This window comes from Pimephales promelas, chromosome 11 (genome assembly GCF_988280905.1).
Source record: "Pimephales promelas chromosome 11, fPimPro1.hap1.1, whole genome shotgun sequence".
Taxonomy (NCBI): Eukaryota; Metazoa; Chordata; class Actinopteri; order Cypriniformes; family Leuciscidae; genus Pimephales; species Pimephales promelas.
The window spans coordinates 34,945,825-35,082,883 of record NC_142779.1 but is presented as its reverse complement, the minus strand read 5'-3'; the positions used below and the strand labels follow the sequence as shown (position 1 = coordinate 35,082,883).

General features: G+C 41.3%; 20 protein-coding genes and 2 non-coding genes across 22 annotated transcripts; all 22 read right to left on the bottom strand.

Annotated features, from left to right (window-relative positions):
* Positions 1-4,290: 4,290 nt before the first annotated feature.
* Positions 4,291-5,344, bottom strand: LOC148977256 (uncharacterized). Its single transcript, XM_089116690.1, has 2 exons — positions 5,287-5,344; positions 4,291-5,108 (listed from the first exon to the last, which is right to left on the bottom strand). The coding sequence occupies exons 1-2, from the start codon at positions 5,342-5,344 to the stop codon at positions 4,291-4,293; spliced, it is 876 nt and encodes a 291-aa protein (XP_088972816.1).
* Positions 5,345-32,098: 26,754 nt separating this feature from the next.
* On the bottom strand, positions 32,099-32,504 carry LOC120492367 (uncharacterized). The gene is made up of 3 exons (XR_016145614.1): positions 32,422-32,504; positions 32,256-32,347; positions 32,099-32,185 (listed from the first exon to the last, which is right to left on the bottom strand). It is a non-coding gene; the product is annotated as an uncharacterized LOC120492367 (transcript).
* A 4,085-nt stretch (positions 32,505-36,589) lies between these two features.
* LOC148977255 (zona pellucida sperm-binding protein 3-like) lies at positions 36,590-38,883 on the bottom strand. Its single transcript, XM_089116689.1, has 8 exons — positions 38,295-38,883; positions 37,739-37,857; positions 37,558-37,661; positions 37,293-37,470; positions 37,051-37,168; positions 36,890-36,972; positions 36,728-36,819; positions 36,590-36,657 (listed from the first exon to the last, which is right to left on the bottom strand). Exons 1-8 carry the CDS (start codon positions 38,835-38,837, stop codon positions 36,590-36,592), a joined length of 1,305 nt encoding a protein of 434 aa, XP_088972815.1. The 5' UTR covers positions 38,838-38,883.
* Positions 38,884-41,036: 2,153 nt separating this feature from the next.
* On the bottom strand, positions 41,037-43,331 carry LOC148977254 (zona pellucida sperm-binding protein 3-like). The gene is made up of 8 exons (XM_089116688.1): positions 42,742-43,331; positions 42,186-42,304; positions 42,005-42,108; positions 41,740-41,917; positions 41,498-41,615; positions 41,337-41,419; positions 41,175-41,266; positions 41,037-41,104 (listed from the first exon to the last, which is right to left on the bottom strand). The coding sequence occupies exons 1-8, from the start codon at positions 43,282-43,284 to the stop codon at positions 41,037-41,039; spliced, it is 1,305 nt and encodes a 434-aa protein (XP_088972814.1). The 5' UTR covers positions 43,285-43,331.
* A 2,152-nt stretch (positions 43,332-45,483) lies between these two features.
* On the bottom strand, positions 45,484-47,777 carry LOC148977253 (zona pellucida sperm-binding protein 3-like). The gene is made up of 8 exons (XM_089116687.1): positions 47,189-47,777; positions 46,633-46,751; positions 46,452-46,555; positions 46,187-46,364; positions 45,945-46,062; positions 45,784-45,866; positions 45,622-45,713; positions 45,484-45,551 (listed from the first exon to the last, which is right to left on the bottom strand). Exons 1-8 carry the CDS (start codon positions 47,729-47,731, stop codon positions 45,484-45,486), a joined length of 1,305 nt encoding a protein of 434 aa, XP_088972813.1. The 5' UTR covers positions 47,732-47,777.
* Positions 47,778-54,492: 6,715 nt separating this feature from the next.
* Positions 54,493-56,633, bottom strand: LOC148977252 (zona pellucida sperm-binding protein 3-like). The gene is made up of 7 exons (XM_089117335.1): positions 56,082-56,633; positions 55,526-55,644; positions 55,345-55,448; positions 55,081-55,258; positions 54,839-54,956; positions 54,678-54,760; positions 54,493-54,607 (listed from the first exon to the last, which is right to left on the bottom strand). The coding sequence occupies exons 1-7, from the start codon at positions 56,526-56,528 to the stop codon at positions 54,508-54,510; spliced, it is 1,149 nt and encodes a 382-aa protein (XP_088973461.1). The 5' UTR covers positions 56,529-56,633; the 3' UTR covers positions 54,493-54,507.
* A 2,178-nt stretch (positions 56,634-58,811) lies between these two features.
* Positions 58,812-61,119, bottom strand: LOC148977251 (zona pellucida sperm-binding protein 3-like). Its single transcript, XM_089117334.1, has 8 exons — positions 60,530-61,119; positions 59,974-60,092; positions 59,793-59,896; positions 59,529-59,706; positions 59,287-59,404; positions 59,126-59,208; positions 58,964-59,055; positions 58,812-58,893 (listed from the first exon to the last, which is right to left on the bottom strand). The coding sequence occupies exons 1-8, from the start codon at positions 61,070-61,072 to the stop codon at positions 58,826-58,828; spliced, it is 1,305 nt and encodes a 434-aa protein (XP_088973460.1). The 5' UTR covers positions 61,073-61,119; the 3' UTR covers positions 58,812-58,825.
* Positions 61,120-63,276: 2,157 nt separating this feature from the next.
* LOC148977250 (zona pellucida sperm-binding protein 3-like) lies at positions 63,277-65,568 on the bottom strand. The gene is made up of 8 exons (XM_089116686.1): positions 64,981-65,568; positions 64,425-64,543; positions 64,244-64,347; positions 63,980-64,157; positions 63,738-63,855; positions 63,577-63,659; positions 63,415-63,506; positions 63,277-63,344 (listed from the first exon to the last, which is right to left on the bottom strand). Exons 1-8 carry the CDS (start codon positions 65,521-65,523, stop codon positions 63,277-63,279), a joined length of 1,305 nt encoding a protein of 434 aa, XP_088972812.1. The 5' UTR covers positions 65,524-65,568.
* Positions 65,569-67,728: 2,160 nt separating this feature from the next.
* Positions 67,729-70,021, bottom strand: LOC120492380 (zona pellucida sperm-binding protein 3-like). Its single transcript, XM_089116685.1, has 8 exons — positions 69,433-70,021; positions 68,877-68,995; positions 68,696-68,799; positions 68,432-68,609; positions 68,190-68,307; positions 68,029-68,111; positions 67,867-67,958; positions 67,729-67,796 (listed from the first exon to the last, which is right to left on the bottom strand). The coding sequence occupies exons 1-8, from the start codon at positions 69,973-69,975 to the stop codon at positions 67,729-67,731; spliced, it is 1,305 nt and encodes a 434-aa protein (XP_088972811.1). The 5' UTR covers positions 69,976-70,021.
* Positions 70,022-72,174: 2,153 nt separating this feature from the next.
* LOC148977249 (zona pellucida sperm-binding protein 3-like) lies at positions 72,175-74,465 on the bottom strand. Its single transcript, XM_089116684.1, has 8 exons — positions 73,879-74,465; positions 73,323-73,441; positions 73,142-73,245; positions 72,878-73,055; positions 72,636-72,753; positions 72,475-72,557; positions 72,313-72,404; positions 72,175-72,242 (listed from the first exon to the last, which is right to left on the bottom strand). The coding sequence occupies exons 1-8, from the start codon at positions 74,419-74,421 to the stop codon at positions 72,175-72,177; spliced, it is 1,305 nt and encodes a 434-aa protein (XP_088972810.1). The 5' UTR covers positions 74,422-74,465.
* Positions 74,466-76,620: 2,155 nt separating this feature from the next.
* LOC148977248 (zona pellucida sperm-binding protein 3-like) lies at positions 76,621-78,913 on the bottom strand. Its single transcript, XM_089116683.1, has 8 exons — positions 78,325-78,913; positions 77,769-77,887; positions 77,588-77,691; positions 77,324-77,501; positions 77,082-77,199; positions 76,921-77,003; positions 76,759-76,850; positions 76,621-76,688 (listed from the first exon to the last, which is right to left on the bottom strand). The coding sequence occupies exons 1-8, from the start codon at positions 78,865-78,867 to the stop codon at positions 76,621-76,623; spliced, it is 1,305 nt and encodes a 434-aa protein (XP_088972809.1). The 5' UTR covers positions 78,868-78,913.
* A 2,146-nt stretch (positions 78,914-81,059) lies between these two features.
* LOC120492372 (zona pellucida sperm-binding protein 3-like) lies at positions 81,060-83,350 on the bottom strand. The gene is made up of 8 exons (XM_089116682.1): positions 82,764-83,350; positions 82,208-82,326; positions 82,027-82,130; positions 81,763-81,940; positions 81,521-81,638; positions 81,360-81,442; positions 81,198-81,289; positions 81,060-81,127 (listed from the first exon to the last, which is right to left on the bottom strand). The coding sequence occupies exons 1-8, from the start codon at positions 83,304-83,306 to the stop codon at positions 81,060-81,062; spliced, it is 1,305 nt and encodes a 434-aa protein (XP_088972808.1). The 5' UTR covers positions 83,307-83,350.
* Positions 83,351-85,506: 2,156 nt separating this feature from the next.
* LOC148977247 (zona pellucida sperm-binding protein 3-like) lies at positions 85,507-87,799 on the bottom strand. Its single transcript, XM_089116680.1, has 8 exons — positions 87,211-87,799; positions 86,655-86,773; positions 86,474-86,577; positions 86,210-86,387; positions 85,968-86,085; positions 85,807-85,889; positions 85,645-85,736; positions 85,507-85,574 (listed from the first exon to the last, which is right to left on the bottom strand). The coding sequence occupies exons 1-8, from the start codon at positions 87,751-87,753 to the stop codon at positions 85,507-85,509; spliced, it is 1,305 nt and encodes a 434-aa protein (XP_088972806.1). The 5' UTR covers positions 87,754-87,799.
* Positions 87,800-89,946: 2,147 nt separating this feature from the next.
* LOC148977246 (zona pellucida sperm-binding protein 3-like) lies at positions 89,947-92,240 on the bottom strand. The gene is made up of 8 exons (XM_089116679.1): positions 91,651-92,240; positions 91,095-91,213; positions 90,914-91,017; positions 90,650-90,827; positions 90,408-90,525; positions 90,247-90,329; positions 90,085-90,176; positions 89,947-90,014 (listed from the first exon to the last, which is right to left on the bottom strand). Exons 1-8 carry the CDS (start codon positions 92,191-92,193, stop codon positions 89,947-89,949), a joined length of 1,305 nt encoding a protein of 434 aa, XP_088972805.1. The 5' UTR covers positions 92,194-92,240.
* A 2,152-nt stretch (positions 92,241-94,392) lies between these two features.
* LOC148977245 (zona pellucida sperm-binding protein 3-like) lies at positions 94,393-96,684 on the bottom strand. The gene is made up of 8 exons (XM_089116678.1): positions 96,097-96,684; positions 95,541-95,659; positions 95,360-95,463; positions 95,096-95,273; positions 94,854-94,971; positions 94,693-94,775; positions 94,531-94,622; positions 94,393-94,460 (listed from the first exon to the last, which is right to left on the bottom strand). The coding sequence occupies exons 1-8, from the start codon at positions 96,637-96,639 to the stop codon at positions 94,393-94,395; spliced, it is 1,305 nt and encodes a 434-aa protein (XP_088972804.1). The 5' UTR covers positions 96,640-96,684.
* Positions 96,685-98,844: 2,160 nt separating this feature from the next.
* LOC148977244 (zona pellucida sperm-binding protein 3-like) lies at positions 98,845-101,136 on the bottom strand. The gene is made up of 8 exons (XM_089116677.1): positions 100,549-101,136; positions 99,993-100,111; positions 99,812-99,915; positions 99,548-99,725; positions 99,306-99,423; positions 99,145-99,227; positions 98,983-99,074; positions 98,845-98,912 (listed from the first exon to the last, which is right to left on the bottom strand). Exons 1-8 carry the CDS (start codon positions 101,089-101,091, stop codon positions 98,845-98,847), a joined length of 1,305 nt encoding a protein of 434 aa, XP_088972803.1. The 5' UTR covers positions 101,092-101,136.
* Positions 101,137-103,296: 2,160 nt separating this feature from the next.
* Positions 103,297-105,588, bottom strand: LOC148977243 (zona pellucida sperm-binding protein 3-like). Its single transcript, XM_089116676.1, has 8 exons — positions 105,001-105,588; positions 104,445-104,563; positions 104,264-104,367; positions 104,000-104,177; positions 103,758-103,875; positions 103,597-103,679; positions 103,435-103,526; positions 103,297-103,364 (listed from the first exon to the last, which is right to left on the bottom strand). The coding sequence occupies exons 1-8, from the start codon at positions 105,541-105,543 to the stop codon at positions 103,297-103,299; spliced, it is 1,305 nt and encodes a 434-aa protein (XP_088972802.1). The 5' UTR covers positions 105,544-105,588.
* Positions 105,589-107,748: 2,160 nt separating this feature from the next.
* LOC120492377 (zona pellucida sperm-binding protein 3-like) lies at positions 107,749-110,040 on the bottom strand. The gene is made up of 8 exons (XM_039690628.2): positions 109,453-110,040; positions 108,897-109,015; positions 108,716-108,819; positions 108,452-108,629; positions 108,210-108,327; positions 108,049-108,131; positions 107,887-107,978; positions 107,749-107,816 (listed from the first exon to the last, which is right to left on the bottom strand). The coding sequence occupies exons 1-8, from the start codon at positions 109,993-109,995 to the stop codon at positions 107,749-107,751; spliced, it is 1,305 nt and encodes a 434-aa protein (XP_039546562.2). The 5' UTR covers positions 109,996-110,040.
* A 2,143-nt stretch (positions 110,041-112,183) lies between these two features.
* Positions 112,184-114,491, bottom strand: LOC120492371 (zona pellucida sperm-binding protein 3-like). Its single transcript, XM_039690621.2, has 8 exons — positions 113,902-114,491; positions 113,346-113,464; positions 113,165-113,268; positions 112,901-113,078; positions 112,659-112,776; positions 112,498-112,580; positions 112,336-112,427; positions 112,184-112,265 (listed from the first exon to the last, which is right to left on the bottom strand). Exons 1-8 carry the CDS (start codon positions 114,442-114,444, stop codon positions 112,198-112,200), a joined length of 1,305 nt encoding a protein of 434 aa, XP_039546555.2. The 5' UTR covers positions 114,445-114,491; the 3' UTR covers positions 112,184-112,197.
* Positions 114,492-117,194: 2,703 nt separating this feature from the next.
* Positions 117,195-119,572, bottom strand: LOC120492375 (zona pellucida sperm-binding protein 3-like). The gene is made up of 8 exons (XM_039690626.2): positions 118,981-119,572; positions 118,385-118,503; positions 118,204-118,307; positions 117,938-118,115; positions 117,683-117,800; positions 117,520-117,602; positions 117,349-117,440; positions 117,195-117,276 (listed from the first exon to the last, which is right to left on the bottom strand). Exons 1-8 carry the CDS (start codon positions 119,521-119,523, stop codon positions 117,209-117,211), a joined length of 1,305 nt encoding a protein of 434 aa, XP_039546560.2. The 5' UTR covers positions 119,524-119,572; the 3' UTR covers positions 117,195-117,208.
* Positions 119,573-121,908: 2,336 nt separating this feature from the next.
* On the bottom strand, positions 121,909-121,980 carry trnaa-ugc (transfer RNA alanine (anticodon UGC)). The gene has a single exon. It is a non-coding gene; the product is annotated as a tRNA-Ala (tRNA).
* Positions 121,981-125,068: 3,088 nt separating this feature from the next.
* prokr1b (prokineticin receptor 1b) lies at positions 125,069-135,337 on the bottom strand. Its single transcript, XM_039690629.2, has 3 exons — positions 135,249-135,337; positions 132,958-133,548; positions 125,069-125,879 (listed from the first exon to the last, which is right to left on the bottom strand). The coding sequence occupies exons 2-3, from the start codon at positions 133,425-133,427 to the stop codon at positions 125,162-125,164; spliced, it is 1,188 nt and encodes a 395-aa protein (XP_039546563.2). The 5' UTR covers positions 133,428-133,548; positions 135,249-135,337; the 3' UTR covers positions 125,069-125,161.
* Between the last annotated feature and the right edge of the window lie 1,722 nt (positions 135,338-137,059).

Here is a 137,059-nt window from a genome sequence, read left to right as displayed (position 1 = left end):
GTGTGTGTGTGTGTGTGTGTGTACATCCTGCCTGTCTGTACCTTTTTGAGTTTATCAATACTAAAAGTTTGTATTGGAAGCCTTTTGCCTCTTCATCTTACTCAGCCTACACCACATTGTGACAACTAAATAGATTGTCAGATTCTGGGAGAACTCTTTTTATTTCTTGTTGAATCAGCTCTGTTTCTGAAGTTAAGAAGAACACTGAGTGATGTAGAAGGGCCGGCCAAGAGTCTGTCAGCATCCAGGCAATAAAGCACTTTTATTTCTAAAGCACATTCAAAACAGCCACTGCTGACCAAAGTTCTGTACAATCCAACAATAAAATACATAAACTGACAGGAAAAACACGTGCCAGAGAAAAAAACTGCAAAACTATCAACATAGCCTAATGTATACCGGCAACAGAAAAGGCACAACCGCCTTTTAACATCAAAGGAGACGTTGGCACGGTCAGCATCACCCTGTTCGAAGACCTCACAGGCCTAGACCGTTTCCAGTTTCCATGTGTTGTGGAGCCTGGCCATTTAACCCCTTATACACAGACAATAAAACCTTAAAGGGGTCATGAACTGGCTTTTTAAATTTTATTATATTGTTGTCTGAGGTGAACTTATGACGTTCGCTTGGTTTTTGCATTCAAAAACATCAAAATGAACAAGTAATAGGCTATTTTCTATATTTCTTTATGGGCGTCTCGCACTGAAGACTTGGAAGTAAACGCCCACTGCTGTGAGTGGATAACAGTTTTGCATATTATAATGAGTTTCAACTCACCTCATCGGTGTACTTGGGTAAAATTGTTTTGAAAACGTCCAATGTTGTAAAATGGCGACCGGAATGATTTGCCCCAGAGTCCAAACAATCCTCAGTGAAATGAAGCGAACAGACGACAGTGTTTTATGTTTTATCTAGGTTCTTTAGCTATGCGTGTAATGCGCGAATCGGTGGGCGGGGCTAAACCGGCCGTGTTGAAGTAGTCGTTGGGGGTGGTGTTTTATCCTCTTTGACGTCATAGTTCCCCACTTTGAAAAACGAGTTGTTTGCTGAGCCTGGTGTCAATAAAAGGTTTTATTGGACTAACAAGGATGATTTCAGTTCTGAAACTTACAGGATATTCTTATGATGACCTCTTAGATGTCAAAAGCTCAAGGAAAATTTGATTTCTCAATTTATCACCCCTTTAAACATGACGCAGTATTCGACCAGCAACCAGTGAAGTGAAGCCAGAACAGACAAAATACTATTTTCTGGTTCTAGTAAGAAGTCTGGCAGCAGCATTTTGTACCAATTGAAGGTTGGATAAAGAGGACTTAGCCACACTATGATAAACTGAGTTGCAGTAATCTAGCCTAAAATAAATAAATGCATGAATCACTTTCTCCAAATCATTTACTGATAAAAATGCACACACTTTGGATCAGTGTTGTGCAGAGAGTAAACTCCAAGGTCAGAGAAAAGCACAGATCCTTGAAGTTCAATAACAGAGTAGACATCGACTGGACTAATGAGCATCAGTGTTGTTTTTACAAAGCTATACCCACAGGTGTTGTGGTCGACAACAACAACATGACCATCAGTATACGCCTTATTCACGGCAGCGCCATCTTTGATTTTTAATGAGAATGAAAGCAAGGCTGTGAGGAATAGACATGCATCTCTTTAATGGGCTGTACTGTTATTTAATGTGTTTTCGTTATGTTCTGCTCATGAAACACTGGAAAAAAAATATCTTTCCAAGAAATTTTAGTTGACAAAAAACTCCCGACAATATAAGCTGTGGAAAATTGTAAGTAATCTAGCCGCTTTATTCAGCTTTTTACAGCGGATGCCATTGGAAACACGGTAAGTCTATCCCTCACAGCCTCACTTTCATACCTGTCATGGCGCTGCTCTGAATAAGGTCTATATTCGGTTCCTTTATAAACAACCCCTGATACCTCTGAAGTACTGTGAACAGTTAACTGTCCTAGTTGCATTTTGTATTTTTTGTGTTGTATAACTGGCCATTGTGTTCATCTGCTACACTGACTGATATAACTTGAGGAGAATATAACTGGCCACAAGTTTGATAGGAGCAACTGGTGCTCCTAACACAAAATGATGCAGTTTCCTTGCACAATTCTTAAAATATAAATGTTTCCTTTCAAACCTGAGGATCCAACAATCCACAAGCGTAGTAAAAGGTCTGCATAGTTCAACAAGTGATGGAAATAGGGAAAAGGGACAAAAAGCTAATTATACTTTGCTTTCAGACTCCCATAGGGAAACAAGGTGCCTCTTACAAAAGATATATTCTTGTGTTAAAAGCCAGAGGTAGCCAATCTCATTGATTAATTTGGGAAGCACAAACCGGCTCATTCTGCAATGCAAACACTAGATTTGACTTTCCATTTTCATACTGATCTCAAGAAGTAGCGTGTGTATGACACGCCAATTCGTATTTCCATTTTTGGCGTGCTATCAAGACACATAATCGCCTTTCAGCGTGTTTATGAACGCCGTTGACTTAACGTTATATAAATATATGACTTACCTCAACCCCGTCCCTAAACCTAACCGTCACTGGGGTTAATGGCATTTATGACTGGAGATTTGACGGCGTGAACAGACACGCGGAATGATGCGGATGTTAATGGCGTAGACATATACGCATGCACGCGGATAGCTCAAAATGCGTAGAGATAACACGCCACCTGACTCGAAAGTGGCGTATATGTTTACGCAAAAGTCATGATGTCATGTTGCCATTTTAAGTGCATTAGATGAAACTCGAGTAATGCCTGCAAGTAAATCTTTCTGGATCACATTGCCAAAATGTTGAGAAACTTGGAATACAAACCTGGATAAATGTCGCTGAGCCTCTAAAATGACTTTTAAATTCAGCTGATATCAAAATAGATGAGACAAGATATGCTTGAAATTATTGTATACATCAGATGTGAAGAATTCAATTCACCAAAGTAATTCGTGCTCCATCAGTGGTCCAAAAGTGTTTTCAAATCATTTTCCAGGAATCATTACTACCAGGGAGTTGCAGTCACTCAGATATGCCAAATAGAAAGGAGAAATGTTTTTAAAATGTCCCCACATCAAAAATACAAAAGTACCTTACAAAATACAATCGACATCAACAACATCCCTCCAGCAACAGCGAATCACAGCCATAGATGTAAAATGACAACTGTGATATCACAAGAATTTATTTACAGAGCTATACTTGAGGATATACAAGATATTTGTGCACAGGCAGTCCATAATAACGGTACCCTATACCTTCGACTAGATGGGGACAACTCACCACAAAGAGTGTGTGATTCATCTCGAAGAACTACATGGCTGTTCCTCACAACACGACATTCATATAATGTTGTCATACAGTACAATATTGCTGTTTACCTGCAATCTTACTAGCCATATTAAAGGAGTAGTTCACTTTTAAAAAAACTTTTGCTGATAATTTTCTTACCCCATGTCATCCAAGATGTCCATGTCATTCTTTCTTCAGTCGAAAAGAAATGAAGGTTTTTGATGAACACATTCCAGGATTTTTCTCCATTTAATGGACTTTTTTGGGTACCAAACGGTTCAAGGTCCAAATGAGTTTCTGTTTCAACTGTTCATAGGGCTTTAAGCGATTCCAGGCGATGAATAAGGGTCTTATCAAGCGAAACGATCGCTCATTTAAAAAATGACTCGAAAAAAGATTTGTTCATTTTGATAAACGAGTTCGAAAAAGCAGGCATTGTGCACTTACCGACTTTGGAAATGGTTCGAGAGAAAAGCTGGGCATCATACACTACCATAGGCATAGAGTGATTCAATCCAATAAAGTCTTCAGTATGTTCTCAATGCATCACCTCTGAATAGCGAGACTAAAAACAAGTTGTTTGTGATATGAATGATGTTTGATAGACTATTTTTGCCATTGTTTCACAAACGCCTCACGTGTACATTTAAAATATTGAAACCAGAAAGAAACAAAGCACATCTCTTCATAAATCATAGTGTTTTATGGTAACACTATTGTTGATCCATCTGTATGAGATGACCATGAACTGCTTGAGCAATGACACGAGTATTTTCACATTGTTGCTTTACTGTTCAGTTACAGTACTATACAGTACTGCTGTGATCAATATGGGTGTCGGAAGAACAACACATGCAACACTTACAATGCAGTTCACAACCATTTAAACCAGCTCCCCTTGTCAAACAATCAAACTTCAATACTAATTTTAGATTAAATAACTGTATTAAATGTAATTATATCTTTCGTGTATTTAAAAGTTATGAAAGTGAACTTTGCTCACCTTCATGAGTTTTCTCATGTTTCAGTAAAGCGGATAATTGGGTGAAACTGTTCCCACATGAAGAGCACTGGAATGGTTTCTCTCCAGTATGAATTCTCTCATGAGCTTTCAGGTTTCCTGTCCGAGCGAAACTCTTTTCACAGTGTGAACACTTGTACGGTTTCACTCCAGTATGAACTTTCTGGTGGGATTTTAAGTTGCTGGATAAAGTGTAGGTCTTCCCACAGTCAGAGCAAACATAAGGTCTTATACCAGTATGAATACGCTCATGCTCTTTTAAAGATATTTTATGTGAAAAACCCTTTCCACATACAGAACAAATGTGAGGCTTCACAACAGAATGAACATTAAGGTGTTTTCTTAAGCCTAATTCAAAAACAAATGCTTTACCACACTCATCACAGCTGAACGATCTCACTCCAGAGTGACGGCGCAGATGATCATCGAGAGAGCGTTTGGATTTGAAACTCATCCCACACTGAGAGCATGTGAATGGTTTTTCTCCGGTGTGAATCATCATGTGATCATTTAGGTGTCCTTTGTGTCTGAAACTCTTTCCACACTGAGTGCATGTAAAAGGCTTTTCTCCAGTGTGAATCTTCATGTGTCTGTTCAGATATGAGTTATATATGTAACTCTTTCCACACTCAGAACAAGCGAAAGATCCTTTGACTCCAGCTTGTTTCCGAGTGAAATTCTCTTCAGTCTTTGAAACGACTGCATTTCCTTCATCTTCATTTTTGAAATGAGGTTTTTGAAACTGATGCAGTTTGTCTTCATTGACTTCCTTCAGGTCTAAAATAAACAAATTAAATTCCATTAATTTGATTAAAGGATAAATGAGATACAAAACCAAGCATAGTTCATAATTCCAATTTTCTACTAGTATCTAGTTTAAGAAGTTATTGTTATATGTCAGTTTCATCTTAACGTTCCTTATCAGTGATTAAAGAGAATGAAGGAGAACACCAACCTATTTGTTCCTCTGTATCTTCATCTTTTATTCTGCAGGGTTCTTCCTTAATCTCCATCTTTACAATAGTATGTCCTTAGTTTCTCCTGGAGTAATTCCTCCTGCTTAGTTAGCCTACTACTTCTCTTGTGGGAAGATGGGAATATTCCCCAGAATTTAAACTCTCATGAACGGCTCTGGGAGCTTCACTGACTGAAGGAGTGAATTGTGGTCGTTGATGCTCCTTTAGCAGATGATCACACTTTTTTCACAATTACTCGAGATTATCCAGGTGCAAATCTTCGTTTAGAAACAAATCCATGATTGCTCAATTTACACTTTTGTATAATATCAAGCTCAAAGTGTAAATTCAGTGATCATGGAATTTGGCAAGTTGATTAATGAGACTTGCAAGTCTCCGTGATGAGTCTGTCTGAAAATGTGTTTCGAGATCACCCAAAATGTTCGGGATTGAGCTTTTGTGTTCTACAGTCGGCATTCATTATGTTTACTGTGGCGAGCAGGATGAGTGAGGGCCGCGGGAGAACGGCGCGAGGCCGGTGGCATGATTACCAATAAGCGACACCTGTGAGACGCACTGGTCTCGTATCTCTCACAGAGGAGCGGGAATTTTCTTAGCAATGTTAAAACGCACATCAACCAATCACTTGTTTAGCGTTCATGTAAACACTACACTCAGATTCACCAATCAGAATGAATTCAGTTAGATTGAAACAAAAGCTGTGCATGTAAACAATGAATGGGAATGCAGAAAGCAAAAGCTGAATCCAGGACATTGAGGGCCGGACATGTCCGGGAAAAAGAGGATGGTAACCCCTACTACTCGGCTTTCTCCACAGAACAAGAGCCTGCTAGCTTAGCTTCCAAAGTGAAGATCCCACCCTCTATGGGCGGGTTAAGAACATGCGGGACAGACCCTACTACTGACCGTAGCAGGGATGGAAATTAACTTTGTCCACCGGCCACTGTGGCTGGTGGATTTCAAAATCTACCAGCCACTCAATGTTTTTACCAGCCACTTTCTTGTTTTTAACCGACAATGTGTAACTGCATGTGAAAATTAATACTACAAGGTCTACAATACTTGACCAATTTATTTAATCTCAAGTCTCAATGAAATACTGACATTTTCTCTTTATCTCTTATACACACACAAACCATGAACTGATATACATTTCGTTAAATTAGTAGGGCAGATTAATTAAAAAATGGAAAATTTATTAAACGTGTAGAATACTTTCCAAGCCATAGCATTATAAATTGAGATAGTGTGATGTATATAAAAAAAATAAAACATAAGATTATCTTTTAAAATCGATTGAACAGTTTTTCCTGTGAGTGAGACTGGAAAACCCGTAGTGGATGAAAGCGGAGTGATTACAGAACGCTTAGAGTGCAGAGAGGAACGGGCTTTGGCTCCAGTCCTGGCTTTGCGTCCACGCCGTTAGGAGCTCAACATCTGTCTAGCATGGACATTCACTCTAGATAAGAGGATATTTTAACTAATTTGCGGTAAAACAAGTCGATCACGAGTGGCTCAACTGGTGGATCTATAGATAAACTCATCTTTCAGGCATTTTACCGGGGCGTGAGAGCGTGAGAATTGGCAACCCTGATTGCGCTCGCGGCTAGCTCGGCTAGCTCTCCCTTTGGACGGCAAACCGCCTCTCGCGCTACCACGTTTTCTTCTACGCTATCCAGAGGCGATATCCTTACACTCTGCTCACTATTTGTTCGACCCCGCGACTCACTTTACTAAAAGAGCTGCATCTTTTTAAAGGTGCCATCCTCATGCAGTTTGTGCCCATCCCCACTCAGTGACAGGGAGAGGATCATGCAGCTCTCGCGCTCGCTGACGGCGGCTGCCATCATTGCGGCTATTGCCATGGTGACTCGGAGGACTCGCCTGGCATAGTTCTCCGAGTCTGCACTCCCGCCCGCTGTAGTGCTGCGCCATAAAAGCGATGTACTCAGTGGTTCCCCGAGAATCTCCAGCCCGTGAAAGCTCGCCGGTTAGCCCGCGAAATTCACCAGCTTCACTCGAGTCGCGCCGCCGCTTTCACCCTTTATGACGACGAGATAGCTGCATTTGTAGAGAAGGTCAGCCGTTCTATCCTGGCGTCAGACAGTGAGGATTGGGCAAGCTCTGTGGACATTCCCCTTTCTGTCCGTGAGTCGTCAGGGGAAGGGGTTATCATCAAAGCAGCCGGCTAGCTTTACATTATAAGAAAGCTTTCCGAGTATTGCAGCAATGAGCCTGGAGTATAACAAACACACCTGCAAACATATGCCGACACAATAAACATATACACAGTCCTACCGTTCGGCCTGTCTCTTGCACCCTGTACATTTACGATGTGCATGGACATGGTGCTCACACCCCTGAAACTTCGGGGCATGCGAGTTATGAACTACTTGGACTATTGGCTGATTCTAGCTTGATCTCATTCAGAGCTCATAGAACACAGGACCGTGTTACTCGAACACCTCGAGAGACCGGGTCTCTCAGTCAATTGGGCGAAAAGCTCGCTGGTCCCCAGTCAGAAAATAATTTTCCTGGGCTCGCAGTCTATGGCTTTCGTCTATGGCCGTTGTGGCTTTCGCCAGAGCGCAGACTAAACATTCAGCGCTTCACAAAATCCTTTGGTCGCAGCGCTATAGTCCCGCTCAGGAGGTTTCAGAAAATGCTGGGCCTGATGGCCTCAACGTCATCAGTATTCATATTCATCAGCAGGCACCAGTATACACATGCAAATACTATTAGATATGTTTGACCAGAATGCATTTGCAAACCTCCAGCTCTCCTAAGTGACAGATATGTAAACTCGGCCCATCTTTCTCCAGCCATTGAGTTTATTTGAGAAGACTGCAGAGAAATGCATTAATAAAAGCCTGAAGCAAAGTGCCCATCTGATTTCACGGCAGCCGCTGTTTTCTGACAAGTGTGAATGTACTTGAGACGGGAAGCTTTCAAACTCATTGAGGACATCTGTGCAGTGAATACACCACTCAAGTACGCACAACATACAGCATACATATCGAGCAGTGTGCCATGCAAAGAAATTGAAGTTTATATGTGACACTGAACTTGTACCATCTCAATGATCATTTTCTGTTGTCTCCCTAATTTAAAGCCTCGAGTCCCTCAGTATGTGATTCTAATTGAGTCAGAAAAGCACTTCAATCACAGCAATTTGAAATCACTCAGTCCACTCGGCTGGTAATCTGGATCAATTTACTTCACTGCCGTGGAGAAATTACACTATTTTGGTTCACACTCCTCCTGTGCTGGTAATACCAGTCCTCACAACAGGAATCTTTGGAGAAAAGTTATAGTTTGGGTATTTGATAAGTGGAAACTTATTTTAGTCTATCATGGGGATAACATAGATTGACACCTACAGACAATTTACAGTCTCCAATTCACCCATAGTGCATGTCTGGGGATTGTGGGGGAATCCGAAGATAAAGGAAAATTCATATTTGTATATAATTGATAATAATGATATAATCCCTGGAGAAAGTTGTGAAGTCTGTTTGTAATCCCATTCACCTCAGTTGTATTTTTTTTAATTCCAAATCTCCACATGAATAATATTGTGACCACCAGATGCTTTTTCATTACATTTTAATATTTTATGTGATACTTACATGACTTATTTTAATGATAAAATTGAAACTATTCTTCAAAATTTGATGACTCACAATAATGGGGCATGCAGTATATGCTTTTTCTTTTCAGGTATATTCTTTTCAGGTAGAGACGGGTGATGAATTAACCGAGTGTGTTAAAAAAATCGAAGTCTACATCTGGTTAAATCCAGTCTATTTCTTCACACATTCTTCCATTACTACCGCTATTATTCCTTAATCTCCTAAAGTAGCGGCCATAACATTTCTAATCATTTCTAATTACCCTTTGTTTTTTCTAAATTATTGAAGAAAATAGCTCAACAGGTACATGTTTATACCAATAATAACTTGTTTGAGCAATTTCAGTCTGCCTGTCATCCATTTCACAGCACAGAAAATATAATAATTATTATTATCATTATCAGAAAGACATTAAACTTCTAACTATCTAAATGTGAGCACAGAATTCACAGGCCCTGGTTATTTATTGCCTCCTTGCTCAGTTACAGCCATTATTGAGAAAGCATTTCAGTTAATGAAAATATTTTGCATGGCTCTCAGAAGCTCCTCTGACCCGCTGGAAGGTAAAGAAGCTCTTAAACCTGTCATTTAAACCAGGAAAAGTGCAATATGCTATTGAGAAGATGTTCTCGGAGCACTAATTGAGTGTTAAGCCTTTCATTGCGTGCCATTAGCTTGTTGCATAAGCAATAAACAAGTCGTAAACTGCAAAAAAAAAACAAAATAAAAGAAAAAAAAATGGCAAACTGGAATATTTTTAGCTCAGTCTCTCTTCATATGCCTGTCCACTGCATTCAGTGAAATGAAATAAATGGTGCATGTCTGCACATCCACTGTCCATATCATCTTCCATTGACCACTGATTTTGCTCATGTACGTGGTGGCAATAAAACTCTAATGTTCACAAATAGAAGAAGCAGAAACTTGCCAACTAGGATGTTATAAAACCTTTTGCTTGCATTGATTTATAACACCTTACAATGTGGAAAAATACATTAAGCGTGTCACTAAAATAAGCTGTCCCCATTGCTTCTAATGCACTGCGCTGTTAGCATTAAATTGACTTAAGTATCAGAAAGCCACTTCGGATTCCAGGCACACTCACAGTCAACAAGGCCTGTGATACCCCTTTTCCACCAAAGCCGGTTCGGAGCCGGTGCCTGCGCGCGAACCAGTTCTTTGTGTTTCGACAGCCAAAGGACCGGTTCTCGGCCAGGAAAACGGGTTCCAAAGCGGCACTAACTCTTTGCTGGACTAGAACCGTTCTTTTACCCCGTCATGCTTACGTTGGGGGCTAGGCCGGGTTTAGATGTGTTTTAAACATCTTTTTTTTGCCCATCGCAAAGCCAGGAGAAACATTTGCAGAAACACGATGGAGTCCGCCTATGTAAATGTTATGCTTGAAGTTGGTGCAAGCGTTTCTATTTTTTTTATTGAAAACATAAGAAGAAAACACTCACTATATAGAACAAATAAATGTAAAGAAAAAATTCCCAAAGTAAGTTGTACTAGCTAAGACGTATGGCGACGTACACAGTGACGTAACGACGTCGTTCCCTGGGCGTTCCTCTAGTCAGTGGAAAAACAAACAGGTTCTGAAAGGGTTCGCAAGTTGAACCAACTCCGAACCAACTTTGAACCAGCACCAGTTCCCAACCAGTTCTTTTTTGGTGGAAAAGGGGTATAAGAAACCCTACAGCACAACACTTTAGCTTTGTCCACTCATTTTACCTGGGGTCTCATTAATAAAACTATACATAAGATCCTTACTAAAAGGGTGTGCCCGTAAGCCCGGCAAAACATATTCAGACTTATAAAAGCATGCGTACGGCAGAACCTGCACAAAATTCCCTTTTAAGTCCCAGTCATAACCATATATGCTTCAAACGCCTTGTTTTATTAATTTGCACTAATTTGCATATTCATCCACGCGAGACCATGTTTAACCCCAGAGCAAGACATTAGGGAAAATATGAGATACGGATGTGCGTCACACTACATTGCTAAAAATCACTTAAGCCCCTTTCACACAGCGCGTTGATCCCGGGAAATTGCCAGAACACCTTCTGTGTGAACGCAAACACGACCCGGGATTGAAACCGGCATCGATGCCGGGTTGGGCACCTGGTATTGCCGGAATCAGTCCTGAAATGCAAAACAATCCCGGGGCAAATGCCGGGTCACGTTATCCGTGTATTTTACGGAATCTCTGTGTGAAGGGCTTTAGTAGGCGATCCTCTCCGTGTTTCTGAATAAATAAATCAAATACATTTCAGATAACGTTTTTACACCTCTTTCAGGGCCTGTTTTGTGCGATGCAATGTTGATAAATGAGGCCACTGGGCGCTGGTCCTTTAAAGCCTGCCTGTAATCAATAATTTTATCCCTTAAAACTCATCTTTGATCACTAAAATTACAAACGTAAAAGTTTTTGCCTTGGAAAAAAATAGCTTGAATGTCACTCTACACCCTTGCCTCATTTAGTATACCCGGTTTTATGAATATGCAAATAATTTGCATCAGCTGTGTTTAACAGAAAGCTCATAGTCTGGCCTCAGAATAAAACCAACAATGATCAAAACAGACAGACGTCAGAGAACGCCAGCTCTGTCAGATATCATATGCTCAGTCGGATGGAGGAAATCAAGAGTGTGTCGTGGCAGACACTTCTGTGCTGGATCAGATGAGAAATAGCCATCTCGCTGGAGATTAGCAGATCCCTCTCAAATCACCGGCCAAGCCTGAATTACAACGTGCCATTTGAACCCTACGTACTTGCCATATAAATGTATTCCATATCTCAGCAGGTGAACTGACTTGCAACGTACATTGAGGAAAACAACACTCTCTGAAATGACACCGTTGTTGAATGCACAATCGACCGGACACATGAACTCATTCACTCATGTACTTGGCCACATCACATTATAACATAATGTTTCACATAAACTGTGAAACATGCTTGACAAAGCATAGCAGATGATTATTAAAGGAGTAGTTCACTTTATAAAAAAACACTTTTGCTGATAATTTACTCACCCCCATGTCATCCAAGATGTCCATGTCATTCTTTCTTCAGTCGAAAATAAATTAAGGTTTTTGATGAAAACATTCCATGATTTTTCTCCATATAATGGACTTCAGTGGGAACCAAACGGTTCAAGGTCCAAAAGACACTTTCAGTGCAAACTGTTCAAAGGGCTTTAAACGACTCCAGACGATGAAAAAGAGTCTTATCAAGCGAAACGATCGCTCATTTAATAAATAACAAAATGTAAATTTTATAAGCACAAATGGTCACCTTGCTCTGTTCTGTGATAACGTTCATGACTCTCATGTTCGAACACGTTAATCAAAATGAACGAATCTTTTTTTGTGTCATTTGGTTCATTCAACGAACGAAATGAAAGAATTGACTCGGAAAAAGATTTGTTCATTTTGATGAACGAGTTCGAATAGGAGAATCACGAACGCGCATCACAGAACAGAGCAAGGCGAGCATTTGAGCTTATAAAACTTACTTTGTTATTTTTTTTTTCTTTTAATGAGCGATCGTTTCGCTTGATAAGACCCTTATTTATCGTCTGGAGTCGTTTAAAGCCCTTTGAACAGTTTGCACTGAAAATGTCTTTTAGACCTTGAACCGTTTGGTTCCCAGTAAAGTCCATTATATGGAGAAAAATCCTGGAATGTTTATCAAAAACCTTAATTTCTTTTCGACTGAAGAAAGAAAGACATGGACATCTTGGATGACATGGGGGTGAGTAAATTATCAGCAAAGGTTTTTTTTTAAAGTGAACTACTCCTTTAACATTTTATCTATTTTGAGTGTGTTTTATGTAGGCTACTTAAGCACTGCAATGAGGTGAGTCACAAAATGATTTGAGGTAAAGAAAAAATTACTTATAATTTAATTTTATTTTATTTCATTTGCACATATTAGTAAGATTGTTGGTCAGAAAAGTTCATTTTCATGTAGCCTCTGTTGACTTTAGCACTGGTTGGACTCGAGATTGTTCATATGCTCGCATGAGTGAAGCCAAACAAAGTCAGCACGGCTGTGGGAAAGTTCAGGGGAAGTTCATTCCAGGTTTCCAATATCAGATTGCCCTCATGTTCGGGGTTCCCAATGTCCTTTCACTTCTGTTCCTTTGCCAAATGTTTGCAGTTTTGCACATAAAAGATACTTGGTATTCAGAGTGACAAATTTAGTCAACCATATTTTTTCTGATTTGAGCTCAACAGTCTCTAACTCTCATCTTGCAGTGGAGTGTGGACTCCTGTAGATGAGTGATGAATTTGAACTAATTCCTGTGTGCACAAAAGTCCCCAAAACGAGCTTGAAATGACATCAAAAGGTCAGATGTGATTGTGAAAGAAGCCTGCTGACTGAGGGCATCATCATAGGCTCATTTCAACATGACATCATGACTTTTGCGTAAACATACACGCCACTTTCGAGTCAGGTGGCGTGTTATCTCTACGCATTTTGAGTATGCGTGTATGTCTACGCCATTAACGTCCGCGTCATTCCGCGTGTCTGTACACGCAGTCAAATCTCCAGTCATAAATGCCATTAACCCCAGTGACGGTTAAGTTTAGGGATGGGGTTGAGGTAAGTCATATATTTATATAACGTTAAGTCAACGGCGTTCATAAACACGCTGAAAGGCGATTATGCGTCTTGATAGCACGCCAAAAATGGAAATACGAATTGGCGTGGCATACACACGCTACTTCATGAGATCAGTCTGCTCATTTGGGAGGCAGTTTTTCCTGAATGCTTGAGATCTTTCAAAGTGTACGAGATGCTCCCTTTCAATGTCATGGGTGAGAAGTTCCAATTTTGTTTCAAACACCCAAAACAGCCTGAAGAGAATAAAAAGGACACTGTCCCGTGTCCCTGCATCCTCATGTTTAACTGGTTCAGATGCCCGGTAATGTCCACCAAGGTAACAGAACTTGCAATGCCAATCCCGGTCTGTAATCTCTTGATGCAAGAAACCTTTCTTTTCCAAAACGGCCTTCAGCTCATAGGCATGCAGAACAAGAAAAATTCCCAACCTCCACAGAAAATGTTATATCAGAAAGATACGATTTAAGCCAATTCAATTGGGTACCTTGAATTCCAACACAGTTATTCATCCGTTCCAGCAAGATAGCATGGTCAATGGCATCAAATGCAGCACTGAGGTCCAAAAGGAACAAAATTGCAGAGTTACCTGAATCCACAGCAAGCAATAGATCATTCAACACCTTCAGCAAGGCTGACACTGTACTCTCCCTACTCAGACAGGATTAGTTTTATGAGGGTAGTAAGAGGAGTGATGTCATTTTACCACATGATGTCTGTACTAATAATACGGAGCCCCTAAAGGGACCTTTGAAAACTAAATATATACACTTTCACAATCTCACGAGAAACGTATCTTGTGCGCACAAATTAGTGTTCATGAGCACGCGAAAGTCGATCGGATCACGAAAAGATGATCGGATCACGAGCAGCTTTAACTGATGCTCTACAGCTATCTGTCACAACACATTAAAGAGACACAAAACGGTATTTATTGTTTAAATGTATTTTTTTTTTAAATGACCAAACTTGAAAGGTGAGACTTGTCTCCTCTGCTCCGCGATGTATTTTTCACTGTGAGCAACATGACATCATGACTTTTGCGTAAACATACATGCCACTTTCAAGTTAAGTGGCATGTTATCTATACGCACTTTGAGCAGTCCGTGTGTGAGAACATGGTGCGCGTGTGAGAGTGGCGTAGCTTGTTGGACATGGCGACAGGGAGGCGGGTCTTTACAAAGGGTCAATTGAAGCGACGCGCTCATTTTTTCCAGACGCAGTATGTTTGTACTTCGTGGTTGTCTATGACAACTATTGACAACAAATCCATCGTAAGCTGTCACGAGACTATCTATGGTAGCCCATTGTCATGATACAATCAGACACAGGTAGATCCAAATGCAGTGTGAGTTTATTACAGGGTAGTCAGACAGGCAAAGTTTACAGACAGCAAACACAGCATAGGAGACAAGGCCATACTCAGGATCAGAAACCAGGCGAGATGACAAAAGCAGGCAGCAGACGAGATGCAATTCAGGAAACAGGCAATGGGTCAAAAGGCAGACAATCGAGGAACAGGTTCATCAAGGGTCGAATACACACCCTAGACGATTACAGACTAGGATAACTGACTCGGAAAACCAAGAAACGCTCGGAGATGTACACAATATATGAAAAAAAACCACGACACACGCAATGGTCCGCACTAACCTTAAACTTTAATGCCAAGTAGGGGGCCACAAAATATCACCCTGCGGGCCTCAAATGGTCGTAGTCTTTAATGATATTGTCTGTGTAAAGATTACTGAGATGCACATTCAGACGGGGCTAAAATCACTGAGAAGCTCTGGTAAGGACTTCACCCAACCATGGGGCTTCAGCTGTGCATTATTACTAATATCTGTAGACTCATCCAGTGCAAGAGAAAAGACATCTGCCAAAGTTATGTCCTTGATCAGTAGGGTTGGGAATCGTGAGAAATTTTCCGGTTCCGGTTCCGCCAAACGATTCCGGTTCCGGTTCCCATTTAATTAAAAATATTAGTAAGAGAAAAATCCACAATCCTTTTTGTGTTTATTTCTTATAGTACTTGACAAATTAGTTTAACTGACTGGTAATGTAAACAAACTCAAAATATTATTAAGCAATCTTTGCAAAAAAAATAAAAAAAAATAAAGGAAATTTAAAAAATCTGCATTCTCTATAATAATTTAGACCTCTCCTTTATTGTATCTCCAACAGTGAAGAATACCCTCTCAGAAGGAATAGTATATGCTTTAGCACACATATGTGTGTAGAACAGATTATTTTTTAAAACGGTTTGAATGATTGATTCATAAAGACTTTACTTATTTCATTACTGGATAAATCGGCGCTCTAGCAGTTAATAAACAGAACTGCATGCGTCTTGCGGAAGAACATTTGTTGCCGGAGCTACTTCTCTCTGTTTATGTCCATGACGAGTCACGCAGGCATTGGGCTACTCCGCAGCAGCTGCGATCCGCCGGCCAGTCTAAACAAGTCCGAGTATTAACGCTTATTACAGGCTTTACGTAGTGATTCAAGATAAGACAAAAACACGGTTTGAAAAAAAAACATTATGATGTACTCGCTCATTGTATATATTTTGTAAATTCTGAACACAAAAAATATACGGACTGCATCTGTTTTGACCACTACCGTCAATGTTTACTCAAACTATAATCTCACTAATTCTGTAACGGAAATCATTTGAATATGTGAAACAAATAAATATTGAGACTGTGTGATTGTAAAGCAGTTTCATATCGACAACTGCTCTCTCTCTCAGCGCAAACTGATTTGAATGTAGGCTAGAGAGTGACTCGGCGGTCGGCGCGCGCAGCGTGCGTGTGTCTGTGTGTGACAAATGCAGCGCGTGTGAGAGCAAATCGCAACTTCAGTGGTGAAGTTTTTGTCATTTAGGAATAAGACGGCGTCTTCTACTCCCAGCACTTCGCCCACATGATGATATCGCATCGGCATCAGAACCGTTTTCGGAACCGAAACTTAGGAATTTTGCACGGTTCCGGTATTTTTTCAAAAACACAACCGGTTCTGGAAAAGAACCGGTTCTCGGTTCCCAACCCTATTGATCAGTACCCTCTACATCTTTTCTTCCATCGGGTGACAGGGGCACGTCTTTAGCAAACAGTTCAGTTGCCATACTCAGCATGAATGACGTTACCTATCTTCCATCAGAAAAAGGCTTTTTCTTGCAATCTTCAACGAGCAAGCAATTTTTTGTTATATTTCAATATTCAATAATGTGTTACATTTTGTTTATTATGTAAAGAACTAATATGTCAAGAAAAATTCAAACAAAAACCTGAGAGAACATTGATTGCCAGAAAAAACGGTTTTGAATGATAAATGAACGTTGCAAAGTCCTGAAGTTTTGTCTTAACTGACAGAAAATCTAGTCAATGGTGGGGAAAGAGTTAAGAGTTTCCTAGCAATCCCAGTGCATGATAGTTCAAGAACATTTTCTTTAGAGAATATCAAAACAGTTCCAAACCCAAATGTCATGCTCCACATAACATTCACCCATCCTTCTCATCTCTCCTTGTGTGGGCTTTTTCAATGGGAACTTACTCAGGCTGTGGATCTAGAGAGAGCAGGCAAGATAATTAAGACAGGACTCATTCATATTTCAGGGTTTTGCAGCTTTCTGTGCCCCCCACCCGAGCATAACCAGTCACATCATTCTGTTGCTATGTGAGTCAGTGCATGACTGGATCACTGCGGTTTAGAGCTGATTTCAATCACCATTTCAAAAATATATGCCAATTAGCATTTTGACTAAGAGCACGAAAGACTCTTAGGAATAATAGGAGTTGCCTATGACAAATTCTCAACTCTGAGATTTACACAATTATTTTAGACAAGATTAGCATTACGAGCTGTGCTTCTCATTGGAATAAAAGTTATAAATGAGCATCTCTAAATAAGGGATGTTGGCACACTCCCTTCTAGATGATTGTTAAAAAAGATAAATCCTTGTTAGCTTGAAATGAGAAGGTAAAAAAAAAACAGTAATGTCTGTTTAGTATTCATACATTTGTCTACAGCAGAAGTGATTCACTAAAGAAATCATCTATGATAAGGCAATGGTTTGACTTGGTTATACTGTAGTTCTGCACAATGAAAAGAGGAGTGCCTAAAAACTGTGGCAAAAAGAAGGAAAAAGAGGATGGTAACCCCTACTACTCAGCTTTCTCCACAGAACAAGAGCCTGCTAGCTTAGCTTCCAAAAAAAGATGGCTGACATTATGTGTTCATTCTGTGAGTGAGATCCAAAATCTATGGGCGGGTTGAGAACATGCTGGACAGACACTACTACTGACTGTAGTCTTTAGCCTCTGGACAAAAATTCCTCAGATGACGAAAAATTGATGACAAACTTAATGCTAAATCCTGAAGTAATTTGAGCCAGATCCGGCATTAACAAGAGCATGATGACAGCATATGCGTGTGCTTGTGTGAACGAGTGAGTCAGAGCGAGGGTGGGTTTATGTAGATATATTTGGAGGTTATGTTTAGCTATTAGTCATCAACATCTAAGTTTGAACAATCATCTTTCTTAAGTTTAAAATCACTTACTGGTTAGTGATTTTTTTGTGCGCAGTGAGAGAGAGAGAGAATATTGGCCAACATTATTGTCAAAAAGTCAAAAAGACATTCAACCATATTTTCAGTCATTTTGAGTAAAGCTGGCGGAGCGACTGATCAAACGAGATCCCGAAAAGTTTGAACAGCATGACAGCGGGAGACACAAGCAAAGCAAGTTACATCAGTCAGAAATAATGGAAGAGGAACGTCGGCAACGAGAGAAACTTCCATGGATCAGACTAATGAAATTTGGTCTCAAGAACAGTTGAAGAAGCTGTATATCTGTGCTTGATTATGCAAAATCAAAAACTGGGCTGCTGCACATGTCCAAGAATGGGATCACTTGGACCTCACAAAACGGTTAATTTGGATAAAATTAGCATCTGAGTGGGTGAGTTGTGCGGTGATATCCATGGCTCCAGTTAAAGGGTAATTCCACCAATGGAGACATGAATATGTATTGAAAGTTGGTCATATACACTCACCGGCCACTTTATTAGGTACCCCATGCTAGTAACGGGTTGGACCCCCTTTTGCCTTCAGAACTGCCTCAATTCTTCGTGGCATAGATTCAACAAGGTGCTGGAAGCATTCCTCAGGGAGTTTGGTCCATATTGACATGATGGCATCACACAGTTGCCGCAGATTTGTCGGCTGCACATCCATGATGCGAATCTCCCGTTCCACCACATCCCAAAGATGCTCTATTGGATTGAGATCTGGTGACTGTGGAGGCCATTTGAGTACAGCGAACTCATTGTCATGTTCAAGAAACCAGTCTGAGATGATTCCAGCTTTATGACATGGCGCATTATCCTGCTGAAAGTAGCCATCAGAAGTTGGGTACATTGTGGTCATAAAGGGATGGACATGGTCAGCAACAATACTCAGGTAGGCTGTGGCGTTGCAACGATGCTCAATTGGTACCAAGGGGCCCAAAGAGTGCCAAGGAAATATTCCCCACACCATGACACCACCACCACCAGCCTGAACCGTTGATACAAGGCAGGATGGATCCATGCTTTCATGTTGTAGACGCCAAATTCTGACCCTACCATCCGAATGTCGCAGCAGAAATCGAGACTCATCAGACCAGGCAACGTTTTTCCAATCTTCTATTGTCCAATTTCGATGAGCTTGTGCAAATTGTAGACTCAGTTTCCTGTTCTTAGCTGAAAGGAGTGGCACCCGGTGTGGTCTTCTGCTGCTGTAACCCATCTGCCTCAAAGTTCGACGTACTGTGCGTTCAGAGATGCTCTTCTGCCCACCTTGGTTGTAACGGGTGGTTATTTGAGTCACTGTTGCCCTTCTATCAGCTCGAACCAGTCTGGCCATTCTCCTCTGACCTCTGGCATCAACAAGGCATTTCCGCCCACAGAACTGCCGCTCACTGGATGTTTTTTCTTTTTCGGACCATTCTCTGTAAACCCTAGAGATGGTTGTGCGTGAAAATCCCAGTAGATTAGCAGTTTCTGAAATACTCAGACCAGCCCTTCTGGCACCAACAATCATGCCACGTTCAAAGTCACTCAAATCACCTTTCTTCCCCATACTGATGCTCGGTTTGAACTGCAGGAGATTGTCTTGACCATGTCTACATGCCTAAATGCACTGAGTTGCCGCCATGTGATTGGCTGCTTAGAAATTAAGTGTTAACGAGCAGTTGGACAGGTGTACCTAATAAAGTGGCCGGTGAGTGTATGTAGTAGAACAGCATCATACATTTATAATTTGGGTCCTTCTTGGCCGATAAAAGGCAGAAAATGACTTTTTAGCGCTTGTGGATTGTAGACAACAATCCCCATAGTGCATTGCAATGCTCAGCAGGCCACTCCCACTACTCTACCCATCAAAGTAGACTAGGGTTGAGCTCCACTCTACGCTACCGCCTGTAAATCATTTCACACAATGAAATCAGATAATGCGCACTAATATAATTGTGACGACGTAAGAGCGTCAAGGCGGCGCCCGCGCCATCAGTCAATGGATTGGCGTGATTCTACATGTGCTTCAGACAATCGGCACACTTACACTGACGCGTAATTTCACACGTGAAACGCAGCCAAACCTTGGAGCGTTTTGACTTCGGCATCTTCATTAACCCCTTCCTATCAGACGTTCCGGGAGTCTCCCGCATATTAGATGCCCACTAATTACTTGAAATCTCCCAGAATCTAGCGAGTGAGCAAGAGCGCGCATGCGAGACAGATGGGAGAGGGAGAGAGCGAGAGACTTTGTGTGTGTGCGCCTCATGACACAGAGACTCCTTATTCGGTCTGGTTATTACCGTTTACATCAGAACCGGTTCTCTTACGCGTTTCAGTACCCAGCTCTATCCATAATCCATCTGCGTATTCAGTACCTTCATCCTTATTTTCAAAAAAGTTTCTACCGGTGAAATCAAACGCACTGGCACTGATCTGTGATAGGTCTGTTAGCGGATTAGGTCCAACGCCCTATGGGCAGGTTTGAAAGGGTGGGAACCAGTTTTTGTAGTCTTTACAGAAATCCCCCCTCTTACACTTCCTCCAACAATGACGTAAAATGATGATTTTTGAGTCATTGTAGGAGGAAGTGAAAAAGGTATATAGATTCAGATTCATACTTTATTGAGGAAATTTGTTTTCATAGTCTGTACACAAAGTGCCATCAACATGAATTCTACACACAAAACTACACATAGTACACATGTATAGAAAATATACACACATAACATAGAAGAGACATCATTAACTTGTCTGTGAGTTTAGTGCTCTTATAGCGCAGGGTACAAAACTTTTTCAGAAGCGTGCTCTTTTGAAGAGCAGCTGTCTGTATCTACGGGCAGATTGGAGAAAGGTCATGGTGAGTTGAGAGGGTGGCTGGGATTTTGTACTATGGTGGTCGTCTTGCGAGCAGTGACGGTGTTAATGAGGGCTGGCAGGTTGGGAGTGGGAAGACCTATTATTTTAGAGGAGGTGTTAGTGATTTTAACAACCTTATTCTTACTGGTATGCGAGAGCATGGTGAAGTAACAGGTAGCAAGGTACAGGGGGATGGATATGGCGGATTTCTCTCGTCTCAGGGAAAAAAAAGTGAGTGTTGCACGACCATTCAATATTATGGATTTTATTTTCTAACAATGGAAATCTTAATGCAAATGGAGTGTCCCTTTAAACAAAAGAGCAACCGTCGTACTAAATCACATTTGGCAGCAGAAAGCATTCATATAGTGTTGTTAATGCACTGACTGATCAGATTGAAACTTGCTAGAGTATTAAGAACAGCTTAAAGGCAAAACACAAAATACATGCCCATGGATTTGAGCATGAAATAGATTGCCAAGAGTAAATGGCATCAATATGGGACATCTTTCATGTTAATGTAGTGTGCGCTATTTTTTAGGAACGCATCTCATCTAAAAATGAAATGTAAATTTTTGAAAATATTGTGCAGAGTAACCCCATAATTATCCGTATTGACAAGACAACAAGTTTAATTGATGACATGCAGTACAAAATATACATTCACATCTTTGCACTAGATCCCGACCGATAAAGGATTTTGAAAGCCGATACCGATATTTGTTGGTTTTAAAATCCGATATATCGGCCGATTATTATTATTATTTTCAGAAATGCGCAACAAAACATTAACAGATTTCCCTAACATTAGTTATTTGTGAGTTCTTCCCATAATATGATAATGCAATTTAAAAATAAACTTGTTTCTTTTATTGTCACAACAGAACAGACTGATAGTGGCATTAGCTAGCTTTGTGGTTAGCTAGTCTATGATGAGCCATAATTTAGCAATGGATAACGGCATTCTGCAAATTGTAAAACATACATTTTCAATATAACAGACCAAGGAGAGATGATATGTCTCATTGATATAGCGGTCAAGCGCTATTAAAGAAATACTTCCGTCAGATTGTCAAAAGTTAAAAGGACAGTCAGTCAACTAGACTATAACAACGTAACTTAATTATTACTAGCTAATTCCGCTTCACTCTCGGCTTATTTAACAGCAGCAAAACTGGACTTGATAGTCACAAATTTTGTCCTGCTTATTTGAGTTAAGAGAACTGATGGGGATGATCTTTTAATTGTTATTGAAGCAATTTATGTCTCGTGACCAACTCAACGAGTGTTGCCAACAGGGATGGTGTAGAGTGCCCTCTGGTGGACAAACTAAACAACTTCAACACTCATGACTTGGTTGAAGCATGTTTCATCCGTTTTTATTTTATTTTTGAAATATTCAATTATTGGCCATTACAACTGCTGAAACCGATAGTTATCGAAACCTACAGATAAATCGGTCTGGCTCTACTTTGCACCAATGACATGTACAACACTTTGTTTTACTACCAAATTATGTGTAATATCTCATTAACTTTTGGATTTTGTGGATTTTTGGATTTTTTTTCAGTTTCACTTTATTTTGATGGACCCTTTAACACATTCTATAGACTATATGTACCATTATAGTTTACAAACTCTCATTATAGTGTTAGTAGAGTATTAGTAGACTGGCAAGTTGACATGTACTTGCAAAGTCTCTTTAAGTCAACAGAATGTCTGTTGTGGACCATAACAATAAAGTGTTAGCAGATAATAAGCAGACGAAGTCTTTATTGTGATGGTCCCCAACAGAATAGTAATGGCCAGTTCGTGAACGAATTGTTCTTTTGAACCGGTTCTTTTTAGTGAAAATAAACCAATTTCCCGGAGTATATTTTACTCCAGTAACTCCAGCAGTTCACTGAACTGAGACATGTTGGTGCTGAGAGAAGTGATGGGCACGAGCAGCTGATACCGACCCAGATAGCAAACTGACATTGAATCAACGTGGAAACATGCCATCGAAACAACGTTGATCTGACATTGTTTTGCTCATCGAATTAACGGTGAACCAACGTCAGACGCGTCATTCTTTCAAAACTAGCGGAAAATCAACTTGAAATCAACGTTGTTTCAACGTTATGAAAGCAAACCAATTTTCGATTTTCATTTAACTTTGAACAATGCCGCGTCTGACGTTGGTTCAACGTTAATTCGATGAGCAAAATCAACGTTGTTTCGATGTCATGAGAGACGTCGTTTCCACGTTGATTCAATGTCAGTTTGCTTTCTGGGGAGCATGCGCGTACTACCGAACGTACAAAACGAAAGTATAAGCCAGCAGACCCTCGTTGACGACTGCTGTAACGTTACACACAAGAGAAACAAAACAACATAAATCAGGCCTGTTTCTCTCTCTCGATCTGCCGTCGTCGCTCATTGTATGCTTTCGCTCCTCCGTGAGAGACGCGAGACTGGCGCGCAGTGTCTTTCATTATCGCTCACGCCACCGGCCTTGCGCAATCCTCTTACTTCCCTCACCCTCGATCGTCCTGCTCGCCACAGCCAACTAACTAGACAGTTTGTGTGAAATGAATTTCAAACTCTGGTGACAGCTGATGTTAACCTTGTAGGCTAACGGAGGAAGAGTGATTTCTCTGTTTGCGCGGTTCCGGATTAGTGGGTGTGGCTTACGGAGCTTGCAATGCGGTGCGTTGTGGGACTTATTGTCTTACATACATGCGACCCTTTGTTATTTTCTGTCTTTTCTCAGTCAAGAGGGCACCTAATTCAAAAATTGTTTTACATTTTGACTACATATATGATCCACTTTCAATAAAGATTAATGTTGCAATGGGTGAAATGCTCCTTCAAGTATTTTGTTGAACATCAATAAGTGTAACTAAATAAAATGTGTTGGAAACATTTTTATCACATAATTACTGTCTTTTCACTATATTATTTTAAAGATTAGAAACACAATGAATGGATTTTAAAACTAAACGTTTATTATTATACTAAAACATTTTCAGGAACAGCTAATTTAATTTCAAATAAGTTGACATAAATCTTTGTCGTAAACTCTTGCCAAGGTTTTAAGGGTGCACAGTAAATGTTTATAATGTGTTCATCAAAACATTAACCTAAACTGTAGACAGACATTGACTTATAGTTCAGTATAAGTATAGTTGTGTATAGTTTTGTCGACTGTAGGCTGGTGGTTTCAGCAGTTCTCAGCTTAGCACACAGTCTAGTTCTCAAGTCAAGAACTGGTTATTAAGCAGTTCTCGAATCACCAGTACAGAACCGAGAACTGTTTCTTTCGGATACATTCGATACGGAGAACCAAAGAGCTGGAGATACTGAGCATGCGTGATAGCACCTTCTCTGAACCGAACTTTCTTTTGGCAAACTGCATGCTGTGCTGTGAGAGGCCAAATTCGGCGACTACGGACTACTTTTTTTTTTAACCGAACTGTCCGAAAGAACCGGTTTGCGAAAAAGAACTGAACTTCCCATCACTACAACAGAATGTTCAAAAGGGACCATCAAAATAAAATGTTATCATGTTTTCCTTGAGATAGATTTTGGGGCATGTGAGTGTAATCTATGTTCTGGTGAACTAAATAGGGAACGTCCCAAATTCATGAACTAAATGCCAACAGATGCTTAAGTTAGGCCCCTGGAGTCACAATACACTTTTCTTTAGGAAAGTTATGAATAATTAAATCTATAAGCACCCTATTCAAGTCAACAAACACTTTTGAAAGAATAAAATCACTGGTAAAAATACACAACATATAAGATTTAATTGGTAAAGAGTTATAGAATGTTAACTAGCCCAAAAAAGTAATTTCTTTAAAGTAAATGTGAAGTATTCACAATCACCTTGCCATTAAATCTGACACAATTTAACCTCCGAAAAACAATATCTCAGTTGCCAGACCGTGAAATTACTCTCCAGGTCAAATACACTCATATCAGTATAGATTGAACCAAACACCTCAAATGGATGAATGAATACAATAACTTCCACAGATTGTAACAAAATAGAACCTGAAAATTCACATATATTTTCAATGCACTGAGAAATACTATGTTAACCAATATTTAATGCTGTGGGCCCACACACACACACACCAGTCATTCACACAAACCACCCCGTTGCAGGCCTGAATCGTCGTCGCTCGTGTTCGTGGAGCGCGTATAATCGAAAAATGGCCCCTTCACTCTCCTGAGCACAAAACAAATCAGATCAAGATAGCCTACCTCAACTTCACGTGTTGTGAAAATTGCGCAGCTCCTCGTCCTCGCTCTTCCTCGTCAGCCGACGAAACGCACCTCCCACGTCGCCAGAGGAACCCCAAATAACGCGGGTATTTGGGGCGCTAATGGTCCTCAAGATCTCCCTCGTGGTGAATGAAAACCACTGCGTTAACAGTCTCTACTCTTGCTGCTTCACGAACTCATACAGTCATATGCGCATGCGCAGATATACAATTAAACAGCCTGTATTCGCGCCTGAACGGCAGATTAACAACACAAGCCGTAACTCAACACTTGCGGAGATCTCACAGAAGTAAACACAAATTAATCATCCCTGTGTTCGTGCTACACACCCTATCTACACTACAGTTAAAGATTTTTTTTAAACTTGTAAATCGTCAACTCACTCTCTTACTCCAAGCGCGTCTCTCACATTCACATGCTCTCCCATATCTCCATATCTCTCTCTCCCTTCCTGCGCTGGTCAAAAAAACTCTCATCTCCCGAACAAGCACTCACGTTACACACACACACACACACACACACACACACACACACACACACACACACACACACACACACACACACACACACACACACACACACACACAAATACCAGTGAGGGTGGGACTATCACAAACCAATAAAATAATAAAATACCTAACTTGATAGTTGCCTCATTTTCCACATGTACACATCTATCAAGCTTGTATATCATGCACGCTCGCTCTTAAAGGAACACAAACTAATTACTCAATAAACAAAGATGAATGGTTAATTCAAATACAAGCGAATAAATTGAGGCAACTTATAAACAGCATATTTATAACCTGGGTTACACAAGTTTCCATACATGATGTATGATGGGATACGCTTAGCCTTAACACTCTAAAGCGACGTGGGTTTAGAGGGCATTAGGGCACTGTTTGGTATTTTTAAGACATTGTGATCAAGTGGCCAAGACATCAAGTGTGAATTTTTGCACAGGCACGTCTCTTATCTGACACATTGAGGGGGTATTTACATGACACAAATTTCAAATAAAAACTAATGCATTGTTCATTTACATTAGGCTACAGTGTTTTGGGGGCCTAAAAAGCTTTTAAAAAATAAATTTCTAAGTGAAAGTTTTTGAAAAGTATACCATCATTGTCTCCGTGTAGCCTACACAACAAAAACGTTAATTTGTGAAAAATTACGTTAAACACATGCAATTACACGTTCAGTCTATAGAGTGTTGCAAGTCACTGCTGGTTCCTTCAGGATTTTCCAAGGATACTTTGACATTCGATTCTACAACGAACACTGCACACACCCCAAACAGTTTAGTCTTGTTATTAAAAACATTTTTCTAAAATGAACATTCTGCATCAATTTGCCCTATAGATGTGTAGGGAAAAAAAGTAAAATCCAAGAACCTCATAGGAAAATTTCAAATGAACCAGCAGCAAATGAGTCTTGTACAAGTCAACGTGAACTTCAGTGGAAGTTGAAGTATCAAAATATGCACAGACAAGAGAACAGGAATGTTAAAAGACAGACTCAATTACATCACCCACAGCAATTCATGGGACAAGGGGTGTTTTTTCTCGCTCCTCTATCCTATGACCTGGAAACCGATTGAGTTCAGCCATCTTGAAAGTCATCTCAATTCTCTAATTGCACCACAAGGAGGCAAGGATCGAGAAGTAAGGAGGCTTTCTGAGGATTCATGAGTAAGGAAACATGAATGCATCCTTTGCGGATGCGTTTTATTGACTGAACTTGACATGTATAAATTCTCCACCCCTTCATATCAGTCCCAATCAATTAAATTTATACTTTACCTTTGCAGATTAAATAAACCGACATCTCAGATACTTCAACAGGGTATCTTGCTTTATTATTATTAATACTGCTATATTATTAATCTTGCTTATATTATTTTGCAGCCTTACCTCACATCCTACAGGAGGTGGAGCTGAGACACGAGGAAGGGAAACAAGGATGTTAAGAATTGAGAAGCAACGAAGGTTCTCCCTGTAGAGATGTTTTGGAAAGATTTGGTTGTACAATTATGAGTACCATCCGGCAGATGAGACTGATGTAACCCTGGTGTCCTGGACAGATTCCCTCTATTGGTCCTTGTCAATCATTGCCTCCTAATAAGCCCCATCCCTGAATTGACAGCATAACTCTCTCCTCTTCACCTGTATCTGGTGTGTGGTGAGCACACTGGCACCATTGTACGGTGTCATTATCCAACTGGAAGCTGCACACTTGGCACACAAGATGTAATATTGGTCTCTGGTGTCCCCAGAATGTATTTGTGAAGTTTCAGCTCAAAATACCCCACAGTTAATTTATTTTAACCATTTGAAAATGTCATTTTGGGGCCTGCTTAAAAATGAGCTGTTTCGGGGGTATACGGCTTTAAATGCAAATGAGCTGCATATGCCCACCCTGCCTTTGGATGAGGGCGTAACTTGATACCAATGGCAGTCGGTACTGATAGAGTGAGAGAAACCGCTGTTTTGAATGTCATTCAGCGAACGCTTGAATCGGAATATATAAATAATCTCTGATCAGACCCAGATGACGAACGGAAGAATAAACACAAATGAGAATGGACCAGTACGTCTTGGTATGGTTATTTGATACATTTATGTATTTCTAGTCAGAGTTGTAATCACGTCTGGATGTGGAAGGGTGGGTGGCGCCAACTATGCACGTCTTGGGTGGGTGGCGCCAACTATGCAGGGCAGCCACGGCGTTTCAGTGCTGTGTGTTTGTTTGTTTGTTTTGCCGTTGTTCGCTGTTGTTTTTCTTAATATGCGGTTTAGCTACAATCGTGACATGCTTATGAACATTAGGGGAACAAAGCCTGCCAGCTTGATCCCCGAATTCCTGACTTTTGAGGAGGATATCATTAAGTCAGCGACAAGAGTTAAGCGTCGCAGCCGAGCGAGAGGGAGGAGAGCTGGGGCTCTCCACAGGTGGAGGAAGCGGGGACACCGGGTTTCTCTCCCTGCTGTCGGCCTGTCTAACGTGCGCTCCCTCAGTAATAAAATCGAAGAGCTCATTCTACTGTTAAGGACCAGCCGAGATTTCCGGATGAATTCGGCTTTTGTTTTCACTGAAACCTGGCTGAACGTGGGCATCCCGGATTCAGCGGTGGAATTACCTGGATTTAATTTAATCAGAGCCGACCGCGACAAAGGATGAAGTGGGAAGACATCAGGCGGAGGTCTGTGTTGTTATATTAATTCAAACTGGTGCACTGACGTTTCAGTATTATACAAACATTGTTGCCCCTTGTTGGAGTTCCTGGCTATAGACTGCAGACCTTTTTATGCCCCTAGAGAGTTTGCCTCTGTTATATTTGCATGTGTGTATATTCCACCTGAAGTTAACACACGGGAAGCGCAGTACGCTCTAACGGAGCTGATTATAAACATTGAGAATAAGCACCCTGACTCTGTACTACTTGTTATGGGAGACTTTAATGCATGTCACTTGAAACATGATCTGCCCAAATACAAACAACTAGTTAGTTGTCCGACTCGAGGAGGAAATGTACTGGATCATTTTTATTCTGTTCACAAAGCAGCATATCGTTCACTTCCCCGTGCTCCTCTTGGGAATTCAGATCATTGTTTAATTCAGATGGTCCCCATCTACAAACAAAAGCTAAAATTAGCAAGGGCGGTACAGTACACATCTAAAAGATGGACGACAGAGGCAATTGGGATGTTACAGGACTGTTTAGACACCACTGATTGGGAATCCATGCGTGTCTCTTGTGACTCTATGGACTCATATACAGACACTGTGTGTTCATATATTTCCTTCTGTGAGCAGGCTTGTATTCCCACCAAAACTGTGGTGAAATATAACAACAACAAACCCTGGTTTACAAAATCTCTCAGGCTACTCAGGGAGACCAAAGAACAGGCCTACAGAGAAGGAAAAGTAGATGAATACAGGCTGGCCAGACAAAAGTTAAATAAAGCCATCAGGAAAGCAAAAAGTGCCTATAAAATGAATATGGAGGAACAATTTGGCATTAATGACTCCTCTTCAGCTTGGAGGTCGCTGAAGAATTTGACAGGCTACAAAAATAAAAAACAACTAGTCACTCCATCCACTAAACTGGCCAATGAATTTAATGTTTTTTATACAAGATTTGAGAAAAATCTGTGCCCTCATTTTTTTCCTCCCGGGGGTGTCGCATTTAGAGAGGGGGAGAACATTGCCCCTCAGGATCAAGCTGACATTGACATTGTCATTGAGGAGAAGGACGTGTATCGGCTATTTCGCCGACAAAATGTAAAGAAAGCGAGTGGCCCTGATGGGATTTCATCTGCCACCCTGAAGCACTGCGCAAGTCAGCTAGCCCCAGTTTTTACGGACATTTTTAATCAATCAATTGTTTTATGCAGGGTTCCCAGTTGTTTTAAGTCATCAATTATTATCCCAGTGCCGAAGAAAAACAAAGCTGTGGACCTTAACGACTACAGACCGGTGGCCCTTACATCAGTGGTCATGAAATGTCTGGAAAGGCTGGTTCTGTCACATCTAAAACCTATCACAGCTCCTTATCTTGATCAACTTCAGTTCGCTTACAGGGCAAACCGCTCGGTAGATGATGCGGTCAATTTAGGACTGCATTATGCTCTGGACCATCTTGACTCTCCTGGCTCTTACGTAAGGATGTTGTTTGTGGATTTCAGGGCAGCTTTCAACACTATTCTACCTGAGCGACTGGGGGAGAAGCTGTCACTGATGGGGGTGGGATCCTCTATTTGTTGCTGGATTATGGATTTTTTTAGTGACCGACAACAGTATGTGCGGCTTGGCCAGCACATGTCTGATCCTCAGACCACTAACATTGGAGCACCGCAGGGGTGCGTGCTGTCACCATTTCTCTACTCACTATACACCAATGATTGCACTTCCAACAATGGCTCCATCAAGCTGATTAAATTCGCAGACGATACCACATTAGTCGGCCTTATTAAGGGAAATGACGAGTCTGCTTACAGGCAGGAAGTGTCAAAATTGGTTGCATGGTGTGATGAGAACAACTTGGAGCTTAATCAGCAAAAGACTGTGGAAATGGTGATAGATTTTCGTAGGGCACCCGCCTCCCTTCCACCTCTAACTATCAAGAGCTCTGTTGTGAAGAGGGTGGAGTCAACTACATTTTTAGGCACTGTTATCACAAATGACTTCAAATGGGAGGAAAATAGTTCCTCCATTCTTAAGAGAGCTCATAGTGGAATGTTTTTTCTGAGACAGTTAAATAAACTGAACGTTTCCAGCTCTGTTCGGACTAGATTTTACAGGGCCACTGTGGAAAGCCTTCTTTCAGCATCCATTACTGTCTGGTTTGCATCGGCATCAGCCCAGGCGAAGGTCAGACTACAGCGTATTGTGCGCACAGCTGAGAGGCTGACTGGACAGAGGCAGCTGTCACTTAACGACTTATATGAGGCCAGAGTTAGAAAGAGGGCAGCTAAAATTGCTGCTGATCAGTCTCATCCAGCAAGTGACATTTTTAGGCTGCTTCCTTCAGGGAGAAGGTATAGAGCAGTGAGGACAAGGACCTCACGCCATTTAAATAGTTTTTTTCCAAGAGCCATTTCCCTTTTAAATAGCTGAATTAGCCCTTCTGACTATTTTATTATATTTATTATTATTATTATTATTATTATTTTGTGTGTGTGTGTGAGTTTGTGTGTAACTGATGGCCATATCAAATTCCTGTGCATCTGCTGATGCATTTGGCGAATAAAGTGATTCTGATTCTGATTCTGATTCTGAACACACACACAGACACACAAAAACACTAAATGCTGGCGCAGTTTTTTTGAAACTACATACACATACTGTGATAAAGTTTGCTAGTACAAGCGAAATTACATTTATGCAAGGGACCTGTAGCATCATGTTTACTTGTCATACAGGTGCTTCTGTGGCAAATGTGAGGAGATGGCTAACTTACAGAACATATATGCAGTTTTTAAAACAATATCTTTAAATGTATATAAACATGTGGTTACACACTATACAAACAAGGTTTAAATTATATAGCCTACACAGACATCCTACGACAACAACTTTAGACGCATTTGTTATTGAATTGGCTGACATTGACTGAAAAGACTATTTGCTCGAAATTCATAAAACACACTTACTGTTACTGGAGGTGACGGTGGATCGCAAACAGTAGATGACGATCCACAGTTGAGGAGTAACTTTTAAGCTACAACAGGATTAACCCACGACAGAACATTTATGTTTCCAAGAGACATTACCGGCTGTCGTTGAAACAATGGAGGATGATGTGTACAGATCACCGAGGGCGGGGTCTATGCCACAACCACACGGTCAATCAAACCCCTTTCTCACTTTCTACGTCACAAAGAGCTGGAACTCAGAACAGCTTGTTCTGAGGCAGTGCATTTGATTTATTGAGATTGTAAAAAAACCACTGGGTGGACTTATCATTCTAGGAGGTTCTCACACACTGCCGACACACATTTATGTTCAAACACCATGTAAAAGTGAATTTTCCATAATAGGTGCCCTTTAACTACAACTCATAGTAAAATGGACTATCAAAATAGTGCAACCACAAATTGTAAAAACTACATGGCTTCAAATGCACAACCTTGTGCTTTCACTCACTCCTTGTCTTTATTTAAAACGTCACTTTCTCCACAAGGAGTTATTCCTCAGGAGCACTATAGTTGGATTCTACATGGGACTTAAAGTACAGGGCAACTTTCACCACATTGGCAGAATGAGGCACTTTTTTTTTTTTAAACGTCAACGCAGTTCAACCAGACATGCTGCAAAATGACTAGTGAGACACAACCAAGGATGAATTGTCAGTTTTATTGAGAACTCTTTTGCCCTTGAACCATTACAGGACCAAGTGAGGCCTTGCCTTCCCATTGAATGCCTAGAGAGAAGAACCCAAGTTAGAGCACTTGAATCAAAAAGAAACCTTAGAAAGAGCATATGCTACCAACCTCCATAGGGTGAAGCAGCAAATTCACCATCAGGACCACATGTTGAGTCACAGCAACCACAAACTTGGTCGTTTCCATCAGCAGCAAACCATCTGCAACACAAACACATGGAGTCTTCAACATGAGAAAAGTCATCTTAAAACATACAAATAAAAGTATCAATTACCCGTTGGCAAAGGAACAGGATTTGCGCTGAGCATCACTGGGTGCAGAAGCAATAGTTGCCTTCAGAATACATGTTATGTAGATCTGCAAGAGATGACAGACAAGGTCACAAAACCAAAGCAGATGGGAGGAGAAGTCAAGTTAACTCATTCATAGTACATACAGAAGGACTGTTGCCCTCCTGGAACATGAACGCCTCCAGCTGGAACTGGATCTTGTCAGCTTGGGACCGAGGCATGAAGCGGGAGCTGGAAACTGTAGTTTTGGCATCCACAAAGCACCTGACGACAAAACCCATCACAAAGAGCATATCATGTACATCAACTGTAGAGCATCAAGCAACTAGACCTTAGCCATGACTGTGACAGTTACAAAAGGCAACTTAAACAGAACTACCAAATCAAGATCCAGGACCTTACCCATGATTCTCAATGAAGGAATATCCCGGAAGGGAGTTCACATCAGGTACTTGAGTGGCCACACAGCGGTCCACAAACACACGCAGAGGCACATGATTATACTGCTTTACAGATGCCTCAATGTTAATAACACCACCCAGGAAATAGGAGTATGAAGGCCTCTGATAGGACCAATCATCTACAAAAATAAAGAACAAACAAAAAATTAGGCAAAGCCACAATAGCAAGCAAAGGTTACGTTTTATTTAAAGAAAATCTGTACCAACCCATCATGATCTTCAGGGAGAACACCAAGACTTCTTCACCAGCCTCTGTTGAGGCATAAGGAATCCATGTTGGCCTCAAGGCATCACTGCTTACATTTTGGAGCCTGCGGTTCATGAAAGTACCCATTAAATGATCTCCCAGTTGAATGAGAAAGTGCAGAAAGTGACAGAGACCTCCTACCTTTGATAATGGCATTGAACACCAACAGTTGCACCATCGGTCCGGGTAATCGGAGTACCTGCAAGCGCCTCAGGGGTGTAGGTAAGAGAAGGTGTAGACAAGCTCATCCTCATTCATCTGTAAAAAGATTGTGGTTACCAAGAGGGTCATCCCACAGACTTTACATACACCAACACTGTGCACTCATTTCTAAGAGAAGGTGCAATATGGTGGAATTCCCAAAGAGAAAATATTAATTAGTATACTCTTCACATGCCCACAGCCACCTTCAAAAGCTCTAGTGTTGCCAGAGAAAGTCAATGTTTGGGAAGCATGCACATTTTGGAAACACAATTACAATGTACAATAGTTATTGTTTAAGCTCCTTTCATACGATTTATTCGACAGTTTACATCAGATGTTGGTTTGAAGGGTTATTTAAATGAAAATACCTTGAAAATTGACCCATTAAAATAGATATAACTTGGTCTTAACTGGCATTGTAAAACCAAGATACCTGACATTCCTTGAAAAGTTCTCTACCACAACATATAACTCATTAAGATTGATAAATTATCTTACCATCAGCACACTGTTGCAGTCCTGTAATTCATACTCAAAGATGAGCACTCTTGCCCCAGGATCCTGACCAACAACAGGACATCCACCTAAAGACAGGCCAGTTGGCTGGATCAACTGACCATTGCTGAAGAACTCCTGCTGGACCTCTACGAGAACCCGGTTCTCTCCACATTGAACCGCTACGCTGTTGGGAGTCACGGGTTGCCTCAACTGGAAGTCCACCGCCACCTCGCTCTGCACCTCAGGAACGATGGGATACCTCCAATCCAAAGGCTTCACTGGACCCTGCAACAGCAGCTTCTCCTGAAGGCCAAAAGGATCCTGTGCAAGGCTTTTGGAGTCGGGACCCAGAGGACTCTGAAACTGAGAAGCCACTTGCAAAGGGTTCCAGAGCCCTAGAGGAGAAAGGGCAGGACTTCTGGTAGCTGGATCTGATTTTGGCCCCATGCTTCTTGGACTATGACCGTTCCTCAAACTTCCCAAGACATCAGGCAGATCAAATGCAACAATCACAACCACTAAGACAACTTTCAGGAACCCCATCCTAACAATCTTTAACACAAACACCACAATACACACCAGCTCTTGGCTTTCCCGTTTTATACAACTTTGAGTTAAGGTGGCTCCACCCCTTTTACCTTAATTGATCATTTTTGATTCTCCTCTGGACCTGTAGAGTGTATGTATCTTGGGGAAGCACCAGTCTGCACATTTTTTTATGCATCTGTCTCTGTCCAAATAGCCACACTTGCCGTCTTTGTACTTGATATAATATTGAAGAAAGTTGAATAATGTTCCACTTACATGACCTACAGTATTTCCGGTCTTTGATCCCTAGGATCTCCAAGAAATGTTGGACTTTTAAGTCAAAGGCATATCTCACATATATTGCATAAAGAAATTGCATATAATATAAAAAAATATAAGCATGTCCAAGCAATGTTGGTCTTATATGTCAAACTCTTTTAAGTGCTTGTTTCTTAAAACTCTGAACCGCATATGTATGCCTTCCAGTGTTGACGTTAATCACCTATAATGGATTTTCAATGCAGCCATTTAAACTTGCCTGAGCCGTGAAGCGCCTCTCACCGCTCTGCTCCTCCTCTTCTGCTGCTTCAGTCATGTCACGCTGGCTCTGAACGAAAACACGTTGTGGAAAGGCGTTGGTCTAGTACTTTTTTTCCCCCTCTCTGCTATCATAGTTTTTCAAGATGGCGGAACTACATGCAAGCCTCCGTGGACCTACCCGTCCCATGTATATAAAGATAATAAATTCTTCGTTTACGAGGATAAGGCACATAATTGGCAGAGGTATTTGTACACCATGGATGACATATTTATGAATAAAAATATTGATTTTAAATAATAAAAGACATAAAAAAGTACACATTGTCCCTTTAAAGTCACATGTTGGTAAATAACAGAACACACTTCTCACCACAAAGGGATGTACAGTAGCTCAGTGGTAGAGTGAATGCTGTGTATGTATGATGTCTTTTATACGGATACTTTTCCAAAATACTACTTAGGCTGTGCTTTAAGCACTGCAGGCCCCCACTTTTTAGCTATCTAATATATTTCTAACAACATTTTTTGTATTATACATGTTGCGTATTATTAATGTTGGTATATGCCCTTTTCATGTTCTTATCTGTTTTTTCTCTTTTGTGATGTAATTGCCCATTCACTTGATTGGATATATGTGATCATGTGACCATGCATGGCTGTATATATGGAGGTGTCTCCCCACTTGTTTATGCCTGATGAAGGGCTTGGGCCTTCTATTTGGGCCTTCTAAATATTTTTAATGATATTCGGGTTGCGGTCGGTCGGGTCGTTTGAAAAAAATGCAAATTAAACCTTTGTACAGTGTGTAGTATTAAAACAATTTTCTTTGAAATACTTTGGCCTACACTTTGGCTGAATAACTGGCATGAAGATGACACACAAGCTCAGTCTCAGTTCTGGTGATCCAAGAACCGCTGTACCTCTGTGTTCGTTAGTACACGAATGCGCAGTACCAGCTACTCGTGCTCATCACTTCTCTCAGCAGTGGCACCAACATTTCTCAGTTCAGTGAACTGTTGGGGTTACTGGAGTAAAATATACTCTTGGATATTGGTTTTTCAATTTGGAGGGACTGTCAGGCATGTCTGAAAGTGAGTAACTTTAATAACTTGTGGATTAAGCACTGACGCAAGACATGAACTGTTCAGAACAATTCAGTCCAGTTCACTAAAAAGTACCAGTTCAAAAGAACGATTCGTTCACGAACCGGCCAACACTACCATAGAGATCATATAAAGACTAGATGCCCCATTGGCTGCTGGGCACTGAGAAATGCGGCTGCCATCTAAACTGGTCGTATTCCTATTGTGTTGCATAGCAGGTCTAGATGAGCGCAGCATATTCCTGCTCAAATCGGCGGACTATTGCTCGGGAGTTACTTGTCGTAAGATTTAACATTACCGGACTACAGTTTATATTTTGTGATTAAAATATCCCATGCGTCCTGTACCATAGCTACATGCATGACATTTGCAACAAAAAACCCTGTGCGAAAATCAGTTCGGTATTCAGTGAGATGATTCATTAAATGCGCTGACAACTCATATCTCCTGCCAAACAGATTTGGTTTCACCACATTGGCAGAATGAGGCAGTTTTTCAAAGTCAAAAGCAGTTAAACCAGACATGCAGCAAAATGACAAGTCAGATACAATCAAGGATTGATTTGTCAGTTTTATTGAGAACTCTTTTGCCCTTGAACCATTACAGGACCAAGTGAAGCCTTGCCTTCCCACTCAATTCCTAAAGAGAAGAAAGCCCAGTTAGACCACTTGAATCAAAAGCAACCTTAGAAAGAGCAAACGCTACCAACCTCCATAGGGAGAAGCAGCAAATTCACCATCAGGACCACATGTTGAGTCACAGCAACCACAAACTTGGTCATTTCCATCAGCAGCAAACCATCTGCAACACAAACACATAGAGCCTTCAACATGAGAAAAGTCATCTTAAAACAAAAATAATAATCAATTACCCGTTGGCATAGGAACAGGATTTGCGCTGAGCATCACTGGGTGCAGAAGCAATAGTTGCCTTCAGAATACATGTTATGTAGATCTGCAAGAGATGACAGACAGGTCACAAAACCAAAGCAGATGGGAGGAGAAGTCAAGTTAACTCATTCATAGTACATACAGAAGGACTGTTGCCCTCCTGGAACATGAACGCCTCCAGCTGGAACTGGATCTTGTCAGCTCGCGACCGAGGCATGAAGCGGGAGCTGGAAGCTGTAGTTTTGGCATCCACAAAGCACCTGACGACGAAACCAACTGAATGTCAACTGTAGAGCATCAAGCAACTAGATCTTACCCATGACTGTGATAGTGTTTACAAAAGGTAACTTAAGAGTCCTACCACATCAAGATCCATACACTTACCCATGATTCTCAATGAAGGAATATCTCGGAAGAGAGTTCACATCAGGTACTTGAGTGGCCACACAGCGGTCCACGAACACACGCAGAGGCACATGATTATACTGCTTCACAGATGCCTCAATGTTAATAACACCACCCAGGAAATACGAGTATGAAGGCCTCTGATAGGACCAATCATCTACAAAAAAATAAACGAACAAATAATTAGGCAGAGCCACAATAGCAAGCAAAGGTAACGGTTTATTTAAAGAAAATCTGTACCAACCCATCATGATCTTCAGGGAGAACACCAAGACTTCTTCACCAGCCTCTGTTGAGGCATAAGGAATCCATGTTGGCCTCAAGGCATCACTGCTTACATTTTGGAGCCTGCGGTTCATGAAAGTACCCATTAAATGGTCTCCCAGTTGAATGAGAAAGTGCAGAAAGTCACAGAGACCTCCTACCTTTGATAATGGCATTGAACACCAACAATTGCACCATCGGTCCGGGTAATCGGAGTACCTGCAAGCGCCTCAGGGGTGTAGGTAAGAGAGAAGGTGTAGACAAGCTCATTCTCATTCATCTGTAAAAAGATTGTGGTTACCAAGAGGGTCATCCCACAGACTTTACATACACCAACACTGTGCACTCATTTCTAAGAGAACGTGCAATATGGTGGAAATCCCAAAGAGAAAACACTAATTAGTATACTCTTCACATGCCCACAGCCACCTTCAAAAGCTCCAGTGTTGCCAGAGAAAGTCAATGTTTGGGAAGAATGCACATTTTGGAAACACAATTAAAAGGTACAAGAGTTATTGTTTAAGCTCCTTTCATACGATTTATAGGACGGTTTACATCAGATGTTGGTGTGAAGGGTTATTTAAATGAAAATAGCTTGAACATTGACCTATTCAAATAGATATAACTTGGTCTTAACTGGCATTGTAAAACCAAGTGAACTGACATTCCTTGAAAGGTCCTCCACCACAACAAATAACCATTAAGATAAATTCTTACCATCAGCACACTGTTGCAGTCCTGTAATTCATACTCAAAGATGAGCACTCTTGCCCCAGGATCCTGACCAACAACAGGACATCCACCTAAAGACAGACCAGTTGGCTGGATCAACTGACCATTGCTGAAGAAGTCCTGCTGGGCCTCTACGAGAACCCGGTTCTCTCCACATTGAACCGCTACGCTGTTGGGAGTCACGGGTTGCCTCAACTGGAAGTCCACCGCCACCTCACTCTGCACCTCTGGAACGATGGGATACCTCCAATCCAAAGGCTTCACTGGACCCTGCAACAGCAGCTTCTCCTGAAGACCAAAAGGATCCTGTGCAAGGCTTTTGGAGTCGGGACCCAGAGGACTCTGAAACTGAGAAGCCACTTGCAAAGGGTTCCAGAGCCCTAGAGGAGAAAGGGCAGGACTTCTGGTAGCTGGATCTGATTTTGGCCCCATGCTTCTTGGACTATGACCGTTCCTCAAACTTCCCAAGACATCAGGCAGATCAAATGCAACAATCACAACCACTAAGACAACTTTCAGGAACCCCATCCTAACAATCTTTAACACAAACACCACAATACACACCAGCTCTTGGCTTTCCCGTTTTATACAACTTTGAGTTAAGGTGGCTCCACCCCTTTTACCTTAATTGATCATTTTTGATTCTCCTCTGGACCTGTAGAGTGTATGTATGTTGGGGAAGCACCAGTCTGCACATTTTTTTATGCATCTGTCTCTGTCCAAATAGCCACACTTGCCGTCTTTGTACTTGATATAATATTGAAGAAAGTTGAATAATGTTCCACTTACATGACCTACAGTATTTCCGGTCTTTGATCCCTAGGATCTCCAAGAAATGTTGGACTTTTAAGTCAAAGGCATATCTCACATATATTGCATAAAGAAATTGCATATAATATAAAAAAATATAAGCATGTCCAAGCAATGTTGGTCTTATATGTCAAACTCTTTTAAGTGCTTGTTTCTTAAAACTCTGAACCGCATATGTATGCCTTCCAGTGTTGACGTTAATCACCTATAATGGATTTTCAATGCAGCCATTTAAACTTGCCTGAGCCGTGAAGCGCCTCTCACCGCTCTGCTCCTCCTCTTCTGCTGCTTCAGTCATGTCACGCTGGCTCTGAACGAAAACACGTTGTGGAAAGGCGTTGGTCTAGTACTTTTTTTCCCCCTCTCTGCTATCATAGTTTTTCAAGATGGCGGAACTACATGCAAGCCTCCGTGGACCTACCCGTCCCATGTATATAAAGATAATAAATTCTTCGTTTACGAGGATAAGGCACATAATTGGCAGAGGTATTTGTACACCATGGATGACATATTTATGAATAAAAATATTGATTTTAAATAATAAAAGACATAAAAAAGTACACATTGTCCCTTTAAAGTCACATGTTGGTAAATAACAGAACACACTTCTCACCACAAAGGGATGTACAGTAGCTCAGTGGTAGAGTGAATGCTGTGTATGTATGATGTCTTTTATACGGATACTTTTCCAAAATACTACTTAGGCTGTGCTTTAAGCACTGCAGGCCCCCACTTTTTAGCTATCTAATATATTTCTAACAACATTTTTTGTATTATACATGTTGCGTATTATTAATGTTGGTATATGCCCTTTTCATGTTCTTATCTGTTTTTTCTCTTTTGTGATGTAATTGCCCATTCACTTGATTGGATATATGTGATCATGTGACCATGCATGGCTGTATATATGGAGGTGTCTCCCCACTTGTTTATGCCTGATGAAGGGCTTGGGCCTTCTATTTGGGCCTTCTAAATATTTTTAATGATATTCGGGTTGCGGTCGGTCGGGTCGTTTGAAAAAAATGCAAATTAAACCTTTGTACAGTGTGTAGTATTAAAACAATTTTCTTTGAAATACTTTGGCCTACACTTTGGCTGAATAACTGGCATGAAGATGACACACAAGCTCAGTCTCAGTTCTGGTGATCCAAGAACCGCTGTACCTCTGTGTTCGTTAGTACACGAATGCGCAGTACCAGCTACTCGTGCTCATCACTTCTCTCAGCAGTGGCACCAACATTTCTCAGTTCAGTGAACTGTTGGGGTTACTGGAGTAAAATATACTCTTGGATATTGGTTTTTCAATTTGGAGGGACTGTCAGGCATGTCTGAAAGTGAGTAACTTTAATAACTTGTGGATTAAGCACTGACGCAAGACATGAACTGTTCAGAACAATTCAGTCCAGTTCACTAAAAAGTACCAGTTCAAAAGAACGATTCGTTCACGAACCGGCCAACACTACCATAGAGATCATATAAAGACTAGATGCCCCATTGGCTGCTGGGCACTGAGAAATGCGGCTGCCATCTAAACTGGTCGTATTCCTATTGTGTTGCATAGCAGGTCTAGATGAGCGCAGCATATTCCTGCTCAAATCGGCGGACTATTGCTCGGGAGTTACTTGTCGTAAGATTTAACATTACCGGACTACAGTTTATATTTTGTGATTAAAATATCCCATGCGTCCTGTACCATAGCTACATGCATGACATTTGCAACAAAAAACCCTGTGCGAAAATCAGTTCGGTATTCAGTGAGATGATTCATTAAATGCGCTGACAACTCATATCTCCTGCCAAACAGATTTGGTTTCACCACATTGGCAGAATGAGGCAGTTTTTCAAAGTCAAAAGCAGTTAAACCAGACATGCAGCAAAATGACAAGTCAGATACAATCAAGGATTGATTTGTCAGTTTTATTGAGAACTCTTTTGCCCTTGAACCATTACAGGACCAAGTGAAGCCTTGCCTTCCCACTCAATTCCTAAAGAGAAGAAAGCCCAGTTAGACCACTTGAATCAAAAGCAACCTTAGAAAGAGCAAACGCTACCAACCTCCATAGGGAGAAGCAGCAAATTCACCATCAGGACCACATGTTGAGTCACAGCAACCACAAACTTGGTCATTTCCATCAGCAGCAAACCATCTGCAACACAAACACATAGAGCCTTCAACATGAGAAAAGTCATCTTAAAACAAAAATAATAATCAATTACCCGTTGGCATAGGAACAGGATTTGCGCTGAGCATCACTGGGTGCAGAAGCAATAGTTGCCTTCAGAATACATGTTATGTAGATCTGCAAGAGATGACAGACAGGTCACAAAACCAAAGCAGATGGGAGGAGAAGTCAAGTTAACTCATTCATAGTACATACAGAAGGACTGTTGCCCTCCTGGAACATGAACGCCTCCAGCTGGAACTGGATCTTGTCAGCTCGCGACCGAGGCATGAAGCGGGAGCTGGAAGCTGTAGTTTTGGCATCCACAAAGCACCTGACGACGAAACCAACTGAATGTCAACTGTAGAGCATCAAGCAACTAGATCTTACCCATGACTGTGATAGTGTTTACAAAAGGTAACTTAAGAGTCCTACCACATCAAGATCCATACACTTACCCATGATTCTCAATGAAGGAATATCTCGGAAGAGAGTTCACATCAGGTACTTGAGTGGCCACACAGCGGTCCACGAACACACGCAGAGGCACATGATTATACTGCTTCACAGATGCCTCAATGTTAATAACACCACCCAGGAAATACGAGTATGAAGGCCTCTGATAGGACCAATCATCTACAAAAAAATAAACGAACAAATAATTAGGCAGAGCCACAATAGCAAGCAAAGGTAACGGTTTATTTAAAGAAAATCTGTACCAACCCATCATGATCTTCAGGGAGAACACCAAGACTTCTTCACCAGCCTCTGTTGAGGCATAAGGAATCCATGTTGGCCTCAAGGCATCACTGCTTACATTTTGGAGCCTGCGGTTCATGAAAGTACCCATTAAATGGTCTCCCAGTTGAATGAGAAAGTGCAGAAAGTCACAGAGACCTCCTACCTTTGATAATGGCATTGAACACCAACAATTGCACCATCGGTCCGGGTAATCGGAGTACCTGCAAGCGCCTCAGGGGTGTAGGTAAGAGAGAAGGTGTAGACAAGCTCATTCTCATTCATCTGTAAAAAGATTGTGGTTACCAAGAGGGTCATCCCACAGACTTTACATACACCAACACTGTGCACTCATTTCTAAGAGAACGTGCAATATGGTGGAAATCCCAAAGAGAAAACACTAATTAGTATACTCTTCACATGCCCACAGCCACCTTCAAAAGCTCCAGTGTTGCCAGAGAAAGTCAATGTTTGGGAAGCATGCACATTTTGGAAACACAATTAAAAGGTACAAGAGTTACTGTTTAAGCTCCTTTCATACGATTTATGGGACGGTTTACATCAGATGTTGGTGTGAAGGGTTATTTAAATGAAAATAGCTTGAACATTGACCTATTCAAATAGATATAACTTGGTCTTAACTGGCATTGTAAAACCAAGTGAACTGACATTCCTTGAAAGGTCCTCCACCACAACAAATAACCATTAAGATAAATTCTTACCATCAGCACACTGTTGCAGTCCTGTAATTCATACTCGAAGATGAGCACTCTTGCCCCAGGATCCTGACCAACAACAGGACATCCACCTAAAGACAGACCAGTTGGCTGGATCAACTGACCATTGCTGAAGAAGTCCTGCTGGGCCTCTACGAGAACCCGGTTCTCTCCACATTGAACCGCTACGCTGTTGGGAGTCACGGGTTGCCTCAACTGGAAGTCCACCGCCACCTCACTCTGCACCTCTGGAACGATGGGATACCTCCAATCCAAAGGCTTCACTGGACCCTGCAACAGCAGCTTCTCCTGAAGGCCAAAAGGATCCTGTGCAAGGCTTTTGGAGTCGGGACCCAGAGGACTCTGAAACTGAGAAGCCACTTGCAAAGGGTTCCAGAGCCCTAGAGGAGAAAGGGCAGGACTTCTGGTAGCTGGATCTGATTTTGGCCCCATGCTTCTTGGACTATGACCGTACCTCAAACTTCCCAAGACATCAGGCAGATCAAATGCAACAATCACAACCACTAAGACAACTTTCAGGAACCCCATCCTAACAATCTTTAACACAAACACCACAATACACACCAGCTCTTGGCTTTCCCGTTTTATACAACTTTGAGTTAAGGTGGCTCCACCCCTTTTACCTTAATTGATCATTTTTGATTCTCCTCTGGACCTGTAGAGTGTATGTATCTTGGGGAAGCACCAGTCTGCACATTTTTTTATGCATCTGTCTCTGTCCAAATAGCCACACTTGCCGTCTTTGTACTTGATATAATATTGAAGAAAGTTGAAAAATATTCCACTTACATGACCTACAGTATTTCCGGTCTTTGATCCCTAGGATCTCCAAGAAATGTTGGACTTTTAAGTCAAAGGCATATCTCACATATATTGCATAAAGAAATTGCATATAATATAAAAAAATATAAGCATGTCCAAGCAATGTTGGTCTTATATGTCAAACTCTTTTAAGTGCTTGTTTCTTAAAACTCTGAACCGCATATGTATGCCTTCCAGTGTTGACGTTAATCACCTATAATGGATTTTCAATGCAGCCATTTAAACTTGCCTGAGCCGTGAAGCGCCTCTCACCGCTCTGCTCCTCCTCTTCTGCTGCTTCAGTCATGTCACGCTGGCTCTGAACGAAAACACGTTGTGGAAAGGCGTTGGTCTAGTACTTTTTTTCCCCCTCTCTGCTATCATAGTTTTTCAAGATGGCGGAACTACATGCAAGCCTCCGTGGACCTACCCGTCCCATGTATATAAAGATAATAAATTCTTCGTTTACGAGGATAAGGCACATAATTGGCAGAGGTATTTGTACACCATGGATGACATATTTATGAATAAAAATATTGATTTTAAATAATAAAAGACATAAAAAAGTACACATTGTCCCTTTAAAGTCACATGTTGGTAAATAACAGAACACACTTCTCACCACAAAGGGATGTACAGTAGCTCAGTGGTAGAGTGAATGCTGTGTATGTATGATGTCTTTTATACGGATACTTTTCCAAAATACTACTTAGGCTGTGCTTTAAGCACTGCAGGCCCCCACTTTTTAGCTATCTAATATATTTCTAACAACATTTTTTGTATTATACATGTTGCGTATTATTAATGTTGGTATATGCCCTTTTCATGTTCTTATCTGTTTTTTCTCTTTTGTGATGTAATTGCCCATTCACTTGATTGGATATATGTGATCATGTGACCATGCATGGCTGTATATATGGAGGTGTCTCCCCACTTGTTTATGCCTGATGAAGGGCTTGGGCCTTCTATTTGGGCCTTCTAAATATTTTTAATGATATTCGGGTTGCGGTCGGTCGGGTCGTTTGAAAAAAATGCAAATTAAACCTTTGTACAGTGTGTAGTATTAAAACAATTTTCTTTGAAATACTTTGGCCTACACTTTGGCTGAATAACTGGCATGAAGATGACACACAAGCTCAGTCTCAGTTCTGGTGATCCAAGAACCGCTGTACCTCTGTGTTCGTTAGTACACGAATGCGCAGTACCAGCTACTCGTGCTCATCACTTCTCTCAGCAGTGGCACCAACATTTCTCAGTTCAGTGAACTGTTGGGGTTACTGGAGTAAAATATACTCTTGGATATTGGTTTTTCAATTTGGAGGGACTGTCAGGCATGTCTGAAAGTGAGTAACTTTAATAACTTGTGGATTAAGCACTGACGCAAGACATGAACTGTTCAGAACAATTCAGTCCAGTTCACTAAAAAGTACCAGTTCAAAAGAACGATTCGTTCACGAACCGGCCAACACTACCATAGAGATCATATAAAGACTAGATGCCCCATTGGCTGCTGGGCACTGAGAAATGCGGCTGCCATCTAAACTGGTCGTATTCCTATTGTGTTGCATAGCAGGTCTAGATGAGCGCAGCATATTCCTGCTCAAATCGGCGGACTATTGCTCGGGAGTTACTTGTCGTAAGATTTAACATTACCGGACTACAGTTTATATTTTGTGATTAAAATATCCCATGCGTCCTGTACCATAGCTACATGCATGACATTTGCAACAAAAAACCCTGTGCGAAAATCAGTTCGGTATTCAGTGAGATGATTCATTAAATGCGCTGACAACTCATATCTCCTGCCAAACAGATTTGGTTTCACCACATTGGCAGAATGAGGCAGTTTTTCAAAGTCAAAAGCAGTTAAACCAGACATGCAGCAAAATGACAAGTCAGATACAATCAAGGATTGATTTGTCAGTTTTATTGAGAACTCTTTTGCCCTTGAACCATTACAGGACCAAGTGAAGCCTTGCCTTCCCACTCAATTCCTAAAGAGAAGAAAGCCCAGTTAGACCACTTGAATCAAAAGCAACCTTAGAAAGAGCAAACGCTACCAACCTCCATAGGGAGAAGCAGCAAATTCACCATCAGGACCACATGTTGAGTCACAGCAACCACAAACTTGGTCATTTCCATCAGCAGCAAACCATCTGCAACACAAACACATAGAGCCTTCAACATGAGAAAAGTCATCTTAAAACAAAAATAATAATCAATTACCCGTTGGCATAGGAACAGGATTTGCGCTGAGCATCACTGGGTGCAGAAGCAATAGTTGCCTTCAGAATACATGTTATGTAGATCTGCAAGAGATGACAGACAGGTCACAAAACCAAAGCAGATGGGAGGAGAAGTCAAGTTAACTCATTCATAGTACATACAGAAGGACTGTTGCCCTCCTGGAACATGAACGCCTCCAGCTGGAACTGGATCTTGTCAGCTCGCGACCGAGGCATGAAGCGGGAGCTGGAAGCTGTAGTTTTGGCATCCACAAAGCACCTGACGACGAAACCAACTGAATGTCAACTGTAGAGCATCAAGCAACTAGATCTTACCCATGACTGTGATAGTGTTTACAAAAGGTAACTTAAGAGTCCTACCACATCAAGATCCATACACTTACCCATGATTCTCAATGAAGGAATATCTCGGAAGAGAGTTCACATCAGGTACTTGAGTGGCCACACAGCGGTCCACGAACACACGCAGAGGCACATGATTATACTGCTTCACAGATGCCTCAATGTTAATAACACCACCCAGGAAATACGAGTATGAAGGCCTCTGATAGGACCAATCATCTACAAAAAAATAAACGAACAAATAATTAGGCAGAGCCACAATAGCAAGCAAAGGTAACGGTTTATTTAAAGAAAATCTGTACCAACCCATCATGATCTTCAGGGAGAACACCAAGACTTCTTCACCAGCCTCTGTTGAGGCATAAGGAATCCATGTTGGCCTCAAGGCATCACTGCTTACATTTTGGAGCCTGCGGTTCATGAAAGTACCCATTAAATGGTCTCCCAGTTGAATGAGAAAGTGCAGAAAGTCACAGAGACCTCCTACCTTTGATAATGGCATTGAACACCAACAATTGCACCATCGGTCCGGGTAATCGGAGTACCTGCAAGCGCCTCAGGGGTGTAGGTAAGAGAGAAGGTGTAGACAAGCTCATTCTCATTCATCTGTAAAAAGATTGTGGTTACCAAGAGGGTCATCCCACAGACTTTACATACACCAACACTGTGCACTCATTTCTAAGAGAACGTGCAATATGGTGGAAATCCCAAAGAGAAAACACTAATTAGTATACTCTTCACATGCCCACAGCCACCTTCAAAAGCTCCAGTGTTGCCAGAGAAAGTCAATGTTTGGGAAGAATGCACATTTTGGAAACACAATTAAAAGGTACAAGAGTTATTGTTTAAGCTCCTTTCATACGATTTATAGGACGGTTTACATCAGATGTTGGTGTGAAGGGTTATTTAAATGAAAATAGCTTGAACATTGACCTATTCAAATAGATATAACTTGGTCTTAACTGGCATTGTAAAACCAAGTGAACTGACATTCCTTGAAAGGTCCTCCACCACAACAAATAACCATTAAGATAAATTCTTACCATCAGCACACTGTTGCAGTCCTGTAATTCATACTCAAAGATGAGCACTCTTGCCCCAGGATCCTGACCAACAACAGGACATCCACCTAAAGACAGACCAGTTGGCTGGATCAACTGACCATTGCTGAAGAAGTCCTGCTGGGCCTCTACGAGAACCCGGTTCTCTCCACATTGAACCGCTACGCTGTTGGGAGTCACGGGTTGCCTCAACTGGAAGTCCACCGCCACCTCACTCTGCACCTCTGGAACGATGGGATACCTCCAATCCAAAGGCTTCACTGGACCCTGCAACAGCAGCTTCTCCTGAAGACCAAAAGGATCCTGTGCAAGGCTTTTGGAGTCGGGACCCAGAGGACTCTGAAACTGAGAAGCCACTTGCAAAGGGTTCCAGAGCCCTAGAGGAGAAAGGGCAGGACTTCTGGTAGCTGGATCTGATTTTGGCCCCATGCTTCTTGGACTATGACCGTTCCTCAAACTTCCCAAGACATCAGGCAGATCAAATGCAACAATCACAACCACTAAGACAACTTTCAGGAACCCCATCCTAACAATCTTTAACACAAACACCACAATACACACCAGCTCTTGGCTTTCCCGTTTTATACAACTTTGAGTTAAGGTGGCTCCACCCCTTTTACCTTAATTGATCATTTTTGATTCTCCTCTGGACCTGTAGAGTGTATGTATCTTGGGGAAGCACCAGTCTGCACATTTTTTTATGCATCTGTCTCTGTCCAAATAGCCACACTTGCCGTCTTTGTACTTGATATAATATTGAAGAAAGTTGAATAATGTTCCACTTACATGACCTACAGTATTTCCGGTCTTTGATCCCTAGGATCTCCAAGAAATGTTGGACTTTTAAGTCAAAGGCATATCTCACATATATTGCATAAAGAAATTGCATATAATATAAAAAAATATAAGCATGTCCAAGCAATGTTGGTCTTATATGTCAAACTCTTTTAAGTGCTTGTTTCTTAAAACTCTGAACCGCATATGTATGCCTTCCAGTGTTGACGTTAATCACCTATAATGGATTTTCAATGCAGCCATTTAAACTTGCCTGAGCCGTGAAGCGCCTCTCACCGCTCTGCTCCTCCTCTTCTGCTGCTTCAGTCATGTCACGCTGGCTCTGAACGAAAACACGTTGTGGAAAGGCGTTGGTCTAGTACTTTTTTTCCCCCTCTCTGCTATCATAGTTTTTCAAGATGGCGGAACTACATGCAAGCCTCCGTGGACCTACCCGTCCCATGTATATAAAGATAATAAATTCTTCGTTTACGAGGATAAGGCACATAATTGGCAGAGGTATTTGTACACCATGGATGACATATTTATGAATAAAAATATTGATTTTAAATAATAAAAGACATAAAAAAGTACACATTGTCCCTTTAAAGTCACATGTTGGTAAATAACAGAACACACTTCTCACCACAAAGGGATGTACAGTAGCTCAGTGGTAGAGTGAATGCTGTGTATGTATGATGTCTTTTATACGGATACTTTTCCAAAATACTACTTAGGCTGTGCTTTAAGCACTGCAGGCCCCCACTTTTTAGCTATCTAATATATTTCTAACAACATTTTTTGTATTATACATGTTGCGTATTATTAATGTTGGTATATGCCCTTTTCATGTTCTTATCTGTTTTTTCTCTTTTGTGATGTAATTGCCCATTCACTTGATTGGATATATGTGATCATGTGACCATGCATGGCTGTATATATGGAGGTGTCTCCCCACTTGTTTATGCCTGATGAAGGGCTTGGGCCTTCTATTTGGGCCTTCTAAATATTTTTAATGATATTCGGGTTGCGGTCGGTCGGGTCGTTTGAAAAAAATGCAAATTAAACCTTTGTACAGTGTGTAGTATTAAAACAATTTTCTTTGAAATACTTTGGCCTACACTTTGGCTGAATAACTGGCATGAAGATGACACACAAGCTCAGTCTCAGTTCTGGTGATCCAAGAACCGCTGTACCTCTGTGTTCGTTAGTACACGAATGCGCAGTACCAGCTACTCGTGCTCATCACTTCTCTCAGCAGTGGCACCAACATTTCTCAGTTCAGTGAACTGTTGGGGTTACTGGAGTAAAATATACTCTTGGATATTGGTTTTTCAATTTGGAGGGACTGTCAGGCATGTCTGAAAGTGAGTAACTTTAATAACTTGTGGATTAAGCACTGACGCAAGACATGAACTGTTCAGAACAATTCAGTCCAGTTCACTAAAAAGTACCAGTTCAAAAGAACGATTCGTTCACGAACCGGCCAACACTACCATAGAGATCATATAAAGACTAGATGCCCCATTGGCTGCTGGGCACTGAGAAATGCGGCTGCCATCTAAACTGGTCGTATTCCTATTGTGTTGCATAGCAGGTCTAGATGAGCGCAGCATATTCCTGCTCAAATCGGCGGACTATTGCTCGGGAGTTACTTGTCGTAAGATTTAACATTACCGGACTACAGTTTATATTTTGTGATTAAAATATCCCATGCGTCCTGTACCATAGCTACATGCATGACATTTGCAACAAAAAACCCTGTGCGAAAATCAGTTCGGTATTCAGTGAGATGATTCATTAAATGCGCTGACAACTCATATCTCCTGCCAAACAGATTTGGTTTCACCACATTGGCAGAATGAGGCAGTTTTTCAAAGTCAAAAGCAGTTAAACCAGACATGCAGCAAAATGACAAGTCAGATACAATCAAGGATTGATTTGTCAGTTTTATTGAGAACTCTTTTGCCCTTGAACCATTACAGGACCAAGTGAAGCCTTGCCTTCCCACTCAATTCCTAAAGAGAAGAAAGCCCAGTTAGACCACTTGAATCAAAAGCAACCTTAGAAAGAGCAAACGCTACCAACCTCCATAGGGAGAAGCAGCAAATTCACCATCAGGACCACATGTTGAGTCACAGCAACCACAAACTTGGTCATTTCCATCAGCAGCAAACCATCTGCAACACAAACACATAGAGCCTTCAACATGAGAAAAGTCATCTTAAAACAAAAATAATAATCAATTACCCGTTGGCATAGGAACAGGATTTGCGCTGAGCATCACTGGGTGCAGAAGCAATAGTTGCCTTCAGAATACATGTTATGTAGATCTGCAAGAGATGACAGACAGGTCACAAAACCAAAGCAGATGGGAGGAGAAGTCAAGTTAACTCATTCATAGTACATACAGAAGGACTGTTGCCCTCCTGGAACATGAACGCCTCCAGCTGGAACTGGATCTTGTCAGCTCGCGACCGAGGCATGAAGCGGGAGCTGGAAGCTGTAGTTTTGGCATCCACAAAGCACCTGACGACGAAACCAACTGAATGTCAACTGTAGAGCATCAAGCAACTAGATCTTACCCATGACTGTGATAGTGTTTACAAAAGGTAACTTAAGAGTCCTACCACATCAAGATCCATACACTTACCCATGATTCTCAATGAAGGAATATCTCGGAAGAGAGTTCACATCAGGTACTTGAGTGGCCACACAGCGGTCCACGAACACACGCAGAGGCACATGATTATACTGCTTCACAGATGCCTCAATGTTAATAACACCACCCAGGAAATACGAGTATGAAGGCCTCTGATAGGACCAATCATCTACAAAAAAATAAACGAACAAATAATTAGGCAGAGCCACAATAGCAAGCAAAGGTAACGGTTTATTTAAAGAAAATCTGTACCAACCCATCATGATCTTCAGGGAGAACACCAAGACTTCTTCACCAGCCTCTGTTGAGGCATAAGGAATCCATGTTGGCCTCAAGGCATCACTGCTTACATTTTGGAGCCTGCGGTTCATGAAAGTACCCATTAAATGGTCTCCCAGTTGAATGAGAAAGTGCAGAAAGTCACAGAGACCTCCTACCTTTGATAATGGCATTGAACACCAACAATTGCACCATCGGTCCGGGTAATCGGAGTACCTGCAAGCGCCTCAGGGGTGTAGGTAAGAGAGAAGGTGTAGACAAGCTCATTCTCATTCATCTGTAAAAAGATTGTGGTTACCAAGAGGGTCATCCCACAGACTTTACATACACCAACACTGTGCACTCATTTCTAAGAGAACGTGCAATATGGTGGAAATCCCAAAGAGAAAACACTAATTAGTATACTCTTCACATGCCCACAGCCACCTTCAAAAGCTCTAGTGTTGCCAGAGAAAGTCAATGTTTGGGAAGCATGCACATTTTGGAAACACAATTAAAAGGTACAAGAGTTACTGTTTAAGCTCCTTTCATACGATTTATGGGACGGTTTACATCAGATGTTGGTGTGAAGGGTTATTTAAATGAAAATAGCTTGAACATTGACCTATTCAAATAGATATAACTTGGTCTTAACTGGCATTGTAAAACCAAGTGAACTGACATTCCTTGAAAGGTCCTCCACCACAACAAATAACCATTAAGATAAATTCTTACCATCAGCACACTGTTGCAGTCCTGTAATTCATACTCGAAGATGAGCACTCTTGCCCCAGGATCCTGACCAACAACAGGACATCCACCTAAAGACAGACCAGTTGGCTGGATCAACTGACCATTGCTGAAGAAGTCCTGCTGGGCCTCTACGAGAACCCGGTTCTCTCCACATTGAACCGCTACGCTGTTGGGAGTCACGGGTTGCCTCAACTGGAAGTCCACCGCCACCTCACTCTGCACCTCTGGAACGATGGGATACCTCCAATCCAAAGGCTTCACTGGACCCTGCAACAGCAGCTTCTCCTGAAGGCCAAAAGGATCCTGTGCAAGGCTTTTGGAGTCGGGACCCAGAGGACTCTGAAACTGAGAAGCCACTTGCAAAGGGTTCCAGAGCCCTAGAGGAGAAAGGGCAGGACTTCTGGTAGCTGGATCTGATTTTGGCCCCATGCTTCTTGGACTATGACCGTACCTCAAACTTCCCAAGACATCAGGCAGATCAAATGCAACAATCACAACCACTAAGACAACTTTCAGGAACCCCATCCTAACAATCTTTAACACAAACACCACAATACACACCAGCTCTTGGCTTTCCCGTTTTATACAACTTTGAGTTAAGGTGGCTCCACCCCTTTTACCTTAATTGATCATTTTTGATTCTCCTCTGGACCTGTAGAGTGTATGTATCTTGGGGAAGCACCAGTCTGCACATTTTTTTATGCATCTGTCTCTGTCCAAATAGCCACACTTGCCGTCTTTGTACTTGATATAATATTGAAGAAAGTTGAAAAATATTCCACTTACATGACCTACAGTATTTCCGGTCTTTGATCCCTAGGATCTCCAAGAAATGTTGGACTTTTAAGTCAAAGGCATATCTCACATATATTGCATAAAGAAATTGCATATAATATAAAAAAATATAAGCATGTCCAAGCAATGTTGGTCTTATATGTCAAACTCTTTTAAGTGCTTGTTTCTTAAAACTCTGAACCGCATATGTATGCCTTCCAGTGTTGACGTTAATCACCTATAATGGATTTTCAATGCAGCCATTTAAACTTGCCTGAGCCGTGAAGCGCCTCTCACCGCTCTGCTCCTCCTCTTCTGCTGCTTCAGTCATGTCACGCTGGCTCTGAACGAAAACACGTTGTGGAAAGGCGTTGGTCTAGTACTTTTTTTCCCCCTCTCTGCTATCATAGTTTTTCAAGATGGCGGAACTACATGCAAGCCTCCGTGGACCTACCCGTCCCATGTATATAAAGATAATAAATTCTTCGTTTACGAGGATAAGGCACATAATTGGCAGAGGTATTTGTACACCATGGATGACATATTTATGAATAAAAATATTGATTTTAAATAATAAAAGACATAAAAAAGTACACATTGTCCCTTTAAAGTCACATGTTGGTAAATAACAGAACACACTTCTCACCACAAAGGGATGTACAGTAGCTCAGTGGTAGAGTGAATGCTGTGTATGTATGATGTCTTTTATACGGATACTTTTCCAAAATACTACTTAGGCTGTGCTTTAAGCACTGCAGGCCCCCACTTTTTAGCTATCTAATATATTTCTAACAACATTTTTTGTATTATACATGTTGCGTATTATTAATGTTGGTATATGCCCTTTTCATGTTCTTATCTGTTTTTTCTCTTTTGTGATGTAATTGCCCATTCACTTGATTGGATATATGTGATCATGTGACCATGCATGGCTGTATATATGGAGGTGTCTCCCCACTTGTTTATGCCTGATGAAGGGCTTGGGCCTTCTATTTGGGCCTTCTAAATATTTTTAATGATATTCGGGTTGCGGTCGGTCGGGTCGTTTGAAAAAAATGCAAATTAAACCTTTGTACAGTGTGTAGTATTAAAACAATTTTCTTTGAAATACTTTGGCCTACACTTTGGCTGAATAACTGGCATGAAGATGACACACAAGCTCAGTCTCAGTTCTGGTGATCCAAGAACCGCTGTACCTCTGTGTTCGTTAGTACACGAATGCGCAGTACCAGCTACTCGTGCTCATCACTTCTCTCAGCAGTGGCACCAACATTTCTCAGTTCAGTGAACTGTTGGGGTTACTGGAGTAAAATATACTCTTGGATATTGGTTTTTCAATTTGGAGGGACTGTCAGGCATGTCTGAAAGTGAGTAACTTTAATAACTTGTGGATTAAGCACTGACGCAAGACATGAACTGTTCAGAACAATTCAGTCCAGTTCACTAAAAAGTACCAGTTCAAAAGAACGATTCGTTCACGAACCGGCCAACACTACCATAGAGATCATATAAAGACTAGATGCCCCATTGGCTGCTGGGCACTGAGAAATGCGGCTGCCATCTAAACTGGTCGTATTCCTATTGTGTTGCATAGCAGGTCTAGATGAGCGCAGCATATTCCTGCTCAAATCGGCGGACTATTGCTCGGGAGTTACTTGTCGTAAGATTTAACATTACCGGACTACAGTTTATATTTTGTGATTAAAATATCCCATGCGTCCTGTACCATAGCTACATGCATGACATTTGCAACAAAAAACCCTGTGCGAAAATCAGTTCGGTATTCAGTGAGATGATTCATTAAATGCGCTGACAACTCATATCTCCTGCCAAACAGATTTGGTTTCACCACATTGGCAGAATGAGGCAGTTTTTCAAAGTCAAAAGCAGTTAAACCAGACATGCAGCAAAATGACAAGTCAGATACAATCAAGGATTGATTTGTCAGTTTTATTGAGAACTCTTTTGCCCTTGAACCATTACAGGACCAAGTGAAGCCTTGCCTTCCCACTCAATTCCTAAAGAGAAGAAAGCCCAGTTAGACCACTTGAATCAAAAGCAACCTTAGAAAGAGCAAACGCTACCAACCTCCATAGGGAGAAGCAGCAAATTCACCATCAGGACCACATGTTGAGTCACAGCAACCACAAACTTGGTCATTTCCATCAGCAGCAAACCATCTGCAACACAAACACATAGAGCCTTCAACATGAGAAAAGTCATCTTAAAACAAAAATAATAATCAATTACCCGTTGGCATAGGAACAGGATTTGCGCTGAGCATCACTGGGTGCAGAAGCAATAGTTGCCTTCAGAATACATGTTATGTAGATCTGCAAGAGATGACAGACAGGTCACAAAACCAAAGCAGATGGGAGGAGAAGTCAAGTTAACTCATTCATAGTACATACAGAAGGACTGTTGCCCTCCTGGAACATGAACGCCTCCAGCTGGAACTGGATCTTGTCAGCTCGCGACCGAGGCATGAAGCGGGAGCTGGAAGCTGTAGTTTTGGCATCCACAAAGCACCTGACGACGAAACCAACTGAATGTCAACTGTAGAGCATCAAGCAACTAGATCTTACCCATGACTGTGATAGTGTTTACAAAAGGTAACTTAAGAGTCCTACCACATCAAGATCCATACACTTACCCATGATTCTCAATGAAGGAATATCTCGGAAGAGAGTTCACATCAGGTACTTGAGTGGCCACACAGCGGTCCACGAACACACGCAGAGGCACATGATTATACTGCTTCACAGATGCCTCAATGTTAATAACACCACCCAGGAAATACGAGTATGAAGGCCTCTGATAGGACCAATCATCTACAAAAAATAAACGAACAAATAATTAGGCAGAGCCACAATAGCAAGCAAAGGTAACGTTTTATTTAAAGAAAATCTGTACCAACCCATCATGATCTTCAGGGAGAACACCAAGACTTCTTCACCAGCCGCTGTTGAGGCATAAGGAATCCATGTTGGCCTCAAGGCATCACTGCTTACATTTTGGAGCCTGCGGTTCATGAAAGTACCCATTAAATGGTCTCCCAGTTGAATGAGGAAGTGCAGAAAGTCACAGAGACCTCCTACCTTTGATAATGGCATTGAACACCAACAATTGCACCATCGGTCCGGGTAATCGGAGTACCTGCAAGCGCCTCAGGGGTGTAGGTAAGAGAGAAGGTGTAGACAAGCTCATCCTCATTCATCTGTAAAAAGATTGTGGTTACCAAGAGGGTCATCCCACAGACTTTACATACACCAACACTGTGCACTCATTTCTAAGAGAACGTGCAATATGGTGGAAATCCCAAAGAGAAAACACTAATTAGTATACTCTTCACATGCCCACAGCCACCTTCAAAAGCTCCAGTGTTGCCAGAGAAAGTCAATGTTTGGGAAGAATGCACATTTTGGAAACACAATTAAAAGGTACAAGAGTTATTGTTTAAGCTCCTTTCATACGATTTATAGGACGGTTTACATCAGATGTTGGTGTGAAGGGTTATTTAAATGAAAATAGCTTGAACATTGACCTATTCAAATAGATATAACTTGGTCTTAACTGGCATTGTAAAACCAAGTGAACTGACATTCCTTGAAAGGTCCTCCACCACAACAAATAACCATTAAGATAAATTCTTACCATCAGCACACTGTTGCAGTCCTGTAATTCATACTCAAAGATGAGCACTCTTGCCCCAGGATCCTGACCAACAACAGGACATCCACCTAAAGACAGACCAGTTGGCTGGATCAACTGACCATTGCTGAAGAAGTCCTGCTGGGCCTCTACGAGAACCCGGTTCTCTCCACATTGAACCGCTACGCTGTTGGGAGTCACGGGTTGCCTCAACTGGAAGTCCACCGCCACCTCACTCTGCACCTCTGGAACGATGGGATACCTCCAATCCAAAGGCTTCACTGGACCCTGCAACAGCAGCTTCTCCTGAAGGCCAAAAGGATCCTGTGCAAGGCTTTTGGAGTCGGGACCCAGAGGACTCTGAAACTGAGAAGCCACTTGCAAAGGGTTCCAGAGCCCTAGAGGAGAAAGGGCAGGACTTCTGGTAGCTGGATCTGATTTTGGCCCCATGCTTCTTGGACTATGACTGTACCTCAAACTTCCCAAGACATCAGGCAGATCAAATGCAACAATCACAACCACTAAGACAACTTTCAGGAACCCCCATCCTAACAATCTTTAACACAAACACCACAATACACACCAGCTCTTGGCTTTCCCGTTTTATACAACTTTGAGTTAAGGTGGCTCCACCCCTTTTACCTTAATTGATCATTTTTGATTCTCCTCTGGACCTGTAGAGTGTATGTATCTTGGGGAAGCACCAGTCTGCACATTTTTTTATGCATCTGTCTCTGTCCAAATAGCCACACTTGCCGTCTTTGTACTTGATATAATATTGAAGAAAGTTGAAAAATATTCCACTTACATGACCTACAGTATTTCCGGTCTTTGATCCCTAGGATCTCCAAGAAATGTTGGACTTTTAAGTCAAAGGCATATCTCACATATATTGCATAAAGAAATTGCATATAATATAAAAAAATATAAGCATGTCCAAGCAATGTTGGTCTTATATGTCAAACTCTTTTAAGTGCTTGTTTCTTAAAACTCTGAACCGCATATGTATGCCTTCCAGTGTTGACGTTAATCACCTATAATGGATTTTCAATGCAGCCATTTAAACTTGCCTGAGCCGTGAAGCGCCTCTCACCGCTCTGCTCCTCCTCTTCTGCTGCTTCAGTCATGTCACGCTGGCTCTGAACGAAAACACGTTGTGGAAAGGCGTTGGTCTAGTACTTTTTTTCCCCCTCTCTGCTATCATAGTTTTTCAAGATGGCGGAACTACATGCAAGCCTCCGTGGACCTACCCGTCCCATGTATATAAAGATAATAAATTCTTCGTTTACGAGGATAAGGCACATAATTGGCAGAGGTATTTGTACACCATGGATGACATATTTATGAATAAAAATATTGATTTTAAATAATAAAAGACATAAAAAAGTACACATTGTCCCTTTAAAGTCACATGTTGGTAAATAACAGAACACACTTCTCACCACAAAGGGATGTACAGTAGCTCAGTGGTAGAGTGAATGCTGTGTATGTATGATGTCTTTTATACGGATACTTTTCCAAAATACTACTTAGGCTGTGCTTTAAGCACTGCAGGCCCCCACTTTTTAGCTATCTAATATATTTCTAACAACATTTTTTGTATTATACATGTTGCGTATTATTAATGTTGGTATATGCCCTTTTCATGTTCTTATCTGTTTTTTCTCTTTTGTGATGTAATTGCCCATTCACTTGATTGGATATATGTGATCATGTGACCATGCATGGCTGTATACATGGAGGTGTCTCCCCACTTGTTTATGCCTGATGAAGGGCTTGGGCCTTCTATTTGGGCCTTCTAAATATTTTTAATGATATTCGGGTTGCGGTCGGTCGGGTCGTTTGAAAAAAATGCAAATTAAACCTTTGTACAGTGTGTAGTATTAAAACAATTTTCTTTGAAATACTTTGGCCTACACTTTGGCTGAATAACTGGCATGAAGATGACACACAAGCTCAGTCTCAGTTCCGGATGATCCAAGAACCGCTGTACCTCTGTGTTCGTTAGTACACGAATGCGCAGTACCAGCTACTCGTGCTCATCACTTCTCTCAGCAGTGGCACCAACATTTCTCAGTTCAGTGAACTGTTGGGGTTACTGGAGTAAAATATACTCTTGGATATTGGTTTTTCAATTTGGAGGGACTGTCAGGCATGTCTGAAAGTGAGTAACTTTAATAACTTGTGGATTAAGCACTGACGCAAGACATGAACTGTTCAGAACAATTCAGTCCAGTTCACTAAAAAGTACCAGTTCAAAAGAACGATTCGTTCACGAACCGGCCAACACTACCATAGAGATCATATAAAGACTAGATGCCCCATTGGCTGCTGGGCACTGAGAAATGCGGCTGCCATCTAAACTGGTCGTATTCCTATTGTGTTGCATAGCAGGTCTAGATGAGCGCAGCATATTCCTGCTCAAATCGGCGGACTATTGCTCGGGAGTTACTTGTCGTAAGATTTAACATTACCGGACTACAGTTTATATTTTGTGATTAAAATATCCCATGCGTCCTGTACCATAGCTACATGCATGACATTTGCAACAAAAAACCCAGTGCGAAAATCAGTTCGGTATTCAGTGAGATGATTCATTAAATGCGCTGACAACTCATATCTCCTGCCAAACAGATTTGGTTTCACCACATTGGCAGAATGAGGCAGTTTTTCAAAGTCAAAAGCAGTTAAACCAGACATGCAGCAAAATGACAAGTCAGATACAATCAAGGATTGATTTGTCAGTTTTATTGAGAACTCTTTTGCCCTTGAACCATTACAGGACCAAGTGAAGCCTTGCCTTCCCACTCAATTCCTAAAGAGAAGAAAGCCCAGTTAGACCACTTGAATCAAAAGCAACCTTAGAAAGAGCAAACGCTACCAACCTCCATAGGGAGAAGCAGCAAATTCACCATCAGGACCACATGTTGAGTCACAGCAACCACAAACTTGGTCATTTCCATCAGCAGCAAACCATCTGCAACACAAACACATAGAGCCTTCAACATGAGAAAAGTCATCTTAAAACAAAAATAATAATCAATTACCCGTTGGCATAGGAACAGGATTTGCGCTGAGCATCACTGGGTGCAGAAGCAATAGTTGCCTTCAGAATACATGTTATGTAGATCTGCAAGAGATGACAGACAGGTCACAAAACCAAAGCAGATGGGAGGAGAAGTCAAGTTAACTCATTCATAGTACATACAGAAGGACTGTTGCCCTCCTGGAACATGAACGCCTCCAGCTGGAACTGGATCTTGTCAGCTTGTGACCGAGGCATGAAGCGGGAGCTGGAAGCTGTAGTTTTGGCATCCACAAAGCACCTGACGACGAAACCAACTGAATGTCAACTGTAGAGCATCAAGCAACTAGATCTTACCCATGACTGTGATAGTGTTTACAAAAGGTAACTTAAGAGTCCTACCACATCAAGATCCATACCCTTACCCATGATTCTCAATGAAGGAATATCTCGGAAGAGAGTTCACATCAGGTACTTGAGTGGCCACACAGCGGTCCACAAACACACGCAGAGGCACATGATTGTACTGCTTCACAGATGCCTCAATGTTAATAACACCGCCCAGGAAATACGAGTATGAAGGCCTCTGATAGGACCAATCATCTACAAAAAATAAACGAACAAATAATTAGGCAGAGCCACAATAGCAAGCAAAGGTAACGTTTTATTTAAAGAAAATCTGTACCAACCCATCATGATCTTCAGGGAGAACACCAAGACTTCTTCACCAGCCGCTGTTGAGGCATAAGGAATCCATGTTGGCCTCAAGGCATCACTGCTTACATTTTGGAGCCTGCGGTTCATGAAAGTACCCATTAAATGGTCTCCCAGTTGAATGAGGAAGTGCAGAAAGTCACAGAGACCTCCTACCTTTGATAATGGCATTGAACACCAACAATTGCACCATCGGTCCGGGTAATCGGAGTACCTGCAAGCGCCTCAGGGGTGTAGGTAAGAGAGAAGGTGTAGACAAGCTCATCCTCATTCATCTGTAAAAAGATTGTGGTTACCAAGAGGGTCATCCCACAGACTTTACATACACCAACACTGTGCACTCATTTCTAAGAGAACGTGCAATATGGTGGAAATCCCAAAGAGAAAACACTAATTAGTATAATCTTCACATGCCCACAGCCACCTTCAAAAGCTCCAGTGTTGCCAGAGAAAGTCAATGTTTGGGAAGCATGCACATTTTGGAAACACAATTAAAAGGTACAAGAGTTACTGTTTAAGCTCCTTTCATACGATTTATAGGACGGTTTACATCAGATGTTGGTGTGAAGGGTTATTTAAATGAAAATAGCTTGAACATTGACCTATTCAAATAGATATAACTTGGTCTTAACTGGCATTGTAAAACCAAGTGAACTGACATTCCTTGAAAGGTCCTCCACCACAACAAATAACCATTAAGATAAATTCTTACCATCAGCACACTGTTGCAGTCCTGTAATTCATACTCGAAGATGAGCACTCTTGCCCCAGGATCCTGACCAACAACAGGACATCCACCTAAAGACAGACCAGTTGGCTGGATCAACTGACCATTGCTGAAGAAGTCCTGCTGGGCCTCTACGAGAACCCGGTTCTCTCCACATTGAACCGCTACGCTGTTGGGAGTCACGGGTTGCCTCAACTGGAAGTCCACCGCCACCTCACTCTGCACCTCTGGAACGATGGGATACCTCCAATCCAAAGGCTTCACTGGACCCTGCAACAGCAGCTTCTCCTGAAGACCAAAAGGATCCTGTGCAAGGCTTTTGGAGTCGGGACCCAGAGGACTCTGAAACTGAGAAGCCACTTGCAAAGGGTTCCAGAGCCCTAGAGGAGAAAGGGCAGGACTTCTGGTAGCTGGATCTGATTTTGGCCCCATGCTTCTTGGACTATGACTGTACCTCAAACTTCCCAAGACATCAGGCAGATCAAATGCAACAATCACAACCACTAAGACAACTTTCAGGAACCCCATCCTAACAATCTTTAACACAAACACCACAATACACACCAGCTCTTGGCTTTCCCGTTTTATACAACTTTGAGTTAAGGTGGCTCCACCCCTTTTACCTTAATTGATCATTTTTGATTCTCCTCTGGACCTGTAGAGTGTATGTATCTTGGGGAAGCACCAGTCTGCACATTTTTTTATGCATCTGTCTCTGTCCAAATAGCCACACTTGCCGTCTTTGTACTTGATATAATATTGAAGAAAGTTGAATAATATTCCACTTACATGACCTACAGTATTTCCGGTCTTTGATCCCTAGGATCTCCAAGAAATGTTGGACTTTTAAGTCAAAGGCATATCTCACATATATTGCATAAAGAAATTGCATATAATATAAAAAAATATAAGCATGTCCAAGCAATGTTGGTCTTATATGTCAAACTCTTTTAAGTGCTTGTTTCTTAAAACTCTGAACCGCATATGTATGCCTTCCAGTGTTGACGTTAATCACCTATAATGGATTTTCAATGCAGCCATTTAAACTTGCCTGAGCCGTGAAGCGCCTCTCACCGCTCTGCTCCTCCTCTTCTGCTGCTTCAGTCATGTCACGCTGGCTCTGAACGAAAACACGTTGTGGAAAGGCGTTGGTCTAGTACTTTTTTTCCCCCTCTCTGCTATCATAGTTTTTCAAGATGGCGGAACTACATGCAAGCCTCCGTGGACCTACCCGTCCCATGTATATAAAGATAATAAATTCTTCGTTTACGAGGATAAGGCACATAATTGGCAGAGGTATTTGTACACCATGGATGACATATTTATGAATAAAAATATTGATTTTAAATAATAAAAGACATAAAAAAGTACACATTGTCCCTTTAAAGTCACATGTTGGTAAATAACAGAACACACTTCTCACCACAAAGGGATGTACAGTAGCTCAGTGGTAGAGTGAATGCTGTGTATGTATGATGTCTTTTATACGGATACTTTTCCAAAATACTACTTAGGCTGTGCTTTAAGCACTGCAGGCCCCCACTTTTTAGCTATCTAATATATTTCTAACAACATTTTTTGTATTATACATGTTGCGTATTATTAATGTTGGTATATGCCCTTTTCATGTTCTTATCTGTTTTTTCCCTTTTGTGATGTAATTGCCCATTCACTTGATTGGATATATGTGATCATGTGACCATGCATGGCTGTATATATGGAGGTGTCTCCCCACTTGTTTATGCCTGATGAAGGGCTTGGGCCTTCTATTTGGGCCTTCTAAATATTTTTAATGATATTCGGGTTGCGGTCGGTCGGGTCGTTTGAAAAAAAAATGCAAATTAAACCTTTGTACAGTGTGTAGTATTAAAACAATTTTCTTTGAAATCCTTTGGCCTATACTTTATTGGCTGAATAACTGGCATGAAGATGACACACAAGCTCAGTCTAAGTTCTGGTGATCCAAGAACCGCTGTACCTCTGTGTTCGTTAGTACACGAATGCGCAGTACCAGCTACTCGTGCTCATCACTTCTCTCAGCAGTGGCACCAACATTTCTCAGCTCAGTGAACTGTTGGGGTTACTGGAGTAAAATATACTCTTGGATATTGGTTTTTCAATTTGGAGGGACTGTCAGGCATGTCTGAAAGTGAGTAACTTTAATAACTTGTGGATTAAGCACTGACGCAAGACATGAACTGTTCAGAACAATTCAGTCCAGTTCACTAAAAAGTACCAGTTCAAAAGAACGATTCGTTCACGAACCGGCCAACACTACCATAGAGATCATATAAAGACTAGATGCCCCATTGGCTGCTGGGCACTGAGAAATGCGGCTGCCATCTAAACTGGTCGTATTCCTATTGTGTTGCATAGCAGGTCTAGATGAGCGCAGCATATTCCTGCTCAAATCGGCGGACTATTGCTCGGGAGTTACTTGTCGTAAGATTTAACATTACCGGACTACAGTTTATATTTTGTGATTAAAATATCCCATGCGTCCTGTACCATAGCTACATGCATGACATTTGCAACAAAAAACCCAGTGCGAAAATCAGTTCGGTATTCAGTGAGATGATTCATTAAATGCGCTGACAACTCATATCTCCTGCCAAACAGATTTGGTTTCACCACATTGGCAGAATGAGGCAGTTTTTCAAAGTCAAAAGCAGTTAAACCAGACATGCAGCAAAATGACAAGTCAGATACAATCAAGGATTGATTTGTCAGTTTTATTGAGAACTCTTTTGCCCTTGAACCATTACAGGACCAAATGAAGCCTTGCCTTCCCACTCAATTCCTAAAGAGAAGAAAGCCCAGTTAGACCACTTGAATCAAAAGCAACCTTAGAAAGAGCAAACGCTACCAACCTCCATAGGGAGAAGCAGCAAATTCACCATCAGGACCACATGTTGAGTCACAGCAACCACAAACTTGGTCATTTCCATCAGCAGCAAACCATCTGCAACACAAACACATAGAGCCTTCAACATGAGAAAAGTCATCTTAAAACAAAAATAATAATCAATTACCCGTTGGCATAGGAACAGGATTTGCGCTGAGCATCACTGGGTGCAGAAGCAATAGTTGCCTTCAGAATACATGTTATGTAGATCTGCAAGAGATGACAGACAGGTCACAAAACCAAAGCAGATGGGAGGAGAAGTCAAGTTAACTCATTCATAGTACATACAGAAGGACTGTTGCCCTCCTGGAACATGAACGCCTCCAGCTGGAACTGGATCTTGTCAGCTTGTGACCGAGGCATGAAGCGGGAGCTGGAAGCTGTAGTTTTGGCATCCACAAAGCACCTGACGACGAAACCAACTGAATGTCAACTGTAGAGCATCAAGCAACTAGATCTTACCCATGACTGTGATAGTGTTTACAAAAGGTAACTTAAGAGTCCTACCACATCAAGATCCATACCCTTACCCATGATTCTCAATGAAGGAATATCTCGGAAGAGAGTTCACATCAGGTACTTGAGTGGCCACACAGCGGTCCACAAACACACGCAGAGGCACATGATTGTACTGCTTCACAGATGCCTCAATGTTAATAACACCGCCCAGGAAATACGAGTATGAAGGCCTCTGATAGGACCAATCATCTACAAAAAATAAACGAACAAATAATTAGGCAGAGCCACAATAGCAAGCAAAGGTAACGTTTTATTTAAAGAAAATCTGTACCAACCCATCATGATCTTCAGGGAGAACACCAAGACTTCTTCACCAGCCGCTGTTGAGGCATAAGGAATCCATGTTGGCCTCAAGGCATCACTGCTTACATTTTGGAGCCTGCGGTTCATGAAAGTACCCATTAAATGGTCTCCCAGTTGAATGAGGAAGTGCAGAAAGTCACAGAGACCTCCTACCTTTGATAATGGCATTGAACACCAACAATTGCACCATCGGTCCGGGTAATCGGAGTACCTGCAAGCGCCTCAGGGGTGTAGGTAAGAGAGAAGGTGTAGACAAGCTCATCCTCATTCATCTGTAAAAAGATTGTGGTTACCAAGAGGGTCATCCCACAGACTTTACATACACCAACACTGTGCACTCATTTCTAAGAGAACGTGCAATATGGTGGAAATCCCAAAGAGAAAACACTAATTAGTATAATCTTCACATGCCCACAGCCACCTTCAAAAGCTCCAGTGTTGCCAGAGAAAGTCAATGTTTGGGAAGCATGCACATTTTGGAAACACAATTAAAAGGTACAAGAGTTACTGTTTAAGCTCCTTTCATACGATTTATAGGACGGTTTACATCAGATGTTGGTGTGAAGGGTTATTTAAATGAAAATAGCTTGAACATTGACCTATTCAAATAGATATAACTTGGTCTTAACTGGCATTGTAAAACCAAGTGAACTGACATTCCTTGAAAGGTCCTCCACCACAACAAATAACCATTAAGATAAATTCTTACCATCAGCACACTGTTGCAGTCCTGTAATTCATACTCGAAGATGAGCACTCTTGCCCCAGGATCCTGACCAACAACAGGACATCCACCTAAAGACAGACCAGTTGGCTGGATCAACTGACCATTGCTGAAGAAGTCCTGCTGGGCCTCTACGAGAACCCGGTTCTCTCCACATTGAACCGCTACGCTGTTGGGAGTCACGGGTTGCCTCAACTGGAAGTCCACCGCCACCTCACTCTGCACCTCTGGAACGATGGGATACCTCCAATCCAAAGGCTTCACTGGACCCTGCAACAGCAGCTTCTCCTGAAGACCAAAAGGATCCTGTGCAAGGCTTTTGGAGTCGGGACCCAGAGGACTCTGAAACTGAGAAGCCACTTGCAAAGGGTTCCAGAGCCCTAGAGGAGAAAGGGCAGGACTTCTGGTAGCTGGATCTGATTTTGGCCCCATGCTTCTTGGACTATGACTGTACCTCAAACTTCCCAAGACATCAGGCAGATCAAATGCAACAATCACAACCACTAAGACAACTTTCAGGAACCCCATCCTAACAATCTTTAACACAAACACCACAATACACACCAGCTCTTGGCTTTCCCGTTTTATACAACTTTGAGTTAAGGTGGCTCCACCCCTTTTACCTTAATTGATCATTTTTGATTCTCCTCTGGACCTGTAGAGTGTATGTATCTTGGGGAAGCACCAGTCTGCACATTTTTTTATGCATCTGTCTCTGTCCAAATAGCCACACTTGCCGTCTTTGTACTTGATATAATATTGAAGAAAGTTGAATAATGTTCCACTTACATGACCTACAGTATTTCCGGTCTTTGATCCCTAGGATCTCCAAGAAATGATGGACTTTTAAGTCAAAGGCATATCTCACATATATTGCATAAAGAAATTGCATATAATATAAAAAAATATAAGCATGTCCAAGCAATACTGGTCTTATATGTCAAACTCTTTTAAGTGCTTGTTTCTTAAAACTCTGAACCGCATATGTATGCCTTCCAGTGTTGACGTTAATCACCTATAATGGATTTTCAATGCAGCCATTTAAACTTGCCTGAGCCGTGAAGCGCCTCTCACCGCTCTGCTCCTCCTCTTCTGCTGCTTCAGTCATGTCACGCTGGCTCTGAACGAAAACACGTTGTGGAAAGGCGTTGGTCTAGTACTTTTTTTCCCCCTCTCTGCTATCATAGTTTTTCAAGATGGCGGAACTACATGCAAGCCTCCGTGGACCTACCCGTCCCATGTATATAAAGATAATAAATTCTTCGTTTACGAGGATAAGGCACATAATTGGCAGAGGTATTTGTACACCATGGATGACATATTTATGAATAAAAATATTGATTTTAAATAATAAAAGACATAAAAAAGTACACATTGTCCCTTTAAAGTCACATGTTGGTAAATAACAGAACACACTTCTCACCACAAAGGGATGTACAGTAGCTCAGTGGTAGAGTGAATGCTGTGTATGTATGATGTCTTTTATACGGATACTTTTCCAAAATACTACTTAGGCTGTGCTTTAAGCACTGCAGGCCCCCACTTTTTAGCTATCTAATATATTTCTAACAACATTTTTTGTATTATACATGTTGCGTATTATTAATGTTGGTATATGCCCTTTTCATGTTCTTATCTGTTTTTTCCCTTTTGTGATGTAATTGCCCATTCACTTGATTGGATATATGTGATCATGTGACCATGCATGGCTGTATATATGGAGGTGTCTCCCCACTTGTTTATGCCTGATGAAGGGCTTGGGCCTTCTATTTGGGCCTTCTAAATATTTTTAATGATATTCGGGTTGCGGTCGGTCGGGTCGTTTGAAAAAAAAAATGCAAATTAAACCTTTGTACAGTGTGTAGTATTAAAACAATTTTCTTTGAAATCCTTTGGCCTATACTTTATTGGCTGAATAACTGGCATGAAGATGACACACAAGCTCAGTCTAAGTTCTGGTGATCCAAGAACCGCTGTACCTCTGTGTTCGTTAGTACACGAATGCGCAGTACCAGCTACTCGTGCTCATCACTTCTCTCAGCAGTGGCACCAACATTTCTCAGTTCAGTGAACTGTTGGGGTTACTGGAGTAAAATATACTCTTGGATATTGGTTTTTCAATTTGGAGGGACTGTCAGGCATGTCTGAAAGTGAGTAACTTTAATAACTTGTGGATTAAGCACTGACGCAAGACATGAACTGTTCAGAACAATTCAGTCCAGTTCACTAAAAAGTACCAGTTCAAAAGAACGATTCGTTCACGAACCGGCCAACACTACCATAGAGATCATATAAAGACTAGATGCCCCATTGGCTGCTGGGCACTGAGAAATGCGGCTGCCATCTAAACTGGTCGTATTCCTATTGTGTTGCATAGCAGGTCTAGATGAGCGCAGCATATTCCTGCTCAAATCGGCGGACTATTGCTCGGGAGTTACTTGTCGTAAGATTTAACATTACCGGACTACAGTTTATATTTTGTGATTAAAATATCCCATGCGTCCTGTACCATAGCTACATGCATGACATTTGCAACAAAAAACCCTGTGCGAAAATCAGTTCGGTATTCAGTGAGATGATTCATTAAATGCGCTGACAACTCATATCTCCTGCCAAACAGATTTGGTTTCACCACATTGGCAGAATGAGGCAGTTTTTCAAAGTCAAAAGCAGTTAAACCAGACATGCAGCAAAATGACAAGTCAGATACAATCAAGGATTGATTTGTCAGTTTTATTGAGAACTCTTTTGCCCTTGAACCATTACAGGACCAAGTGAAGCCTTGCCTTCCCACTCAATTCCTAAAGAGAAGAAAGCCCAGTTAGACCACTTGAATCAAAAGCAACCTTAGAAAGAGCAAACGCTACCAACCTCCATAGGGAGAAGCAGCAAATTCACCATCAGGACCACATGTTGAGTCACAGCAACCACAAACTTGGTCATTTCCATCAGCAGCAAACCATCTGCAACACAAACACATAGAGCCTTCAACATGAGAAAAGTCATCTTAAAACAAAAATAATAATCAATTACCCGTTGGCATAGGAACAGGATTTGCGCTGAGCATCACTGGGTGCAGAAGCAATAGTTGCCTTCAGAATACATGTTATGTAGATCTGCAAGAGATGACAGACAGGTCACAAAACCAAAGCAGATGGGAGGAGAAGTCAAGTTAACTCATTCATAGTACATACAGAAGGACTGTTGCCCTCCTGGAACATGAACGCCTCCAGCTGGAACTGGATCTTGTCAGCTTGTGACCGAGGCATGAAGCGGGAGCTGGAAGCTGTAGTTTTGGCATCCACAAAGCACCTGACGACGAAACCAACTGAATGTCAACTGTAGAGCATCAAGCAACTAGATCTTACCCATGACTGTGATAGTGTTTACAAAAGGTAACTTAAGAGTCCTACCACATCAAGATCCATACCCTTACCCATGATTCTCAATGAAGGAATATCTCGGAAGAGAGTTCACATCAGGTACTTGAGTGGCCACACAGCGGTCCACAAACACACGCAGAGGCACATGATTGTACTGCTTCACAGATGCCTCAATGTTAATAACACCGCCCAGGAAATACGAGTATGAAGGCCTCTGATAGGACCAATCATCTACAAAAAATAAACGAACAAATAATTAGGCAGAGCCACAATAGCAAGCAAAGGTAACGTTTTATTTAAAGAAAATCTGTACCAACCCATCATGATCTTCAGGGAGAACACCAAGACTTCTTCACCAGCCGCTGTTGAGGCATAAGGAATCCATGTTGGCCTCAAGGCATCACTGCTTACATTTTGGAGCCTGCGGTTCATGAAAGTACCCATTAAATGGTCTCCCAGTTGAATGAGGAAGTGCAGAAAGTCACAGAGACCTCCTACCTTTGATAATGGCATTGAACACCAACAATTGCACCATCGGTCCGGGTAATCGGAGTACCTGCAAGCGCCTCAGGGGTGTAGGTAAGAGAGAAGGTGTAGACAAGCTCATCCTCATTCATCTGTAAAAAGATTGTGGTTACCAAGAGGGTCATCCCACAGACTTTACATACACCAACACTGTGCACTCATTTCTAAGAGAACGTGCAATATGGTGGAAATCCCAAAGAGAAAACACTAATTAGTATAATCTTCACATGCCCACAGCCACCTTCAAAAGCTCCAGTGTTGCCAGAGAAAGTCAATGTTTGGGAAGCATGCACATTTTGGAAACACAATTAAAAGGTACAAGAGTTATTGTTTAAGCTCCTTTCATACGATTTATAGGACGGTTTACATCAGATGTTGGTGTGAAGGGTTATTTAAATGAAAATAGCTTGAACATTGACCTATTCAAATAGATATAACTTGGTCTTAACTGGCATTGTAAAACCAAGTGAACTGACATTCCTTGAAAGGTCCTCCACCACAACAAATAACCATTAAGATAAATTCTTACCATCAGCACACTGTTGCAGTCCTGTAATTCATACTCAAAGATGAGCACTCTTGCCCCAGGATCCTGACCAACAACAGGACATCCACCTAAAGACAGACCAGTTGGCTGGATCAACTGACCATTGCTGAAGAAGTCCTGCTGGGCCTCTACGAGAACCCGGTTCTCTCCACATTGAACCGCTACGCTGTTGGGAGTCACGGGTTGCCTCAACTGGAAGTCCACCGCCACCTCACTCTGCACCTCTGGAACGATGGGATACCTCCAATCCAAAGGCTTCACTGGACCCTGCAACAGCAGCTTCTCCTGAAGACCAAAAGGATCCTGTGCAAGGCTTTTGGAGTCGGGACCCAGAGGACTCTGAAACTGAGAAGCCACTTGCAAAGGGTTCCAGAGCCCTAGAGGAGAAAGGGCAGGACTTCTGGTAGCTGGATCTGATTTTGGCCCCATGCTTCTTGGACTATGACCGTTCCTCAAACTTCCCAAGACATCAGGCAGATCAAATGCAACAATCACAACCACTAAGACAACTTTCAGGAACCCCATCCTAACAATCTTTAACACAAACACCACAATACACACCAGCTCTTGGCTTTCCCGTTTTATACAACTTTGAGTTAAGGTGGCTCCACCCCTTTTACCTTAATTGATCATTTTTGATTCTCCTCTGGACCTGTAGAGTGTATGTATCTTGGGGAAGCACCAGTCTGCACATTTTTTTATGCATCTGTCTCTGTCCAAATAGCCACACTTGCCGTCTTTGTACTTGATATAATATTGAAGAAAGTTGAATAATGTTCCACTTACATGACCTACAGTATTTCCGGTCTTTGATCCCTAGGATCTCCAAGAAATGTTGGACTTTTAAGTCAAAGGCATATCTCACATATATTGCATAAAGAAATTGCATATAATATAAAAAAATATAAGCATGTCCAAGCAATGTTGGTCTTATATGTCAAACTCTTTTAAGTGCTTGTTTCTTAAAACTCTGAACCGCATATGTATGCCTTCCAGTGTTGACGTTAATCACCTATAATGGATTTTCAATGCAGCCATTTAAACTTGCCTGAGCCGTGAAGCGCCTCTCACCGCTCTGCTCCTCCTCTTCTGCTGCTTCAGTCATGTCACGCTGGCTCTGAACGAAAACACGTTGTGGAAAGGCGTTGGTCTAGTACTTTTTTTCCCCCTCTCTGCTATCATAGTTTTTCAAGATGGCGGAACTACATGCAAGCCTCCGTGGACCTACCCGTCCCATGTATATAAAGATAATAAATTCTTCGTTTACGAGGATAAGGCACATAATTGGCAGAGGTATTTGTACACCATGGATGACATATTTATGAATAAAAATATTGATTTTAAATAATAAAAGACATAAAAAAGTACACATTGTCCCTTTAAAGTCACATGTTGGTAAATAACAGAACACACTTCTCACCACAAAGGGATGTACAGTAGCTCAGTGGTAGAGTGAATGCTGTGTATGTATGATGTCTTTTATACGGATACTTTTCCAAAATACTACTTAGGCTGTGCTTTAAGCACTGCAGGCCCCCACTTTTTAGCTATCTAATATATTTCTAACAACATTTTTTGTATTATACATGTTGCGTATTATTAATGTTGGTATATGCCCTTTTCATGTTCTTATCTGTTTTTTCTCTTTTGTGATGTAATTGCCCATTCACTTGATTGGATATATGTGATCATGTGACCATGCATGGCTGTATATATGGAGGTGTCTCCCCACTTGTTTATGCCTGATGAAGGGCTTGGGCCTTCTATTTGGGCCTTCTAAATATTTTTAATGATATTCGGGTTGCGGTCGGTCGGGTCGTTTGAAAAAAATGCAAATTAAACCTTTGTACAGTGTGTAGTATTAAAACAATTTTCTTTGAAATACTTTGGCCTACACTTTGGCTGAATAACTGGCATGAAGATGACACACAAGCTCAGTCTCAGTTCTGGTGATCCAAGAACCGCTGTACCTCTGTGTTCGTTAGTACACGAATGCGCAGTACCAGCTACTCGTGCTCATCACTTCTCTCAGCAGTGGCACAAACATTTCTCAGTTCAGTGAACTGTTGGGGTTACTGGAGTAAAATATACTCTTGGATATTGGTTTTTCAATTTGGAGGGACTGTCAGGCATGTCTGAAAGTGAGTAACTTTAATAACTTGTGGATTAAGCACTGACGCAAGACATGAACTGTTCAGAACAATTCAGTCCAGTTCACTAAAAAGTACCAGTTCAAAAGAACGATTCGTTCACGAACCGGCCAACACTACCATAGAGATCATATAAAGACTAGATGCCCCATTGGCTGCTGGGCACTGAGAAATGCGGCTGCCATCTAAACTGGTCGTATTCCTATTGTGTTGCATAGCAGGTCTAGATGAGCGCAGCATATTCCTGCTCAAATCGGCGGACTATTGCTCGGGAGTTACTTGTCGTAAGATTTAACATTACCGGACTACAGTTTATATTTTGTGATTAAAATATCCCATGCGTCCTGTACCATAGCTACATGCATGACATTTGCAACAAAAAACCCTGTGCGAAAATCAGTTCGGTATTCAGTGAGATGATTCATTAAATGCGCTGACAACTCATATCTCCTGCCAAACAGATTTGGTTTCACCACATTGGCAGAATGAGGCAGTTTTTCAAAGTCAAAAGCAGTTAAACCAGACATGCAGCAAAATGACAAGTCAGATACAATCAAGGATTGATTTGTCAGTTTTATTGAGAACTCTTTTGCCCTTGAACCATTACAGGACCAAGTGAAGCCTTGCCTTCCCACTCAATTCCTAAAGAGAAGAAAGCCCAGTTAGACCACTTGAATCAAAAGCAACCTTAGAAAGAGCAAACGCTACCAACCTCCATAGGGAGAAGCAGCAAATTCACCATCAGGACCACATGTTGAGTCACAGCAACCACAAACTTGGTCATTTCCATCAGCAGCAAACCATCTGCAACACAAACACATAGAGCCTTCAACATGAGAAAAGTCATCTTAAAACAAAAATAATAATCAATTACCCGTTGGCATAGGAACAGGATTTGCGCTGAGCATCACTGGGTGCAGAAGCAATAGTTGCCTTCAGAATACATGTTATGTAGATCTGCAAGAGATGACAGACAGGTCACAAAACCAAAGCAGATGGGAGGAGAAGTCAAGTTAACTCATTCATAGTACATACAGAAGGACTGTTGCCCTCCTGGAACATGAACGCCTCCAGCTGGAACTGGATCTTGTCAGCTTGTGACCGAGGCATGAAGCGGGAGCTGGAAGCTGTAGTTTTGGCATCCACAAAGCACCTGACGACGAAACCAACTGAATGTCAACTGTAGAGCATCAAGCAACTAGATCTTACCCATGACTGTGATAGTGTTTACAAAAGGTAACTTAAGAGTCCTACCACATCAAGATCCATACCCTTACCCATGATTCTCAATGAAGGAATATCTCGGAAGAGAGTTCACATCAGGTACTTGAGTGGCCACACAGCGGTCCACAAACACACGCAGAGGCACATGATTATACTGCTTCACAGATGCCTCAATGTTAATAACACCGCCCAGGAAATACGAGTATGAAGGCCTCTGATAGGACCAATCATCTACAAAAAATAAACGAACAAATAATTAGGCAGAGCCACAATAGCAAGCAAAGGTAACGTTTTATTTAAAGAAAATCTGTACCAACCCATCATGATCTTCAGGGAGAACACCAAGACTTCTTCACCAGCCGCTGTTGAGGCATAAGGAATCCATGTTGGCCTCAAGGCATCACTGCTTACATTTTGGAGCCTGCGGTTCATGAAAGTACCCATTAAATGGTCTCCCAGTTGAATGAGAAAGTGCAGAAAGTCACAGAGACCTCCTACCTTTGATAATGGCATTGAACACCAACAATTGCACCATCGGTCCGGGTAATCGGAGTACCTGCAAGCGCCTCAGGGGTGTAGGTAAGAGAGAAGGTGTAGACAAGCTCATCCTCATTCATCTGTAAAAAGATTGTGGTTACCAAGAGGGTCATCCCACAGACTTTACATACACCAACACTGTGCACTCATTTCTAAGAGAACGTGCAATATGGTGGAAATCCCAAAGAGAAAACACTAATTAGTATACTCTTCACATGCCCACAGCCACCTTCAAAAGCTCCAGTGTTGCCAGAGAAAGTCAATGTTTGGGAAGCATGCACATTTTGGAAACACAATTAAAAGGTACAAGAGTTATTGTTTAAGCTCCTTTCATACGATTTATAGGACGGTTTACATCAGATGTTGGTGTGAAGGGTTATTTAAATGAAAATAGCTTGAACATTGACCTATTCAAATAGATATAACTTGGTCTTAACTGGCATTGTAAAACCAAGTGAACTGACATTCCTTGAAAGGTCCTCCACCACAACAAATAACCATTAAGATAAATTCTTACCATCAGCACACTGTTGCAGTCCTGTAATTCATACTCAAAGATGAGCACTCTTGCCCCAGGATCCTGACCAACAACAGGACATCCACCTAAAGACAGACCAGTTGGCTGGATCAACTGACCATTGCTGAAGAAGTCCTGCTGGGCCTCTACGAGAACCCGGTTCTCTCCACATTGAACCGCTACGCTGTTGGGAGTCACGGGTTGCCTCAACTGGAAGTCCACCGCCACCTCACTCTGCACCTCTGGAACGATGGGATACCTCCAATCCAAAGGCTTCACTGGACCCTGCAACAGCAGCTTCTCCTGAAGACCAAAAGGATCCTGTGCAAGGCTTTTGGAGTCGGGACCCAGAGGACTCTGAAACTGAGAAGCCACTTGCAAAGGGTTCCAGAGCCCTAGAGGAGAAAGGGCAGGACTTCTGGTAGCTGGATCTGATTTTGGCCCCATGCTTCTTGGACTATGACTGTACCTCAAACTTCCCAAGACATCAGGCAGATCAAATGCAACAATCACAACCACTAAGACAACTTTCAGGAACCCCATCCTAACAATCTTTAACACAAACACCACAATACACACCAGCTCTTGGCTTTCCCGTTTTATACAACTTTGAGTTAAGGTGGCTCCACCCCTTTTACCTTAATTGATCATTTTTGATTCTTCTCTGGACCTGTAGAGTGTATGTATCTTGGGGAAGCACCAGTCTGCACATTTTTTTATGCATCTGTCTCTGTCCAAATAGCAACACTTGCCGTCTTTGTACTTGATATAATATTGAAGAAAGTTGAATAATATTCCACTTACATGACCTACAGTATTTCCGGTCTTTGATCCCTAGGATCTCCAAGAAATGTTGGACTTTTAAGTCAAAGGCATATCTCACATATATTGCATAAAGAAATTGCATATAATATAAAAAAATATAAGCATGTCCAAGCAATGTTGGTCTTATATGTCAAACTCTTTTAAGTGCTTGTTTCTTAAAACTCTGAACCACATACGTATGCCTTCCAGTGTTGACGTTAATCAACTATAATGGATTTTCATTGCAGCCATTTAAACTTGCCGGGGCCGTGAAGCGCCTCTCACCGCTCTGCTCCTCCTCTTCTGCTGCTTCAGTCATGTCACGCTGGCTCTGAACGAAAACACGTTGTGAAAAGGCGTTGGTCTAGTACTTTTTTTCCCCCTCTCTGCTATCATAGTTTTTCAAGATGGCGGAACTACATGCAAGCCTCCGTGGACCTACCCGTCCCATGTATATAAAGATAATAAATTCTTCGTTTACGAGGATAAGGCACATAATTGGCAGAGGTATTTGTACACCATGGATGACATATTTATGAATAAAAATATTGATTTTAAATAATAAAAGACATAAAAAAGTACACATTGTCCCTTTAAAGTCACATGTTGGTAAATAACAGAACACACTTCTCACCACAAAGGGATGTACAGTAGCTCAGTGGTAGAGTGAATGCTGTGCATGTATGATGTCTTTTATACGGATACTTTTCCAAAATACTACTTAGGCTGTGCTTTAAGCACTGCAGGCCCCCACTTTTTAGCTATGTAATATATTTCTAACAACATTTTTTGTATTATACATGTTGCGTATTATTAATGTTGGTATATGCCCTTTTCATGTTCTTATCTGTTTTTTCTCTTTTGTGATGTAATTGCCCATTCACTTGATTGGATATATGTGATCATGTGACCATGCATGGCTGTATATATGGAGGTGTCTCCCCACTTGTTTATGCCTGATGAAGGGCTTGGGCCTTCTATTTGGGCCTTCTAAATATTTTTAATGATATTCGGGTTGCGGTCGGTCGGGTCGTTTGAAAAAAATGCAAATTAAACCTTTGTACAGTGTGTAGTATTAAAACAATTTTCTTTGAAATACTTTGGCCTACACTTTGGCTGAATAACTGGCATGAAGATGACACACAAGCTCAGTCTAAGTTCTGGTGATCCAAGAACCGCTGTACCTCTGTGTTCGTTAGTACACGAATGCGCAGTACCAGCTACTCGTGCTCATCACTTCTCTCAGCAGTGGCACCAACATTTCTCAGTTCAGTGAACTGTTGGGGTTACTGGAGTAAAATATACTCTTGGATATTGGTTTTTCAATTTGGAGGGACTGTCAGGCATGTCTGAAAGTGAGTAACTTTAATAACTTGTGGATTAAGCACTGACGCAAGACATGAACTGTTCAGAACAATTCAGTCCAGTTCACTAAAAAGTACCAGTTCAAAAGAACGATTCGTTCACGAACCGGCCAACACTACCATAGAGATCATATAAAGACTAGATGCCCCATTGGCTGCTGGGCACTGAGAAATGCGGCTGCCATCTAAACTGGTCGTATTCCTATTGTGTTGCATAGCAGGTCTAGATGAGCGCAGCATATTCCTGCTCAAATCGGTGGACTATTGCTCGGGAGTTACTTGTCGTAAGATTTAACATTACCGGACTACAGTTTATATTTTGTGATTAAAATATCCCATGCGTCCTGTACCATAGCTACATGCATGACATTTGCAACAAAAAACCCTGTGCGAAAATCAGTTCAGTATTCAGTGAGATGATTCATTAAATGCGCTGACAACTCATATCTCCTGCCAAACAGATTTGGTTTCACCACATTGGCAGAATGAGGCAGTTTTTCAAAGTCAAAAGCAGTTAAACCAGACATGCAGCAAAATGACAAGTCAGATACAATCAAGGATTGATTTGTCAGTTTTATTGAGAACTCTTTTGCCCTTGAACCATTACAGGACCAAGTGAAGCCTTGCCTTCCCACTCAATTCCTAAAGAGAAGAAAGCCCAGTTAGACCACTTGAATCAAAAGCAACCTTAGAAAGAGCAAACGCTACCAACCTCCATAGGGAGAAGCAGCAAATTCACCATCAGGACCACATGTTGAGTCACAGCAACCACAAACTTGGTCATTTCCATCAGCAGCAAACCATCTGCAACACAAACACATAGAGCCTTCAACATGAGAAAAGTCATCTTAAAACAAAAATAATAATCAATTACCCGTTGGCATAGGAACAGGATTTGCGCTGAGCATCACTGGGTGCAGAAGCAATAGTTGCCTTCAGAATACATGTTATGTAGATCTGCAAGAGATGACAGACAGGTCACAAAACCAAAGCAGATGGGAGGAGAAGTCAAGTTAACTCATTCATAGTACATACAGAAGGACTGTTGCCCTCCTGGAACATGAACGCCTCCAGCTGGAACTGGATCTTGTCAGCTTGTGACCGAGGCATGAAGCGGGAGCTGGAAGCTGTAGTTTTGGCATCCACAAAGCACCTGACGACGAAACCAACTGAATGTCAACTGTAGAGCATCAAGCAACTAGATCTTACCCATGACTGTGATCGTGTTTACAAAAGGTAACTTAAGAGTCCTACCACATCAAGATCCATACCCTTACCCATGATTCTCAATGAAGGAATATCTCGGAAGAGAGTTCACATCAGGTACTTGAGTGGCCACACAGCGGTCCACAAACACACGCAGAGGCACATGATTATACTGCTTCACAGATGCCTCAATGTTAATAACACCGCCCAGGAAATACGAGTATGAAGGCCTCTGATAGGACCAATCATCTACAAAAAATAAACGAACAAATAATTAGGCAGAGCCACAATAGCAAGCAAAGGTAACGTTTTATTTAAAGAAAATCTGTACCAACCCATCATGATCTTCAGGGAGAACACCAAGACTTCTTCACCAGCCGCTGTTGAGGCATAAGGAATCCATGTTGGCCTCAAGGCATCACTGCTTACATTTTGGAGCCTGCGGTTCATGAAAGTACCCATTAAATGGTCTCCCAGTTGAATGAGAAAGTGCAGAAAGTCACAGAGACCTCCTACCTTTGATAATGGCATTGAACACCAACAATTGCACCATCGGTCCGGGTAATCGGAGTACCTGCAAGCGCCTCAGGGGTGTAGGTAAGAGAGAAGGTGTAGACAAGCTCATCCTCATTCATCTGTAAAAAGATTGTGGTTACCAAGAGGGTCATCCCACAGACTTTACATACACCAACACTGTGCACTCATTTCTAAGAGAACGTGCAATATGGTGGAAATCCCAAAGAGAAAACACTAATTAGTATACTCTTCACATGCCCACAGCCACCTTCAAAAGCTCTAGTGTTGCCAGAGAAAGTCAATGTTTGGGAAGCATGCACATTTTGGAAACACAATTAAAAGGTACAAGAGTTACTGTTTAAGCTCCTTTCATACGATTTATGGGACGGTTTACATCAGATGTTGGTGTGAAGGGTTATTTAAATGAAAATAGCTTGAACATTGACCTATTCAAATAGATATAACTTGGTCTTAACTGGCATTGTAAAACCAAGTGAACTGACATTCCTTGAAAGGTCCTCCACCACAACAAATAACCATTAAGATAAATTCTTACCATCAGCACACTGTTGCAGTCCTGTAATTCATACTCGAAGATGAGCACTCTTGCCCCAGGATCCTGACCAACAACAGGACATCCACCTAAAGACAGACCAGTTGGCTGGATCAACTGACCATTGCTGAAGAAGTCCTGCTGGGCCTCTACGAGAACCCGGTTCTCTCCACATTGAACCGCTACGCTGTTGGGAGTCACGGGTTGCCTCAACTGGAAGTCCACCGCCACCTCACTCTGCACCTCTGGAACGATGGGATACCTCCAATCCAAAGGCTTCACTGGACCCTGCAACAGCAGCTTCTCCTGAAGACCAAAAGGATCCTGTGCAAGGCTTTTGGAGTCGGGACCCAGAGGACTCTGAAACTGAGAAGCCACTTGCAAAGGGTTCCAGAGCCCTAGAGGAGAAAGGGCAGGACTTCTGGTAGCTGGATCTGATTTTGGCCCCATGCTTCTTGGACTATGACCGTTCCTCAAACTTCCCAAGACATCAGGCAGATCAAATGCAACAATCACAACCACTAAGACAACTTTCAGGAACCCCATCCTAACAATCTTTAACACAAACACCACAATACACACCAGCTCTTGGCTTTCCCGTTTTATACAACTTTGAGTTAAGGTGGCTCCACCCCTTTTACCTTAATTGATCATTTTTGATTCTCCTCTGGACCTGTAGAGTGTATGTATCTTGGGGAAGCACCAGTCTGCACATTTTTTTATGCATCTGTCTCTGTCCAAATAGCCACACTTGCCGTCTTTGTACTTGATATAATATTGAAGAAAGTTGAATAATGTTCCACTTACATGACCTACAGTATTTCCGGTCTTTGATCCCTAGGATCTCCAAGAAATGTTGGACTTTTAAGTCAAAGGCATATCTCACATATATTGCATAAAGAAATTGCATATAATATAAAAAAATATAAGCATGTCCAAGCAATGTTGGTCTTATATGTCAAACTCTTTTAAGTGCTTGTTTCTTAAAACTCTGAACCGCATATGTATGCCTTCCAGTGTTGACGTTAATCACCTATAATGGATTTTCAATGCAGCCATTTAAACTTGCCTGAGCCGTGAAGCGCCTCTCACCGCTCTGCTCCTCCTCTTCTGCTGCTTCAGTCATGTCACGCTGGCTCTGAACGAAAACACGTTGTGGAAAGGCGTTGGTCTAGTACTTTTTTTCCCCCTCTCTGCTATCATAGTTTTTCAAGATGGCGGAACTACATGCAAGCCTCCGTGGACCTACCCGTCCCATGTATATAAAGATAATAAATTCTTCGTTTACGAGGATAAGGCACATAATTGGCAGAGGTATTTGTACACCATGGATGACATATTTATGAATAAAAATATTGATTTTAAATAATAAAAGACATAAAAAAGTACACATTGTCCCTCACATGTTGGTAAATAACAGAACACACTTCTCACCACAAAGGGATGTACAGTAGCTCAGTGGTAGAGTGAATGCTGTGTATGTATGATGTCTTTTATACGGATACTTTTCCAAAATACTACTTAGGCTGTGCTTTAAGCACTGCAGGCCCCCACTTTTTAGCTATCTAATATATTTCTAACAACATTTTTTGTATTATACATGTTGCGTATTATTAATATTGGTATATGCCCTTTTCATGTTCTTATCTGTTTTTTCTCTTTTGTGATGTAATTGCCCATTCACTTGATTGGATATATGTGATCATGTGACCATGCATGGCTGTATATATGGAGGTGTCTCCCCACTTGTTTATGCCTGATGAAGGGCTTGGGCCTTCTATTTGGGCCTTCTAAATATTTTTAATGATATTCGGGTTGCGGTCGGTCGGGTCGTTTGAAAAAAATGCAAATTAAACCTTTGTACAGTGTGTAGTATTAAAACAATTTTCTTTGAAATACTTTGGCCTACACTTTGGCTGAATAACTGGCATGAAGATGACACACAAGCTCAGTCTCAGTTCTGGTGATCCAAGAACCGCTGTACCTCTGTGTTCGTTAGTACACGAATGCGCAGTACCAGCTACTCGTGCTCATCACTTCTCTCAGCAGTGGCACCAACATTTCTCAGTTCAGTGAACTGTTGGGGTTACTGGAGTAAAATATACTCTTGGATATTGGTTTTTCAATTTGGAGGGACTGTCAGGCATGTCTGAAAGTGAGTAACTTTAATAACTTGTGGATTAAGCACTGACGCAAGACATGAACTGTTCAGAACAATTCAGTCCAGTTCACTAAAAAGTACCAGTTCAAAAGAACGATTCGTTCACGAACCGGCCAACACTACCATAGAGATCATATAAAGACTAGATGCCCCATTGGCTGCTGGGCACTGAGAAATGCGGCTGCCATCTAAACTGGTCGTATTCCTATTGTGTTGCATAGCAGGTCTAGATGAGCGCAGCATATTCCTGCTCAAATCGGCGGACTATTGCTCGGGAGTTACTTGTCGTAAGATTTAACATTACCGGACTACAGTTTATATTTTGTGATTAAAATATCCCATGCGTCCTGTACCATAGCTACATGCATGACATTTGCAACAAAAAACCCTGTGCGAAAATCAGTTCGGTATTCAGTGAGATGATTCATTAAATGCGCTGACAACTCATATCTCCTGCCAAACAGATTTGGTTTCACCACATTGGCAGAATGAGGCAGTTTTTCAAAGTCAAAAGCAGTTAAACCAGACATGCAGCAAAATGACAAGTCAGATACAATCAAGGATTGATTTGTCAGTTTTATTGAGAACTCTTTTGCCCTTGAACCATTACAGGACCAAGTGAAGCCTTGCCTTCCCACTCAATTCCTAAAGAGAAGAAAGCCCAGTTAGACCACTTGAATCAAAAGCAACCTTAGAAAGAGCAAACGCTACCAACCTCCATAGGGAGAAGCAGCAAATTCACCATCAGGACCACATGTTGAGTCACAGCAACCACAAACTTGGTCATTTCCATCAGCAGCAAACCATCTGCAACACAAACACATAGAGCCTTCAACATGAGAAAAGTCATCTTAAAACAAAAATAATAATCAATTACCCGTTGGCATAGGAACAGGATTTGCGCTGAGCATCACTGGGTGCAGAAGCAATAGTTGCCTTCAGAATACATGTTATGTAGATCTGCAAGAGATGACAGACAGGTCACAAAACCAAAGCAGATGGGAGGAGAAGTCAAGTTAACTCATTCATAGTACATACAGAAGGACTGTTGCCCTCCTGGAACATGAACGCCTCCAGCTGGAACTGGATCTTGTCAGCTTGTGACCGAGGCATGAAGCGGGAGCTGGAAGCTGTAGTTTTGGCATCCACAAAGCACCTGACGACGAAACCAACTGAATGTCAACTGTAGAGCATCAAGCAACTAGATCTTACCCATGACTGTGATAGTGTTTACAAAAGGTAACTTAAGAGTCCTACCACATCAAGATCCATACCCTTACCCATGATTCTCAATGAAGGAATATCTCGGAAGAGAGTTCACATCAGGTACTTGAGTGGCCACACAGCGGTCCACAAACACACGCAGAGGCACATGATTATACTGCTTCACAGATGCCTCAATGTTAATAACACCGCCCAGGAAATACGAGTATGAAGGCCTCTGATAGGACCAATCATCTACAAAAAATAAACGAACAAATAATTAGGCAGAGCCACAATAGCAAGCAAAGGTAACGTTTTATTTAAAGAAAATCTGTACCAACCCATCATGATCTTCAGGGAGAACACCAAGACTTCTTCACCAGCCGCTGTTGAGGCATAAGGAATCCATGTTGGCCTCAAGGCATCACTGCTTACATTTTGGAGCCTGCGGTTCATGAAAGTACCCATTAAATGGTCTCCCAGTTGAATGAGAAAGTGCAGAAAGTCACAGAGACCTCCTACCTTTGATAATGGCATTGAACACCAACAATTGCACCATCGGTCCGGGTAATCGGAGTACCTGCAAGCGCCTCAGGGGTGTAGGTAAGAGAGAAGGTGTAGACAAGCTCATCCTCATTCATCTGTAAAAAGATTGTGGTTACCAAGAGGGTCATCCCACAGACTTTACATACACCAACACTGTGCACTCATTTCTAAGAGAACGTGCAATATGGTGGAAATCCCAAAGAGAAAACACTAATTAGTATACTCTTCACATGCCCACAGCCACCTTCAAAAGCTCCAGTGTTGCCAGAGAAAGTCAATGTTTGGGAAGCATGCACATTTTGGAAACACAATTAAAAGGTACAAGAGTTATTGTTTAAGCTCCTTTCATACGATTTATAGGACGGTTTACATCAGATGTTGGTGTGAAGGGTTATTTAAATGAAAATAGCTTGAACATTGACCTATTCAAATAGATATAACTTGGTCTTAACTGGCATTGTAAAACCAAGTGAACTGACATTCCTTGAAAGGTCCTCCACCACAACAAATAACCATTAAGATAAATTCTTACCATCAGCACACTGTTGCAGTCCTGTAATTCATACTCAAAGATGAGCACTCTTGCCCCAGGATCCTGACCAACAACAGGACATCCACCTAAAGACAGACCAGTTGGCTGGATCAACTGACCATTGCTGAAGAAGTCCTGCTGGGCCTCTACGAGAACCCGGTTCTCTCCACATTGAACCGCTACGCTGTTGGGAGTCACGGGTTGCCTCAACTGGAAGTCCACCGCCACCTCACTCTGCACCTCTGGAACGATGGGATACCTCCAATCCAAAGGCTTCACTGGACCCTGCAACAGCAGCTTCTCCTGAAGACCAAAAGGATCCTGTGCAAGGCTTTTGGAGTCGGGACCCAGAGGACTCTGAAACTGAGAAGCCACTTGCAAAGGGTTCCAGAGCCCTAGAGGAGAAAGGGCAGGACTTCTGGTAGCTGGATCTGATTTTGGCCCCATGCTTCTTGGACTATGACTGTACCTCAAACTTCCCAAGACATCAGGCAGATCAAATGCAACAATCACAACCACTAAGACAACTTTCAGGAACCCCATCCTAACAATCTTTAACACAAACACCACAATACACACCAGCTCTTGGCTTTCCCGTTTTATACAACTTTGAGTTAAGGTGGCTCCACCCCTTTTACCTTAATTGATCATTTTTGATTCTTCTCTGGACCTGTAGAGTGTATGTATCTTGGGGAAGCACCAGTCTGCACATTTTTTTATGCATCTGTCTCTGTCCAAATAGCAACACTTGCCGTCTTTGTACTTGATATAATATTGAAGAAAGTTGAATAATATTCCACTTACATGACCTACAGTATTTCCGGTCTTTGATCCCTAGGATCTCCAAGAAATGTTGGACTTTTAAGTCAAAGGCATATCTCACATATATTGCATAAAGAAATTGCATATAATATAAAAAAAATATAAGCATGTCCAAGCAATGTTGGTCTTATATGTCAAACTCTTTTAAGTGCTTGTTTCTTAAAACTCTGAACCACATACGTATGCCTTCCAGTGTTGACGTTAATCAACTATAATGGATTTTCATTGCAGCCATTTAAACTTGCCGGGGCCGTGAAGCGCCTCTCACCGCTCTGCTCCTCCTCTTCTGCTGCTTCAGTCATGTCACGCTGGCTCTGAACGAAAACACGTTGTGGAAAGGCGTTGGTCTAGTACTTTTTTTCCCCCTCTCTGCTATCATAGTTTTTCAAGATGGCGGAACTACATGCAAGCCTCCGTGGACCTACCCGTCCCATGTATATAAAGATAATAAATTCTTCGTTTACGAGGATAAGGCACATAATTGGCAGAGGTATTTGTACACCATGGATGACATATTTATGAATAAAAATATTGATTTTAAATAATAAAAGACATAAAAAAGTACACATTGTCCCTTTAAAGTCACATGTTGGTAAATAACAGAACACACTTCTCACCACAAAGGGATGTACAGTAGCTCAGTGGTAGAGTGAATGCTGTGCATGTATGATGTCTTTTATACGGATACTTTTCCAAAATACTACTTAGGCTGTGCTTTAAGCACTGCAGGCCCCCACTTTTTAGCTATGTAATATATTTCTAACAACATTTTTTGTATTATACATGTTGCGTATTATTAATGTTGGTATATGCCCTTTTCATGTTCTTATCTGTTTTTTCTCTTTTGTGATGTAATTGCCCATTCACTTGATTGGATATATGTGATCATGTGACCATGCATGGCTGTATATATGGAGGTGTCTCCCCACTTGTTTATGCCTGATGAAGGGCTTGGGCCTTCTATTTGGGCCTTCTAAATATTTTTAATGATATTCGGGTTGCGGTCGGTCGGGTCGTTTGAAAAAAATGCAAATTAAACCTTTGTACAGTGTGTAGTATTAAAACAATTTTCTTTGAAATACTTTGGCCTACACTTTGGCTGAATAACTGGCATGAAGATGACACACAAGCTCAGTCTAAGTTCTGGTGATCCAAGAACCGCTGTACCTCTGTGTTCGTTAGTACACGAATGCGCAGTACCAGCTACTCGTGCTCATCACTTCTCTCAGCAGTGGCACCAACATTTCTCAGTTCAGTGAACTGTTGGGGTTACTGGAGTAAAATATACTCTTGGATATTGGTTTTTCAATTTGGAGGGACTGTCAGGCATGTCTGAAAGTGAGTAACTTTAATAACTTGTGGATTAAGCACTGACGCAAGACATGAACTGTTCAGAACAATTCAGTCCAGTTCACTAAAAAGTACCAGTTCAAAAGAACGATTCGTTCACGAACCGGCCAACACTACCATAGAGATCATATAAAGACTAGATGCCCCATTGGCTGCTGGGCACTGAGAAATGCGGCTGCCATCTAAACTGGTCGTATTCCTATTGTGTTGCATAGCAGGTCTAGATGAGCGCAGCATATTCCTGCTCAAATCGGTGGACTATTGCTCGGGAGTTACTTGTCGTAAGATTTAACATTACCGGACTACAGTTTATATTTTGTGATTAAAATATCCCATGCGTCCTGTACCATAGCTACATGCATGACATTTGCAACAAAAAACCCTGTGCGAAAATCAGTTCAGTATTCAGTGAGATGATTCATTAAATGCGCTGACAACTCATATCTCCTGCCAAACAGATTTGGTTTCACCACATTGGCAGAATGAGGCAGTTTTTCAAAGTCAAAAGCAGTTAAACCAGACATGCAGCAAAATGACAAGTCAGATACAATCAAGGATTGATTTGTCAGTTTTATTGAGAACTCTTTTGCCCTTGAACCATTACAGGACCAAGTGAAGCCTTGCCTTCCCACTCAATTCCTAAAGAGAAGAAAGCCCAGTTAGACCACTTGAATCAAAAGCAACCTTAGAAAGAGCAAACGCTACCAACCTCCATAGGGAGAAGCAGCAAATTCACCATCAGGACCACATGTTGAGTCACAGCAACCACAAACTTGGTCATTTCCATCAGCAGCAAACCATCTGCAACACAAACACATAGAGCCTTCAACATGAGAAAAGTCATCTTAAAACAAAAATAATAATCAATTACCCGTTGGCATAGGAACAGGATTTGCGCTGAGCATCACTGGGTGCAGAAGCAATAGTTGCCTTCAGAATACATGTTATGTAGATCTGCAAGAGATGACAGACAGGTCACAAAACCAAAGCAGATGGGAGGAGAAGTCAAGTTAACTCATTCATAGTACATACAGAAGGACTGTTGCCCTCCTGGAACATGAACGCCTCCAGCTGGAACTGGATCTTGTCAGCTTGTGACCGAGGCATGAAGCGGGAGCTGGAAGCTGTAGTTTTGGCATCCACAAAGCACCTGACGACGAAACCAACTGAATGTCAACTGTAGAGCATCAAGCAACTAGATCTTACCCATGACTGTGATCGTGTTTACAAAAGGTAACTTAAGAGTCCTACCACATCAAGATCCATACCCTTACCCATGATTCTCAATGAAGGAATATCTCGGAAGAGAGTTCACATCAGGTACTTGAGTGGCCACACAGCGGTCCACAAACACACGCAGAGGCACATGATTATACTGCTTCACAGATGCCTCAATGTTAATAACACCGCCCAGGAAATACGAGTATGAAGGCCTCTGATAGGACCAATCATCTACAAAAAATAAACGAACAAATAATTAGGCAGAGCCACAATAGCAAGCAAAGGTAACGTTTTATTTAAAGAAAATCTGTACCAACCCATCATGATCTTCAGGGAGAACACCAAGACTTCTTCACCAGCCGCTGTTGAGGCATAAGGAATCCATGTTGGCCTCAAGGCATCACTGCTTACATTTTGGAGCCTGCGGTTCATGAAAGTACCCATTAAATGGTCTCCCAGTTGAATGAGAAAGTGCAGAAAGTCACAGAGACCTCCTACCTTTGATAATGGCATTGAACACCAACAATTGCACCATCGGTCCGGGTAATCGGAGTACCTGCAAGCGCCTCAGGGGTGTAGGTAAGAGAGAAGGTGTAGACAAGCTCATCCTCATTCATCTGTAAAAAGATTGTGGTTACCAAGAGGGTCATCCCACAGACTTTACATACACCAACACTGTGCACTCATTTCTAAGAGAACGTGCAATATGGTGGAAATCCCAAAGAGAAAACACTAATTAGTATACTCTTCACATGCCCACAGCCACCTTCAAAAGCTCTAGTGTTGCCAGAGAAAGTCAATGTTTGGGAAGCATGCACATTTTGGAAACACAATTAAAAGGTACAAGAGTTACTGTTTAAGCTCCTTTCATACGATTTATGGGACGGTTTACATCAGATGTTGGTGTGAAGGGTTATTTAAATGAAAATAGCTTGAACATTGACCTATTCAAATAGATATAACTTGGTCTTAACTGGCATTGTAAAACCAAGTGAACTGACATTCCTTGAAAGGTCCTCCACCACAACAAATAACCATTAAGATAAATTCTTACCATCAGCACACTGTTGCAGTCCTGTAATTCATACTCGAAGATGAGCACTCTTGCCCCAGGATCCTGACCAACAACAGGACATCCACCTAAAGACAGACCAGTTGGCTGGATCAACTGACCATTGCTGAAGAAGTCCTGCTGGGCCTCTACGAGAACCCGGTTCTCTCCACATTGAACCGCTACGCTGTTGGGAGTCACGGGTTGCCTCAACTGGAAGTCCACCGCCACCTCACTCTGCACCTCTGGAACGATGGGATACCTCCAATCCAAAGGCTTCACTGGACCCTGCAACAGCAGCTTCTCCTGAAGACCAAAAGGATCCTGTGCAAGGCTTTTGGAGTCGGGACCCAGAGGACTCTGAAACTGAGAAGCCACTTGCAAAGGGTTCCAGAGCCCTAGAGGAGAAAGGGCAGGACTTCTGGTAGCTGGATCTGATTTTGGCCCCATGCTTCTTGGACTATGACCGTTCCTCAAACTTCCCAAGACATCAGGCAGATCAAATGCAACAATCACAACCACTAAGACAACTTTCAGGAACCCCATCCTAACAATCTTTAACACAAACACCACAATACACACCAGCTCTTGGCTTTCCCGTTTTATACAACTTTGAGTTAAGGTGGCTCCACCCCTTTTACCTTAATTGATCATTTTTGATTCTCCTCTGGACCTGTAGAGTGTATGTATCTTGGGGAAGCACCAGTCTGCACATTTTTTTATGCATCTGTCTCTGTCCAAATAGCCACACTTGCCGTCTTTGTACTTGATATAATATTGAAGAAAGTTGAATAATGTTCCACTTACATGACCTACAGTATTTCCGGTCTTTGATCCCTAGGATCTCCAAGAAATGTTGGACTTTTAAGTCAAAGGCATATCTCACATATATTGCATAAAGAAATTGCATATAATATAAAAAAATATAAGCATGTCCAAGCAATGTTGGTCTTATATGTCAAACTCTTTTAAGTGCTTGTTTCTTAAAACTCTGAACCGCATATGTATGCCTTCCAGTGTTGACGTTAATCACCTATAATGGATTTTCAATGCAGCCATTTAAACTTGCCTGAGCCGTGAAGCGCCTCTCACCGCTCTGCTCCTCCTCTTCTGCTGCTTCAGTCATGTCACGCTGGCTCTGAACGAAAACACGTTGTGGAAAGGCGTTGGTCTAGTACTTTTTTTCCCCCTCTCTGCTATCATAGTTTTTCAAGATGGCGGAACTACATGCAAGCCTCCGTGGACCTACCCGTCCCATGTATATAAAGATAATAAATTCTTCGTTTACGAGGATAAGGCACATAATTGGCAGAGGTATTTGTACACCATGGATGACATATTTATGAATAAAAATATTGATTTTAAATAATAAAAGACATAAAAAAGTACACATTGTCCCTCACATGTTGGTAAATAACAGAACACACTTCTCACCACAAAGGGATGTACAGTAGCTCAGTGGTAGAGTGAATGCTGTGTATGTATGATGTCTTTTATACGGATACTTTTCCAAAATACTACTTAGGCTGTGCTTTAAGCACTGCAGGCCCCCACTTTTTAGCTATCTAATATATTTCTAACAACATTTTTTGTATTATACATGTTGCGTATTATTAATATTGGTATATGCCCTTTTCATGTTCTTATCTGTTTTTTCTCTTTTGTGATGTAATTGCCCATTCACTTGATTGGATATATGTGATCATGTGACCATGCATGGCTGTATATATGGAGGTGTCTCCCCCACTTGTTTATGCCTGATGAAGGGCTTGGGCCTTCTATTTGGGCCTTCTAAATATTTTTAATGATATTCGGGTTGCGGTCGGTCGGGTCGTTTGAAAAAAATGCAAATTAAACCTTTGTACAGTGTGTAGTATTAAAACAATTTTCTTTGAAATACTTTGGCCTACACTTTGGCTGAATAACTGGCATGAAGATGACACACAAGCTCAGTCTCAGTTCTGGTGATCCAAGAACCGCTGTACCTCTGTGTTCGTTAGTACACGAATGCGCAGTACCAGCTACTCGTGCTCATCACTTCTCTCAGCAGTGGCACAAACATTTCTCAGTTCAGTGAACTGTTGGGGTTACTGGAGTAAAATATACTCTTGGATATTGGTTTTTCAATTTGGAGGGACTGTCAGGCATGTCTGAAAGTGAGTAACTTTAATAACTTGTGGATTAAGCACTGACGCAAGACATGAACTGTTCAGAACAATTCAGTCCAGTTCACTAAAAAGTACCAGTTCAAAAGAACGATTCGTTCACGAACCGGCCAACACTACCATAGAGATCATATAAAGACTAGATGCCCCATTGGCTGCTGGGCACTGAGAAATGCGGCTGCCATCTAAACTGGTCGTATTCCTATTGTGTTGCATAGCAGGTCTAGATGAGCGCAGCATATTCCTGCTCAAATCGGCGGACTATTGCTCGGGAGTTACTTGTCGTAAGATTTAACATTACCGGACTACAGTTTATATTTTGTGATTAAAATATCCCATGCGTCCTGTACCATAGCTACATGCATGACATTTGCAACAAAAAACCCTGTGCGAAAATCAGTTCGGTATTCAGTGAGATGATTCATTAAATGCGCTGACAACTCATATCTCCTGCCAAACAGATTTGGTTTCACCACATTGGCAGAATGAGGCAGTTTTTCAAAGTCAAAAGCAGTTAAACCAGACATGCAGCAAAATGACAAGTCAGATACAATCAAGGATTGATTTGTCAGTTTTATTGAGAACTCTTTTGCCCTTGAACCATTACAGGACCAAGTGAAGCCTTGCCTTCCCACTCAATTCCTAAAGAGAAGAAAGCCCAGTTAGACCACTTGAATCAAAAGCAACCTTAGAAAGAGCAAACGCTACCAACCTCCATAGGGAGAAGCAGCAAATTCACCATCAGGACCACATGTTGAGTCACAGCAACCACAAACTTGGTCATTTCCATCAGCAGCAAACCATCTGCAACACAAACACATAGAGCCTTCAACATGAGAAAAGTCATCTTAAAACAAAAAAAATAATCAATTACCCGTTGGCATAGGAACAGGATTTGCGCTGAGCATCACTGGGTGCAGAAGCAATAGTTGCCTTCAGAATACATGTTATGTAGATCTGCAAGAGATGACAGACAGGTCACAAAACCAAAGCAGATGGGAGGAGAAGTCAAGTTAACTCATTCATAGTACATACAGAAGGACTGTTGCCCTCCTGGAACATGAACGCCTCCAGCTGGAACTGGATCTTGTCAGCTTGTGACCGAGGCATGAAGCGGGAGCTGGAAGCTGTAGTTTTGGCATCCACAAAGCACCTGACGACGAAACCAACTGAATGTCAACTGTAGAGCATCAAGCAACTAGATCTTACCCATGACTGTGATAGTGTTTACAAAAGGTAACTTAAGAGTCCTACCACATCAAGATCCATACACTTACCCATGATTCTCAATGAAGGAATATCTCGGAAGAGAGTTCACATCAGGTACTTGAGTGGCCACACAGCGGTCCACAAACACACGCAGAGGCACATGATTATACTGCTTCACAGATGCCTCAATGTTAATAACACCGCCCAGGAAATACGAGTATGAAGGCCTCTGATAGGACCAATCATCTACAAAAAATAAACGAACAAATAATTAGGCAGAGCCACAATAGCAAGCAAAGGTAACGTTTTATTTAAAGAAAATCTGTACCAACCCATCATGATCTTCAGGGAGAACACCAAGACTTCTTCACCAGCCGCTGTTGAGGCATAAGGAATCCATGTTGGCCTCAAGGCATCACTGCTTACATTTTGGAGCCTGCGGTTCATGAAAGTACCCATTAAATGGTCTCCCAGTTGAATGAGGAAGTGCAGAAAGTCACAGAGACCTCCTACCTTTGATAATGGCATTGAACACCAACAATTGCACCATCGGTCCGGGTAATCGGAGTACCTGCAAGCGCCTCAGGGGTGTAGGTAAGAGAGAAGGTGTAGACAAGCTCATCCTCATTCATCTGTAAAAAGATTGTGGTTACCAAGAGGGTCATCCCACAGACTTTACATACACCAACACTGTGCACTCATTTCTAAGAGAACGTGCAATATGGTGGAAATCCCAAAGAGAAAACACTAATTAGTATACTCTTCACATGCCCACAGCCACCTTCAAAAGCTCCAGTTTTGCCAGAGAAAGTCAATGTTTGGGAAGCATGCACATTTTGGAAACACAATTAAAAGGTACAAGAGTTATTGTTTAAGCTCCTTTCATACGATTTATAGGACGGTTTACATCAGATGTTGGTGTGAAGGGTTATTTAAATGAAAATAGCTTGAACATTGACCTATTCAAATAGATATAACTTGGTCTTAACTGGCATTGTAAAACCAAGTGAACTGACATTCCTTGAAAGGTCCTCCACCACAACAAATAACCATTAAGATAAATTCTTACCATCAGCACACTGTTGCAGTCCTGTAATTCATACTCAAAGATGAGCACTCTTGCCCCAGGATCCTGACCAACAACAGGACATCCACCTAAAGACAGACCAGTTGGCTGGATCAACTGACCATTGCTGAAGAAGTCCTGCTGGACCTCTACGAGAACCCGGTTCTCTCCACATTGAACCGCTACGCTGTTGGGAGTCACGGGTTGCCTCAACTGGAAGTCCACCGCCACCTCACTCTGCACCTCTGGAACGATGGGATACCTCCAATCCAAAGGCTTCACTGGACCCTGCAACAGCAGCTTCTCCTGAAGACCAAAAGGATCCTGTGCAAGGCTTTTGGAGTCGGGACCCAGAGGACTCTGAAACTGAGAAGCCACTTGCAAAGGGTTCCAGAGCCCTAGAGGAGAAAGGGCAGGACTTCTGGTAGCTGGATCTGATTTTGGCCCCATGCTTCTTGGACTATGACCGTTCCTCAAACTTCCCAAGACATCAGGCAGATCAAATGCAACAATCACAACCACTAAGACAACTTTCAGGAACCCCATCCTAACAATCTTTAACACAAACACCACAATACACACCAGCTCTTGGCTTTCCCGTTTTATACAACTTTGAGTTAAGGTGGCTCCACCCCTTTTACCTTAATTGATCATTTTTGATTCTCCTCTGGACCTGTAGAGTGTATGTATCTTGGGGAAGCACCAGTCTGCACATTTTTTTATGCATCTGTCTCTGTCCAAATAGCCACACTTGCCGTCTTTGTACTTGATATAATATTGAAGAAAGTTGAATAATGTTCCACTTACATGACCTACAGTATTTCCGGTCTTTGATCCCTAGGATCTCCAAGAAATGTTGGACTTTTAAGTCAAAGGCATATCTCACATATATTGCATAAAGAAATTGCATATAATATAAAAAAATATAAGCATGTCCAAGCAATGTTGGTCTTATATGTCAAACTCTTTTAAGTGCTTGTTTCTTAAAACTCTGAACCGCATATGTATGCCTTCCAGTGTTGACGTTAATCACCTATAATGGATTTTCAATGCAGCCATTTAAACTTGCCTGAGCCGTGAAGCGCCTCTCACCGCTCTGCTCCTCCTCTTCTGCTGCTTCAGTCATGTCACGCTGGCTCTGAACGAAAACACGTTGTGGAAAGGCGTTGGTCTAGTACTTTTTTTCCCCCTCTCTGCTATCATAGTTTTTCAAGATGGCGGAACTACATGCAAGCCTCCGTGGACCTACCCGTCCCATGTATATAAAGATAATAAATTCTTCGTTTACGAGGATAAGGCACATAATTGGCAGAGGTATTTGTACACCATGGATGACATATTTATGAATAAAAATATTGATTTTAAATAATAAAAGACATAAAAAAGTACACATTGTCCCTTTAAAGTCACATGTTGGTAAATAACAGAACACACTTCTCACCACAAAGGGATGTACAGTAGCTCAGTGGTAGAGTGAATGCTGTGTATGTATGATGTCTTTTATACGGATACTTTTCCAAAATACTACTTAGGCTGTGCTTTAAGCACTGCAGGCCCCCACTTTTTAGCTATCTAATATATTTCTAACAACATTTTTTGTATTATACATGTTGCGTATTATTAATATTGGTAGATGCCCTTTTCATGTTCTTATCTGTTTTTTCTCTTTTGTGATGTAATTGCCCATTCACTTGATTGGATATATGTGATCATGTGACCATGCATGGCTGTATATATGGAGGTGTCTCCCCACTTGTTTATGCCTGATGAAGGGCTTGGGCCTTCTATTTGGGCCTTCTAAATATTTTTAATGATATTCGGGTTGCGGTCGGTCGGGTCGTTTGAAAAAAATGCAAATTAAACCTTTGTACAGTGTGTAGTATTAAAACAATTTTCTTTGAAATACTTTGGCCTACACTTTGGCTGAATAACTGGCATGAAGATGACACACAAGCTCAGTCTCAGTTCTGGTGATCCAAGAACCGCTGTACCTCTGTGTTCGTTAGTACACGAATGCGCAGTACCAGCTACTCGTGCTCATCACTTCTCTCAGCAGTGGCACCAACATTTCTCAGTTCAGTGAACTGTTGGGGTTACTGGAGTAAAATATACTCTTGGATATTGGTTTTTCAATTTGGAGGGACTGTCAGGCATGTCTGAAAGTGAGTAACTTTAATAACTTGTGGATTAAGCACTGACGCAAGACATGAACTGTTCAGAACAATTCAGTCCAGTTCACTAAAAAGTACCAGTTCAAAAGAACGATTCGTTCACGAACCGGCCAACACTACCATAGAGATCATATAAAGACTAGATGCCCCATTGGCTGCTGGGCACTGAGAAATGCGGCTGCCATCTAAACTGGTCGTATTCCTATTGTGTTGCATAGCAGGTCTAGATGAGCGCAGCATATTCCTGCTCAAATCGGCGGACTATTGCTCGGGAGTTACTTGTCGTAAGATTTAACATTACCGGACTACAGTTTATATTTTGTGATTAAAATATCCCATGCGTCCTGTACCATAGCTACATGCATGACATTTGCAACAAAAAACCCTGTGCGAAAATCAGTTCGGTATTCAGTGAGATGATTCATTAAATGCGCTGACAACTCATATCTCCTGCCAAACAGATTTGGTTTCACCACATTGGCAGAATGAGGCAGTTTTTCAAAGTCAAAAGCAGTTAAACCAGACATGCAGCAAAATGACAAGTCAGATACAATCAAGGATTGATTTGTCAGTTTTATTGAGAACTCTTTTGCCCTTGAACCATTACAGGACCAAGTGAAGCCTTGCCTTCCCACTCAATTCCTAAAGAGAAGAAAGCCCAGTTAGACCACTTGAATCAAAAGCAACCTTAGAAAGAGCAAACGCTACCAACCTCCATAGGGAGAAGCAGCAAATTCACCATCAGGACCACATGTTGAGTCACAGCAACCACAAACTTGGTCATTTCCATCAGCAGCAAACCATCTGCAACACAAACACATAGAGCCTTCAACATGAGAAAAGTCATCTTAAAACAAAAATAATAATCAATTACCCGTTGGCATAGGAACAGGATTTGCGCTGAGCATCACTGGGTGCAGAAGCAATAGTTGCCTTCAGAATACATGTTATGTAGATCTGCAAGAGATGACAGACAGGTCACAAAACCAAAGCAGATGGGAGGAGAAGTCAAGTTAACTCATTCATAGTACATACAGAAGGACTGTTGCCCTCCTGGAACATGAACGCCTCCAGCTGGAACTGGATCTTGTCAGCTTGTGACCGAGGCATGAAGCGGGAGCTGGAAGCTGTAGTTTTGGCATCCACAAAGCACCTGACGACGAAACCAACTGAATGTCAACTGTAGAGCATCAAGCAACTAGATCTTACCCATGACTGTGATAGTGTTTACAAAAGGTAACTTAAGAGTCCTACCACATCAAGATCCATACCCTTACCCATGATTCTCAATGAAGGAATATCTCGGAAGAGAGTTCACATCAGGTACTTGAGTGGCCACACAGCGGTCCACAAACACACGCAGAGGCACATGATTATACTGCTTCACAGATGCCTCAATGTTAATAACACCGCCCAGGAAATACGAGTATGAAGGCCTCTGATAGGACCAATCATCTACAAAAAATAAACGAACAAATAATTAGGCAGAGCCACAATAGCAAGCAAAGGTAACGTTTTATTTAAAGAAAATCTGTACCAACCCATCATGATCTTCAGGGAGAACACCAAGACTTCTTCACCAGCCGCTGTTGAGGCATAAGGAATCCATGTTGGCCTCAAGGCATCACTGCTTACATTTTGGAGCCTGCGGTTCATGAAAGTACCCATTAAATGGTCTCCCAGTTGAATGAGAAAGTGCAGAAAGTCACAGAGACCTCCTACCTTTGATAATGGCATTGAACACCAACAATTGCACCATCGGTCCGGGTAATCGGAGTACCTGCAAGCGCCTCAGGGGTGTAGGTAAGAGAGAAGGTGTAGACAAGCTCATCCTCATTCATCTGTAAAAAGATTGTGGTTACCAAGAGGGTCATCCCACAGACTTTACATACACCAACACTGTGCACTCATTTCTAAGAGAACGTGCAATATGGTGGAAATCCCAAAGAGAAAACACTAATTAGTATACTCTTCACATGCCCACAGCCACCTTCAAAAGCTCTAGTGTTGCCAGAGAAAGTCAATGTTTGGGAAGCATGCACATTTTGGAAACACAATTAAAAGGTACAAGAGTTACTGTTTAAGCTCCTTTCATACGATTTATGGGACGGTTTACATCAGATGTTGGTGTGAAGGGTTATTTAAATGAAAATAGCTTGAACATTGACCTATTCAAATAGATATAACTTGGTCTTAACTGGCATTGTAAAACCAAGTGAACTGACATTCCTTGAAAGGTCCTCCACCACAACAAATAACCATTAAGATAAATTCTTACCATCAGCACACTGTTGCAGTCCTGTAATTCATACTCGAAGATGAGCACTCTTGCCCCAGGATCCTGACCAACAACAGGACATCCACCTAAAGACAGACCAGTTGGCTGGATCAACTGACCATTGCTGAAGAAGTCCTGCTGGGCCTCTACGAGAACCCGGTTCTCTCCACATTGAACCGCTACGCTGTTGGGAGTCACGGGTTGCCTCAACTGGAAGTCCACCGCCACCTCACTCTGCACCTCTGGAACGATGGGATACCTCCAATCCAAAGGCTTCACTGGACCCTGCAACAGCAGCTTCTCCTGAAGACCAAAAGGATCCTGTGCAAGGCTTTTGGAGTCGGGACCCAGAGGACTCTGAAACTGAGAAGCCACTTGCAAAGGGTTCCAGAGCCCTAGAGGAGAAAGGGCAGGACTTCTGGTAGCTGGATCTGATTTTGGCCCCATGCTTCTTGGACTATGACTGTACCTCAAACTTCCCAAGACATCAGGCAGATCAAATGCAACAATCACAACCACTAAGACAACTTTCAGGAACCCCATCCTAACAATCTTTAACACAAACACCACAATACACACCAGCTCTTGGCTTTCCCGTTTTATACAACTTTGAGTTAAGGTGGCTCCACCCCTTTTACCTTAATTGATCATTTTTGATTCTCCTCTGGACCTGTAGAGTGTATGTATCTTGGGGAAGCACCAGTCTGCACATTTTTTTATGCATCTGTCTCTGTCCAAATAGCCACACTTGCCGTCTTTGTACTTGATATAATATTGAAGAAAGTTGAATAATATTCCACTTACATGACCTACAGTATTTCCGGTCTTTGATCCCTAGGATCTCCAAGAAATGTTGGACTTTTAAGTCAAAGGCATATCTCACATATATTGCATAAAGAAATTGCATATAATATAAAAAAATATAAGCATGTCCAAGCAATGTTGGTCTTATATGTCAAACTCTTTTAAGTGCTTGTTTCTTAAAACTCTGAACCGCATATGTATGCCTTCCAGTGTTGACGTTAATCACCTATAATGGATTTTCAATGCAGCCATTTAAACTTGCCTGAGCCGTGAAGCGCCTCTCACCGCTCTGCTCCTCCTCTTCTGCTGCTTCAGTCATGTCACGCTGGCTCTGAACGAAAACACGTTGTGGAAAGGCGTTGGTCTAGTACTTTTTTTCCCCCTCTCTGCTATCATAGTTTTTCAAGATGGCGGAACTACATGCAAGCCTCCGTGGACCTACCCGTCCCATGTATATAAAGATAATAAATTCTTCGTTTACGAGGATAAGGCACATAATTGGCAGAGGTATTTGTACACCATGGATGACATATTTATGAATAAAAATATTGATTTTAAATAATAAAAGACATAAAAAAGTACACATTGTCCCTTTAAAGTCACATGTTGGTAAATAACAGAACACACTTCTCACCACAAAGGGATGTACAGTAGCTCAGTGGTAGAGTGAATGCTGTGTATGTATGATGTCTTTTATACGGATACTTTTCCAAAATACTACTTAGGCTGTGCTTTAAGCACTGCAGGCCCCCACTTTTTAGCTATCTAATATATTTCTAACAACATTTTTTGTATTATACATGTTGCGTATTATTAATGTTGGTATATGCCCTTTTCATGTTCTTATCTGTTTTTTCCCTTTTGTGATGTAATTGCCCATTCACTTGATTGGATATATGTGATCATGTGACCATGCATGGCTGTATATATGGAGGTGTCTCCCCACTTGTTTATGCCTGATGAAGGGCTTGGGCCTTCTATTTGGGCCTTCTAAATATTTTTAATGATATTCGGGTTGCGGTCGGTCGGGTCGTTTGAAAAAAAAAATGCAAATTAAACCTTTGTACAGTGTGTAGTATTAAAACAATTTTCTTTGAAATACTTTGGCCTATACTTTATTGGCTGAATAACTGGCATGAAGATGACACACAAGCTCAGTCTAAGTTCTGGTGATCCAAGAACCGCTGTACCTCTGTGTTCGTTAGTACACGAATGCGCAGTACCAGCTACTCGTGCTCATCACTTCTCTCAGCAGTGGCACCAACATTTCTCAGTTCAGTGAACTGTTGGGGTTACTGGAGTAAAATATACTCTTGGATATTGGTTTTTCAATTTGGAGGGACTGTCAGGCATGTCTGAAAGTGAGTAACTTTAATAACTTGTGGATTAAGCACTGACGCAAGACATGAACTGTTCAGAACAATTCAGTCCAGTTCACTAAAAAGTACCAGTTCAAAAGAACGATTCGTTCACGAACCGGCCAACACTACCATAGAGATCATATAAAGACTAGATGCCCCATTGGCTGCTGGGCACTGAGAAATGCGGCTGCCATCTAAACTGGTCGTATTCCTATTGTGTTGCATAGCAGGTCTAGATGAGCGCAGCATATTCCTGCTCAAATCGGCGGACTATTGCTCGGGAGTTACTTGTCGTAAGATTTAACATTACCGGACTACAGTTTATATTTTGTGATTAAAATATCCCATGCGTCCTGTACCATAGCTACATGCATGACATTTGCAACAAAAAACCCTGTGCGAAAATCAGTTCGGTATTCAGTGAGATGATTCATTAAATGCGCTGACAACTCATATCTCCTGCCAAACAGATTTGGTTTCACCACATTGGCAGAATGAGGCAGTTTTTCAAAGTCAAAAGCAGTTAAACCAGACATGCAGCAAAATGACAAGTCAGATACAATCAAGGATTGATTTGTCAGTTTTATTGAGAACTCTTTTGCCCTTGAACCATTACAGGACCAAGTGAAGCCTTGCCTTCCCACTCAATTCCTAAAGAGAAGAAAGCCCAGTTAGACCACTTGAATCAAAAGCAACCTTAGAAAGAGCAAACGCTACCAACCTCCATAGGGAGAAGCAGCAAATTCACCATCAGGACCACATGTTGAGTCACAGCAACCACAAACTTGGTCATTTCCATCAGCAGCAAACCATCTGCAACACAAACACATAGAGCCTTCAACATGAGAAAAGTCATCTTAAAACAAAAATAATAATCAATTACCCGTTGGCATAGGAACAGGATTTGCGCTGAGCATCACTGGGTGCAGAAGCAATAGTTGCCTTCAGAATACATGTTATGTAGATCTGCAAGAGATGACAGACAGGTCACAAAACCAAAGCAGATGGGAGGAGAAGTCAAGTTAACTCATTCATAGTACATACAGAAGGACTGTTGCCCTCCTGGAACATGAACGCCTCCAGCTGGAACTGGATCTTGTCAGCTTGTGACCGAGGCATGAAGCGGGAGCTGGAAGCTGTAGTTTTGGCATCCACAAAGCACCTGACGACGAAACCAACTGAATGTCAACTGTAGAGCATCAAGCAACTAGATCTTACCCATGACTGTGATAGTGTTTACAAAAGGTAACTTAAGAGTCCTACCACATCAAGATCCATACCCTTACCCATGATTCTCAATGAAGGAATATCTCGGAAGAGAGTTCACATCAGGTACTTGAGTGGCCACACAGCGGTCCACAAACACACGCAGAGGCACATGATTATACTGCTTCACAGATGCCTCAATGTTAATAACACCGCCCAGGAAATACGAGTATGAAGGCCTCTGATAGGACCAATCATCTACAAAAAATAAACGAACAAATAATTAGGCAGAGCCACAATAGCAAGCAAAGGTAACGTTTTATTTAAAGAAAATCTGTACCAACCCATCATGATCTTCAGGGAGAACACCAAGACTTCTTCACCAGCCGCTGTTGAGGCATAAGGAATCCATGTTGGCCTCAAGGCATCACTGCTTACATTTTGGAGCCTGCGGTTCATGAAAGTACCCATTAAATGGTCTCCCAGTTGAATGAGAAAGTGCAGAAAGTCACAGAGACCTCCTACCTTTGATAATGGCATTGAACACCAACAATTGCACCATCGGTCCGGGTAATCGGAGTACCTGCAAGCGCCTCAGGGGTGTAGGTAAGAGAGAAGGTGTAGACAAGCTCATCCTCATTCATCTGTAAAAAGATTGTGGTTACCAAGAGGGTCATCCCACAGACTTTACATACACCAACACTGTGCACTCATTTCTAAGAGAACGTGCAATATGGTGGAAATCCCAAAGAGAAAACACTAATTAGTATACTCTTCACATGCCCACAGCCACCTTCAAAAGCTCTAGTGTTGCCAGAGAAAGTCAATGTTTGGGAAGCATGCACATTTTGGAAACACAATTAAAAGGTACAAGAGTTACTGTTTAAGCTCCTTTCATACGATTTATGGGACGGTTTACATCAGATGTTGGTGTGAAGGGTTATTTAAATGAAAATAGCTTGAACATTGACCTATTCAAATAGATATAACTTGGTCTTAACTGGCATTGTAAAACCAAGTGAACTGACATTCCTTGAAAGGTCCTCCACCACAACAAATAACCATTAAGATAAATTCTTACCATCAGCACACTGTTGCAGTCCTGTAATTCATACTCGAAGATGAGCACTCTTGCCCCAGGATCCTGACCAACAACAGGACATCCACCTAAAGACAGACCAGTTGGCTGGATCAACTGACCATTGCTGAAGAAGTCCTGCTGGGCCTCTACGAGAACCCGGTTCTCTCCACATTGAACCGCTACGCTGTTGGGAGTCACGGGTTGCCTCAACTGGAAGTCCACCGCCACCTCACTCTGCACCTCTGGAACGATGGGATACCTCCAATCCAAAGGCTTCACTGGACCCTGCAACAGCAGCTTCTCCTGAAGACCAAAAGGATCCTGTGCAAGGCTTTTGGAGTCGGGACCCAGAGGACTCTGAAACTGAGAAGCCACTTGCAAAGGGTTCCAGAGCCCTAGAGGAGAAAGGGCAGGACTTCTGGTAGCTGGATCTGATTTTGGCCCCATGCTTCTTGGACTATGACTGTACCTCAAACTTCCCAAGACATCAGGCAGATCAAATGCAACAATCACAACCACTAAGACAACTTTCAGGAACCCCATCCTAACAATCTTTAACACAAACACCACAATACACACCAGCTCTTGGCTTTCCCGTTTTATACAACTTTGAGTTAAGGTGGCTCCACCCCTTTTACCTTAATTGATCATTTTTGATTCTCCTCTGGACCTGTAGAGTGTATGTATCTTGGGGAAGCACCAGTCTGCACATTTTTTTATGCATCTGTCTCTGTCCAAATAGCCACACTTGCCGTCTTTGTACTTGATATAATATTGAAGAAAGTTGAATAATATTCCACTTACATGACCTACAGTATTTCCGGTCTTTGATCCCTAGGATCTCCAAGAAATGTTGGACTTTTAAGTCAAAGGCATATCTCACATATATTGCATAAAGAAATTGCATATAATATAAAAAAATATAAGCATGTCCAAGCAATGTTGGTCTTATATGTCAAACTCTTTTAAGTGCTTGTTTCTTAAAACTCTGAACCGCATATGTATGCCTTCCAGTGTTGACGTTAATCACCTATAATGGATTTTCAATGCAGCCATTTAAACTTGCCTGAGCCGTGAAGCGCCTCTCACCGCTCTGCTCCTCCTCTTCTGCTGCTTCAGTCATGTCACGCTGGCTCTGAACGAAAACACGTTGTGGAAAGGCGTTGGTCTAGTACTTTTTTTCCCCCTCTCTGCTATCATAGTTTTTCAAGATGGCGGAACTACATGCAAGCCTCCGTGGACCTACCCGTCCCATGTATATAAAGATAATAAATTCTTCGTTTACGAGGATAAGGCACATAATTGGCAGAGGTATTTGTACACCATGGATGACATATTTATGAATAAAAATATTGATTTTAAATAATAAAAGACATAAAAAAGTACACATTGTCCCTTTAAAGTCACATGTTGGTAAATAACAGAACACACTTCTCACCACAAAGGGATGTACAGTAGCTCAGTGGTAGAGTGAATGCTGTGTATGTATGATGTCTTTTATACGGATACTTTTCCAAAATACTACTTAGGCTGTGCTTTAAGCACTGCAGGCCCCCACTTTTTAGCTATCTAATATATTTCTAACAACATTTTTTGTATTATACATGTTGCGTATTATTAATGTTGGTATATGCCCTTTTCATGTTCTTATCTGTTTTTTCCCTTTTGTGATGTAATTGCCCATTCACTTGATTGGATATATGTGATCATGTGACCATGCATGGCTGTATATATGGAGGTGTCTCCCCACTTGTTTATGCCTGATGAAGGGCTTGGGCCTTCTATTTGGGCCTTCTAAATATTTTTAATGATATTCGGGTTGCGGTCGGTCGGGTCGTTTGAAAAAAAAAATGCAAATTAAACCTTTGTACAGTGTGTAGTATTAAAACAATTTTCTTTGAAATACTTTGGCCTATACTTTATTGGCTGAATAACTGGCATGAAGATGACACACAAGCTCAGTCTAAGTTCTGGTGATCCAAGAACCGCTGTACCTCTGTGTTCGTTAGTACACGAATGCGCAGTACCAGCTACTCGTGCTCATCACTTCTCTCAGCAGTGGCACCAACATTTCTCAGTTCAGTGAACTGTTGGGGTTACTGGAGTAAAATATACTCTTGGATATTGGTTTTTCAATTTGGAGGGACTGTCAGGCATGTCTGAAAGTGAGTAACTTTAATAACTTGTGGATTAAGCACTGACGCAAGACATGAACTGTTCAGAACAATTCAGTCCAGTTCACTAAAAAGTACCAGTTCAAAAGAACGATTCGTTCACGAACCGGCCAACACTACCATAGAGATCATATAAAGACTAGATGCCCCATTGGCTGCTGGGCACTGAGAAATGCGGCTGCCATCTAAACTGGTCGTATTCCTATTGTGTTGCATAGCAGGTCTAGATGAGCGCAGCATATTCCTGCTCAAATCGGCGGACTATTGCTCGGGAGTTACTTGTCGTAAGATTTAACATTACCGGACTACAGTTTATATTTTGTGATTAAAATATCCCATGCGTCCTGTACCATAGCTACATGCATGACATTTGCAACAAAAAACCCTGTGCGAAAATCAGTTCGGTATTCAGTGAGATGATTCATTAAATGCGCTGACAACTCATATCTCCTGCCAAACAGATTTGGTTTCACCACATTGGCAGAATGAGGCAGTTTTTCAAAGTCAAAAGCAGTTAAACCAGACATGCAGCAAAATGACAAGTCAGATACAATCAAGGATTGATTTGTCAGTTTTATTGAGAACTCTTTTGCCCTTGAACCATTACAGGACCAAGTGAAGCCTTGCCTTCCCACTCAATTCCTAAAGAGAAGAAAGCCCAGTTAGACCACTTAAATCAAAAGCAACCTTAGAAAGAGCAAACGCTACCAACCTCCATAGGGAGAAGCAGCAAATTCACCATCAGGACCACATGTTGAGTCACAGCAACCACAAACTTGGTCATTTCCATCAGCAGCAAACCATCTGCAACACAAACACATAGAGCCTTCAACATGAGAAAAGTCATCTTAAAACAAAAATAATAATCAATTACCCGTTGGCATAGGAACAGGATTTGCGCTGAGCATCACTGGGTGCAGAAGCAATAGTTGCCTTCAGAATACATGTTATGTAGATCTGCAAGAGATGACAGACAGGTCACAAAACCAAAGCAGATGGGAGGAGAAGTCAAGTTAACTCATTCATAGTACATACAGAAGGACTGTTGCCCTCCTGGAACATGAACGCCTCCAGCTGGAACTGGATCTTGTCAGCTTGTGACCGAGGCATGAAGCGGGAGCTGGAAGCTGTAGTTTTGGCATCCACAAAGCACCTGACGACGAAACCAACTGAATGTCAACTGTAGAGCATCAAGCAACTAGATCTTACCCATGACTGTGATAGTGTTTACAAAAGGTAACTTAAGAGTCCTACCACATCAAGATCCATACCCTTACCCATGATTCTCAATGAAGGAATATCTCGGAAGAGAGTTCACATCAGGTACTTGAGTGGCCACACAGCGGTCCACAAACACACGCAGAGGCACATGATTATACTGCTTCACAGATGCCTCAATGTTAATAACACCGCCCAGGAAATACGAGTATGAAGGCCTCTGATAGGACCAATCATCTACAAAAAATAAACGAACAAATAATTAGGCAGAGCCACAATAGCAAGCAAAGGTAACGTTTTATTTAAAGAAAATCTGTACCAACCCATCATGATCTTCAGGGAGAACACCAAGACTTCTTCACCAGCCGCTGTTGAGGCATAAGGAATCCATGTTGGCCTCAAGGCATCACTGCTTACATTTTGGAGCCTGCGGTTCATGAAAGTACCCATTAAATGGTCTCCCAGTTGAATGAGAAAGTGCAGAAAGTCACAGAGACCTCCTACCTTTGATAATGGCATTGAACACCAACAATTGCACCATCGGTCCGGGTAATCGGAGTACCTGCAAGCGCCTCAGGGGTGTAGGTAAGAGAGAAGGTGTAGACAAGCTCATCCTCATTCATCTGTAAAAAGATTGTGGTTACCAAGAGGGTCATCCCACAGACTTTACATACACCAACACTGTGCACTCATTTCTAAGAGAACGTGCAATATGGTGGAAATCCCAAAGAGAAAACACTAATTAGTATACTCTTCACATGCCCACAGCCACCTTCAAAAGCTCTAGTGTTGCCAGAGAAAGTCAATGTTTGGGAAGCATGCACATTTTGGAAACACAATTAAAAGGTACAAGAGTTACTGTTTAAGCTCCTTTCATACGATTTATGGGACGGTTTACATCAGATGTTGGTGTGAAGGGTTATTTAAATGAAAATAGCTTGAACATTGACCTATTCAAATAGATATAACTTGGTCTTAACTGGCATTGTAAAACCAAGTGAACTGACATTCCTTGAAAGGTCCTCCACCACAACAAATAACCATTAAGATAAATTCTTACCATCAGCACACTGTTGCAGTCCTGTAATTCATACTCGAAGATGAGCACTCTTGCCCCAGGATCCTGACCAACAACAGGACATCCACCTAAAGACAGACCAGTTGGCTGGATCAACTGACCATTGCTGAAGAAGTCCTGCTGGGCCTCTACGAGAACCCGGTTCTCTCCACATTGAACCGCTACGCTGTTGGGAGTCACGGGTTGCCTCAACTGGAAGTCCACCGCCACCTCACTCTGCACCTCTGGAACGATGGGATACCTCCAATCCAAAGGCTTCACTGGACCCTGCAACAGCAGCTTCTCCTGAAGACCAAAAGGATCCTGTGCAAGGCTTTTGGAGTCGGGACCCAGAGGACTCTGAAACTGAGAAGCCACTTGCAAAGGGTTCCAGAGCCCTAGAGGAGAAAGGGCAGGACTTCTGGTAGCTGGATCTGATTTTGGCCCCATGCTTCTTGGACTATGACTGTACCTCAAACTTCCCAAGACATCAGGCAGATCAAATGCAACAATCACAACCACTAAGACAACTTTCAGGAACCCCATCCTAACAATCTTTAACACAAACACCACAATACACACCAGCTCTTGGCTTTCCCGTTTTATACAACTTTGAGTTAAGGTGGCTCCACCCCTTTTACCTTAATTGATCATTTTTGATTCTCCTCTGGACCTGTAGAGTGTATGTATCTTGGGGAAGCACCAGTCTGCACATTTTTTTATGCATCTGTCTCTGTCCAAATAGCCACACTTGCCGTCTTTGTACTTGATATAATATTGAAGAAAGTTGAATAATATTCCACTTACATGACCTACAGTATTTCCGGTCTTTGATCCCTAGGATCTCCAAGAAATGTTGGACTTTTAAGTCAAAGGCATATCTCACATATATTGCATAAAGAAATTGCATATAATATAAAAAAATATAAGCATGTCCAAGCAATGTTGGTCTTATATGTCAAACTCTTTTAAGTGCTTGTTTCTTAAAACTCTGAACCGCATATGTATGCCTTCCAGTGTTGACGTTAATCACCTATAATGGATTTTCAATGCAGCCATTTAAACTTGCCTGAGCCGTGAAGCGCCTCTCACCGCTCTGCTCCTCCTCTTCTGCTGCTTCAGTCATGTCACGCTGGCTCTGAACGAAAACACGTTGTGGAAAGGCGTTGGTCTAGTACTTTTTTTCCCCCTCTCTGCTATCATAGTTTTTCAAGATGGCGGAACTACATGCAAGCCTCCGTGGACCTACCCGTCCCATGTATATAAAGATAATAAATTCTTCGTTTACGAGGATAAGGCACATAATTGGCAGAGGTATTTGTACACCATGGATGACATATTTATGAATAAAAATATTGATTTTAAATAATAAAAGACATAAAAAAGTACACATTGTCCCTTTAAAGTCACATGTTGGTAAATAACAGAACACACTTCTCACCACAAAGGGATGTACAGTAGCTCAGTGGTAGAGTGAATGCTGTGTATGTATGATGTCTTTTATACGGATACTTTTCCAAAATACTACTTAGGCTGTGCTTTAAGCACTGCAGGCCCCCACTTTTTAGCTATCTAATATATTTCTAACAACATTTTTTGTATTATACATGTTGCGTATTATTAATGTTGGTATATGCCCTTTTCATGTTCTTATCTGTTTTTTCCCTTTTGTGATGTAATTGCCCATTCACTTGATTGGATATATGTGATCATGTGACCATGCATGGCTGTATATATGGAGGTGTCTCCCCACTTGTTTATGCCTGATGAAGGGCTTGGGCCTTCTATTTGGGCCTTCTAAATATTTTTAATGATATTCGGGTTGCGGTCGGTCGGGTCGTTTGAAAAAAAAAATGCAAATTAAACCTTTGTACAGTGTGTAGTATTAAAACAATTTTCTTTGAAATACTTTGGCCTATACTTTATTGGCTGAATAACTGGCATGAAGATGACACACAAGCTCAGTCTAAGTTCTGGTGATCCAAGAACCGCTGTACCTCTGTGTTCGTTAGTACACGAATGCGCAGTACCAGCTACTCGTGCTCATCACTTCTCTCAGCAGTGGCACCAACATTTCTCAGTTCAGTGAACTGTTGGGGTTACTGGAGTAAAATATACTCTTGGATATTGGTTTTTCAATTTGGAGGGACTGTCAGGCATGTCTGAAAGTGAGTAACTTTAATAACTTGTGGATTAAGCACTGACGCAAGACATGAACTGTTCAGAACAATTCAGTCCAGTTCACTAAAAAGTACCAGTTCAAAAGAACGATTCGTTCACGAACCGGCCAACACTACCATAGAGATCATATAAAGACTAGATGCCCCATTGGCTGCTGGGCACTGAGAAATGCGGCTGCCATCTAAACTGGTCGTATTCCTATTGTGTTGCATAGCAGGTCTAGATGAGCGCAGCATATTCCTGCTCAAATCGGCGGACTATTGCTCGGGAGTTACTTGTCGTAAGATTTAACATTACCGGACTACAGTTTATATTTTGTGATTAAAATATCCCATGCGTCCTGTACCATAGCTACATGCATGACATTTGCAACAAAAAACCCTGTGCGAAAATCAGTTCGGTATTCAGTGAGATGATTCATTAAATGCGCTGACAACTCATATCTCCTGCCAAACAGATTTGGTTTCACCACATTGGCAGAATGAGGCAGTTTTTCAAAGTCAAAAGCAGTTAAACCAGACATGCAGCAAAATGACAAGTCAGATACAATCAAGGATTGATTTGTCAGTTTTATTGAGAACTCTTTTGCCCTTGAACCATTACAGGACCAAGTGAAGCCTTGCCTTCCCACTCAATTCCTAAAGAGAAGAAAGCCCAGTTAGACCACTTAAATCAAAAGCAACCTTAGAAAGAGCAAACGCTACCAACCTCCATAGGGAGAAGCAGCAAATTCACCATCAGGACCACATGTTGAGTCACAGCAACCACAAACTTGGTCATTTCCATCAGCAGCAAACCATCTGCAACACAAACACATAGAGCCTTCAACATGAGAAAAGTCATCTTAAAACAAAAATAATAATCAATTACCCGTTGGCATAGGAACAGGATTTGCGCTGAGCATCACTGGGTGCAGAAGCAATAGTTGCCTTCAGAATACATGTTATGTAGATCTGCAAGAGATGACAGACAGGTCACAAAACCAAAGCAGATGGGAGGAGAAGTCAAGTTAACTCATTCATAGTACATACAGAAGGACTGTTGCCCTCCTGGAACATGAACGCCTCCAGCTGGAACTGGATCTTGTCAGCTTGTGACCGAGGCATGAAGCGGGAGCTGGAAGCTGTAGTTTTGGCATCCACAAAGCACCTGACGACGAAACCAACTGAATGTCAACTGTAGAGCATCAAGCAACTAGATCTTACCCATGACTGTGATAGTGTTTACAAAAGGTAACTTAAGAGTCCTACCACATCAAGATCCATACCCTTACCCATGATTCTCAATGAAGGAATATCTCGGAAGAGAGTTCACATCAGGTACTTGAGTGGCCACACAGCGGTCCACAAACACACGCAGAGGCACATGATTATACTGCTTCACAGATGCCTCAATGTTAATAACACCGCCCAGGAAATACGAGTATGAAGGCCTCTGATAGGACCAATCATCTACAAAAAATAAACGAACAAATAATTAGGCAGAGCCACAATAGCAAGCAAAGGTAACGTTTTATTTAAAGAAAATCTGTACCAACCCATCATGATCTTCAGGGAGAACACCAAGACTTCTTCACCAGCCGCTGTTGAGGCATAAGGAATCCATGTTGGCCTCAAGGCATCACTGCTTACATTTTGGAGCCTGCGGTTCATGAAAGTACCCATTAAATGGTCTCCCAGTTGAATGAGAAAGTGCAGAAAGTCACAGAGACCTCCTACCTTTGATAATGGCATTGAACACCAACAATTGCACCATCGGTCCGGGTAATCGGAGTACCTGCAAGCGCCTCAGGGGTGTAGGTAAGAGAGAAGGTGTAGACAAGCTCATCCTCATTCATCTGTAAAAAGATTGTGGTTACCAAGAGGGTCATCCCACAGACTTTACATACACCAACACTGTGCACTCATTTCTAAGAGAACGTGCAATATGGTGGAAATCCCAAAGAGAAAACACTAATTAGTATACTCTTCACATGCCCACAGCCACCTTCAAAAGCTCTAGTGTTGCCAGAGAAAGTCAATGTTTGGGAAGCATGCACATTTTGGAAACACAATTAAAAGGTACAAGAGTTACTGTTTAAGCTCCTTTCATACGATTTATGGGACGGTTTACATCAGATGTTGGTGTGAAGGGTTATTTAAATGAAAATAGCTTGAACATTGACCTATTCAAATAGATATAACTTGGTCTTAACTGGCATTGTAAAACCAAGTGAACTGACATTCCTTGAAAGGTCCTCCACCACAACAAATAACCATTAAGATAAATTCTTACCATCAGCACACTGTTGCAGTCCTGTAATTCATACTCGAAGATGAGCACTCTTGCCCCAGGATCCTGACCAACAACAGGACATCCACCTAAAGACAGACCAGTTGGCTGGATCAACTGACCATTGCTGAAGAAGTCCTGCTGGGCCTCTACGAGAACCCGGTTCTCTCCACATTGAACCGCTACGCTGTTGGGAGTCACGGGTTGCCTCAACTGGAAGTCCACCGCCACCTCACTCTGCACCTCTGGAACGATGGGATACCTCCAATCCAAAGGCTTCACTGGACCCTGCAACAGCAGCTTCTCCTGAAGACCAAAAGGATCCTGTGCAAGGCTTTTGGAGTCGGGACCCAGAGGACTCTGAAACTGAGAAGCCACTTGCAAAGGGTTCCAGAGCCCTAGAGGAGAAAGGGCAGGACTTCTGGTAGCTGGATCTGATTTTGGCCCCATGCTTCTTGGACTATGACTGTACCTCAAACTTCCCAAGACATCAGGCAGATCAAATGCAACAATCACAACCACTAAGACAACTTTCAGGAACCCCATCCTAACAATCTTTAACACAAACACCACAATACACACCAGCTCTTGGCTTTCCCGTTTTATACAACTTTGAGTTAAGGTGGCTCCACCCCTTTTACCTTAATTGATCATTTTTGATTCTCCTCTGGACCTGTAGAGTGTATGTATCTTGGGGAAGCACCAGTCTGCACATTTTTTTATGCATCTGTCTCTGTCCAAATAGCCACACTTGCCGTCTTTGTACTTGATATAATATTGAAGAAAGTTGAATAATATTCCACTTACATGACCTACAGTATTTCCGGTCTTTGATCCCTAGGATCTCCAAGAAATGTTGGACTTTTAAGTCAAAGGCATATCTCACATATATTGCATAAAGAAATTGCATATAATATAAAAAAATATAAGCATGTCCAAGCAATGTTGGTCTTATATGTCAAACTCTTTTAAGTGCTTGTTTCTTAAAACTCTGAACCGCATATGTATGCCTTCCAGTGTTGACGTTAATCACCTATAATGGATTTTCAATGCAGCCATTTAAACTTGCCTGAGCCGTGAAGCGCCTCTCACCGCTCTGCTCCTCCTCTTCTGCTGCTTCAGTCATGTCACGCTGGCTCTGAACGAAAACACGTTGTGGAAAGGCGTTGGTCTAGTACTTTTTTTCCCCCTCTCTGCTATCATAGTTTTTCAAGATGGCGGAACTACATGCAAGCCTCCGTGGACCTACCCGTCCCATGTATATAAAGATAATAAATTCTTCGTTTACGAGGATAAGGCACATAATTGGCAGAGGTATTTGTACACCATGGATGACATATTTATGAATAAAAATATTGATTTTAAATAATAAAAGACATAAAAAAGTACACATTGTCCCTTTAAAGTCACATGTTGGTAAATAACAGAACACACTTCTCACCACAAAGGGATGTACAGTAGCTCAGTGGTAGAGTGAATGCTGTGTATGTATGATGTCTTTTATACGGATACTTTTCCAAAATACTACTTAGGCTGTGCTTTAAGCACTGCAGGCCCCCACTTTTTAGCTATCTAATATATTTCTAACAACATTTTTTGTATTATACATGTTGCGTATTATTAATGTTGGTATATGCCCTTTTCATGTTCTTATCTGTTTTTTCCCTTTTGTGATGTAATTGCCCATTCACTTGATTGGATATATGTGATCATGTGACCATGCATGGCTGTATATATGGAGGTGTCTCCCCACTTGTTTATGCCTGATGAAGGGCTTGGGCCTTCTATTTGGGCCTTCTAAATATTTTTAATGATATTCGGGTTGCGGTCGGTCGGGTCGTTTGAAAAAAAAATGCAAATTAAACCTTTGTACAGTGTGTAGTATTAAAACAATTTTCTTTGAAATACTTTGGCCTATACTTTATTGGCTGAATAACTGGCATGAAGATGACACACAAGCTCAGTCTAAGTTCTGGTGATCCAAGAACCGCTGTACCTCTGTGTTCGTTAGTACACGAATGCGCAGTACCAGCTACTCGTGCTCATCACTTCTCTCAGCAGTGGCACCAACATTTCTCAGTTCAGTGAACTGTTGGGGTTACTGGAGTAAAATATACTCTTGGATATTGGTTTTTCAATTTGGAGGGACTGTCAGGCATGTCTGAAAGTGAGTAACTTTAATAACTTGTGGATTAAGCACTGACGCAAGACATGAACTGTTCAGAACAATTCAGTCCAGTTCACTAAAAAGTACCAGTTCAAAAGAACGATTCGTTCACGAACCGGCCAACACTACCATAGAGATCATATAAAGACTAGATGCCCCATTGGCTGCTGGGCACTGAGAAATGCGGCTGCCATCTAAACTGGTCGTATTCCTATTGTGTTGCATAGCAGGTCTAGATGAGCGCAGCATATTCCTGCTCAAATCGGCGGACTATTGCTCGGGAGTTACTTGTCGTAAGATTTAACATTACCGGACTACAGTTTATATTTTGTGATTAAAATATCCCATGCGTCCTGTACCATAGCTACATGCATGACATTTGCAACAAAAAACCCTGTGCGAAAATCAGTTCGGTATTCAGTGAGATGATTCATTAAATGCGCTGACAACTCATATCTCCTGCCAAACAGATTTGGTTACCACATTGGCAGAATGAGGCAGTTTTTCAAAGTCAAAAGCAGTTAAACCAGACATGCAGCAAAATGACAAGTCAGATACAATCAAGGATTGATTTGTCAGTTTTATTGAGAACTCTTTTGCCCTTGAACCATTACAGGACCAAGTGAAGCCTTGCCTTCCCACTCAATTCCTAAAGAGAAGAAAGCCCAGTTAGACCACTTGAATCAAAAGCAACCTTAGAAAGAGCAAACGCTACCAACCTCCATAGGGAGAAGCAGCAAATTCACCATCAGGACCACATGTTGAGTCACAGCAACCACAAACTTGGTCATTTCCATCAGCAGCAAACCATCTGCAACACAAACACATAGAGCCTTCAACATGAGAAAAGTCATCTTAAAACAAAAATAATAATCAATTACCCGTTGGCATAGGAACAGGATTTGCGCTGAGCATCACTGGGTGCAGAAGCAATAGTTGCCTTCAGAATACATGTTATGTAGATCTGCAAGAGATGACAGACAGGTCACAAAACCAAAGCAGATGGGAGGAGAAGTCAAGTTAACTCATTCATAGTACATACAGAAGGACTGTTGCCCTCCTGGAACATGAACGCCTCCAGCTGGAACTGGATCTTGTCAGCTTGTGACCGAGGCATGAAGCGGGAGCTGGAAGCTGTAGTTTTGGCATCCACAAAGCACCTGACGACGAAACCAACTGAATGTCAACTGTAGAGCATCAAGCAACTAGATCTTACCCATGACTGTGATAGTGTTTACAAAAGGTAACTTAAGAGTCCTACCACATCAAGATCCATACACTTACCCATGATTCTCAATGAAGGAATATCTCGGAAGAGAGTTCACATCAGGTACTTGAGTGGCCACACAGCGGTCCACAAACACACGCAGAGGCACATGATTATACTGCTTCACAGATGCCTCAATGTTAATAACACCGCCCAGGAAATACGAGTATGAAGGCCTCTGATAGGACCAATCATCTACAAAAAATAAACGAACAAATAATTAGGCAGAGCCACAATAGCAAGCAAAGGTAACGTTTTATTTAAAGAAAATCTGTACCAACCCATCATGATCTTCAGGGAGAACACCAAGACTTCTTCACCAGCCGCTGTTGAGGCATAAGGAATCCATGTTGGCCTCAAGGCATCACTGCTTACATTTTGGAGCCTGCGGTTCATGAAAGTACCCATTAAATGGTCTCCCAGTTGAATGAGGAAGTGCAGAAAGTCACAGAGACCTCCTACCTTTGATAATGGCATTGAACACCAACAATTGCACCATCGGTCCGGGTAATCGGAGTACCTGCAAGCGCCTCAGGGGTGTAGGTAAGAGAGAAGGTGTAGACAAGCTCATCCTCATTCATCTGTAAAAAGATTGTGGTTACCAAGAGGGTCATCCCACAGACTTTACATACACCAACACTGTGCACTCATTTCTAAGAGAACGTGCAATATGGTGGAAATCCCAAAGAGAAAACACTAATTAGTATACTCCTCACATGCCCACAGCCACCTTCAAAAGCTCTAGTGTTGCCAGAGAAAGTCAATGTTTGGGAAGCATGCACATTTTGGAAACACAATTAAAAGGTACAAGAGTTATTGTTTAAGCTCCTTTCATACGATTTATGGGACGGTTTACATCAGATGTTGGTGTGAAGGGTTATTTAAATGAAAATAGCTTGAACATTGACCTATTCAAATAGATATAACTTGGTCTTAACTGGCATTGTAAAACCAAGTGAACTGACATTCCTTGAAAGGTCCTCCACCACAACAAATAACCATTAAGATAAATTCTTACCATCAGCACACTGTTGCAGTCCTGTAATTCATACTCAAAGATGAGCACTCTTGCCCCAGGATCCTGACCAACAACAGGACATCCACCTAAAGACAGACCAGTTGGCTGGATCAACTGACCATTGCTGAAGAAGTCCTGCTGGGCCTCTACGAGAACCCGGTTCTCTCCACATTGAACCGCTACGCTGTTGGGAGTCACGGGTTGCCTCAACTGGAAGTCCACCGCCACCTCACTCTGCACCTCTGGAACGATGGGATACCTCCAATCCAAAGGCTTCACTGGACCCTGCAACAGCAGCTTCTCCTGAAGACCAAAAGGATCCTGTGCAAGGCTTTTGGAGTCGGGACCCAGAGGACTCTGAAACTGAGAAGCCACTTGCAAAGGGTTCCAGAGCCCTAGAGGAGAAAGGGCAGGACTTCTGGTAGCTGGATCTGATTTTGGCCCCATGCTTCTTGGACTATGACTGTACCTCAAACTTCCCAAGACATCAGGCAGATCAAATGCAACAATCACAACCACTAAGACAACTTTCAGGAACCCCATCCTAACAATCTTTAACACAAACACCACAATACACACCAGCTCTTGGCTTTCCCGTTTTATACAACTTTGAGTTAAGGTGGCTCCACCCCTTTTACCTTAATTGATCATTTTTGATTCTCCTCTGGACCTGTAGAGTGTATGTATCTTGGGGAAGCACCAGTCTGCACATTTTTTTATGCATCTGTCTCTGTCCAAATAGCCACACTTGCCGTCTTTGTACTTGATATAATATTGAAGAAAGTTGAATAATATTCCACTTACATGACCTACAGTATTTCCGGTCTTTGATCCCTAGGATCTCCAAGAAATGTTGGACTTTTAAGTCAAAGGCATATCTCACATATATTGCATAAAGAAATTGCATATAATATAAAAAAATATAAGCATGTCCAAGCAATGTTGGTCTTATATGTCAAACTCTTTTAAGTGCTTGTTTCTTAAAACTCTGAACCGCATATGTATGCCTTCCAGTGTTGACGTTAATCACCTATAATGGATTTTCAATGCAGCCATTTAAACTTGCCTGAGCCGTGAAGCGCCTCTCACCGCTCTGCTCCTCCTCTTCTGCTGCTTCAGTCATGTCACGCTGGCTCTGAACGAAAACACGTTGTGGAAAGGCGTTGGTCTAGTACTTTTTTCCCCCCTCTCTGCTATCATAGTTTTTCAAGATGGCGGAACTACATGCAAGCCTCCGTGGACCTACCCGTCCCATGTATATAAAGATAATAAATTCTTCGTTTACGAGGATAAGGCACATAATTGGCAGAGGTATTTGTACACCATGGATGACATATTTATGAATAAAAATATTGATTTTAAATAATAAAATACATAAAAAAGTACACATTGTCCCTTTAAAGTCACATGTTGGTAAATAACAGAACACACTTCTCACCACGAGGGGATGTACAGTAGCTCAGTGGTAGAGTGAATGCTGTGTATGTATGATGTCTTTTATATGGATACTTTTCCAAAATACTACTTAGGCTGTGCTTTAAGCACTGCAGCCCCCCTCTTTTTAGCTATCTAATATATTTCTAAAATAATTTTTTGTATTATACATGTTGCATATTATTAATGTTGGTATATGCCCTTTTCATGTTCTTATCTGTTTTTTCTTTTTTGTGATGTAATTGCCCATTCACTTGATTGGATGTTTGTGATCATGTGACCATGCATGGCTGTATATATGGAGGTGTCTCCCCACTTGTTTATGTCTGATGAAGGGCTTGGGCCCGAAACGTGACACGTGCATGTGTGAGCAACCAATAAATTTGCTTAGGAGCATCTTCTGGTGTGTGGACTTATTGTTTACTTTTGTTGCTACCTGACTGCCCAGCACCCAGTTTTATTGTTTTGGATGTGTGCTACACCTCTTGAACTTTATCTATAATCTGCACTACTCTAATCTGTTTTGAGGACGCAGTCTCTGAATTGGGACATGTCTACAGTCAACAGAATGTTCAAAAGGGACCATCAAAATAAAGTATTACCATGTTTTCCCCATCTCGTGATTTAGGGGCATTCTAGTTTCCATACACGATACATGATGGGATACCCTTAGCCTTGAATACCACTCCGAAGCGGAATTCATATGGTGTGGGTTTAGTGGACATTAATGGCACTGAGCTTTGGTATTTTTAAAACATGGGGCAGTCTGGCATACACACTTCCTGTCAAACAGACATGTGGTCAAGTGACCAAGAATTTGAATTTTTGCACAGAAACTCTGTCTCTTCTCTTACACATTAAGTGGGCATTTACAAAACACAATAAAAAAAAAAATAAAAAAAAAAAAAAAAGTATGCATTGGCCAATTACATGGCAACAGCTTTTTGCAGGCCAAAGCAAACTTTTGAAAAAAATAAATATATTCAAAGTGCACACACAAAGAAAGCGAACTTGTGAAAAATTACATTATGCGCATGCATAAATATTCAGTCTATTGAGTGTTGCAGGTATAGCACCAGAGCCCAGAAAACCAAGTCACTGCTGGTTCCTTTAGGATTTTCCTTGGATACTTTGACATTTTTTCCTACAACATACACACCCCAAACAGTTCTCTAATAGAAACCCTTATTTTCTAAAATGAAAATTTAGCATCAATTTGCACTATAGGCATGTAGAACAAATGTCACATTGAAATATTTCAAATGAACCAGCAAATATGCAGAGACAAGAAAATATTAAGACACTCAATTACATCACCCTCAGTGCTTCATTGGATAAGGTGTTCCCTGGTCTTTTGGAATTTTTTTGCCAGATTAAGAGCACCGTCCTTCAGATGAGATGTTAACCTGAGGTCCTGACTGGTGGTTATTAAAAATCCCATGGCACTTCTCATAAAGAGCAAGAGTGTAACCCCAGTGTCCCGGACAAATCCCCTCCATTGGCCCTGCCAATCATGGCCTCCTAATAATCCCCATCCATTGAATTGGATCCATAATCTCTCCACAGGTGTGGGGAGTGCACTGCCACCACTGTACTATGGCTGCCATTGCATGATTTTCACCAGAAGTCTTGTTAAACAAATAACAAACTAATGGCTTCTAAAGCATAAACATGGGCTTTCACTAGCAGTCTTTAAAATGTTAATCATTAAGCTCCTCATGGAGAAAGAGAAGTTATACTCTGGAACTCTTTGGTTGCATGCTGTATAGGACTTTAAGTACAGAAGGACTATTGGTTATCACATTGACAGAATGCAGCACTTTTTCAAAGACAAAAGCAGTTGAACCAGACTTGAACCATTGATTTGTCAGTTTTATTGTGAACTCTTTTGCCCTTGAACCATTACAGGACCAAGTGAGGCCTTGCCTTCCCACTGAATGCCTAGAGAGAAGAAAAAACCAAGTTAGAGCACTTGAATCAAAAGCAATCCTAGAAAGAGCAAATGCTACCAACCTCCATAGGGAGAAGCAAGAAATTCACCATCAGGACCACATGATGAGTCACAGCAACCACAAACTTGGTCGTTTCCATCAGCAGCAAACCACCTGCAACAATACAAAGAAATGGTGCCTTCAACATGAGAAAAAGTCATCTTAGCATGCAAATAAAGATAAAAACGTATACCCGTTGGCAAATGAACAGGATTTGCGCTGAGCGTCACTGGGTGCAGAAGCAATAGTGGCCTTCAGAATACATGTGATGTAGATCTGCAAGAGATGACAGACAAGTCACAAAACCAAAGAAGATGGGAGAAGTCAAGTTAACTCCTGATGGTCATAATACATACAGAGGGACTGTTGCCCTCCTGGAACATGAACGCCTCCAGCTGGAACTGGATCTTGTCAGCTTGTGACCGAGGCATGAAGCGGGAGCTGGAAGCTGTAGTTTTGGCATCCACAAAGCACCTGACGACAAAACCATCACAAAGAGCAAATCATGAATGTCAACTGTAGAGCATCAAGCAACTAGACCTTACCCATGACTGTGACAGTTACAAAAGGCAACTTAAACAGTCCTACCACATCAAGGGCCATGACCTTACCCATGATTCTCAATGAAGGAATATCTCGGAAGGGAGTTCACATCAAGTACTTGAGTGGCCACACAGTGATCCACGAACACACGCAGAGGCACATGATTGTACTGCTTCACAGATGCCTCAATGTTAATAACACCACCCAGGAAATACGAGTATGAAGGCCTCTGATATGACCAATCATCTACACACACATACACAAAAAAAAATTTAGGTACAGCCACAATAGCAAGGTAAAGGTTACATTTTATTCAAAGAACACATGTTCCAACCCATCATGATCTTCAGGGAGAAGACCAAGACTTCTTCACCAGCCTCTGTTGAGGCATAAGGGACCCATGTTGGCCTCAAGGCATCACTGCTTACATTTTGGAGCCTGCGGTTCATGAAATTAAACATTAAAATGTCTCCCAGTCACATGAGAAAGTGCAGAACGTCACAGAGATCCCCTACCTTTGATAATGGCATTGAACACCAACAACTGCACCATCGGTCCGGGTAATCGGAGTACCTGCAAGCGCCTCAGGGGTGTAGGTAAGAGAGAAGGTGTAGACAAGCTCATCCTCATTAATCTGTAAAAAGACTGTGGTTAACAAGAGGGTCGTCCCAAAGATTTAACATTCACCAAGACCATGCACTCACATTTATACGAATAAGAAAAGGTGCATTGTGCAATATGGTGGAACTCCTAAAAAAGTAAATACATCACAACTGCTCTCAGAAGCACCTGTGTTTCCAGAGAAAGTCAAGGTTTTGGAAGCATGTACTTACGATTGAACATGCACACTCCAGGGTAAGGTTCCAAGGTAAACACAATTAAGTGTACAAGATTTGTTATTGTTTAAGCTCCTTTCACGCCGTTTATGGAATAGTTTACGTCAGATGTTGGTTTGAAGGGTTATTTAAAAGGCAAGTCACTTGAACATTAAGGATTGACCCATTCAAGTAGACAGAACTTGGTCTTAACTAACATAAAACCAACTGAACTGACATTCCTTGAAAGGTCCTCTATCACAACATATAACCCATTAAGATTGATAAACTCTTACCATCAGCACACTGTTGCAGTCCTGTAACTCATACTCAAAGATGAGCACTCTTGCCCCAGGATCCTGACCAACAACAGGACATCCACCTAAAGACAGACCAGTTGGCTGGATCAACTGACCATTGCTGAAGAAGTCCTGCTGGGCCTCTACGAGAACCCGGTTCTCTCCACATTGAACCGCTACGCTGCTGGGAGTCACAGGTTGCCTCAACTGGAAGTCCACCGCCACCTCGCTCTGCACCTCTGGAACAATGGGATACCACCAATCCAAAGGCTTCACTGGACCCTGCAACAGCAGCTTCTCCTGAAGGCCAAAAGGATCCTGTGCAAGGCTTTTGGAGTCGGGACCCAGAGGACTCTGAAACTGAGAAGCCACTTGCAAAGGGTTCCAGAGCCCTAGAGGAGAAAGGGCAGGACTTCTGGTAGCTGGGTCTGATTTTGGCCCCATGCTTCTTGGACTATGACTGTTCCTCAAACTTCCCAAGACATCAGGCAGATCAAACACAACAATCATAACCACTAAGACAACTTTCAGGAACCCCATCCTAACAAACTTCAACACAAACACCTCAACACACACCAGCTCTTGGCTTTCCCATTTTGTACAGCTTTGAGTTAAGGTGGCTCCACCCCTTTTACCTTAATTGATCATTCTTGATTCTCCTCTGGACCTGTAGAGTGTATGTATCTTGGGGAAGCACCAGTCTGCACATTTTTTATGCGCCTGTCCAAATACCAACAGTTGCCGTCTTTGTACTTGACCACTTGTCGACTTACACGACCTACAGTATTTCCGGTCTTTGATTCCCAGCATCTCCAAGCAATGCTGGACTTTTAAGTCAAAGGCATTTCTCACATATATTTCTTACATAAAGAAAACAATATTTAAACAAGAAAAAAAAACAAACTCAGGGTGTGTAGCTCAATGTTAAAGCACATGCTTTGTATGCATTAATTCATGGGTTTAATCCCCAGCATGTCCAAGCAATGTGGAACTTTCCATTACTTTCTTTGCTTGATTCTTAAACCTCTGAACTGCATATGTATCCATTCCAGTGTTGACGTTTTTATCACCAATACATTTTGATTTAATGGCACGGGTACTTAACAGAACACACTTATAAGACCAACTTATAAGACCAATAGTGCTTCAAGATGCTGGAGATTGAACCCAAGACCTCATACATGCAAAACAGGCACTCTACCACTGAGCTACATCCTCTGATTCAGCTGATGATGCTTTTTTGTTTCCATCATGAGGTCTTGGGTTGCATCTCCAAGCAATGTTGGTCTTTTTAAGTCAAAGGCATATCACATATACGTTGTGCACAAGGAAAATAATATTTAAACAAGAAAAAAACAACAGCTAAATTTGTTTAGCTGTTGTAGCTCAGTGGTAGAGCACATGCTTTGCATGAATGAGCTCCTGGTTTCAATCCCCAACATCTCCAAGCAATGTGGAACTTTCGATTACTTTCACTACTTGTTTCTTGAACCTCAGAACCACATATGTATGCATTCTAGTGTTGATCTTTATCACCTGTAAATATTGATTTAAAGGTACATGTAGGTAAATAACAGAACACACTGATTACTATGAGGGCTTTTAGCTCAGATGCTTCCTAGGTATGAGGTCTTAGTTTCAATCCCCTGCATTTCCAAACAATGTTGTTATTTTAAGTCAAAGGCAAATATCACATATACATTGTGCATAAAGAAAATAATATTTAAACAAGAGAAAACATCAGTTGAACAGACAATGTAGCTCAGTGGTAGAGCGCATGCTTTGCATGTATGAGGTTCTGGGTTCAATACTCAGCATCTCCAAACAATGTTGGACTTTAAAGTCAAAGGCATGTCTTACGTATATATTGTGTATGGAGAAAATAATATTTAAAAGAGCTGTATGCAAGATTGTGGCCAAAACTGGTACTGCAATCACTTTCAAATTAGGGTTTCCCCGCCTTCCCCCATGACTCGAGGTTGCCAGATATGCTGCAGGAATGTAGGCTGCTACTTGAAACTTCCAAATGCAAGTGACGAGTCCTGCACAGGTTTTTTTTCTGTTAATTATTTATTTCAGACTTTGTAACAAAGTATTTCGGATTCATTTCGAGTTTTTTGGGGTTTCGCAACGTTAGAATTTTTTTATCCGAATCCGACATGTTTATATCTGCAGCTGTGGTAACTAGTGAAGAGCTGGCAACACGAATGCCACAACAGTCCGTGATTGGTAGATTGGTGGAGGGTGATGCAGAAGAAAAACACAACATGACAACATCAACATCAGTCAAGGGCTGCGACTTCACTTTTTAAGTGACAATATCCTGGCCGGACTACTGTTGTCAGTGATATAAGTATTTGAAATGAACATGATTTCTTAAAGTCTAGTGACATACCAAGAAAAAATTATGATTAATTGAAATAAATTTCTTGCATACAGCTCCTTTAAACTATAGCTAAATAAGGGGATGTAGCTCAGTGGTAAAGTGCATGTTATGCATGTATGAGTTCATGGGTTCAGTCTCCAAGCCATGTGGAACTTTCCATTACTTCCTTTGCTTGTTTCTTAAACCTCAAAACCACATGTGTATGCATTCCAGTGTTGACCTTTATCACCTATAAATTTTGATTCAAACACACATGTAGGTAAATACAAGAACACACATCACCATGAGGGGATGTAGCTCGGAGAAAAACATTCAACGTAAAAGACCAACATTGCTTGGAGATTCTGGGGATTGAATCCATGACCTCAGACATGCAAAGCATGCACTCTACCACTGAGCTACATCCCCTCATGGTGAAACATGTAATCTCTAATTTACCTACATTTACCATTAAATCAAAATGTATAGGTGATAACGGTCAACACTGGAATGCAAACATATGTTGTTCCGAGGTTCAATAAACAAGCAAAGTAATTGTTTGGAGATGCTGGGGATTGAACCCAGGACCTCATACATGCAAAGCATGCGCTCTACCACTGAGCTACATCCCCTGACAACCAACTTCTTTCTTCAACTTACAAGTTTAGGATGGATAGTATGGACATTGAGACGCAGGGATGAACATGCCTGCTGATATACAGGTCCTTCTAAAAAAAAAAAAAAATAGCATATTGTGATAAAAGTTAATTATTTTCCATAATGTAATGACAAAAATTAACCTTTCATATATTTTAGATTCATTGCACTCCAACTGAAATATTTCAGGTCTTTTATTGTTTTAATACTGATGATTTTGGCATACAGCTCATGAAAACCCAAAATTCCAAATCTCAAACAATTAGCATATTTCATCTGACCAATAAAAGAAGTGTTTTTAATTCAGAAAAAAAAGTCAACCTTCAAAAAATTATGTTCAGTTATGCACTCAATACTTGGTCGGGAATCCTTTTGCAGAAATGACTGTGATTGTTGTGATTTCCATTACTGTATTCCTGTATGTGATGCAGTGTCGTCTAAGGGTCTGAAGATCACGGGCATCCAGAATGGTTTTCCGGATTTGACCCTTATGGACAGCGATTGTTCCAGATTCTCTGAATCTTTGGATGATATTATGCTCTGTAGATGATGATAACTTCAAACTATTTGCAATTTTTCTCTGACAAACTCATTTCTGAATTGCTCCACTATTTTTCGCAGCAGCATTGGGGGAATTGACACTGTCACTCTCATTTTATACCCAATCATGTTGCTAATTGACCTAATAAGTTGGTCCTCCAGTTGGGCCTCTTATTGCTACCCGTCCTTTGGAATGTGTAGCTCTCATGAAATCCAAAACCCAAAACAGTTAATCAATGTAAATTATTGCATTCCTTTTTTTACTCACAATTTGTACAGTGTTCCAACGTGTTTTTGGAATCGGGTTTGTATGATATACATGATGAATATATCAGTTGTTGCTCTTGTAAAGTCCAGCGGTCAGAAAGTAAAGTCCTGTCTTATGTTTATTCCACCCATGAACTCTGATTTATTTCACTGAAGAACTGTGATAATCAGCAAATCCAGGAGACAGGAACACAATACTGAGGAGGACTTTTACTTTCTGAACCTAGACTTTACACCTCTGCTCTTGTGTGTGTTTCAGAAAACCCCACATTATGAGGACAAAATATCCCAATCACACCAAAAATGCCAGTATCCCAAGTCCTCCTTGTCCTTGTTGGGGACTTTCTTTGGTTTCCTTCGGTATTGAAGGGAATCAGAGATCAAATGATACAACATTGTATTTGTATGTAACAAAAGCACCGCAGAATTTGACAGCTACTGATCGGCCTGCTCTTCATTCTGGAAAAATCAATAGCTTTGACATTTTTATAATGTCTCTTTTCATATTTCAAGAGAAAAAAAGGCTCGGTTTGGAGCTACGTGAGGGGTAAATGGTGACACAATTGAAAAGTTTTGAGTTTATTGTACTGAAGATAATAGATGACTGCACTGCAATGTAAGGAAAACCCTTTTTGGTCCCACTTTATATTAGGTGTCTTTAACAATTTACTTGCATCAAAAGAATAATTGTTAGTTATAATGATTTTGTATTGCAAAAGTACTGCTATTGAGCTGGATACATGTTGAGACAGGGCAGATATGTTGGTAGCACTTTTGGTGTCATTGTTACATGTACTATAGAAATACATATCAATAAAATAGTAAAACTTTAAATTGTGCATAATTACATGCGCCTAACCCTGAACAAAACCAAACCCATAGACATGTAGTTAATTAATATTACTGAAAACTTGTGTAATTAAATTTGTTAATTAGTCTTTCATCAAAGATACAGTTGTTTTGTGAAAGTTAGATTAAACTTCTCTACTATATTCAACAATGACCACACTAAATATAATTTTTCATGTGATGAGTTAAGTATCGACAGATTCTGTAAATTATGAATGAACTGTCCTTGGACTTCAGATAGATAGAGACCTTGCTTTACAGAGCACAGAGAAATATAACTCACAGTTTATGTGCGATCGAATGTTTATCACCACGAAACTGATCGATATTGCTTCTTGAATTATGACTGTAAAATTATAGGACTGTAATACTTACATGACACATGGTTCTCAGGTTCAACTTTATTTGGCTAGATTGCATGCAGACACTGTATTAACAACACAAAAGACAGCAAATGTCCACATTTCCAGAACTATGGAAAAATTAATTTCTTCCAAATATAAAACATCCACTGAAAAAAGATCCTGCTTATCATTTTCAAATAATCTGTAATGCATGATAGTAAATTACTGAGTGGTGATTCAATGAGTCTATAATTGTATTTATACAAATACTGCCGAAATTTTTTTCATAAATAGAGCTTTAAAGTTGTGGAAGTAAAAAAATCCCACTCGGTTTCTCCTAAGAGAAATAGATTTACCTTTTGAGTGAATAAAAAAAAAAGTCATAAATAATCGTAGTAACCAAAGTTAAAATGCATTATAATATTTGCAGATTCCTTGTTGCATATGAAATTGGTTGATTTTCATGTGCTTTAATGCATTATACTTTCTCAAGGTGTAACAATGAATAGATAAGTATTATAATGTATTATAATTGTGGTTGAAATTATTCATGAGATCATAATACATGATACGGAGCATAATTGATGCATTAAACATTTTTATAATGCATTATATATAAAGCTTTTAAGTAAAGCGTTGCCAAAAAACAAACAAAATGTTGTTCAGTAAAAAAGAAAGTCAGTAGTTTTATATTTTACCTACGTCCTTTACAATATGCTGATCAGTTCATTTACTCATAAAATACATTTGTGCAAAACAACTGAAATGATCGCTTATACATACTGTACAAAGAATTTCACAGGAAAGAAATTGACTAAAACCACGAGAACATAACAACAGTCACAAGACAATGCCAGTATAAACAACATCTGGTAACACAACAATAACGTTCATTAGTTAATTACTTTAGCTAACATGGACTAAGAATGAAATGCACTACTTCAGCATTAATTAATCTTATTTAATATTAATTTTAAGATTTACTAAGACATGATCAAAGGTTGTATTTGTTAACATTAGTTGATGTGAACTAACATTATCAGCTGTATTAACATTAAGAAAGATTAATAAATACTGCAAGAAGTGTTTTGCTCTTGTTAGAGTAGTTAATGTTGGTTAACTAATGAACCTTATTCTATAGTGTTACCAGTACTCTTTAATCGTCTGTAATGTGGGTGACGTGAAAACCACTCAGTTCGGCTCCCTTCTTACATTCGGGGAGGTTGGGATGGATGTCCGTCTCCTCCACGGTCTTCCCGGAGGTGTATGTGGATTTCCAGCGCAGAAGAACGATCCTCTTGAAGTATTTGACCGTGTTGTTCTTCACGCTGACGAAGCAGAAAGTGTTGATCATGCTGTTGCTCATGGCGATGCACTCGATGATGTAGAACGCCACCAGGGAGTTGCGCTCCCGCGAGATGAGCGTCGGGTGGAAATCCCGCAGGATTGTGTATCCGTAGTACGGAGCCCAGCAGAGGATGTACGCGGTGAGGATCCCGATGAGCACCATGACCGTCTTCCTCCGGCAGCGCAGGCGCTTGCGGATCTGCTCCGTCTGGAAACCCGGCACGCTCTTGAACCAGAGTTCCCGGGAGATGCGCAGGTAACACAGGGCCATGGTGAGCACCGGCCCCACGAACTCCACCGCGAAGATGAAGAGGAAGTACGAGCGGTAGTACAGCTGCTGGTCCACCGTCCAGATCTGGGCGCAGAAGGTCTTGCTGCGGTTCGCCCCGTTGGGGACTTTGGTGGCGGACGCGAAGTATGCAGACGGTATGGAAATGAACATCGGGACGACCCACACCCCGGTGATGAGACAGTATGCGGTCTGGAGCTTCATTCTGGGCCTCAAGGGATGAACGATGGCCATATACCTACACACCACAAAGATGAGCAGGGTCATTTTGCATTCACACTGTACAGGGAAATTCACTAAAAAGTTGTTTTTTGTTTGTTTTTGTTTTGTTTAGGGGTGGAGTTAAGGTTCCTGGGGTGGAGATGGGTAGGATTAGGGGTGGGGTTAGGGATCAGGGAGTGGAGATGGGTAGGATTAGGGGTGGGGTTAGGATCAGGGGGCGCAAATGGGTAGGGTTAGCAATCAGGGGGCGGAGATGGGTAGGATTAGGGGTGGGGTTAAGGATCAGGGGGTGGAGATGGGTAGGATTAGGGGTGGGGTTAGGGATCAGTGGGCGGAGATGGCTAGGATAAGGGGCGGGGCTAGGGATCAGGGGGTGGAGATGGGAAGGATTAGGGGTGGGGTTAGGGATCAGGGGGTGGAGATGGGAAGGATTAGGGGTGGGGTTAGGGATCTGGGGGTGGAGATGGGTAGGATTAGGGGTGGGGTTAGGGATCAGGGAGTGGAGATGGGTAGGATTAGGGGTGGGGTTAGGGATCAGGGGGTGGAGATGGGTAGGATTAGGGGTGGGGTTAGGATCAGGGAGTGGAGATGGGTAGGATTAGGGGTGGGGTTAGGGATCAGGGGGTGGAGATGGGTAGGATTAGGGGTGGGGTTAGGGATCAGTGGGCGGAGATGGCTAGGATAAGGGGCGGGGCTAGGGATCAGGGGGTGGAGATGGGAAGGATTAGGGGTGGGATTAGGGATCAGGGGGTGGAGATGGGAAGGATTAGGGGTGGGGTTAGGGATCAGGGGGTGGAGATGGGAAGGATTAGGGGGTGGGGTTAGGGATCTGGGGGTGGAGATGGGTAGGATTAGGGGCGGGGTTAAGGATCAAGGGGTGGAGATGGGTAGGATTAGGGGTGGGGTTAGGGATCAGGGGGCGGAGATGGGTAGGATTAGGGATCAGGGGGTGGAGATGGGTAGGTTTAGGAGTGGGGTTATGGATCAGGGGGCGGAGATGGGTAGTATTAGGGGTGGGGTTATGGATCAGGGGGTGGAGATGGGTAGGATTAGGGGTGGGGTTAGGGATCAGGGGGTGGAGATTGGTAGGATTAGGGGTGGGGTTAGGGATCAGTGGGCGGAGATGGCTAGGATAAGGGGCGGGGCTAGGGATCAGCGGGTGGAGATGGGAAGGATTAGGGGTGGGGTTAGGGATCTGGGGGTGGAGATGGGTAGGATTAGGGGCGGGGTTAAGGATCAAGGGGCGGAGATGGGTAGGATTAGGGATCAGGGGGTGGAGATGGGTAGGTTTAGGGGTGGGGTTATGGATCAGGGGGCGGAGATGGGTAGTATTAGGGGTGGGGTTATGGATCAGGGGGTGGAGATGGGTAGGTTTAGGGGTGGGGATAGGGATCAGGGGGCAGAGATGGGTAGGTTTAGGGGTGGGGTTAGGTATCAGGGGCGGAGATAAAGTAATAACATTGCAGCGAGATCTAGTGAGAAACATATTCTCTGTTATTAACGGATCAAACAGCACTTATGTGGAAACCAGGAGAAATTTTGTTAACATGTACAGGCCGTAAGTCCACAGATCAGCAACATTCACCGTGGGTTTACTGTAGTAACACTCGCTGGAAGTTTGGGTGAAATAGTAAAATGCATTTATATATATTTTCCAGCACTTCAAAACTCAAATGTTAAAACTCAAATGTCATTTATAAAACTAAAAGTTTCAACATGAAGGAAAACTCACATTTATTGAACTTTTCTTTTAATAAATAGAACATTTCTCTGGCATTTCTTTGTTTTTGGCGTATCGTATCGAACCAAACCGTGAATTTTGTGAACCGTTGAACAATACACTTTTATTCTAGTACTTTTGTGATAATATGAATGATTGTAAGACAGAAATATTGATACTGTGTGTTGAAAGGACTGTTAGTAAAGCGGTTTCATATCCACACAAGACAACGGATCAGAACACTGATGTGATCAGACTTAAGATTTAATAATCTGAGCCGAATCACTTAATTGATCATTTAATCATGATTAATGATTTAATGATTAATCATGCAGCTCTTTCTCCTTTTGAATTTGCATAATTATGTATTGCATCTTCATCAATGTCAGTAAAAGTCATACAAGTAAAGTGTGCAAGCTTGTGGAGATAATTTTATTTTTTGAGTAAACTATCCTTTTTTTTCCATACTGAATAGTGAATAATCACATCTTTCTTATTATTTTATAAATATAAAATAATTAACATAACTGCAAACTTTACACTGCACAGCGAGTCATGTGTGTGAAAACCTAAAGCTCACTAACACATGGAAGTCACTGTGAAATCAATTCAGTTTAATGTTGCAGTATTTATTATAATTCATCAGCACATCATTATTGTGTTAAATCGATGTTCCTGGTAATCTTGAATCAGAATAAGTTCCTCTCGCAGCATCTCTTCTCTGATGATGTGGGCGGGGCAACCTGTCACTCACATGAGATCAGCCAATAGCAAAGCACAACCATCCAATCAGCCAATCACCTCCCCACAGACACAATCAAGCTCCGCCCACATCTGTTCTTGTTCCAGAAGTTTCACTCGACACAATAGAGGAGAAAAGACTAGAGCAACTTCATTTCAAGCGGACTTTAACACAATTAATTTGCTGCACTAATGCTCCTTTAGGAAATGCTCATCTAGTACAATTTGTTCTATTTAAGGATGTCTTTCAGTTGATCAGAAACTTGTAAGCCATTCATAATTAAATGTTCCTTAATTATTGACTGTCATTACAGACCAGTCAAACAGCAAGGCAAATGTAATCATAAGTGGTTTTCGTGAGGCCTTTTTGATAATTAAAAACACTGACGAGGTACGACGAACTGTGTAAAATGACTAGCTTAGATGAAGTGTCGGGGGAAACTTTAAAAGCTATTAGTAAAGAAATAGAGCAGGAGCTGAAATGTAATCTTGATTCACTCTCTGATATAAGAGTCAGGACAACACACACTGATCATTAATATGGGAAATGTTCGCACATGCTTTATCACATTTCGAGTTGCAGCGTGTGTGTTATACTGGAAAAGGATGTAAAGAATACCCGCATTTTAAACAATTTCTTGCCCGTGGGATTCAATCACATTTTTACAGAAATATCTCCAACAGTCATTTATATGTGAGCATTAGCATTAGCATTAGCATTAGCACAGTCTCTATTTCTGGAAGCGGGTTGGGTTTTATTTATTGAATAAAACAGGGTTCGGAGTTTTAAATAAGCTGGTAAACACTTTCTGTGAAGCCTTTATTTAAAATGCATTATAACGGTATTCTTAAGGCATTATAATGCATGTATAATTACACATAATATGTTATATCATCTTATGAATAACCGTAACAACAGTTATAACTCATGTTATTACTTGAAGCAGACAAAAAGCACTGAAAAATATTATGAGTACCTTATAAAGCCTTTTAAATGTTTCCATGAAGACTTTACTGTAAGATGAGCCAGATACTTAATCAATGCCAAGGTATGAGCCATATATTAGACCTAGGGAACTATAATATGCTTATTGTGTGTTATAACTGTTGTTATGAATATTAAGGTTTTTAAAATGCATTAAGAATACCATTAAAATGCATTATAAATACAGCGGCGTCATAAAAAGTTAATAACATTAAAATTACATCACTCTTTACTCATTTTTATGTTGTTCCAATGTACAATATGCATTAATTTTTTTAACACAAAGGGACATTTTATTATTATGATTATTATAATAATAATTCATAGTGACCATGATTGTCAAATCTGCCAAGTACTAGTAGATCCAGGAGGAATAAGAGTTGTTATTCACGATAGTCTTTCCCTTCACCAGTGTTACTGAATGAAATGTGACATATTCAAATGTGAAGAGATATGCGAGTGTGTAATGTTCAGCTGCGACACACACTGACATCAATCCTGCCATGGTGTGTCGACATGTGAATGCAAATTTGAATGAGATTTCACAGAGTAAATAACAGCTTCAATTTCTATTTTTTTTATGTCCTGCTATTGTATGACATCAGAAGACTGGGAATAGTTATATGGACTATTTCACCCCACAAAGCTTTTTATGCTGTTTTGTGTTTTTGAAGTCCCGCACATACATCACAGAGACGTTTAGAATATATCTTTAAGATGTAATGATTTAGAATGTATGTTGTTAAACTGACGTCTTAAAGACATATGTGTGCTGCTATCTGGGGTCTTATATCATGGAAAACAGCTGTATGACGATTCTTTGAAAATTATCCTTTTGGACCAACACAAAAATAACAGCTTATGGTTTTAGAAAAAAACAAGAGAGAGTAAATAATGAGATTTTTTTTTTCATTATTTGTCAACTTTAAATAGCTTACATTTAGACTAATGAATTATTTTAATTGCCAGAAGTATTGTTTATTGTGATTATTGCTGTACTGTTAATAATGCATCACATTCTCTAATCCTTTAATTCACTTCTTTAAGCTGGTGACTTATTGCCTGGGGATGCACGATATATCAGCCGCCATATTGATATCGGCCGATATGTTCATTTTAAATGTTATAGTTATCGGTTCAACGAGAAAATTTGGCCGATAAATTAATACCAATAAATAATGGATTATTTCTTTAACTGAGACACTTCAGATACACATTTTTCACAATGATGGGTTTGAAGTGCTTGAAATATGATTTTAATTTTAATTTACATTTTTGGTGTAGAAAGTTTAAAATTTATTTTGAAAACTTACACTGTTACAAACTATGCTACTGTACTTCTTTTGTTTGATTTATGTTGAAGTGCTTGGGACATGACTTTTAGTTGTGAGACTTTTGTAATACATTTTTCGTAATAAAAAAAAAATAGTAATTTAGATTTATCGGCCAATATATCATTATCGGCTTTCTAATATAAAGAATTATCAGTCATCTAAAATTTTCATATTACTTTTATATATGATTTTTACAGGAATAGTTCACTCCAAATGAAAATTCGGTCATCATTTGGTCCCCCTCAAGTTGTTTCAAACATGTATTTGTTTCTTTCTTCTGCTGAACACGAAAGAAGAATGTTTTTTGAAGAACACATACTTTGAAGAATGTCGGTAACCACACAGTTGTAACCACCCATTGACTCCTTTTTCCTTCTATGGAAGTCAATGGGGACCAATTGTTTATTGTAGCTGGTAACCCAAACTCTTCAAATTCAAAGTATCTTCCTTTGTGTTCAACAGAATAATGAAACTCACACAGGTTTGGAACGACTTGAGGGTGAGTAAATGATGACAGGATTTCCGTTTTGAATTGAACCATTCCTTACATTGGCTTGCTAGGATAGTGAACAGGTTTTCACTTGCTTTATTCTCCATACAGGATAATGCATGGCAGATATTTCAATCCTACTGAATAACTGGAAAGCTTTTGTTGCAGAGTATGCAATATTTTCCTCACAGCTGAGTTGTATTTGAAGAGTATAAGAGCCTCAGTGCATAATGCATCTGAAAGCCAAGAACATTTCGGCAACTAAATATGCAGATTTCATTGCAAATATTATGCTGTACAAGGCCAGTGCTACAAAAATCAATAAAAGTAAATGTATTAAATAACCAAGAAAATTGGGCTCTATGAGTTCAGTGATTCAGGGCAAATTATTGTGTTAAAACATAACCAACACCATCGGTTGCTACGCTATCTCACGACCAATTCGGACGAATTCGTACGAGTGATTCAAAAGTGGCTAATTCGTACTAATTCATACGACCTCACTCGTACGAATTCGTACGATTTGTCTAAACCCACGTGACGGTTATGTTTAGGGGCGGGGTCAGGGGTAGGCAATTCGTATGAATTCATACGAATGGGCTTTATGCACAGCTGCTCCTTGTTTCCTGTCTGCCATTATTGGACAAAATTGATTAATTCAGGTGTGTCTGATTATTGTTGCCATGACTACTGAGGTCAAGCACACCTGAATTAATTAATGTGTCCAATAATGGCAGACAGGAAACAAGGAGCTGGCTGAAATTCAGGAAGTAGTGAAGCTGTACATATATGTATATAAAATATGTACGATTTAGCAAAATCGTACGAGTGAGGTCGTACGAATTGTTACGAATTAGCCACCTCGTAGAATTCGTACGAATTCCCGTGAGGCCGGGTTGTCAGATCGCCTTTTCTATCTGTTCATCTGGCTATCATAACTCGGGTACAGCAGCCAAACAAACGTAAAGTAAACGACTTAAGAGCCCAACTGAAACAAACAACGATCACCATAATGGTGACTTAACATTACGTTTTCTCTTTCAGTGATTCTGCTTGTTAACATCAGGTGTCTTCAATGTCGGCAATCTATAATAAAGAGTTCTTAATTAATCTTTGACGTCTGTCTGTTATTCAGAATTTTTTACATTTTACTAATTGTAATTTTTAATTGTACTTTTAACATACAGTAACGCCGGCGATATGTTTTACCCTAAATTAATACATGATTAACTAACTGTATTTTTCTCTGTACAATCCTGAAATGCACTTTCTGTAAAGGTGCTTTTGAAACAATATGTTAATATGTTGAAAAGCGCTACAAAGATACATTTGAATTGAATTGAATTGAACTTTTAAAGAATTGATTTGACTAATTATTACTCAAATCTGATTTGTTAAACGTAATTAATAATATTGCTTGTACTCTGTTGCCACAACTTTATTGATTCGATATATATCCATTTTTACAGTATGCTAGGATAACACAGTCTCATCCCAAAAAGTCATATAACTGACGTTTTGGGACGTATTTTGACCATACGTCAATATCCGCCTTTTTAGGGCCCCCTTAAACGTCAGTAGATGGCGATCCCGGGCCGTCATACAACTGACGCTTTACCTTTAACGTCAGTTAGGTGACGGGTTAGGTTTAGGGTTAAGTTTAGGTCTGGGGTAGAGTTAGGATCCCATAACCTCATCTACCGACGTTTAAGGGGGCCCTAAAAAGGCGAATATTGACGTATGGTCAAAAAACGTCCCAAAACGTCAGTTATATGACGTCTTTGGATGAGACCGGGTTGGCTAGGATATCTAAATCACACCGACCTGTCGACGGCGATGGCCAGTAAGGCATTGGTGGACACGTACAGAGACACAGTCCTGAGGTAGTTGACGGAGGCACACAGCACTTTCCCATGGTCCCAGGAGAGCTGCTTGACCACATAGTAATCCACCAAGAAAGGGCAGCAAACCACCGCCACGATGAAGTCGGAGATGGCCAGGTTAGCGATCAGCAGGTTGGTGAGGTTCCTGAGTTTTTTGTATCGGGCCAGAGTGGCGATGAACAACAAGTTTCCGAAGCCACACACCAACATGATACAGATCAGGACCGCTCCGATGACGATGGTGGCCACGAAGTAGGCCAGCCCCTGCGTGGTGTCCGGCATCTCGTCAGCAGGAACGCCATAGTCCATGTCGTAGAAGTCCGTGTAAGCGTCATGGACGTCCAGAACGGGAACTTGACTACGAGGGTTCACGTACACGGCTGCCACCTGAGAGATGTTTGCGTCCGCCATGGCAGAAACACAGGAGGAGTGAGTGAGTGAGTGAGAGAAGGAGCTCTTGTTATTTCTGGAGGGTTTCTCGTCTTAGCAGTCAGCGGTCATGATCCAGGCTGGTTCTTGTCTTTTGATAATGCTTCAGATTTCATTTTCAGTAGGAGGAAGCCGCACATGAAACACAAAACAATCACGGTCAACGAAAGAAAACATAAACGCAGGCAACAAACACTGATATTATTTCATGTGGTAAACAATATTACTGAGTTTAAAAGTAGACACTTCAAGCTTTCTAAAGACATATCTCTCATGTCTGCGTTCCAATTATTCGCTGAGTTTCGGTCCATTTTTGTGACGCGTTTCAGAAAGAAGTTCACAGACAACGTCACAGATTTATTTATTATTTTAAAATAAAATAAAAATATTTATTTTTTTATTCATAAACCAAGAGAATACATTTACAAACTTCATATTTAAAGAAAAACTTTAATTGTTGTACATGAACTTTAAAACTTGTCACACTGCAAAAGTTGAAGTTTATAAAAAAGCAGGAGAAATACTTTGAGGAACTTAATCAAAAGTTCAAGGTGTTGGCATGTGGTTTAATTCTCTGTATATTTTAAATGATGGATACAAAACATGTAGATCTTTAGAAGGCTATTCCATCCACATTTGCATTTAGCCAAAATGCAGTGTAGACTGGAAATGTGTTTTCTTGCGCATGAAATATATTTTGGCATATGAGCGTTAAAACGAAATGTTCAATTTACAAAAATATATTTACTTGTCTACAACACATATTTAGCATATATTTGGGGCAGAAAAAAACACCTTTACAGTATGGGATTTCAGAAGACTTTCACTATATTTTTTTGAGAAACTTTTATTGTGCTTTTAGTTCATTGAAAGCTTAATTTCCCTTTTTCTATAAATATATGGAAAAGAGCAACCAGAATATTATTCAAAATATCGCCTCCATGAGCACTGCAAGCCTTTCTCCTGCGGATAACGTATTTATAATGCACTTTCTCCTTCTGCAATGTGTCTGTATTACTAAAAAAGTGGACCAACGTGATCCACTATGAGGGAAACATGAATGTATGTCACTAAAAAGCACTCAGATCTCTTAGGAAACCAAGCAGTAAGAAAATAATGATCTTTGCAAATGCAAACCAACAGCTTTTAGATGGTAATGCCATTTTAAAGAAACAAAAATCTCTTATTTGTTGGTCAAACGGTTAAAGTGGACAGTTTGACTGTATATACATTCAAGGATTGATGTGATGCTTATTTCAAAGTGAAAATCATTTTACTTTTACAATTTGATATTATTAAACAACAGCCTATTCAATTTTAATAAGATTCTGCCTTTATTAAACATCTATTAACGATGCATTAAAAGGGTTTTAACTTGTGATACATCAAGCAAAAGTTTAAATATTTATATATCATCCTCAATTGTAATCACAGTCATAACCGCACAGTAGGCTATGTAAATCATTACTAAAAAAATGCAATAGAACTGGAATATTTCAGCGCGTCTGCAACATGAGCTTTATTGAGGTATCATAACGCAACTGTGCTTACAATTATGGTTTGTTTTCTTGAAATGAAAAATTAACAATTCTGTTTGCTGGCCATTTACTTTATTATTAGAGCAAGACTGTAAACGTTTCATGAATAAGAATAACAATAATTAGACATCAATAATGACAGATATTTCACAGTAAATATTTAGCACTTTATCCAACATTATTTACGCGGTCACCTCATGTTTTATAACATGTTTCGTAGAAATAACGATGAAGTTGTCTCATCTGATGTTGTGCGTAAACTTACCTAATTGTCCGAGTTGAGAGACGCGTGTCATTGTCTCGTGCCGCATCTGTGTAACGCGCGCGCCCGTGTGCGCAGCCCCGCGCGAGTCCTGCACAGATGAGCATGTTCTCTCTCCCTCTGGTGGCAGATGTGAAGCTCTGATCATCTCCAGTCCTCGAGCACGGGCTCCTCCTGCTCACTGTGGCGCGCGTAAGAGTTTCGACAATACGGCAAATTATACATTTAATAGAGTCATTGGATTAAAAGGCTCAGTTGGGAAAAGGTGTACCAATTTACCTGACTGAATTCACCCAATATAGTACTATCCTCCTGAGACCCAGAAAAACGCATAAAAATAACATAACAAGCATAAGAAAAAGAAAAAGAAAAAAAAAATAAGAAAAACAACGTTTTTGAAAAATAATATTTATTTATTTGTTAGGCTATGTAGGACTCGTTTTTAAAAATAAAAATAAAAAGACATTTATGGGCAAAAATGGTGTTTTATTTTAATCAACCAATCATTGTTAGGTTTCAGGATTTCATATAGCCTATCAAACTTCGTATAAAGATAATTTTCAACTATGTAATGAAAGATGTAACAGAATGATTTGATAAACCATTTTGCTTTATGTGTGTAAAATGACCATAAGTGGTTTCCCGCTTCATTGTATCTAATTAGCATATTAATGTGTTCTTGGGGCAACACACAATGAAAAAAGAAGTTTGTTTTTTTGTATGTTTTCAATGAAAAAAGAAGATTGTTGGTTGTATGTTTTCCTTTCCTGCCCAGGGACTACAGATGAAATTTAGCTTGTAGCTAATTCTGGTATGGCTGCATGCCATACACTGTCCCTGTTAAATAAATATAATAAATAAATAAAATAAGTGTAATAAGTGGAGCAATTGGCGAGATTTTCATTATAATGTCTAATATTTCATAGGAATATTGAAATATAATTCCTTACCCTATTCACTTGTATCTCCCAAAAAGTCCCGGTGTCCTCTACAGTGGACATGTAGGAAATCTATGTCTTGTTTCGTGACAGTAAGTCATATTTTGATTTGAAACTCCATTACATTTTCCTAAAATGTTTATATTTATGACAAACAATTTAAAAAATAGTCAGATTTAAATTATAGGCTACTTACAAAATATGATCAGATTTATATAAGAGTGTTAAAGGAGATCTCCGATGCAAAATTAACCTTTGGTCTAATAAAACATCGCCGTTCTCTGAGATTTGTTTTCATGATAATCGAATGTAAAGAGTTTTATCTCTAAAAACTGTTTAGCGTATAATGCTAGTACTGGGTTGCATTTACTAAGTAAAAAAAAAAAATCGCTAGTTTATACCACTAACAAGGCTCAAAATAGCCCCACACTAACACAGTAACATAATGAGGGTCCATACATGCAAAACGAAGCATTGAGAACTTTGTAAGTGTACAGACCGTTTAATAAGAAAATATTTTATGAAGACAGTTCAGTTCCCTTATACAGGCAGCAGCCATCTTAGATAGTCTAACTTCTTACATGAAAAAACTTCAACAGCACAGCATGCACTTCATTTTGATTACCACAATCATGATAAGTAAAACTGCCACAGAAATGACTGAAACTTTACAGTCAAACATTGAAATCCTCCAAAAATTGGTGTCATTGACTTCTATTGTAAGTTTCTCACTATAACTCCATGAACAATTCGAAATAATTTTGTTCTATTGACATGCTGTGCCACAAACGCTGTAAAGTTCATGATGGCCTACATTATCTGCGTTCATCGAGCTGTCATGGCAACCGCCACCAGTCCCGGCCCACGGGGGTCAGC

Bases quoted from the DNA above. Each gene is read 5' to 3' on its own strand.
- LOC148977248 (XM_089116683.1), bottom strand. From the start codon at position 78,867: ATGGGGTTCCTGAAAGTTGTCTTAGTGGTTGTGATTGTTGCATTTGAT. The intron at 77,200-77,323 runs GTAAGGGTATGG...TTTCGTCGTCAG, and splicing joins TCCTTCATTGAGAATCATGG to GTGCTTTGTGGATGCCAAAA. The intron at 76,851-76,920 runs GTAATTGATTAT...TTTGTGTTGCAG, and splicing joins TCCTGTTCCTATGCCAACGG to ATGGTTTGCTGCTGATGGAA.
- LOC148977243 (XM_089116676.1), bottom strand. From the start codon at position 105,543: ATGGGGTTCCTGAAAGTTGTCTTAGTGGTTGTGATTGTTGCATTTGAT. The intron at 104,564-105,000 runs GTAAGAATTTAT...ATCTTTTTACAG, and splicing joins ACTGCAACAGTGTGCTGATG to ATGAATGAGGATGAGCTTGT. The intron at 104,368-104,444 runs GTAGGAGGTCTC...CATGAACCGCAG, and splicing joins GTTCAATGCCATTATCAAAG to GCTCCAAAATGTAAGCAGTG.
- LOC148977252 (XM_089117335.1), bottom strand. From the start codon at position 56,528: ATGGGGCCAAAATCAGATCCAGCTACCAGAAGTCCTGCCCTTTCTCCT. The intron at 55,259-55,344 runs GTTGGTACAGAT...TATTTTTTGTAG, and splicing joins CTCCCTGAAGATCATGATGG to ATGATTGGTCCTATCAGAGG. The intron at 54,957-55,080 runs GTAAGTGTATGG...TTTCGTCGTCAG, and splicing joins TCCTTCATTGAGAATCATGG to GTGCTTTGTGGATGCCAAAA.
- LOC148977251 (XM_089117334.1), bottom strand. From the start codon at position 61,072: ATGGGGTTCCTGAAAGTTGTCTTAGTGGTTGTGATTGTTGCATTTGAT. The intron at 59,897-59,973 runs GTAGGAGGTCTC...CATGAACCGCAG, and splicing joins GTTCAATGCCATTATCAAAG to GCTCCAAAATGTAAGCAGTG. The intron at 58,894-58,963 runs GTTGGTAGCGTT...TCTTCTCTTTAG, and splicing joins TGCTGCTTCTCCCTATGGAG to GAATTGAGTGGGAAGGCAAG.
- LOC148977256 (XM_089116690.1), bottom strand. From the start codon at position 5,344: ATGGAGATTAAGGAAGAACCCTGCAGAATAAAAGATGAAGATACAGAG. The intron at 5,109-5,286 runs GTTGGTGTTCTC...TGTTTATTTTAG, and splicing joins AGATACAGAGGAACAAATAG to ACCTGAAGGAAGTCAATGAA.
- LOC148977245 (XM_089116678.1), bottom strand. From the start codon at position 96,639: ATGGGGTTCCTGAAAGTTGTCTTAGTGGTTGTGATTGTTGCATTTGAT. The intron at 95,464-95,540 runs GTAGGAGGTCTC...CATGAACCGCAG, and splicing joins GTTCAATGCCATTATCAAAG to GCTCCAAAATGTAAGCAGTG. The intron at 95,274-95,359 runs GTTGGTACAGAT...TATTTTTTGTAG, and splicing joins CTCCCTGAAGATCATGATGG to ATGATTGGTCCTATCAGAGG.
- LOC148977253 (XM_089116687.1), bottom strand. From the start codon at position 47,731: ATGGGGTTCCTGAAAGTTGTCTTAGTGGTTGTGATTGTTGCATTTGAT. The intron at 45,867-45,944 runs GTATGTACTATG...CATCTCTTGCAG, and splicing joins AGGAGGGCAACAGTCCTTCT to ATCTACATAACATGTATTCT. The intron at 45,552-45,621 runs GTTGGTAGCGTT...TCTTCTCTTTAG, and splicing joins TGCTGCTTCTCCCTATGGAG to GAATTGAGTGGGAAGGCAAG.
- LOC148977246 (XM_089116679.1), bottom strand. From the start codon at position 92,193: ATGGGGTTCCTGAAAGTTGTCTTAGTGGTTGTGATTGTTGCATTTGAT. The intron at 91,018-91,094 runs GTAGGAGGTCTC...CATGAACCGCAG, and splicing joins GTTCAATGCCATTATCAAAG to GCTCCAAAATGTAAGCAGTG. The intron at 90,828-90,913 runs GTTGGTACAGAT...TATTTTTTGTAG, and splicing joins CTCCCTGAAGATCATGATGG to ATGATTGGTCCTATCAGAGG.
- LOC148977255 (XM_089116689.1), bottom strand. From the start codon at position 38,837: ATGGGGTTCCTGAAAGTTGTCTTAGTGGTTGTGATTGTTGCATTTGAT. The intron at 37,662-37,738 runs GTAGGAGGTCTC...CATGAACCGCAG, and splicing joins GTTCAATGCCATTATCAAAG to GCTCCAAAATGTAAGCAGTG. The intron at 37,471-37,557 runs GTTGGTACAGAT...ATTTTTTTGTAG, and splicing joins CTCCCTGAAGATCATGATGG to ATGATTGGTCCTATCAGAGG.
- LOC148977244 (XM_089116677.1), bottom strand. From the start codon at position 101,091: ATGGGGTTCCTGAAAGTTGTCTTAGTGGTTGTGATTGTTGCATTTGAT. The intron at 99,726-99,811 runs GTTGGTACAGAT...TATTTTTTGTAG, and splicing joins CTCCCTGAAGATCATGATGG to ATGATTGGTCCTATCAGAGG. The intron at 99,424-99,547 runs GTAAGGGTATGG...TTTCGTCGTCAG, and splicing joins TCCTTCATTGAGAATCATGG to GTGCTTTGTGGATGCCAAAA.
- LOC120492371 (XM_039690621.2), bottom strand. From the start codon at position 114,444: ATGGGGTTCCTGAAAGTTGTCTTAGTGGTTGTGATTGTTGCATTTGAT. The intron at 113,465-113,901 runs GTAAGAATTTAT...ATCTTTTTACAG, and splicing joins ACTGCAACAGTGTGCTGATG to ATGAATGAGGATGAGCTTGT. The intron at 113,269-113,345 runs GTAGGAGGTCTC...CATGAACCGCAG, and splicing joins GTTCAATGCCATTATCAAAG to GCTCCAAAATGTAAGCAGTG.
- LOC120492380 (XM_089116685.1), bottom strand. From the start codon at position 69,975: ATGGGGTTCCTGAAAGTTGTCTTAGTGGTTGTGATTGTTGCATTTGAT. The intron at 68,610-68,695 runs GTTGGTACAGAT...TATTTTTTGTAG, and splicing joins CTCCCTGAAGATCATGATGG to ATGATTGGTCCTATCAGAGG. The intron at 68,308-68,431 runs GTAAGGGTATGG...TTTCGTCGTCAG, and splicing joins TCCTTCATTGAGAATCATGG to GTGCTTTGTGGATGCCAAAA.
- prokr1b (XM_039690629.2), bottom strand. From the start codon at position 133,427: ATGGCGGACGCAAACATCTCTCAGGTGGCAGCCGTGTACGTGAACCCT. The intron at 125,880-132,957 runs GTCGGTGTGATT...TGTGGTGTGTAG, and splicing joins CTGGCCATCGCCGTCGACAG to GTATATGGCCATCGTTCATC.
- LOC148977254 (XM_089116688.1), bottom strand. From the start codon at position 43,284: ATGGGGTTCCTGAAAGTTGTCTTAGTGGTTGTGATTGTTGCATTTGAT. The intron at 42,109-42,185 runs GTAGGAGGTCTC...CATGAACCGCAG, and splicing joins GTTCAATGCCATTATCAAAG to GCTCCAAAATGTAAGCAGTG. The intron at 41,267-41,336 runs GTAATTGATTAT...TTTGTGTTGCAG, and splicing joins TCCTGTTCCTATGCCAACGG to ATGGTTTGCTGCTGATGGAA.
- LOC120492377 (XM_039690628.2), bottom strand. From the start codon at position 109,995: ATGGGGTTCCTGAAAGTTGTCTTAGTGGTTGTGATTGTTGCATTTGAT. The intron at 109,016-109,452 runs GTAAGAATTTAT...ATCTTTTTACAG, and splicing joins ACTGCAACAGTGTGCTGATG to ATGAATGAGGATGAGCTTGT. The intron at 108,328-108,451 runs GTAAGGGTATGG...TTTCGTCGTCAG, and splicing joins TCCTTCATTGAGAATCATGG to GTGCTTTGTGGATGCCAAAA.
- LOC120492372 (XM_089116682.1), bottom strand. From the start codon at position 83,306: ATGGGGTTCCTGAAAGTTGTCTTAGTGGTTGTGATTGTTGCATTTGAT. The intron at 81,941-82,026 runs GTTGGTACAGAT...TATTTTTTGTAG, and splicing joins CTCCCTGAAGATCATGATGG to ATGATTGGTCCTATCAGAGG. The intron at 81,290-81,359 runs GTAATTGATTAT...TTTGTGTTGCAG, and splicing joins TCCTGTTCCTATGCCAACGG to ATGGTTTGCTGCTGATGGAA.
- LOC148977247 (XM_089116680.1), bottom strand. From the start codon at position 87,753: ATGGGGTTCCTGAAAGTTGTCTTAGTGGTTGTGATTGTTGCATTTGAT. The intron at 86,578-86,654 runs GTAGGAGGTCTC...CATGAACCGCAG, and splicing joins GTTCAATGCCATTATCAAAG to GCTCCAAAATGTAAGCAGTG. The intron at 85,575-85,644 runs GTTGGTAGCGTT...TCTTCTCTTTAG, and splicing joins TGCTGCTTCTCCCTATGGAG to GAATTGAGTGGGAAGGCAAG.
- LOC148977250 (XM_089116686.1), bottom strand. From the start codon at position 65,523: ATGGGGTTCCTGAAAGTTGTCTTAGTGGTTGTGATTGTTGCATTTGAT. The intron at 63,856-63,979 runs GTAAGGGTATGG...TTTCGTCGTCAG, and splicing joins TCCTTCATTGAGAATCATGG to GTGCTTTGTGGATGCCAAAA. The intron at 63,507-63,576 runs GTAATTGATTAT...TTTGTGTTGCAG, and splicing joins TCCTGTTCCTATGCCAACGG to ATGGTTTGCTGCTGATGGAA.
- LOC120492375 (XM_039690626.2), bottom strand. From the start codon at position 119,523: ATGGGGTTCCTGAAAGTTGTCTTAGTGGTTATGATTGTTGTGTTTGAT. The intron at 118,504-118,980 runs GTAAGAGTTTAT...GTCTTTTTACAG, and splicing joins ACTGCAACAGTGTGCTGATG to ATTAATGAGGATGAGCTTGT. The intron at 117,277-117,348 runs GTTGGTAGCATT...TCTTCTCTCTAG, and splicing joins TCTTGCTTCTCCCTATGGAG to GCATTCAGTGGGAAGGCAAG.
- LOC148977249 (XM_089116684.1), bottom strand. From the start codon at position 74,421: ATGGGGTTCCTGAAAGTTGTCTTAGTGGTTGTGATTGTTGCATTTGAT. The intron at 73,442-73,878 runs GTAAGAATTTAT...ATCTTTTTACAG, and splicing joins ACTGCAACAGTGTGCTGATG to ATGAATGAGGATGAGCTTGT. The intron at 72,243-72,312 runs GTTGGTAGCGTT...TCTTCTCTTTAG, and splicing joins TGCTGCTTCTCCCTATGGAG to GAATTGAGTGGGAAGGCAAG.